At 42.5% G+C, this 116,375-nt stretch overlaps 2 protein-coding genes across 5 annotated transcripts; both read left to right on the forward strand.

Annotated features, from left to right (window-relative positions):
* Nucleotides 1-347: 347 nt before the first annotated feature.
* Nucleotides 348-114,114, forward strand: dgkzb (diacylglycerol kinase, zeta b). 4 transcript variants are annotated; one of them, XM_014123989.3, is made up of 33 exons: nucleotides 348-635; nucleotides 77,435-77,543; nucleotides 77,887-77,982; nucleotides 80,975-81,052; nucleotides 81,150-81,206; nucleotides 81,374-81,442; nucleotides 86,284-86,355; nucleotides 86,695-86,811; nucleotides 86,898-86,969; nucleotides 87,103-87,198; nucleotides 89,590-89,672; nucleotides 89,798-89,858; nucleotides 90,042-90,155; nucleotides 90,712-90,852; nucleotides 94,425-94,503; nucleotides 94,610-94,665; nucleotides 94,893-94,955; nucleotides 95,185-95,258; nucleotides 97,376-97,487; nucleotides 97,773-97,972; nucleotides 98,538-98,638; nucleotides 100,863-100,954; nucleotides 104,184-104,253; nucleotides 104,410-104,450; nucleotides 106,471-106,670; nucleotides 107,272-107,376; nucleotides 108,584-108,652; nucleotides 108,786-108,820; nucleotides 109,027-109,070; nucleotides 109,295-109,415; nucleotides 109,711-109,747; nucleotides 111,449-111,548; nucleotides 112,186-114,114. In XM_014123989.3, the coding sequence occupies exons 1-33, from the start codon at nucleotides 568-570 to the stop codon at nucleotides 112,300-112,302; spliced, it is 2,949 nt and encodes a 982-aa protein (XP_013979464.1). In that variant the 5' UTR covers nucleotides 348-567; the 3' UTR covers nucleotides 112,303-114,114. The 4 variants fall into 4 exon arrangements, with proteins under 4 accessions (XP_013979464.1, XP_013979465.2, XP_013979463.1 ...); XM_014123990.3 differs by lacking the exon at nucleotides 348-635 and adding an exon at nucleotides 16,596-16,788; XM_014123988.3 differs by lacking the exon at nucleotides 348-635 and adding an exon at nucleotides 19,089-20,735.
* LOC145858602 (uncharacterized) lies at nucleotides 68,607-77,428 on the forward strand. The gene has a single exon (XM_082957147.1). The coding sequence runs from the start codon at nucleotides 75,452-75,454 to the stop codon at nucleotides 76,541-76,543; it is 1,092 nt and encodes a 363-aa protein (XP_082813273.1). The 5' UTR covers nucleotides 68,607-75,451; the 3' UTR covers nucleotides 76,544-77,428.
* Nucleotides 114,115-116,375: the final 2,261 nt, after the last annotated feature.

Below are 116,375 nucleotides of genomic sequence, written 5' to 3' on the forward strand. Positions count from 1 at the left end.
AGTACAAAACCAAAACTATTGATCTGATTTAAGCAATTTATTTTGTGTCATCGTGTTGATTATTGCTTTCATACCAACATCACCAATCTGAGGCCAATGGATGTGTAATTTCCCCTAATTCGATTTGGTCAAAAGTCAGTTTGGGTAATGTAGTAGGCCTATTAGCCCATTCCATCGACTTCCCTACTATGTTCGTTTTTTTATTTGTACAGATTCCCAAATGAATGTAACAACTAATGTTACTATTGGGGTACATTTACACTCTTTTTCAACTAATTATCTTTTCATGATGAACGGGTCCTCACATTTGGACGAGCTCCCTCTGCGGTTGATGTGTCTACGAGGGTGCGCGTGCCTCTTTGGGAATCGTATTTGCTTTGTTTTTCAAAGATGTGTCACTCCAGTCAACCTCCACACACTGAACAGATGGCGACCACGAGGTTAGAAGAGATTATCGAGGAGGAGGATATTTTCCTGAACAACAAAAGCCAAATTAGTCTTTTATATCGGCCTACATAGAGTTTTGTGGGAAAGGTGTCCGGGAAAGTACGGAAGGGAGCTGTCAAAATGACAACAACGGAAAACCAGCTGGACGAGTTCATGCACCTCGCGCTAAGAAAACAGCTATCCTACAGGTAAATGGATATCGATAATAACAATTTAAATAGCCTACTAACGTTACCCGTGTCTTTCAGTCAACTTTGGTTGAGAGTGCTGTCCTCGGAGTCAGACTGCCGTAATCATGAATTCAAGTCTTTTAATTATTAATTGCTAAATACAGTATTTCCCACTGTATGATAATGTGAATGTTATATCCTTTATAACTCTTAAATACGTTTTGAATGAGATTATAGACTAGTTTTATAGAATAGTTTTAGGCTAGGCTACAATATAACAGTGCTTGTTGATAATTCCATGAACCATGCTTGTCAATAATGCCTGCTCCTTTGTCCAACCAACATGACCCACAAACAGAAGTAGCCTAACTTGGGTAGCTAGTAGACTAGTTGATTATAACAGAATTATTATTATTTATTTTTTTCATTTATGTCCCAATTTTTTTTTTGAGGACAAAGCATGAAAGAGTCATGGTCCTTCACTCTTTCCAATTCACTTCCTGAAGAGGAGGGGTTATGAATATTTTCATTGTCTATTCATTTTTCTCAACACATGGACTGCAAGCAACAGCTGGATTTTGCACTGACTAAGGCTAAATGTAATTAGAGAGAGAGAGAGAGAGAGTTCTGGTATCATCATCACTTTGATCATCCATAAACAGGCACAAAGCGACCCGTATCATCTCCCCAGTGATATCCTGTTCTTGTTCACACATTAACCCAATTAGGAGGCATCTGTCTGTTTTTTTTCTTCAAAGCTGTCATCTGAGATACAAGCCTATATCCATCATATCCCACTTAGACAACAATACCCTTTGAAAGACCTACACAGGGCTCATTAAAAGATCCTAATGATATTAAAGCCACAATGCTCCTTTTAATAGGACTGTGACTCATCTACTTGTTTTTTTTTTTGTGTTTCCAACAGTGTCTTGTGTCTATTGAAAAAGAGGGACTGCATTTTCAGTGCTGCTGTGGCTTCTTAAATCTGATTATCAGACCTTAAAAGATGTGTGTGTGTGTGTGTGTGTGTGTGGGGGTGTCATTTCAAGTGCTCCGCACTGCATTCATGATGCCATCTGTGTTCAACTTCCTGTGTTGGCGGGCCTGTGTGTTTGTGGAAGCAAGATGTCTGGCATACATGGTTCCAATCACACCTAAGCCCTATACTACGAATCAGGTTTGAGGTAACTTTGGTTATCCCGAGTTCAACTCGGGATAACCGGTACCACGAAAGTGGCTTACCTTTTGACCAGGTACATTTCTATGGCAACGAATCCTTTAGAAATAACCTGCTCCGGGGCAGGCTAACTCCATTTATTTTGAATGAAGTGTCTGAGCCGTGAGTTGAGGACCGATGAAATCAGATTCCCTCCGTCTCGCAAAGATTGCGTCATCATCCACTTCATTTGAGTAAGATGACTGAGAAACATTTGATTCATCAAATATTGTTTTTGTGTGTAATTTTTTTTGTAATGTTAAAATACTTACCACATTGCACATTTAGAAATGACAGAATGCATTTGAAACTTCACACACAGTAAAACTTTTTTATGACAATACAATTATTTTATCGATACTATTTCACACCATAGCCTGCTGAATTTGCAAGAATCCTTTTCTTTCAATTTGATTTTGGCACAAATGAAAATGTGGCACTGACTCGCCCATTGATGGCTGTTTCAGCATTGTCTCGATGAAGAGTTTGAACTAGCCACGTGCATCATGCACGAGCAGTTACAAGGCTGCTAGAGTTAGCGGCAGGCTGGCAAGCAATATCCACCGTTGTAATATGGATAAAGCCTGAGCTAGCTAGCTTTAGAAAACCCTGAGCAGATCTAGCTTGCTTCGTAGTATACCACTCTGGTGCCAACTATACATTATGATACTACATTGGTTGAATGGTCTGTGGTCATGCTTTTTTTAAATGTAAATTATAGATAGACTAACTGGCCAGAAACAGGTTTCCATTTTACATGACCACTGAAATGCAGCTCAAAGGAGATGTTTATGAAGGACATGAACCTACATGTTGAGAAGTGTATGGGGAGTCTCAGGTTGTCATGCCAGATCTCCGAGAGGCTCTCTCACTCTCACTCTGTGTGAGTGTGCGAACAGTGACCAGGAGAGAACCGGGTTCACAGATATGTCTCCTGAGGACCCCTCACATGTAATCTTGTTTTCTGATAATCTAGTGTCAGGGTTATTTCACTGGTAAGAAACCTGATGTCAACCTGATGTTTGCTCCGAGAAGCACCTGATGAACCATAACAAACAATGAAACTTTGTTTTGCTCCTGTGCCTTCAAGGCCTTTGAAATGACACAGAATTAATTTGAGAGTCATTTCAGGTCATTTGGATAAGAGGTGGAATTATGTTGATCTACATGCATATCCCATGAATTGTAACGTAACTAGTACACTGAGTCAGAAGAGACTTTCTGTAGACGCACACTAACCATATTAGTTATTCACTGTTCTTCTATGGAGGCCTATCCCATATAGCTATTCAAAACTCAAAAGACAGGCACACTGAGTACAGTTACATGCACACAATAATACGATTATTTTGAATAGTCAGATTAAGATCTGGTTTACAGTCTGGTTAGACTGTAAACTCTCCTTCCAGACTCACATTAAGCATCTCCAATCCAAAATTAAATCTAGAATCGGCTTCCTATATCGCAACAAAGCATCCTTCACTCATGCTGCCAAACATACCCTCGTAAAACTGACCATCCTACCGATCCTCGACTTCGGTGATGTCATCTACACCTGAAACCCCACCTCTTCAAGGAATACCTGGGATAGGATAAAGTAATCCTTCTAACCCCCCCTTAAAATATTTAGATGCACTATTGTAAAGTGGTTGTTCCACTGGATATTATAAGGTGAATGCACCAATTTGTAAGTCGCTCTGGATAAGACCGTCTGCGAAATGACTTAAATGTAAATGTAAAATCTATAAAATAGCCTCCAACACTCTACTCAACAAATTGGATGCAGTCTATCACAGTGCCATCCGTTTTGTCACCAAAGCCCCATACACTACCCACCACTGCGACCTGTATGCTCTCGTTGGTTGGCCCTCGCTTCATACTTGTCGCCAAACCCACTGGCTACAGGTTATCTACAAGTCTCTGCTAGGTAAAGCCCCGCCTTATCTCAGCTCACTGGTCACCATAGCAGCACCCACTCGTAGCACGCGCTCCAGCAGGTATATCTCACTGGTCACCCCCAAAGCCAATTCCTCCTTTGGTCGTCTTTCCTTCCAGTTCTCTGCTACCAATGACTGGAACGAACTGCAAAAATCTCTGAAGCTGGAGACTCATATCTCCCTCACTAGCTTTAAGCACCAGCTGTCAGAGCAGCTCACAGGTCACTGCACCTGTACATAGCCCATCTGCAAACAGCCCATCTATCTACCTACCTCATCCCCATACTGTATTTATTTATCTATCTTGCTCCTTTGCACCCCAGTATCTCTACTTGCACATTCATTTTCTGCACATCTACCATTCCAGTGTTTAATTGCTATATTATAATTACTTCGCTACCATGGCCTATTTATTGCCTTATCTTACCTCATTTGCACTCACTGTATATAGACTTTTTGTTTTCTTTTGTTCTACTGTATTATTGACTGTATGTTTTGTTTATTCTGTGTGTAACTCTGTGTTGTTGTATGTGTCAAATTGCTATGCTTCATCTTGGCCAGGTCGCAGTTGCAAATGAGAACTTGTTCTCAACTAGCCTACCTGGTTAAATAATGGTTAATTAAAAAAAATATCATGGTCACATGGCATATGAACTAACAGGTTATATAGCAAACAAAGCAATTATCACAACACATAGTTGCAATATGGCTTTTTTTATGGCTTGGCTTAACCAGTCACCGCTACTGATTTTCTGCAAAGTCTTTTCGAATCATTAGGACATGTAAACCCCTTAAATCAGAGTCACAGCTGTGTATTTGCTAGCAAGCTTCCTTTTGCGGGAGTGAAGTGAAATAGTTTTCACATACAAACTTTATATGTCTGAACTTCCCAATAATATCATGGGCGCTCGCTGTGGTAGAACTTGAATTTTGATTGGTGATTTTCTGCCCCATCAGGTAGCCTGATTTCAGATGTGTCCATGTAAACAAGATTATTAGGGAAATCGTTCTTCCTACAAAGCATGCAAACTTTCAAATCTAACTATTATCTTTTTTTACATTTATTTTATTTCACCTTTATTTAACTAGGCAAGAATAAATTCAACCACACCTTTGCTTCATCACAAAACTGGTGAGCAACCTCTTTATGGTGAAGTCCACAAAGCATATTGCATGTAACAAACAGTTACATGACCTACAGCATTTTTCGGACTACCAAGCAACTATTGATTTAGAACCACGGAGAGTTACTGCAAGCCGCAAAGAAAACAGGAGCTGCCTCCACTATTCCAGCACCATTTTAAGTTCAACATTTCAAGTCATCAAATCACCAATGCTTAGTCTAATACAGTGACAACTAAAAGATACCAAAAACAATTTAGTCCAATCAACGTAAGCTAAAAGTGATGGTGCTGTCCATGGTTCTGATTTGTGTGTGTTTGCGCAAGTAGAAAAACATGTTGCCTCACCCTACTTGTAGAGAAACGCCAATGCCATTCCGACTCTGTCATACAGTACACGCTTTTATTTTTTGTTGTACTAGGCTACCTGGCTAAAATGCTTGCTCGCTAGCCTAACTTCCTTTCATGGGCAACGTTAGCTAGTTAACATTAGCCTTCTACATCTAGCTACATATTGAACATCTTCCTCTCAGTCCAGGGGCACAATGTATTTTATGGTTGGATCAGAATCGCCATTATAATCATTGGCCAGTAAGGAGAATTAAGTAAAATCCCTATCTCCATCCATGGCTAATTTCGGAAAGTGACAATTTTTTGTATCTTGCTAGTAGAGGTCGACCGATTTATGATTTTTCAACGCCGATACCAATACCGATTTATTGGAGGACCAAAAAAAGCCGCTACCGATTAATCGGCAGATTTTATTTAAACATTTTTTTTTACATTTTTTTACATATTTTTTTATATATATATTTTTTTTATGTATTTATTTGTAATAATGACAATTACAACAATACTGAATGAACACTTATTTTAACTTAATATAATACATCAATAAAATCAATTTAGCCTCAAATAAATAATGAAACATGTTCAATTTGGTTTAAATAATGCAAAACAAAGTGAAAGTGCAATATGTGCCATGTAAGAAAGCTAACATTTAAGTGCCTTGCTCAGAACTTGGGAACATATGAAAGCTGGTGGTTCCTTTTAACATGAGTCTTCAATATTCCCAGGTAAGAAGTTTTAGGTTGTAGTTATTATAGGACTATTTCTCTCTATACGATTTGTATTTCATATACCTTTGACTATTGGATGTTCTTATAGGCACTTTAGTATTGCCAGTGTAACAGTATAGTTTCCGTCCCTCTCCTCACCCCTACCTGGGCTCGAACCAGGAACACATCGACAACAGCCACCCTCGAAGCAGCGTTACCCATGCAGAGCAAGGGGAACAACTACTCCAAGTCTCAGAGCGAGTGACGTTTGAAACGCTATTAGCGCGCACCCGGCTAACTAGCTAGCCATTTCACATCGGTTACACAAGCCTAATCTTGGGAGTTGATAGGCTTGAAGCGGTGGGTGTAATTTGTGGAACGTTCCAACAGGAATCGGTTCCAAAAAAACTAAAAGTAAAAAGTTGCTAACTAACAACGCATACAAAGTAGCAACGCATACAAACCTAGCTAACTAGCTGCCGAATAGCTGCCGAATCGCGTAACAGGTAGTCAGCCTGCCATGCAGGCTCCTCGTGGAGTGCAATGTAAGGCAGGTGGTTAGAGCGTTGGACTAGTAACCGGAAGGATGCAAAAACGAATCCCCGAATCCCCCTGAAGAAGGCAGTTAACCCCCTTTCCTAGGCCGTCATTGAAAATAAGAATGTGTTCTTAATCTGACTTGCCTAGTTAAATAAAGGTGTAAAAAAAAATCTGCCAAAAATACCGATTACCGATTGTTATGAAAACTTAAAATCGGCCCTAATTAATCGGCCATTCCAATTAATCGGTCGACCTCTACTAGCTAGCTAGCCACCGGAGGACAACAACAAAACAAGATGCAACAATTCAAGTTGTTTCTATCGATTTAAGTATTTCTCTGTGATAGGAGTGAAGCCAAATCCAAACTGGCGCATGACTAAGTCGCTTTGGATAAAAGCGTCTGCTAAATGGCATATACAGTGGGGAAAAAGTATTTGATCCCCTGCTGATTTTGTACGTTTGCCCATTGACAAAGAAAGGATCAGTCTATAATTTTAATGGTAGGTTTATTTGAACAGTGAGAGACAGAATAACAACAAAAATATCCAGAAAAACGCATGTCAAAAATGTTATAAATTGATTAGCATTTTAATGAGGGAAATAAGTATTTGACCCCTCTGCAAAACATGACTTAGTACTTGGTGGCAAAACCCTTGTTGGCAATCAGAGGTCAGAGACAGGGAGACAGGACGGACAGCTGATCGTCCTCGCAGTGGCAGACAACGTGTAACAACACCTGCACAGGATCGGTACATCCAAACATCACACCTGCGGGACAGGTACAGGATGGCATCAACAACTGCCCGAGTTACACCAGGAATGCACAATCCCTCCATCAGTGCTCAGACTGTCCGCAATATGCTGAGAGAGGCTGGACTCACGGCTTGTAGGCCTGTTGTAAGGCAGGTCCTCACCAGACATCACCGGCAACAACGTTGTCTATGGGCACAAACCCACCGTCGCTGGACCAGACAGGACTGTCAAAAAGTGCTCTTCACTGATGAGTCTCGGTTTTGTCTCACCAGGGGTGATGGTCGGATTCGCGTTTATTGTCGAAGGAATGAGCGTTACACCAAGGCCTGTACTCTGGAGCAATATCGATGTGGAGGGTCCGTCATGGTCTGGGGCGGTGTGGCACAGCATTAACGGACTGAGCTTGTTGTCATTGCAGGCAATCTCAACGCTGTGCGTTACAGGGAAGACATCCTCCTCCCTCATGTGGTACCCTTCCCTGAGGCTCATCCTGACATGACCCTCCAGCATGACAATGCCACCAGCCATACTGCTCGTTCTGTGCATGATTTCCTGCAAGACAGGAATGTCAGTGTTCTGCCATGGCCAGCGAAGAGCCCAGATCTCAATCACATTGAGCACGTCTGGGACCTGTTGGATCGGAGGATGAGGGCTAGCGCCATTTCCCCCCAGAAATGTCTGGGAACTTGCAGGTGCCTTGGTGGAAGAGTGGGATAACATCTCTCAGCAAGAACTGGCAAATCTGATGCAGTCCATAGGGAGGAGATGCACTGCAGTACTTTACAGCTGGTGGCTATACCAGATACTGACTGTTACTTTTGATTTTGACCCCCCTTTGCTCAGGGACACATTATTCCATTTATGTTAGTCACATGTCTGTGGAATTTGTTCAGTTTATGTCTCAGTTGTTGAATCTTGTTATGTTCATACAAATATTTACACATGTTAAGTTTGCTGAAAATAAACGCAGTTGAGTGAGAAGACGTTTCTTTTTTTGGTACTGTATATAAACTGAGTATTCAAAAGTTTCGACTCACCTACTTATTCCAGTGTTTTTCTTCATTTTACAGTTTTCTACATTGTAGAGTAATAGTAAAGACATCAACACTATGAAATAACACATGGAATCATGTGGTAACCAAAAAAGTGTTAAACAAATGAAAATATATTTTATATTTGAGATTCTTCAAAGTTGCCACCCTTTGCCTTGATGACAGCTTTGCACACTCTTGGTATTCTCTCAACCAGCTTCATAAGGTAGTCACCTGGAATGCATTTCAATTAATAGGTGTGCCTTGTTAATTTAATATTTAATTGTGGAGTTTCTTTCCTTCTTAATGCGTTTGAGCCAATCAATTGTGTGACAAGGTAGGGGTGGTGTACAGAAGATAGACGTATTTGGTAAAAGACCAAGTCCATATTATGATTAGAACAGCTCAAATAAGCAAAGTGAAACGACCGTCCATCATTACTTGAAGACATGATGGTCAGTCAATCCGGAAAATGTCAAGAACTTTGAATGTTTCTTCAAGTGCAGTCGCAAAAACCATCAAGGGCTATGATGAAACTGGAGGAGGTGTGATGGTGTGGGGGTGCTTTGCTGATGACACTGTCTGTTATTTATTTAGAATTCAAGGCACACAGCATTCTGCAGTGATACACCATCCCATCTGGTTTGTGCTTAGTGGGACTATCATTTGTTTTTCAACAGGATAATGACCCAAAACACACCTCCAGGCTTTGTAAGGGCTATTTGACCAAGGAGAGTGATGGAGTGCTACATCAGATGACCTGGCTTCCACAATCAACCGACCTCAACTCAATTGAGATGGTTTGGGATGAGTTGGACTGCGGAGTGAAGGAAATGCAGCCAACTAGTGCTCAGCATATGTGGGAACTCCTTCAAGACTGTTGGAAAAGCATTCCTCATAAAGCTGGTTGAGAGAATTTCAAGAGTGTGCAAAGCTGTCATCAAGGCAAAGGGTGGCTACTTTGAAGAATATAAAATATATTTTGAGTTGTTTAACACTTTTTTTTTGGTTACTACATGATTCCATATGTGTTATTTCATAGTTTTCATGTCTTCACTATTAGTCTACATTGTAGAAAATAGTCAAAATAAAGAAAAACCCTTGAATGAGTAGGTGTGTCCAAACTTTTGACTGGTACTGTATATTATTGATGCTTTGATGCTTTGACCGGTTTGGGTTTTTACTTTACATTTGATAACAGTTTTGAATGTTTTTGTTTGTTAAATGTGATATTCAGTGTGTGACGTCCATTTTTATAGTTTACACCGCTACTTGAGTCATCCCTCTCCGCTCTCTCTCTCTCTCTCTCTCTCTCTCCTCCATGCCAATTTTCACACAGACATAGCACTGTCCCCATGTCACTAAACAAGCGCTTTTGTTGTTGCTTGACCAGAGAGACTTGCATTCAGTCTGTATGGTCAATGCAGCACATGCAATAATGTTGATGACAATGATGTTGTTTCCACTTTACTTCTTAATATAAATCCACAAGTGTTCTATAATTACATGATTAGTTTGTGTTTCTTACATCTGTAAACAGCTAGTTTGTCTTTTCTTTGCAAGTTAAACTAAATAGTGTTAGCTGGCTGGCTGGCTAGCTAGCTAGCTAATAAATGTACTGAGTCAGAGCAAACATAGCTAGCTAATACAGCCTGTTACCAGTTCTGGTATAGCACTAAATCAGCATGTTGTTTGTGCAACAGTATTTTCTTAAATCAAAGAGGAATAGGCGAAGCATGAATATGTTGGCTACATGAAGAAACATTTTAATGTAGTGTAACAGTGTAGGTTCCGTCCCTCTCTTTTCCCCAACCTGGGCTCGAACCAGGGACCCTTGCACACATCAACAACTGACACCCCACGAAGCATCGTTACCCATCGCGCCACAAAAGCCGCGGCCCTTGCAACGCAAGGGGAAACCCTACTTCAAGTCTCAGAGCGAGTGACGTCACTGATTGAAATGCTATTAGCGCGCACCACCGCTAACTAACTAGCCATTTCACATCGGTTACAGTAGCAAAGATTATAGGGTTCCCTAAGAAACACTGAACATCATCCTAGCCTGTTACAATAACTCCTCCCTGTTTTTTTTCATTTGTTGTCATGTCAAACAACACAGTATTCAAAGTGCCCACTATTATATTCTAACTACAGAATTAGAATAAACATTCTATTTCCATGATTCCAACAGTTCACCCAAGTGTTTTAATCTAAATTGCAAGTCAAATCGGGAATAGGGTGCTATTTGGGATGCAGGTCGGATGTTACTGAGCTAGCTGCCTGCAGTAGGAATTACTGGTTAAAAATAAGGCAATTGTTTTGCACATATCATGCAGCCCAACATGGCAGTGTGGATTGATCTCAAATGAGTGCAGGAAATGCAGGAAATTATTTTAGGTTGAAGTTGAATTGAACAGTATAAAACAATCAGAATGGAGAAAGACCCATTGAAATCACTTAGAATGGATGTGTTACCACTGTATGGTCACGCACTACTCATAAAGCAAATTTAGAATTTGTATTATTCAAATACATAAAATACCATCATACCGTCAAACATTTGAAAAATACCATGTTAAGATATTTTGGCCATGTCGCTCAGGACTAATATATACAGTTTATATATATATTACAATTGGCGTATGCTTACTTTGATTATGACCTTAGGCCAATTTAAGATAAGCAGAGTAAGGTGTTTACATGACTAATGTCATACTCAACTTACTGCCATGATCAGTTTAATATATAATTATTAATGTGCATGTAAACATGCTCACTGACTGACAGAATGGAGAACGGCAGTACAGTGGTTGCTTGACTGAACTTTGAACACCAAGCCCCAAAAGTAATTCCTACTGCAGGCAGCTAGCTCAGTAACATCCGACCTGCATCCCAAATAGCACCCTATTCCCTATTGAGTGCACTACTTTGACCAGGGGCGTCTTAATTGAATCTGGCAGCCCTGTTGCACGTCACCTGAGCAGTGGTTCGAGTGAATCAGTCAGAGGTGGTGTGTTCGTTTGTGGAGAGAGGGTGGGCACTGGGCAGGACACCTGGGCTGGCACATCAAACCATTGCCTTTAAATTACTTGAATTCATCAGAGGGACAGACAGAGAGTAGCCCGGTGTCCAGCAGAGATAATCCTCAAAGGGGGGGTTCTGATTCAGACATTAAAGGGAATGATGCATAAAAGGAAATGAGCTCATCCATGATGCTCCCTGGGTGGCAGATGCCATGCCGAGTTGTTGCATTCAAGTATCACATTTTGATTACTTACTTACCATAAGCTGTTAAATAACATGGTCATTACAATGAAGTATTGGCTGTCATGATTTTACCTGATGGTTGCATTGAGTTTAGATTAGCCTATTCTGGTAGACACTAGCTGACTAGCTGTGTCACTACAATACCTGCGTTCAAATACATGCGTATTTGAATTTCAAATACTTATTTTCTGTGTATATGAGTTTTCAAATATTGTGGCAGAATCAACTTCTTCTATATGAAGTACTTGAAATTATTTTCTAATAATTTCTATAAATATTTAAAACGACTCGTTTCCAAATACATTTTAAATACCCCTAGAATAGTGATGGGAAGTTTGGCTCTTTTTACTGACTCAGATCTTTTCAACTCGTTCTGTCAAAATAACAAATCTTTCGTTATTTCGTTCATTTGATTCAGTAGGCTAATCCTGCGAGTACGGAGGACCCCCGACCGGCGAACGAGGAACTAAAAACTCGAAAGAATTATGATTCTACGAGCCTCGTTCGCCATAGGAGCCTTATTGCAGCTGTCATTTGTGATTGAGACCTTCAGATAATTGCTAGGCATACAAATACGATTATTTATTGATACTGCCTTTGAAATGAGGTTTAGTTGCTGCCGCAACTGGACTTGATTGTGAACGACTCAATTGCATGAGTTGACTGCGGGGAAGCAGATAAGCACAATATCGTTCATGAACTGCAACAACCCCCCAAACGATTCGTTCTCGAGTTCGAGTTTGTTGAGCAGAAGCAGGCTGTATGTTTTGGTTGTCAATAACATTCAATAGTCAATTAATTGCACTCTTTCTTGCACCATGCGATCAATTAACAGTTCAAAACTTGTATATATTTTTGTTTGATACTTTCTGCAGCACGATCTATTTTCCTGCGCACGATCTATTTTCCTGCGGAGGAGTGTTTATTAATCCTGTTTTATTCATTGCAGCCAGCAGGCGAAACGAATGACTAAAATGAACGAGTCACTCTGAAAAATGAATCATGACTCTCGAGTCAGTAAAAATAGTAATTAAAAAAGAACGAGTCGTTCGCCAACTGCACATCACTACCCTAGAACCAAACAGACCTGGGATCGGTTTCCCAAATCATCTTACGACGAAGTGCATCGTTATAACCTTCGTGGTTGCATCGTTAAATCTCCAAGCTGTTTCTCAAAACCATCGTCATTAACGTTCCACTTGAAAACGCTCGTAATCTAACGCCTGCCTCAGCTGTGGTGTGCTTCGTTAGATGCTTTTTTGCCCTCCCGCATCACTTTATAAACAGAAGATCTCCACTAAACATAGAGGCACAATATACTGAGAATGTGCTTGTCCTCCTGCGAACTTTAGAACATGCATATGCACATTTTCCAGTGATTGAAGTATTGCATTGCAAAAAGGCAAAAGTCGCCTAGTAACCTTGTGCAAATGGGGAATATATGATGACTTATTCAGAACAAAAAAAAACAGGTAGCTAAATATAATGACAAGATGCAATCATTTGCTGGTAAGAAGAGTAAAAATCTATTTATTTGTATCTTTGCATTCTAAAATAATTAGAAATCTATTTCCTTTAATTTATTTCATTTCCATGATCATTGCAGAATAGATTCCTCAACTTTTCTGACTCTGACGGTTTCATTCTAGCGAAATAGCCTATAGGCCTACAACAAGTTAGGATAGGCTACCGTTTTCCCCATCTCTCATTTAATTGGACCCTCTTCACGGTAGTAAACAAATAAGCTGCCGGTATTTAAAGTATTTTTTCCCCCTATGCCGAGTTCTGTTTTCTATTATTTATTTATTTTTTCCTGGTTTTGGTTTTCTTTCAGTGTTTTAACTCTCAATATTACAATTATTCTTAGAGAAACAACAAAAATTGATGTTCTGAGTCCATGTCTATGCTTAAATCACATCAGAAGACCATTTGAGGTCTGGAAAAAATACTAACAAATGTAATTGCGCATCTAGCAAGAGAGTAATGTGTCAGTCTGGCGATGTTTATGTTGGGTCTACTGCTGCACCACATGTCATGGCAGAGTTTGTAAAACAATGGCCACCGAATTGATACAAATAATCATGATATAGTTATTTCAGGTAACATTTAATTGAGAAGGTTTTTTTGGGGGAAAGTCTGTTTACCCACACGACTGTTATCATTAGCATCGCTAACTGGCTACATACGGCGTGATAAACAAACGCGCGCACCAAACATACAGACGGGGGCAATATTGATGGAAATTAATTGGCAGATATTGTGTTGCGTTTGGCTTTTTAAGCCAATAGTGGCTAACCAGGGTTGGGATAATGTCAATTTGGCTTTGATTGAATAGTAGCCAGGAGCATTTTGTTTATGACAGTTTGCGATGGAACACATGAGAAAATGTACTTTCAGAATTGCTTGGCTAGCTAATCGTAGGTGGGCAGCGAGCTAATGGTAGCTCGCAATCTACCTGTTGGAGACCCCTACTCTTTGTGATCCGATTCGAAGCGCATCTTAATGGTAGAATAGATGGTTCACCATTTTCATTGACGTTTGTAGGCTACATCTAAATACTGTAATGTCAAATTTCACGAGCAGCATAGACGATATTTAATTTATAAGCACAATACATATCATAACTATTGCACTTTTCTGGCCATGATGAGTTCATATTCCCGAAGTAGCAATACAACAAAATACCATGGACATCTCATTTAGTTGGAGCTATTAGATAGACAGGCCATTGTAATTTCAAGTTTTTGCTCTATGCATCTGAAAGGGAGTGCTGTTTTATAACATACAGGTGAACAGACAGTTGATCTTCTACATTGAAGTGTGTCACTACCACTGTAAGTTGGCCTTCTGTACTTAATTTTTAGAGTAGACAATGTTTCAGAATTTACGGGCAGTGCAGCATATTTAGGTTTGGGAGAAAGTAAATGCAAAACATTATTGAATTCAAATAATCTGTTTACAGGTCCACAACAATTTGCAATTGTTTTTGTGTTTCAGAAACGGTCAGATACAGCAAATGTCCCTGCAAAAAAAACCATTCTGCCAACACATCCAAAGACATTTGATCAAGTTCGCCATTGATATGTCCTTTAGATATACAATGTTGGCCTAATTCCAATACTTCCAAAGTATACAGCAGATAAGGGCGTTATTGTCACCAGAAAAGGTGAATTATGGGTGTTAATCAAGCAGAGTTGCAATGCTCGTTCACTCGCACACAGTTTTATGACAGGTCGGATTTATAACGGGAAATATGGTAAGTATGGCGTGCGCCAAATTTATAAATCTCTATTTTTGTGTGTGCACTGACTTTTCATAAATGGGGCACGCAGATATTTAATGTTAAATTTATCCAACGGTTATAAATGAGGCCCCTGGTCTCTAAAGAAATGGACAAAGTCTTGCAGTTACATTAGTTGACTAACTGTTACTCAAAAAATATGGACAAAGTCTTTCAGTTACACTAGCTGACTAGCTGTGTCTCAAGTTTTGGACAAAGTCTTTAATTTTTCAACTGTCCTGAACTTGACTCTAGAACTTGACATTCCCTGCTGGTCCTGTAGGAGTCCTATTCCCGTGTCAACCTTTAATGCACACTGCCTGCATGCTACAACCCACACACACACCGGTTGGTGGACACAGCTGTGCCGCAGAATGTTCCATCTGCCCGTTCCTGTTTGGTACAGTGCTGAGTGAGGGAAGAGGAGGGCCTTTTTCTCTACTTCATTTGGGATAGCTGTTGAAGTGTGCATATATGGAGTGGTGGTTCTGCTTGTGTGTGTGTGTGTGTGTGTGTGTGTGTGTGTGTGTGTGTGTGTTTTATGAAAATCTGTATTGGATTGAAAAGGATGAAAATCGAAGCTGTGCTTGGTGTCTTTTGTATATTCATCATGCCTGCACTGGAAACACATGACACTTCATAACACACCAAGCCATAGACTAGTGTAGCTTCTCTAGTTTGCCAGAATATGTCCAATTCTTATTTTGTAATTTAACGTGTTCACAGTGTACTTCCCCTTGTAGTTTTATTGTAACCAGTTGCAATAGAACAGCATTGTTAATAGCATTCAGATGTGAATAGCATCTGACCAGCATTGCATAATACCGCTCCTTGTCAATTCCATTCAGTGTTGAGATGGTGTCCTACTCGTAATATCCGATTCTGTCTGTGTGTTTTGTTGTGTGATAACTAACTCTGCTCGGCCCCATGAGCTGACCTCTGTCACTGATGTGTCATGACAGCCAGCCAGGCAGAGGAGGTTTACTGGAAGGGTTCAAATTGATAAGTGACCTTAAATGTCAAACCATAAAAACAATCCCCATCCTGCCCACGCACAGAACGGGGGAAACCGCGACCCTGTTGGGTAAGACCTGTTTTTCTTTCGACTCCCTCATCATCAAAAGAAACCGTCATCAATGTGAGAACACACATCTATCTGCTGCCATGCAATACTGTGGTGTTCTGGATTGTGGGAGCCACGAGTCTCTCCTCTATCTCTATAGCCCCGGGGCTGGAGCTGGTAGGACTGAAATAGTGCTGCTGTTCTTGTGAAAATAGCAGACTGACTGCACAGGCTGGCAAAATGACCTGTCAGGCAACCACAGCAGCATATACAGTACATGCTCATGTGATTGCTTGTTATGAACCCATGCCTGCATGGCTTATGAGGGCCTGCTGTAACATGGTATATTCATTAATCGCAGGTCCCTTGTAACAAGTGCACCCCATGACCAAAGCGAATAGCTATTAACCCAGTCACACATATACTATATATAGAAAACCACTGAGACTATACTGTAGTATAAGTTTTCATTTTTCTCTGCTTACTTTACAACGTGGTTTGACCATGTGATGTGAAATAAAGAGGCCTTTGGTCATGGTCACTAAACATCAATCCTTTCTCTCTTTTTGAAGATGTTTAGTGATTGCTGTAAGTGCCACTGCAATCACTTACACAAGACATTAGACCTATTTTGTAATACCTTAGTACTGGTTTCCAGTTTCTTAACAGGAAGAAGATGATTAGTAATATTGTCCGTAACAATGGGGAAGTTCAATCAGGATATGGAGAACAATAAAAAGGCTTTAAGGGTGGCTCGCTCTTGGTGACTTTTTTTAGTCTCTTGTAACAGACTGTGGACTCTGAGTTTAGGTTTTTGTGGTCTGCGTCAAGTGATAGGGGACTGAAAGGACATAAACACAAATGAAGAAACATCAGTGCAAAAGGATCTTGTCTTGTCGCAGGTAATGTGGGAGGCACCAACCTACTCTGATTAATTGCACAATTTATTTGACTAAACACACCAAAGTAAAATTGTACCAGTTGAATAATGGAATAATGTAGTTCTGTGCTGTATCCTATCGTTAGAACATTGGCTGCTGCCTTGTTGTTTTCTGTTGGCGCTGGTGCAGCAGAGAAAGCATATGTCCTCTGTCTGCGTGGGCTCATGTGTGGGTGTTGGTTTAAAAAAAAAAAAAAGGGAAAAAAAGCAGATGATATGGATTTTTGTTGCCGGTAAAGTAAATCACTTCTCTACTGCATGGTTGCTCACGTATGGCCTTTTGTTTTACTGTATTGCAAATGTATGTGTTTGTATAACGTCCTATGATAGGCATTTATCCCCTGAACATTTCATTTCTATGTCTGACTGGCTTTATCGCTTTTAGCTGTGTTGACATGTCAATTCAGTCCTTAGTCTGCTTTCAAATCTAAATATTGAGGCATGATGCGTGAGTAATTGTCATCGCACACTCAGCATCTTCCTCAATGATTGAATTACACTGTATCTTCACTAGATGGAGCCCAAACCACTCCAAATGGTTTGCCCCAAATATCTGCTATCATCATCACCCACTTGTACAATATTTGGCCTCTGCATCCCTCTGAACGTATGTTGTAACATACATACAACCTCTTACACATACCTCTGCATTACTTTTCACCTTGTGAAATACAGTAAGTTTAAACATAATACAAAAAAAATATCTATTGATTAGGCTTGATATGAACTATAACCTGGGTCATGTTTATTAAGGCATTAAACGGAGGAAAACGGACAAACCTCCCTACGTTTTCAATGAAATACGCTTTAGTTTTATTTTTCTGTTGCAAAATGTTTTGTAAACATTTTTTTACTGTGTGCCCTAATGAAAACCACCATGGCCTAAAAACTGACTAGACTGTACACCCATGCAAAGTGTTCTTCGTTTCCCCATGGCTTATGTTTGGGCGTTTCACTTATCCAAATGAGGGGGGGATGAGGGGATTACTGATTTTGGGAAATGTGTCCTTCTAAATGTAGATTTAATGATTTGTCCATAGGGGTGCTCATTTGTATAGACAGAATTTTGTACAGTAGGGGATGTAGCTATTCCCAAAACTGGTGGCTGTTCCATTGTGATTTTCAACAGAAAATGCCATAGGCATGTTTGACTGCTGTTACTTAGGCCTACTACTATTTGTTATTGTTTCGTTGAGGTTTTGATATTTGACTTCTGGATAATAGGAACTTAGATAACACATGATTTTGATTTGATACTCTGTCATCTACCATGTTCTCTGCATTCTGAAAACGCAATACACAGAATGCGTAGATGATTTTGATTTGATACTCTGTCATCTACCATGTTCTCTGCATTCTGAAAACGCAATACACAGAATGCGTAGATGATTTTGATTTGATACTCTGTGATGTGTTATCTAAGGTTACAGGTCACAGAGAAGACTGGCATCAATGATCTTGTATTTTCATCGAGGTTTAATAGCTAGGAGAAGGACTGAGTCCCTCCATAACCTGAGCAGTGCAATCACCGCAATGTGTTATCTAACAGTCCCACTACTTTGGGAAGAGAGTGAAGACATGACGTGGTGTGCTCATGTGACATACATTTTAGTGAGCAGTGAGGTATAATAAGCAATAAAACCCGAGATACAGTATACACACAATTAACTTTGTTTTGATTAATTTTGACCTTTCCTGACGTCATTGATAAAAGTATCTGCCTTGGTTACTTCAGGTAAAACCCAGTTGTGTCCGAAATGGCACCCTATTCCCTACATAAGGCTCTGGTCAAAGTAGTCCAATATGTAGGGAATCGGGTGCCATTTCAGACCCACAGTGTCCTTTTTTTCCTACTGTGTCGTCCTGTGTCCCCGGAGCTCTGCAACTCTTATCTCCATTTGAAAACATCTGCTTGGGGCATCCCTCCAGTCTGGGCCTGTGTAGCTGTCATGGCACAAACTGTAATCCTTGATATGCAACACAAACCGAAACTGGGGCACCACATCACCATCATTCCTGGAGGTATCATCATAACCCAATTTCTGTTACGCAATCATGACCCGAGTTGTACATTTTGTGGAGTGAGATGGTCGACCCATCCTGGAAACAGCCTCGGATTATTACAGTATCGCGCTGATCCGCCAGGTGCCCACTGCACCTCTTTTTTTTTTAATTGGCTGTCAAAAAATAACTTTGGCTATCCTTCAGAGCGGTGCACCGAGCTGAACTCCAGCTCATAACGGGAGCCCAGGGGAGGTGGCAGCCACGCGCATGTGGTGAAGATCTCTGCGTGGGACTCACTGCTGCGGCCGTGTGAACTCTCAGCTTCTGCTGCGGCACTCTCTATCGCTAAAAGTGGGGTGGTGTGTGTGAAAAAAAAGCGCTGGATAGATGGATGGATGGCGTGGGCATTTTTTCACCCATCTTTATGTAAAGCGTATGTGGGAGGGAAGCCGGAGCGGAGTACATTGCAAAGAGAGAGTGGGGAACTGGAAATGTGATCGAAGTGAGAGGCAGGACTTTGGTCAGGCAGTTATACATACCGCCTGGTTTTAAATAGAGGGATGGATTGATGTGTTCAAATAAAAAAAATAGGTGCTTTTGTTTAATTTCATGCCCTTGTATAGTGAAGCAATGGGACCTGCAACTTCCTTATTATCATAATAAGCAGACGTGTGGTTCTGTGGTTAAACAGGATGTGTAATAAATTAGGTTGAGCTCTTGTATGCTGTCAGCTTTCGACATGCTTTAGGCTATATTTGGATATTTGGACACATTTAGCTCATTTTCGTTCCCTTCCACACACTCAATTTAGGCATTTTTCATTAACGACCAATAGGTGGCAACGCACTCACATTAATACTCACGGCCAATGGGAGAGAAAGTAAGAGGGAGGGGAGGGACAGAGAGAGAAAGCAAGGGAGAGCTACAGAGATGAGTGGGAGATAAAAGTATGTGCAAGAGAGTGAAAGGAAGCGAGATGACACTGAAGCAAGAGAGGGAACGTATGCGAACAAGAAGCCACAGGTAGTACATGTTCTTGCTTGTTGCTTCATCTGGGTATGACACTTCCTGGATTGTTTGAAATAGTCCCATAGAAGGTGAGCCAGCCAGTGTGTGTTGTGTGGTGGTGAGAGTAGTAGTAGTGCCAGGAGAGAGAGGGAGAGCAGCCTGACCAGGAAACACGAACAGCAGAGCGGAGAGAGAGGCTTCCTCTGACGGTGGCATTGGAGGAAGAGAGTGAGGAAGCCAGTTGGGAGAGAAGACCAGACCAGCCTGTGGAGGAACAGGAGAGACATTTCAGTTCGAATGATACTGCTGCCTGCAGCTCAACAGAGCTGTGTGTGGTGAGCGACTACCACACGAGGAGTGCACACACCAAGTTTGTCTCTGTAGAGTTTCCCTCCTCTCCGCTCTTGTGTCAAACTTGACATGTGAGAAAGGAAACAGGGATACGGAAGACTAATTGTCGATTTCCTGTTTTGTTTTTTCTCTAATTTCCTCCCTTTTTTTTTTTGAATGGGGGAAGGAACGGCCAGAGTGTAGTTGCTGCTTATTGCTGCTGGGAACTTTTTTGTTGTTCTTATGGCCTCTTGCTGCCTGGCCTGGGGCTGTGTGGACTCTGTGACTCCTCTGAAAGGAGAGGAGAAGCTCTGTGTGTGAGAGAGAACTGAGAAACAACCGTTTAAGAACATCGGCCATGGAGCAGCCCGAGGAGGAGCAGGAAGGAGCGGGGGCTTCCCCCGACCCTGACGAGACCCTGCAGGATGGAGACGAACCCTACACCTCTGCCTCGCCGGCCTCTTCGTCTTCCTCCTCTTCCTCCAGCCCAGTCCTGCCCTCCGCCACCGCCGCCATCCGCTGCCCCCACACCACCAAGAACTTCACACTGCGCATGTTTGGCAGGAAGTGAGTATGCATACTGTAGCCACTGGCGTACCACACACCCCCGCAGCCCCCGCAAGTTGAGGGAAGGCCCGCGGGCTCTAGGGCCCCCCCCCCAAAATAAAAAAATAAATGTGTAGAATAGCAGGAACTTTCTTTGCTTTAAAAATTCAAAATTCTCTCAACCTCATTGCAAAATGTGTAGAATAGCACAAGATTAGCAAAAACTGCAACATTTCCTCTCTGCCCCATGGGAATATGTGTAGAATAGCATGAGATTAGCTATAAAACGTTACACTAGCTGCAGCAGAGTGGTTGTGGAAATGTTGTAGGAGCATTCCCACAACCACTTAGCGGAGACAGATGAGTGAAAACAACGTTGCCAAACTGCGGCAGATGGAGACGTTATGGAAATGTTGCAAAAACGTTCTGCGCTGAAGGCTACAGTCAGTGGCTTACCCACCCCTCACGCAAGGTCTGAGCAAGGGACATCCAGGGGGCCCCAGAGCCCATGGGCCACCCTGCCTTGCGTGGGCTGTGGGGATGTGTGGTACGCCAGTGTGCCTTATTTATTCTTAGGCATATGACACAATGACAGCCTGGTCCCAGATCTGTTTGTGCTGTCTTTCCAACTCCTATGGCCATTTCCAAGACTCCACAAACAGATCTGGGAGCAGGCTAACACAACGATGCTACGGTATTGGTGTGACTGTGAGAGTTAAACCACAGAATGAGAGTCATGATGGAAATTTGGGAGCTACGCTTCTCTCTGAACTTGTTCAGCGCCGCCGAAGCCTATCATTGGGCCAGATAATCACTGAGGGTCTTCAGTTGAACTAAAACAAACAGTTTTAGCATCAGACGATCAGTGCTGTTCTGCAGTCACAGGTGCTTTCCAAGTGTGTTCCCACTTGTTTCTTTCTCAGCTTCAGTTTACTGTCTTGGAGAGCTTCCTGTTTTGTTTTACTGGTGACCGTTTCATCCCCTTGAACTATCCAGTCAGGTGCGTCACTGGAGTCTTAACAGGTGCAATGTCGTGTCTTATATCACTTGGCCTCCCGAGTGGTGCAGCGGTCTAAAGCACTGTATTGCATTCCCAGGCTGTGTCAAAACCGGCCGTGATCGGGAGGTCCATATGGCAGCGCACAATTGGCCCAGCGTCGTCCGGGTTAGGGGAGGATTTGGCTGCGGGGATAGGCCGTCATTGTAAATAAGAATTTGTTATTAACTGATTTGCCTAGTTAAATAAGAACAATTAAAAAAATTATTGCCATTATAGTACTGTTTCGACGTAGGCTACTTCAACTGCAGCGGTGTATTTGATCTGTGAATGTGCCAGCACCAGCAGTGAAAACCTCCCAACTGAGTTTGGAAAAACTGAAAGTATGCATTTTAGAAATAGTTTCACATACAAACTTTGTATGCCCGAATCAACGTTCTATGTCTTGGCATTATAGTACCATTTTGTGAGTTCTCTCTATCATTGGTCATTAACTGTATGCAATGAAACCATCTCATGAGCCTTGATGTAGTCGGGTCAAATTGTCTAAAGTTAACGGGGTGTTAAGTATATTAATGGTCAAAATCAAGTTAACAAGAGGTATGCTCTTGTCTTTATTGTAAACAAGAGGGATACTAAATTTGTGGTTTAGTGTTCAGTACAACAGTTCATTTTCCTCTGTAGTGGGAAAGGCTAGTGACCCTGAGTGCCATCTACTTGGTTCAACAACTATTAATGTATTTCCTCCTCATGATACATACAGCAGTAATTGCAACATGACTTGACCTTGTGTACATTAAGCATTCATTATGCTTTCAACGACCGATCCGAGATATGCTTAAGCTGTCGTGAATTAAAAGGTAACAAGTGCACTTTCAAATTTAATCACGCCGTTACATTAATCTCACAGCGCGATCTCCCATGGCCCTCTAAATATAGCGGGTTTTAATGGATTGGCAGAGCAATTAATGAAAAACTGTAATTTTTAGGCCCAGCTGGGAGCCTCATTGCTACCAAGGGGAACTAAAGCCCCGAACAGACTGTAGGATTTTTGCCGTCTTATACCCTGATTTTGCTGTCCCAGACAAAATGTCCACATCGCATAAACGATTGTCGGACGTCTTGGCTCGTTCAGTGTGACAGGGTGTAGGTCTTCCGATTTAAGTACCACTGCGTGCGGTCTTAGGCTCCGACAAAGTTCTGTCAATGTCAGACATTTTTTGCTGTTCCTGGTGACTGACCAATAGAAACACGGCCTGAACTGATTTAATATAATTGTTTTATTTCAAGATGTACATGCTTTGCAAGAACAATGATTTCCCTAATAATCTTGTTTACATGACACATCTGAAATCAGGCTACCTGATGGGTGTTTGATAAATGCACAAAATCGTCAATCAATATAAACGTTCTACCACAGGGACCATGTTATTTTTGGGAAGCTATTTCATTCTGAGTTTGGACATATAAAGTTTGTATGTGAAACAATTTCTAAAACTCAGTCGGGAGGCTTGCGCTGCTGGTGCTGGCACATGTGCAGATGAAATACACCGCTGCAGTTGACGTAGCCTACGTCGGCTGACGTAGCTTCGCAAGCCAATCGCAGAATGTGACGACAGAACTGAAACAAATCGTACAATTTGGCCAGGTTGACATCAATATTTGTATTTTGTATCATCGCACAGTGTGACATGTAACAATGGTTACATCTCACAGTGTGACATGTAACAATCGTAAAAGACTGAATCCAACATACAGTGTGGGAAGGCCTTAAGGGGAATTCAACGTGCCAATTTCTCGTGTGCTGAGGATTTGGTTAGTCCCAATCAGAAGTAGGGCCACACAGCAGCTCTCTTACCCACTTTAAACCAGTTCAGAAATAAACCCTAAAGGGGCCAAAAAACCATCAAAAGCCCCAGGGCCTTTGCTTTTGTAAGCTGAGCACTCAAACTGGCACTACGTCCCCTTTTTCTTTGATCTGTAAGTGTAGTATTAAAAGGGGAAGACCAACAATTATTTTATAATGTACATAATCTAGTGACTAAAGGGGATAGAATGATTGTGTGAAGAGGAGGATCATTTTCAACGTGACGCTTTAACTTACTGTATGTTTATGTTTCAATGCTTGTGTTTCTCTTTCTCTGTCCAACTAGATTAGATTAGATGGCTGGGATGCTTTTTAGAGCAGGAGTGCTGATTTAGAATCAGTTTAGACTTTTAGATCATAATGAATAAAGGCTGGGCCTGGTCCTTGGGGCGGCAGGTAGCTTAGTGGTTAGAGCGTTGGACTAGTAACCGAAAGGTTGCAAGATCGAATCCCTGAGCTGACAAGGTAAAAATGTGTCGTTCTGAACAAGGCAGTTAACCCACTGTTCCTAGGCCATCATTAAAAATGTTGTTCTTATCTGACTTTCCTAGTTAAATAAAGGTAAAAAACAAAAAACTAATTCTAGATCATCACTCCTACTCTGAGATGGATTGTGAATATGGGCCTTGTTGTTGTTTAAAAATAAAATAACATGTTATTATACACACATTTTGTAGCAAAATGCTTATGTTCCTAGCTCCAACAGTGCAGTAATACCTAACAATACAAAACAAATCCCCAAAAATTATATTATTTGTTCGTCAGCATCTGTGTTGCGGGCATCCATCTTTTTTATTATTCATGAGTTATGTTACTCAAACACTTGGGTGCCGCATTTGAAGAGGAATCGTGCTATCGTAAAATGAGGAAAACCAATGGGTCAGGAACCATTTCTACTACAGTAGCCACCTCACCACTAACTCCTCAACGGAAATGCACCAAGGCTACAAGCAAAGAGGGATCACAACATGCTCAGTCATGTTCAGGGCAATGCAAACAAGACAGACAAGTCAAGTGTATAAACAGTCATTTATATTTTAGTGAAGGCTTTGCTACTGCATAGAGGATTTGATGTTCTTTTGAAAAGTCAGTAACTGACCATAAGAGCCAAACATCATTCAACTGTGTTGTTGTGGTTAATGTTACCACTCATATTTCTGCGCTCTGTGGAAGGGTTTTTCCGAGTGGACGTGTTATTGGTGACCAGAGATTTGTATTACAATTGTGCATAACCAAAACCCACTTAGCAACACTCTTATAATGTGGAGGAAAGGGCACCTGCATTCATTCAGACTTGAACAAAGTTTGCCTCACTGTTTGGGGTGTAGCTTGTGACAATGAATGTCAGACTTGTGTAAGGTATATGATGAATGCATATCTGACACTTTTTGAAAATAAAGGATAAATATCAGTATGTACAGTTGCGGCCAAATATATTGGCATCCTTGTACCTTTCTTAAATAATTGCCAATTTCATCTAAAGTAAGTTGAAATTTCAGACCTTGTTATTGGATTTTCGACATTGCAGAAGTTTCCAATTTTCATTTAGAAAATAAAGATAAATAGCATGGACAAAATTATTGCCACCCCGGAGCTAGCACTTGATTGCACAGCCTTTGGCCAAGATACACTATATAAACAAAAGTATGTGGATACCCCTTTAAATTTGTGGATTCGGCTATTTCAGCCACACCAGTTGCTGACAGGTGTATAAAATTGAGCACACAGCCATGCAATCTCCATAGACAAACATTGGCACTAGAATGACCTTACTGAAGAGCTCAGTGACTTTCAATGTAGCACTGTCATAGGCATCACTACAGCCCCGGGTTCGATCCCAGGCTGTGTCACAGCTGGCCGTGACCGGGAGACCCATGTGGTGGCAAACAATTGGCCCAGCGTTGTCCGGGTTACGGGAGGGTTTGGCCAGGATTTCCTTGTCCCATCGCGCTCTAGCGACTCCTTGGGGCGGGCCGGGCGCCTGCAAGCTGAACTTGGTCGCCAGCTGGATGGTGTTTCCTCTGACACATTGGTGCGGCTGGCTTCCGGGTTAAGCGAGCAGTGTGTCAAGAAGCAGTGCGGCTTGGCAGGGTCGTGTTTTGGAGGACGCGTGGCTCTCGACCTTCGCCTCTCCCGAGTCCGTAGGGGAGTTGCAACGATGGAACAAGACTGTAACTACCAATTTGCTATCACAAAAAAATGTATTAAAGAAATGGTTTGTCGTAATCGGTGTGGACTGGCCTACACAGAGCCCTGACCTCAACCCCATCAACCACCTTTGGGATGAATTGGAATGCCGACTGCGAGCCAGGCCTAATTGCTCAACATCAGTGCCGGACCTCACTAATGCTCTTGTGGCTGAATGGAAGCAAGTCCCCACAGCAATGTTCCAACATCTAGTGGAAAGTCTTCCCAGAAGAGTGGAGGCTGTTATAGCAGCAAAGGGGAACCAACTCCATATTAATACCCATGATTTTGGAACGAGATGTTCGATGAGCAGGTATTCACATACTTTTGGTAATGTAGTGTAACTGCCATCAATGAGCTTGCTGAACCTTTCGACTGGAAATTTGGCCCACTCTTCAGCAGCAAACTTCTCTAATCCTTCCATGCCATTTGTCTATATTTTCTAAATAGAAACGGTAAACTTTTGTTCTGCAATGTTAAATCCAATAACAATGTTTGGTGACTTAATTTAGAAGAAATACGGAATTATTTAAGAAAAGTGGAAGGGTGCCAATATATTTGGCCACAACCTCAAGGTGTTAAAAGCAATGCTATAAATTCAGGAAACCTTACAGGAACCCTTGTGATTTAGTTGTCAATGTTGTCCTTCCTTTTACCTATGCTTTATGTGAATGGCATAGTTTGTTTATCACACTCTTCAATGAGATCAAGCCATGAAGATAGGACATGAATTATCATCTCATAAATTTTGAGGAAATAAAATGATAGCTGGAAACTTCCTGGTAAATATAGTAGTGTTATGCCTTGGTCAAGTCCTTCACCTTCAAAACACAAAGGGTTCACCTGGAAAGGGTTTCTTTATATACAGTGCCTTCGGAAAGTATTCAGACCCCTTGACTTTTTCCACATTTTGTGAGGTTACAGCCTTATTCTAAAATTGATTAAATAGTTTTTTTCCTTATCAATCTACACACAATACCCCATAATGACGAAGCAAAAACAGGTTTTTAGAAATGTTTGCTAATTTATAAAAACAAAAAACTGAAATAGTACATTTACTTACTACATACAGTACCAGTCAAAAGTTGGTCACACCTACTCATTCAAGGGTTTTGGTTTATTTTTACTATTGCTACATTGTAGAATAATAGTGACGACATCAAAACTATGAAATAATGCATTAAAAATCAAATCAAATTTGATTTGTCACATACACGTGTTCAGCAGATGTTATTGCGGGTGTAGTGAAATGCTCGTTTCTAGCTCCGACAGTGCAGTAATATCTAACAAGTAATATCTAACAATTTCACAACAGTACACACAAATCTAAAGTAAAGGAATAATGTAGTAACCAAAAAAGTATTCAATATATATTTTATATTTGAGATTCTTCAAAGTAGCCACCCGTTGCCTTGATGACAGCTTTGCACACTCTTGGCAATCTCTCAACCAGCTTCACCTTGAATGCTTTTCCAACAGTGTTGAAGTAGTTCCCACATATGCTGAGCACTTGTTGGCTGCTTTTCCGTCACCCTTTACTCAAGGACATTCAGAGACTTGTCCCAAAGCCACTTGCATTGTCTTGGCTGTGTGCTTAGGGTCGTTGTCCTTGATGAGGTAACTCTGGGTGTTCTTTTCCTGTGGCGGTCCTCATGAGAGCCAGTTTCATCATAGCGCTTGATGGGTTTTTGCAACTGCACTTGAAGAAACTTAAAGTTCTTGAAATTTTCCAGATTGACTGACCTTCATGTCTTAAAGTAATGATTGACTGTCATTTCTCTTTGCTTATTTGAGCTGTTCTTGCCTTAATATGGACTTGGAATTAGTAGGTGTGTCCAAACTTTTGACTGGTACTGTAAGTATTCAAACCCTTTACTCAGTACTTTGTTGAATCACCTTTGGCAGCATTTACAACCTCCAAGTCTTCTTGGGTATGATGCTTCAAGCTTGGCACACCTGTATTTGGGGAGTTTCTCCCATTCTTCTCTGCAGATCCTCTCAACCTCTGTCAGGTTGGATCAGGAGCGTTGCTGCAGAGCTTTTTTCAGGTCTCTCCAGAGATGTTCAATCAGGTTTAAGTCTATGCTCTGGCTGGGCCACTCACGGACATTCAGAGACCCGAAGCCACTCCTGCATTGTCCTGGCTGTGTGCTTAGGGTCGTTATCCTGTTGGAAGGTGAACCTTCACCCCAGTCTGAGGTCCTGAGCGCTCTGGAGCAGGTTTTCATCAAGGATCTGATCTCTCTGTACTTTGTGCCGTTCATCTTTGCCTCGATCCTGACTAGTCTGCCAGTCCCTGCCGCTGCGAAACATCCCACAGGATGATTGTTCCACCAACATGCTTCTCCATAGGGATGGTGCCAGGTTTCCTCCAGATATGATGCTTGGTATTCAGGCCAAAGAGTTCAATCTTGGTTTCATCAGACCAGAGAATCTTGTTTCTCATGGTCTGAGAGTGTTTAGGTGCCTTTTGGCAAACTCAAGGCGGGCTGTCATGTGCCTTTTACTGAAGAGTGGCCTCTGTCTGGCTACTCTACCATAAAGGCCTGATTGGTGGAGTGCTGCAGAGATGGTTGTACTTTTGGAATGTTCTCCCATCTCCACACAGGAACTCGGGAGCTCTGTTAGATTGACCATCGTGTTCTTGGTCACCTCCCTGACCCTTCTCCCCCGATTGCTCAGTTTAGCCGGGCGGCCAGCTCTAGGACGAGTCTTGGTGGTTCCAAACTTTTTCCATTTAAGAATGATGGAGGCCACTGTGTTCTTGGGGACCTTCAATGCTGCAGACATTTTTTGGTACCCTTCCCCAGATCTATGTCTTGACACAATCCTGCCTCGGTGCTCTAAGGACAATTCCTTCGACCTCATGGCTTGATTTTTGCTCTGACATGCACTGTCAACTGTGGGACCTTATATAGACAGGTGTGTGCATTTCCAAATTATGTCCAATCAATTGAATTTACCACAGGTGGACTCCAATCAAGTTGCAGAAACATCTCAAGGATGATCAATGTAAACTGGATGCACCTGAGCTCAATTTCGAGTCTCATAGCAAAGGATCTGAATACTTATGTAAGTAAGGTATTTCTGTTTTTTATCTTTAAATTTGCAAGCATTTCTAAAAACCTGTTTTCGCTTTTTCATTATAGGGTAATGTGTGTAGATTACTGAGGATTTTTTTTATTTGATCCATTTTAGAAGACAGCTGTAACGTAACAAAATGAGGGAAAAGTAATGGGGTTTCAATACTTTCCGAAGGCACTGTACTTGTGCAAGGTACTCTTGAATATCTGGTTTCTCAGTGGAATGACATCATAAAGCTGAATACAGACCCGTAAATGGTGTGTGTGTGTAGCACTTTGTGTGTGTGGGTGCGTTTACTTGCGTGTTTCCGCGCAGGCATGCATGCGCGTGTGGGATCATGTATATGCATGCGTGTAGTTAATATTTAAAAAAAATGTAAGTAGCCTTTTGTGAACTAACACTCGCACTTTGTTTCTCCCCTACTAGCATTTTCTTTGCTGATAGCCTCTTTCTTGTGGAAAAATGTACTTACCATGACTAAGATACTGTATGTAGTTGTCCTACCTACCCATCTTAAGACGAATGCACTTAACTGTAAGTCGCTCTGGATAAGATTGTCTGCTAAATTACTAAAATGTCAAGTAAAATGTGTGGGTGCATTTTACTTGTGTGTGTGTTTGTATGCGTTTTACTGGTGTGTTAATATCTTGTTCAGGAATTACAATCTGTGCACAGATCATTTGCTTTTATTTTAGTGTGATACAAATGCGGTGATAGAAACACAGATGGAAGGCAGACTGTGGCTGCCTCTGTAGCAGTTCTCTGCTCATCAACAACTGTCATGTCCAGTCAGTCACACCAAACAACCACACACATTTAACCAGTCCCCCCTGACTGATGAATCATCATTGTGTGTGTGTGTTATGAGCCAGTCAGTTGTGTCTGTTTGTTCAATGTTATGAGAAAGTTCTATTTTCCCTCTATTTGAATTTGTATGACATTGGAATAAAACTGAATTGTCCTTGGGTGCTGGTGACCCACAGACGACACTTGTCAGGCCATGTATAGTTGGACTCTCTTGGCCTTTCCGTCACAACTAATGTAAGGGTGAATTAGCTCTTAGTTCTTGAAAACAGGGGCCCCCCCTGTTAAATCCAGGTTGTCCCTCCCTGTTTCAGTCCATTTTCTTCTGTTTGGTGCCAAATGAACACCACCCAGAACACCTGACATCCATTGTACCACAGCTCCGCCCCATTGAAACCAAAATACACAAATAACCTTCTCTACCGGTGGGTCGCTGGTTCCCTGTTGAAGGTGAGGTGGCACTTGTAGGGTGGGTTTAATGTCTGCGAGCAGTTAGCCACTGAGCTTGGCGTAATCTGATAATGCCATCCAGACCAGCGCTCTCTCTTTTTCTCTCCATTTTTGCCACCTGGGCTCCTGTGTAACAGCACGGCCACTAGGTGTGTGTTTGTGTGTGTGAGAGAAAGTGACAGAGCACGGCCACTAGGTGTGTGTGTGTGTGTGTGTGTGTGTGTGTGTGTGTGTGTGTGTACGGCCAGCTGGTCATTTTCTCTCCCATGCTGCTTCAGCACATGCGCTGCCAGCATCTCTGATGATGAGGCACAGGATAGAGTAACTGTGGTGACATGGAGAGATGTGAACTCTTACTGGTTTTCGATAATGAGCTGAGGCTGAAGCAAAATGTTCTCTTTTTAAATTGGTTGTTGCAATTAAAATACATTTACATTTTGACTCCCAATCCATTTTGATGCATCTGTCTAATGGGGCTTGACTAAAAAGACCGTCCCTATCCCAGCTTAACTGGGATCCCTTGGGCCAGACTAGGGATTCATATTTTCTTGAAAATCGACCCAAGTTTCAAGACCGGGGAATACTTCATATTTATCTTGAGAGTCGCTGGAAATACCGCAAAAATCGGAAGTGCCCATTTTAAAGCGTTTAAAACCAAGATATGGTCAAGATGCCAGGGTTCTCCCCAAATAAGAGCAGTGCTGCGCCACCTTGTCGGCTTGGCTGCACCGCCTTGTAAAGGTTTCAGAGCAAATTAAACTGATATGTACTAATGATAGTTACTCTCTTTGATGACCAGCGCATCTCGGCAAAGAGATGAGGACTCACAGAGCGCACTCCGAGTATAGAGTTGTCAAAACATTCTTACTTTGTAATGGCAGTCAAACAAAAGTGAAATGACCAAAGTTCCTAAACTTGCTAGATAACCTCCTTCAACGAATGACATATCTCCTATATTTGGCAAGATCGAGTTGATGATTATACAGATAGCAGATCAGCTCATGAACAACGGGGAGATGAAGAGTAGAAATAGTTAAAATATCAAGGTATTTTAACGGGGACCAACTCAACTTTAGAAAATATCCATATCTACTCTCATACCATTTGTTGAACACACATTCTCTACCGAAGCTCTCATATTGGCAGTAAGTACGAGAGGGTACGAGGGGAACATGTTAGAACGGTATTTTGACATGGAGGTGAAAGAGACGTTCTTTGGTAATGCAACCTATGGATTACAGAATAAAAGTTAGGAATTTTCATGTGAGACAGGAGTCAGGATTTTGGATTTCAGTGGGATTGGGACTGGATAGGAAAATAGCCTAGGCTCTACAACAGTAGAATATTTAATTTTCCCTCATGCCTCTCTGAATTGTTAAGATACTTCATGTCTGTGACAGTGATGCCTATGTAGTGAATTGTGTATAGACCTATCAAATTTGTGACTGTCTGAAGATTCACAATTACAGCTCAAAGAGGGATACATTCTTTTATAGGCTAGAGGCCTACTGTAGGGGTTTCTTGTAGGGTTTACTAATTGCATTCAAGTCAGGTGCGCAGTCCGGCAGTGTGAATTATGCGCATGCTTTGAATTTATGACCTTTTGTGAAGTAAATACGCTAGGCTAAAGGCTTCCATGTGACAACCTGTTTGGATAATGTGCTATTTCATTTTTTGCTAATCTAATGCTGCACATGTTGCGTAGGGCATTAGTGCCGACATTGGGGGAAAATGTTGTCATTTTATCTTTTGGGGAAATGTGAAGAGTGATCCCAATTACTCCTATGGCCAGACAAACCGTTATGGATGAGGTCAAATGAAACCTGATTGGAGTGTGATGAGACTCGCTGCTAGCGTGCACACACACAGAGACACACAGACACGTGCATACACTGCGCGCATCACAGTGACGCAGTCAGGACCCAGGGATTACACAGACCCATTTCCTGGGCTATCTTTGTCGCCACTTTGTCCTGTTTCTATTTATACTATGGGGTCATTGTCACAGAGGAAGGCCCAGGAGTGTACTCGTGTGTTTGGGGACCAGGCCAGCACCAGCGCAGGAGGGCAGCTCTCCTGTGTCCTGCAGAGGAGATGGGAGAGGAGAGGAGCTACAGTAGGGTTAGGACACACACAAGTTAGAGGGGAAAGGGTCAGCATGGAGAAGAGATGGAAAGAGAGAGAGCGAGGAGCTAGAGAGAGCGGGAGAAGAAGACTTAGGAGGGCAGCTTTGCTGTGACCTGAATGAGGAGGAGATAGGACATTAGTGGCACCTGGGTTAGGACACACACAGTCGGAGGGGAAAGGGGCAGCAAAGAACAAATATGGAGAGAGAGAGAGCAAAGGAGCAGTCGAAAGCATAGCCAAAGAGGGGAATGAGAAGAAGACTGAAAGGAGGAGGGACAGGGAGGGAGGTGTCAAGGAGAGTCATGAATTCATTTGGGTCTACAAATTGAAAAGAGGAGGTAGAGTATAGCTCACATAGCTTTTAAGACATCTTCCCAGAAACATGTTCAGGTGTTTGAAACATTAATGTATCATTCTTAAGGTCCCCTAAAGGGAAATGTTTAAAATAAAGGAACATACTGACGTGTAATTTTGTAAGTGTATTTGAACAGGGAGGTACGAGATCTACTGGTACTTCTATGACCCACTAGGTGGTAGCATTGATACATCCGAACAATTTAGCTACTGTCTTGGCTAGACGTAGTATGATTTTCAGTTTTACTATGAAAACTTGACTGTGGTACAAAGAAAGGTATCTACCGGATATCATACATATAATCTATGCATTTGGCCAATATTTGATATTTGGGCACATTTGTTGTAAAGGGGAAACTACACCTGCTGATTTGGCCTCGTTTTTTGGCTTTGCCTGACAAGAAGTGCTGGCGGGCATAACAGAAGCAAAACGTGAGTTGGGTTGTGGTTTGATGTGGGTGTTACTTATCTGTCAGAAGCTTTCCCACAGCTTTTTCCTGCTACTCAATCACAACAAACAAATCTCCTGCATGTTGAGTTCAATAACTACAGGCAGATGTATAGTGAGATGCCGGAGGAAGCGTTGAATAGGTCAATAGCCTATGAGAAGAATGCAATTGCTGAATTTATTTACACAGTACCAGTCAAAAGTTTGGACACACCTGCTCATTCAAGGGTTTTCTTTATTTTTTACTATTTTCTACATTATAGAATAATAGTGAAGACTTAAACTATGAAATAACACATATGAAATCATGTAGTAACCAAAAAAGTGTTAAACAAATCAAAATATATTTATATTTGAGATTCTTCAAAGTAGCCACCCAATACCTTGATGACAGCTTTGCACGCTCTTGGCATTCTCTCAACCAGCTTCATGAGGAATGCTTTTCCAACAGTCTTGAAGTAGTTCCCACATAAACTGAGCACTTTCTGGCTGCTTTTCCTTCAGTCTGCAGTCCAAATCATCCCACACCATCTCAATTCCTGTCCTGTGGCGGTCCTCATGAGAGCCAGTTTCATCATAGCGCTTGATGGTTTTTGCGACTGCACTTGAAGAAACTTTGACATTTTCCAGATTGACTGACCTTCATGTCTTAAAGCAGGGGTGGGCAATTCCAGTCCTCGAGGGCCTGATTCTACAATGTAGAAAATAGTAAAAAATTAAGAAAAACCCTGGAATGAGTAGGTGTGTCCAAATGTGTGACTGGTACTGTATATTCTAAACTAAGTGTTTTAAAATGTAGTAACCTGTCCATGTAGACAACCCTTTACATCGTTCCATAGAAGCAGTGTTCTGCTAATATAACAATGTGCACCTTTTATCTTTCATTGTCATTCCTAGCTGATACAGACACTGTGCTTATCAGAATTTTGTCTGGTGGTAATGGGGCTATCTTGGGAAACGTCTGTGGTCATACCTTCCTGTGTGGCTTCCCGTATACAACAGGAATTCCCTGATCCTGTTTCAGAATACACAGGGTTTCTCACTCCCCCATATCGGCTATTACCAGTCAATTCAATAATGAAATGAGACAATACAAGTAAAAGTTGTCTAGTAAAAATGTTATGCCATGTGCTAGGTCACTCTCTCTTAAGAGACATCATTATCACTCCTGTCTGTTGGTCAGGACTCCCATCACATCATCTTGCATGTCTCCAAGGGGCCGATTCCGACCTGAGTTAAGCGTGCGTAAATGGAACGTAATTCCCTTTTCATGCACTTCTCTATGTGTATTCTGACCTTGAACTTAAGCACGAGAATAGCATGCTATTCACCCGCTATTTGTTCGGGGTGGAGATCTAAGGATTATAGTGTGGTGGAGGTGTGACTTAATTCCCTCATAATTTGACGCAAGGAAACCATGAATAAGGTCCAGCGAACCTGTCGGTACCAAATCGAAAAAGCCTTATTTCCAATAGAAATTAAAGCGTTTTCCATGCACTGTAATTTATTAATTGATAGGAGCTAGGTTAATGAGTAACCCGTTTAGAGAAGGGTATTGTAATTACACAGCAATTGTTTTAGATTCTTTTTTTCTTTATGATCCCTGGAGACAAATGTGAAACCAGTCACATGGAAACTGAAAATCATATCAACATGACATGTATTGCGGCCCCTTTTCCACAGTGAAGTAGGCTATAAATAGCTGTGCCGTTTTTCCGAATCTCATAATTTGCATTGAGGAAATTTGGAGACCCAAGCTATAGGCTTCTATAGGGCTGAACTAACCGAGTTGATGTATGAGTTTTAGAATGCTTGAATTATATGCCCAGGTTTTTCTCCATTTTATTTTACAATTTGGATCATTAAAACAAAACGTTCATTAATATAATATTTTTTAAGACATTATTTCATGTTTGTGACCACAGCAGAATTGTTCACATTCGAAATGGAGTCCATAAACAAAGAGCCGCGGCGGTTTCATAAAAAGGCTGACCAGCCGCTACTTGTTAGCTGCTATTGGGAGCCACCGTCAGTAATACCCACATACATTTCTAACTGTCACTTTAGTGTTAGTATTCTTCTATTTGCATCATTCCATTCTGTTTACCTTTCTTGCCTCTGTCACGTCCGTGAAGTTGTTTCTGGCTAATGTTAGTGGATCATATTAGGCTAACGTTATGCAATTGAATGAAAACTCCACGAGATATGATGTTGGCCAGCAAGTGGGAGGGTTTTCAGGAGTTGAATTTTAAGTATTATGTGCGCACAAGGGAACCACGCCTGCAAAGCCCTTTACACACCTGCATAAGGTAAGTCTGAATACCAACTACTGAAAAGTGCGTAGCAAACCTGTGCGTAGGATGGACATGGCAGCGTAGATCAGCTCCTGGCCCTTCATCAAAGATACTACTGGTTGGTCACACACAAACACACACACCGGGCACTGATTACATTATCAATGGTGGTTATGATTAGCATGGTGGAACCAACCGGATCACTGTGTTCACCTTTCTATTTCACTTCATGTATCATGATATGTGAAGTGAAAGTGAAATAGAATGTTAAACACAGTGATCAGACTGTTGCCACCAGGCTAGGTTATGAAGGGATATTGGGACAGAACTTGAAACTGTTTTTGACCTTTGACCAGGTCAGATGTCACCAACCTGATTCAATTGTCTTCCCAGGCCATCTCTGCGTGATGCTGAGGGTCCCCTTGCTTGTCTTCTCTATGTTGCATGTTCAGCTGCAAACTGGACATCTCTCGAATAACTGCAGCAGGCAATCCTCATAAACGAATGTACTTCCTCATCTTATGAGGTGGTGTTGACTGGGAGGGCCTGTGACAAGTTGATACAGTAGACAGCCAAGTGGTAAATTGCATTTTGTTATAAAGAAAGGACAAAGCTTTTTGATAATGCACTTCACAACCAAAATGACAATACACAGTAAACTTGTATGAGTTACGACCTAACTAAGTTGTAATGAGGTAGCTAGCTAGCTAGTTATCTAGCTAGCTAGCTAGTTATCTAGCTAGCGAACTACGCTGATGTTAGCAAAAACGTAAGCTAGCCTGCCTCACTACCTAATGTTAGCTACCCTGCCTCGCTTTATCAAAGGATAACTACCTCCCACTGGGCACACACTGGTTGAATCAATGTTGTTTCCACTTGATTTCAATGAAATTACATTGAACCAACATGGAATAGATGTTGAATTGACATTTGTGCCCAGTGGGCTACATAACCAGCAATAATGTTAACAAAGTTATACCAGAGAAGCTATTATTTTCAAGTATCTCTGGTTATACTCACCACCACTGGTCCTTGCACACCAGACTAGCGTTACTGGTGCAGACTTGGGGACCGATGCAACCGCCTATTTACAGTAGGGTACTTCAGCATGGCATGCAAACAATAGCTGGCTGTACATCCTGCTGGAAGCATGCATTGTTGAACCAGTTCTTCCAAAAAAGTCCTACAGGATCTGCAGAATATATATCCTGTAGGAATAGGAAGTCCTATGAATCCTGCAGGTAGTCGTTCAGGAAAACAACCCTTTCCTGTAGGATAACCTGCAGGATCCCTTTCTTATCCTTCAGAGAGAATTAACTGTAGAACAATCCACATTCTTTCAAATGAATGGTCAGAAAGCACAACATTGCATTGGTAATTTTATTATTTCAATGCAGCAACAGCGGACGTGTTTGATTGTCCATTTCACCAGCACTGCATAAAAGATGATTCCTAGGAGGAAGAAAATATGAGCTTTTGAATAAATATGGTAAAGGCATATTTTGTAACAAGAGTGAGACATCACATGAACAGCTTACAGTATGTGTGAAGGAGGGAAACAGATTTCTGCAATGGTAAACTTGGGGATAGTTGGTTTTAAAATGGCTGTAATACCAACAACATCTGTGATTTGCATGTGTGTTAGGCTCCGTTTTAAAGGGAGAAATGAGAGGCTGAAACTGTGTGGTGTTACCTGCACCTGCATGGCTGTCCAGTGTGCCTTCTGTGGTAGTCAGTCTCACTATTGTTTATAGGCTCGTCTTAACTGGAGAGGAGAGAGATGAGGGGCAGAGTTCAGAATATAACTGCAGAACATCTGTGTGTGTGTTACATGAAAAACAGCTATAAAGTAGTGCAAATTATATACTGTAGTAGTAATGGAAAATCAAATCTATCCATCAGTTTTAAAACACTTTGAAAAAATAGCCTAACTTGTGACAAAAAGACATAGCAAGAGTGATATCAGACCTCATATGTCACTTTCCATGGAAAAACAAGTTTTAAATTAGCAGGGCTGGTAGGGTCCTTTTGAAGATACTGTAGCTTGGAGTAAGATTTCCTATCATGAATGTATATGTTCCACCCCTAGCCGGAGGGTTCAGGAAAATATTTATTTTCACATGGCTTAGGCCCATGACCAGGGTGGTATGTATGTATATATATATATATATATATATATATATATATATATATATATATATATATATATATATATATATCACAGGTCAGGTGTATTGAGGATTATTTTAAAGTTGAATAGGCAGGTTAGCTGACAACGTCACGAAAACTATGTGCACGTTTCAATGGGGCAGAAGTCAATGTGTTGTTGTGATTTTGGATGGCCAGATAGCTACAGTAGCAACAATGACAAGAAGCTGCCATGAGGGGAATTGTAGGTGGCTCTGTAGTGACACCTCTAGCACTGCCTTAGACTGCTAGCACTGCCTTAGACTGCTGCACCACTCGGGAGGCCCGGCAAGGGTCATTTCAATATAGCCTAATCTCATTTTATGATTTAGCCTGTATTCAACACTCTCCATAAATGTTTACAAAATGCATAGCTCTCATTGAACTTTGTACATTTGTTATCAGATACAAGTTGGCGTATCAGATCTAAAATACTCTAATTACACCAGAAAAATTGGTAAGAAGTGTGTCTTCTTGCTGAGATAAGCACACTAATTAGTATATACACTGCTCAAAAAAATAAAGGGAACACTAAAATAACACATCCTAGATCTGAATGAATGAAATGATCTTATTAAATACTTTTTTCTTTACATAGTTGAATGTGCTGACAACAAAATCACACAAAAATAATCAATGGAAATCCAATTTATCAACCCATGGAGGTCTGGATTTGGAGTCACACTCAAAATTAAAGTGGAAAACCACACTACAGGCTGATCCAACTTTGATGTAATGTCCTTAATTAAAACAAGTCAAAATGAGGCTCAGTAGTGTGTGTGGCCTCCACGTGCCTGTATGACCTCCCTACAACGCCTGGGCATGCTCCTGATGAGGTGGCGGATGGTCTCCTGAGGGATCTCCTCCCAGACCTGGACTAAAGCATCCGTCAACTCCTGAACAGTCTGTGGTGCAATGTGGCGTTGGTGGATGGAGCAAGACATGATGTCCCAGATGTGCTCAATTGGATTCAGGTCTGGGGAACGGGCGGGCCAGTTCATAGCATCAATGCCTTCCTCTTGCAGGAACTGCTGACACACTCCAGCCACATGAGGTCTAGCATTGTCTTGCATTAGGAGGAACCCAGGGCCAACTGCACCAGCATATGGTCTCACAAGGGGTCTGAGGATCTCATCTCGGTACCTAATGGCAGTCAGGCTACCTCTGGCGAGCACATGGAGGGCTGTGCGGCCCCCCAAAGAAATGCCACCCCACACCATGACTGACCCACCGCCAAACCGGTCATGCTGGAGGATGTTGCAGGCAGCAGAACGTTCTCCACGGCATCTCCAGACTCTGTCACGTCTGTCACATGTGCTCAGTGTGAACCTGCTTTCATCTGTGAAGAGCACAGGGCGCCAGTGGCGAATTTGCCAATCTTGGTGTTCTCTGGCAAATGCCAAACGTCCTGCACGGTGTTGGGCTGTAAGCACAACCCCCACCTGTGGACGTCGGGTCCTCATACCACCCTCATGGAGTCTGTTTCTGACCGTTTGAGCAGACACATGCACATTTGTGGCCTGCTGGAGGTCATTTTGCAGGGCTCTGGCAGTGCTCCTCCTGCTCCTCCTTGCACAAAGGCGGAGGTAGTGGTCCTGCTGCTGGGTTGTTGCCCTCCTATGGCCTCCTCCACGTCTCCTGATGTACTGGCCTGTCTCCTGGTAGCGCCTCCATGCTCTGGACACTACGCTGACAGACACAGCAAACCTTCTTGCCACAGCTCGCATTGATGTGCCATCCTGGATGAGCTGCACTACCTGAGCCACTTTTGTGGGTTGTAGACTCCGTCTCATGCTACCACTAGAGTGAAAGCACCGCCAGCATTCAAAAGTGACCAAAACATCAGCCAGGAAGCATAGGAACTGAGAAGTGGTCTGTGGTCACCACCTGCAGAACCACTCCTTTATTGGGGGTGTCTTGCTAATTGCCTATAATTTCCACCTGTTGTCTATTCCATTTGCACAACAGCATGTGAAATGTATTGTCAATCAGTGTTGCTTCCTAAGTGGACAGTTTGATTTCACAGAAGTGTGATTGACTTGGAGTTACATTGTGTTGTTTAAGTGTTCCCTTTATCTTTTTGAGCAGTGTATTTTTGCCCATTGAGGGGATGGGAATTGTTCTAATGATTATCTGCTATTGTGAAAGACCAAATAAATGAATCGGATAATAAATCTCCTGAAGACAAGATGACCTAAATCTGACCTGCCCTACACCTAGCCCAAATGATCATACAATGTATTGTCCCACCACTAGAATCAGTTACACAGTTAATTATTTTGGGTTCATTATCTGTTTGGACAAAATAATGTTCATAATACATACAATTCCTGCTGAATTCTGCTTTTTTTGTTGTTACAGGCTAATGAACCTAGTGCAAAGTTGCCAATGACCAAACGAGGTGAATAATGTAGCCTATGGATATATGGGCTAATGCAAGTGGTAGATTAAATCACTAGTAGTAGGCTATAGCCTATTATCACATGCTGTCATAAGGAAGCATTCTGCGACAGGGACAGGAGTGACAGCAAATTCATTTCTTGACAATTATGTTTATCAAAACAGCGCTACAAGTTTCTGTGCTGCCCTTTTGACAACTGAGTTCAGAAACTTTGATCAGCGCATAGAACGAAAGTGTCTGTCCAGTCTGCCGTGGCTGCACTCCACTTTAACATGCTGACCAGACCTCTTGCGCGTCCACCATTACGCGCATGTTGATTTTGTCCACCCACACCAGACGCGATCAGGACACGCAGATGGAAATATCAAAACGAACTCTGAACCAACTATATTCATTTGGGTACTGGTCGAAAATGTTTAATTCTTTATGGCAATTTAGCTAGCTAGCTTGCTGTTGCTAGCTAATTTGTCCTGGCATATAATCATTGGGTTGTTATTTTACCTGAAATGCACAAGGTCCTCCACAGATTAAAGGGTAAACCGAGTTTGTTTCTAGTAATCGCTCCTCCTTCAGGCTTCTTCTTCTTTGGACTTTATATGGCGGTTGGCAACCAACTTTAAGGTGCATTACCATTACCAACTGACCTGGAGTGTGGACCTCAGTTCATCTTTCAATCACCCACGTGGGTATATGCTCGTAAAAACAAATGAGGAGATGGGAGAGGCGGGACTTGCAGTCTGTCAAGTGTCACAAATAGAACCAAGTTCTATTTTAGTGCCTGGCTACACAGACGCTCGTTGACGTGCGCGAGCAGTGTGGTTGCAATGATTGAATAACGTGTATGTGTACATTTATTTTGCAATGCTTGCACACGCGACGCGAGCGGTGTGGTCAACATGTAATCATGAGGGGCGTTTCTTTACAAACGCACATCAAATCACCTGGGTCCCATTCTCTTACTAAACCAATCACAAGCTTCAATCTGCCGTGGTTCACAGTGCGATGGCAGAAATATTATGGATCTCCCGGGTGAAGCTGCCGCGGTTACAGTGCTTGTGATGTAGAATTGTAGATGCATATGCTTTGATTATAAAATGATTTGGAGGCACTGTTGAAAAGTTAACGCACTGAATATACACTGAATATATTTATAGGAATGCTTACAGCGAGGGAAATGGTGGTACCCTTGCTTGTCTTCTCTATGTTGCATGTTCAGCTGCAAACTGGACATCTTTCGAACAACTGCAGCAGGCAATCCTCATAAACCAATATACTTCCCCATCTTATTAGGTGGTTTTGAGTCAGAGGGCCTGTGACAGGGTGATACAATAGACAGCCAAATGATAAATTGCATTTTGTTATAAAGAAAGGACAAAGCTTTTTGATAATGCACTTCAAAATGACAATTCACAATACATTTGTATGAGCTACGACCTAACTAAGTTGTAATGAGGTAGCTAGCTAGCTAGCTAGTTATCTGGATTAATTATAAATAATTAATCCAGAAATAAGCACTGGATTAATTAGAAATAAAAGCAGTACTTTTTTCAATGCGTGAGAAATAAGAGTTATTAGCATGTGAGCAGGGACAAATTCGTGTCTCATGCCCAATGCATGAGAGTTGGCAGTACTGAATAGTATTTTTTTTGTTGTTGTCAAAACTAGCTAGCTAACAGCCAGTGGTAGAGAACATGCCACCTAACTTACTCATGAAAAATATTTCGGCAAACACAAAACTAATTAGCTAGCTATATACAAAATGATGTATACTCACCTCCACACACATTTTATCTCCTCCTTCAATAGCCCTAGAAATCATGCTGGAATTGTCATGTTTGTGCAGGACTTTTAAAAGTTCTGCAGGATAATTCATACTCTGTCAGTTCTATAGAATTCCTGCAGAACCCCTGCACAATTCCTTCACAAAGGGTCAAATTCCTGCAGGAGGCATGGTCAATCCTTACAGGCGTGTCTGTCTTTCTCTCTTGTGCCATGGCAGTGTCTGTTTTCAAGAGTGAAACGAAATCCAAGGAGATGGGGCTTGCCAGATCTATGTTGTCACATTATCAAAATGCAACTGGATGCTAGTATTATTTACAGGAGAACCGAATACGTCGGAATTAAGAATTAAAGTCGTTCTTAGGGCCAGGGGACAGACAGAAATGAGTCATGGGTCTGACTAGCTGGTTTACTATCAAAACAGTGTTTCCTTGCTTGTTTTGGTAGCTTGAACGCTATATAACTGTTGATTTGGGAAAATTATGAAAAATTATGATAATCATTTAAAGAGGTAATACAGGATTTTGGAGAGTGCTCTTTAGCCAAAAGGGGTCCCCTCAATGGACAGAAATATTGCCCAGATATGACCTCATTGGACAGAAAGGTGAATTCCACCTCACACCCACTATCAAAAGCATATAGCCTATTGTTAGCCTAAAACTATGGATTGTGTGGTCTAAGAAATGAATTTGAGTTGTATCGTGTGTGTGTGTGTGTGTGTGTGTGTGTGTGTGTGTGTATGAACCATTCAGAAAACACTGCAGGTAAACAATACAAGTGACTTGAGGAAGAGTGTCATAAATGTAAAAGTCACTCTTTATTTAAAGCACCTTGCTTTGAGTTGGTGGGTCTGCTGGTTACCATGTCTACGTTCCATATTGCACTCTGGTCAAAAGTAGTGCACTATAGGGAATAGGGTACCATTTTGGACGCATAACCTATGACTCCATGGTAACAACCAAGACAACCCATAGCACTCCATTATTATCCAAACCTAGTAATTAGATACATTTGTAAATTATACCTTTGTACTTGCTAATTGGATACAGTGTAACAATGGTGGCAGAGGATGAACTTAATTAAGTACTGTATTTGGAATGGTCTGAAAATTGTTTGATTTCTGTCAGAATACACACTGTCATTATATATTTGCTGAATTAAAATTCAAACTCCTTCCTAGTTTTAAGCTAACTGATCCATAATGCAACAGCATGAGGGCCTTGAAGTGGTAATGATATGCATTATGGGAGAGAGTTGGAGTGGTTACTACCAGGGCTTGTTATCTAGAAAGGGGCGGAGTGAAGTGAGCCAACACAAACAAGAGTGTAGAATAAACATCCAGCTGCTGTTCTCAGTGCTGTCACAGACGCAGTTTATATAGCGTTATTATAGCATTTATACCCACAGCTGCTTTCAGTTCAGTTACAGTCAGAAGGGTATTGGTGGTATATTCATGTTGATAGCCATGAATGGGTATAAACAGTGTAAGCATACTTGATCTAAAGTAAATATTATTATATGATGTGGAACTGGAAAGAGGTAAAGTGGCTAGTTGGCTAGAAAACCATTTGCATTAACAGTACTTTACCCATTACCAGGGAAGTAAAGTGATAGTTCACTCTAAAATCAAAGTATGCAAGGTGTGTGTGTGTGTGTGTGTGTGTGTGTGTGTGTGTGTGTGTGTGTGTGTGTGTGTGTGCGTGCACGTTTGCATGTGTGTGTGTGTGTATTTGTGCATGTATCTTCATTCTCGTAGCCTGGTGTGTGAGTGAGAGTTTGTGTAGCTCATAAGCTTTACAGAGTTAGTTCATCCTGTTATCTCTTGAGTTATTTTAAAACGGCAGCTTACTGTGTCTCTCTCTCTGATTCCCTCTCTCCCTTGCTTCTCCCACACTAACAAGACTCTAGCAGGGGCCAATAGATCACACCCTTCACTCTTAGATCAGCCCTCCTCCTTTAGGTTTTCCTCCTCTCTCTATCCCTCCCCCCTCTTTTTCCCTCCTCTCCCTCATTCTCCTTCTTTCTTCCTGATTTAATGTGTTTTTATTGCTGACAACAGAGAAGCTTGATTGATTGAGCGCCTCCATCTCAGGTTGTATACTACTACTTTTTCCTAACCATTGGAAGAGAAGTCAGTGTAGAGTCGTCAGTGATTTTGTAGTTGTATTTCAAATGTAGGACTGTGATTTTTGGTTTCTTATCAATTGGTTTGATTAAAGGTTTGATTAAAGCTTAGCTCATACAGTATATTGAATTTGCATTTGACTTGAGTTTTAGTTGTCTGTGTAAATACTGTACAATATTCAATTTGAAAAAAGAGAAATCACAGTCAGTATTGTGAGTGATGCACAGACCGTGTTCTTTCGTTATCACATCATTATTTTCTTTGCTTCTTCAAAGCTCTCAAGATTACGACCTATTACCAAAAAAAACACGTTATTGTATTGGATATAGTGGCAGCAAATCTAGTTGTTATTTAGGGAAGGCCAAAGTGGCTTTCTTTGTAAGTGAAGACTTTTCAGTGGACATTTTCAAACATCTAGTAGGAATAATAAATAGGAAGCTAATGGAAATATTGTATGAGTATCATTTATAAACAGGGTGTTAATCATAAATCATTAAATAATTAAATGGCTGAAAATCTGGTTCTCTCCCCCCTCAGTTGACCTCACTGGTAGTTGACCACAGCATCAGCCATAGCTGCTTAAAATGTGACTACTGGTGGTACTGCCCTACAGACGTAATGCACACCCCGACTATAGACTAGCTAGTTATTAATGTAACATGGTGGTGGTTTAACTGTACCTGAAACTGACTGGCTGCCTGACTCATTTTAAACAGGTATCTATTTCAAAGTAGTTTTCCCCCGAAGATAGAAGCAGTGGAACACTCAACTGCACTCCCCACCCAATTGAAGCCTTGAGTGTGACAATACGTTTTTGGGTTGTGTGGGATTCATCTCGCTAAGTCGCTGAAGACAAAATGTGATGTCTGGCTGAAATGAAAAGGGGTGATTAAAATGACAGCCACCCTGTTTTCAAGTGCATGTTGTTTCTCAACCGATGGCGTGCACAACACAAAAATATCAGATGATTTAAAATAGGGTCTAATTGAGTTTACACGCTGTCGAGTGAAAGCAGCTGCAGGTGTTGCCACTAGGCACCAAATGAGAGCGAAGAGAAAGTGCTAAAATAGTGAAGTTCCTATCAGGCAGAAGCAGTACAGGTCAGAGAAGCCTCATGATAATCTGCTGTGAACATCGTCACGACGCCTCTGTGGTGATAATCAGGACAAGCAGCAGGTTTACCCGGCTTAATTTCCTAGAGTGCTGCTCACCTCACGGCTCACCGCAAAGGCTAGCTGTTGTCAAGGTGTTATCATTGATTGAATGTAAATGTTACAGCCAGCCAGGGTAGAAGTGGTCTATCCATGTCAATAGCCATGAATGCATGAAGTTGAACACTGGATACATTTTTGATATTATATCACGTGGTAAAGTAATGAGAGATGGTGTCTTAAATACCATTTGCTGTGAAGAACAGTAATCTCAAAGAAGTGATAGTTTACTCAAAAATCTATGTATTTGTATGTGTATGCACGTGTGTTCTCATAGCCTTTTCGGGGACAGATAGATGACCTCTGAACTGGCCCACTTACTCAGACAAATTTGAATCAAATGAGTGGAAATGGTGCACCAGTACGATAGTGTATTATTCTAGTTCACTGGCACGGTGCCCAGAATTACTGCTGCGGCCACTGTTGTAATGTGGGGCGGCAGGTAGCCTAGTGGTTAGAGCGTTGGACTAGTGACCGAAAGGTTGAAAGATCGCAATCCCGAGCTGACAAGGTAAAAATCTGTCATTCTGCCCCTGAACGAGGCAGTTAACCCACTGTTCCTCGGCCGTCATTGAAAATCAGAATTTGTTCTTAACTGACTTGCCTAGTTAAATAAATAAATAACCATTTCCAGGGGGAACATACTCAGTTCATTAAATGGCTTTTGTTGTACAGATTCATCAGACATTAAAGGCCCACTCCTTAATAATAATATTTTTCAACAAGTTCAACACCACACTGCAAAAGTTAAATCTTAAAGCAAGACTAAATATTTTATATTGAGTGATAATTCTCTTATTTCTTTACATTTTTTTTACCAAGTTAAATGATCTAACGTCGTTGGCAGATAATTTTGCTTATTTTAACCTAAAAAAGGCTTAATACAAGTAATTTATCTTATTTCAATATATTTTTCAAGCTAATTTACCATAAATTGTCTTATGGTGAAATATCTTGAAAAATGTTATGAAATAAGATCAGTTACTTGTATTAAGCCATTTTTAGGTTCGAGTAAGCAAAATGATCTACAAATGACATTAGATAATTTAGCATGGTAAAACAAACACAAAAAGAGAATTATCACTCAATATAAGATTAAAGAAAATCTTGATGCAAGATATTTAGGCATGCTTCGATTTCACTTTTTGCAGTGCGTTTCTCTTATTGTGGGGTTAGACAGTTAAATTAAGCTCATGAGGCATTAGTAAGTAATATTATGCTTCTATATCTTCAAACATTTATTAGTATGCCTCAAAAAATGGCGTTTAAAGAGCATATAAATTGAAAAATCAACTTCTTATGTGGCATAGATATGAGTCAGGGACATTTATTCTAGTGTCGAAATTGACTACAAAGTGTAAGTAAGATAACTGTGGTCATAAAGTCAGTTTTGTTCGAAACAGAGATATGCGAGATGATTAGGAAAAAACGGTATGTCATGGAATTAAGGGTATGCCACAGTTTTCCTTGGGTTTGTATTATTTCAAACCTGTCCACAGCTGGCAGCACCCAAATAATTATCAATTCAGAGCGCAGCTTCATGTGACCCGATCGTAATGCCGGTGGTAAATTTGGTTTGACTTTGATATCCCTATGGACCGAGTCAGGTCCAAAATTATTGTGACCCTTGATAAAAATGAGCAAAAAACACAGTATAATACAAATACTGAGCTACAGTATATTGTCTTCAAAAAAAGTTGTCTTCAATTATATTATAATATACTAATAGAATTGCTGAGAAAACAATTGGTCTTGTTCAACCCTTCACACACGTGGGAATTGGCCTACAGTGCATTTGGAAAGTATTCAGACCCCCTGAATTTTTCCGCATTTTGATATGTTAGTCTTATTCTAAAATGGATTAAACCGTTTTTTCCCCTCGTCAATCTACGTACACTACCCCATAATGACAAAGCAAAAACAGGTTTGTAAAATTATATATATAAAAAAAATTATATCACATTTACATAAGTATTCAGACCCTTTACTAAGTACTTTGTTGAAGCACCTTTGGCAGTGATTACAGCCTGGAGTCTTCTTGGGTATAAAGCTTGGCACACATGCATTTGGGGAGTTTCTCCCATTCTTCTCTGCAGATCCTCTCAAGCTCTGTCAAGTTGGATGGGGAGCGTCACTGCACAGCTATTTTCAAGTCTCTCCAGAGATGTTCGATCAGGTTCAAGTCCGGGCTCTGGTTGGGCCACTCAAGGACATTCGGAGACATGTCCCGAAGCCACTCCTGCATTGTGTTGGCTGTGTGCTTAGGGTCATTGTTCTGTTGGAAGGTGAACCTTCGCCCCAGTCTGAGGTCCTGAGCGCTCTGGAGCAGGTTTTCATCAAGGATCTCTCTGTTCTTTGCTCCGTTCATTTTTCCCTCGATACTGACTAGTCTCCCAGTCCCTGCCGCTGAAAAACATTCCCACAGCATGATGCTGCCACCACCATGCTTCCCCATAGGGATGGTGTCAGGTTTCCTCCAGACGTGATGCTTGGCATTCAGGCCAAAGTGTTCAGTCTTGGTTTCATCAGACCAGAGAATCTTGTTTCTCATGGCCTGAGAGTCCTTGAGGTGCCTTTTGGCAAACTCCAAGCGGGCTGTCATGTGCCTTTTACTGAGGAGTGGCTTCCGTCCGGCCACTCTACCTTAAAGGCCTGATTGGTGGAGTGCTGCAGAGATGGTTGTCCTTCTGGAAGGTTCTCCCATCTCCACAGAGGAACTCTATAGCTCTGTTAGCGTGACCAAGGCCCTTCTCGCCAGTTGCTCAGTTTGGCCCGGGCGGCCAGCTCTAGGAAGAGTCTTGGTCGTTCCAAACTTCTTCCGTTTAAAAATGATGGAGGATACTGTAAGAGGATTCGGCGCATACAGTGAGGAAAAAAAGTATTTGATCCCCTGCTGATTTTGTACATTTTCCCACTGACAAAGAAATGATCAGTCTATCATTTTAATGGTAGGTTTATTTGAACAGTGAGAGACGGAATAACAACAAAAAAATCCAGAAAAAAAACGCATGTCAAAAATATTATAAATTGATTTGCATTTTAATGAGGGAAATAAGTATTTGACCCCCTCTCAATCAGAAAGATTTCTGGCTCCCAGGTGTCTTTTATACAGGTAACGAGCTGAGATTAGGAGCACACTCTTAAAGGGAGTGCTCCTAATCTCAGTTTGTTACCTGTATAAAAGACACCTGTCCACTGAAGCAATCAATCAATCAGATTCCAAACTCTCCACCATGGCCAGGACCAAAGAGCTCTCCAAGGATGTCAGGGACAAGATTGTAGACCTACACAAGGCTGGAATGGGCTACAAGACCATCGCCAAGCAGCTTGGTGAGAAGGTGACAACAGTTGGTGCGATTATTCGCAAATGGAAGAAACACAAAATAACTGTCAATCTCCCTCGGCCTGGGGCTCCATGCAAGATCTCACCTCGTGGGGTTGCAATGATTTTGGAGAACGGTGAGGAATCAGCCCAGAACTACACGGGAGGATCTTGTCAATGATCTCAAGGCAGCTGGGACCATAGTCGCCAAGAAAACAGTTGGTAACACACTACGCCGTGAAGGACTGAAATCCTGCAGCGCCCGCAAGGTCCCCCTGCTCAAGAAAGCACATATACATGCCCGTCTGAAGTTTGCCAATGAACATCTGAATGATTCAGAGGACAACTGGTGAAAGTGTTGTGGTCAGATGAGACCAAAATGGAGCTCTTTGGCATCAACTCAACTCGCCGTGTTTGGAGGAGGAGGAATGCTGCCTATAACCCCAAGAACACCATCTCCACCGTCAAACATGGAGGTGGAAACATGCTTTGGGGGTGTTTTTCTGCTAAGGGGACAGGACAACTTCACTGCATCATAGGACCGATGGACGGGGCCATGCACCGTCAAATCTTGGGTGAAAACATCCTTCCCTCAGCCAGGGCATTGAAAATGGGTCGTGGATGGGTATTCCAGCATGACAATGACCCAAAACACACGGCCAAGGCAACAAAGGAGTGGCTCAAGAAGAAGCACATTAAGGTCCTGGAGTCTCCAGACCATAATCCCATAGAAAATCTGTGGAGGGAGCTGAAGGTTCGAGTTGCCAAACGTCAGCCTCGAAACCTTAATGACTTGGAGTAGATCTGCAAAGAGGAGTGGGACAAAATCCCTCCTGAGATGTGTGCAAACCTGGTGGCCAACTACAAGAAACGTCTGACCTCTGATTGCCAACAAGGGTTTTGCCACCAAGTACTAAGTCATGTTTTGCAGAGGGGTCAAATACATATTTCCCTCATTAAAATGCAAATCATTTTTGACATGTGTTTTTCTGGATTTTGTTGTTGTTATTCTGTCTCTCACTGTTCAAATAAACCTACCATTAAAATGATACACTGATCATTTCTTTGTAAGTGGGCAAACGTACAAAATCAGCAGGGGATCAAATATCTTTTTCCCTCACTGTTCGTCGGGAAGAAACCCACTACCACCCCACGACACCTAGCAATTGGGATCCAGGACGGGCCCCCAGTCCAAAAGGAGCTATATATTTTCAATTTATCAAGTAAGACCCTGACATCAGCTCAACTTAGTGTTCTCCATAAGGGGTTATCATTTGTACCCACTGCATACATTACTGACTTTGACGTCCAGATAGATCTATTCAAGTTTTTCCGTAATCTGAGAGTTCTTTGATAAGAGTGAAACTTACATGACTCCACTCCAAATGTTATCCTCAGTGAGATGTATACGTAGGTCTACCGCGTTAATCAGTAGACTTACCTGTCCTACCGTGAGTCAAGGTGGAGATGGAGCCATTAACCCAGCTGAGGTACCTGGTAAATCTGAGAACCACAGTTGGAGCAAAAGGTTCATACTTACCTCCCCCAAAAACGCAATGCGTTCGTAGAAACCTTCTGCAGGATTGTTGAAAATTATGTAGGTGACCTATTGAAAGACAAACAGAAACACAAATCCTATGATAACCTGAGTAGAAACGAGAGAATGTCTCTTAAGGACTTAAAGTCAGATCCTTCGATTATCATAAAAAAATGTGACAAAGGAGGAGGAATTTGTTTACAAAACAAATGTGACTATGTGAATGAATGTCGCCGACAACTATCTAAAGGTGACTTCTATCGGAAACTGAATTATGACCCTAGCCTAGAATTCCAGCATAATATCTCATCAACAGTGGAAAGCTGTTTGGAATCAGGACAAATCTTCAAAAAAGAACGTGAATTTCTGTGTGTGAAGTTTTCTAAGACACCAACTTTCTACACAGTCACTAAATTACACAAACAAATGTCTCCTCCTCCAGCTAGACCCATTGTAGCAACAATCGACTCTGTGGCATCCAACATTTCTACGTTTGTGGATCACCACATTAAACCGATGGTTGAGAATCTCCCATCTTATGTCAAAGACACTAGCCACATGACCTCATTGATAGAGGGCTAAGGAAGGATACCAGAGGGCACCCTGCTGGCCACTTTTGATGTGGAGAGCTTGTACACTAACATCCCACACTGGAGGCTTGCAGACGCTGCAACACTTCCTTCAGCAGAGAGACTCTACCCTTGCTCCATCCAATGATTGCATCTTACAACTTACTGAACCTGTATAATCCATTAACTACTTTGTCTTTGAGTTAGACTTTTTCCTTAAAATTGGTGGTGTAGGCATGGGCTTCCTGGTTCGGCAACTACGCCAACCTGTATGTGGGACAATTTGAGGACTCCTTTACAAAACAGAGACGCACCCCCTGCTTTCTAAAATCCTCCTATGGAAGAGATAAATAGATGTCTTTGTGCTCTGGGAAAGAATTCAGCAGTAACTAAGTGAATTCCAAACTCTACTAAACGAGAGCTCTGAATACCTCAAATTCATCATGCAGACTGATGATAGAAAAATAAACTACCTGGACTTATGGAACATCAAAGAAAATGATGTATTACACACAGACTTATACACAAAGCCCACAGACCGCAATGCCCTGCTATGTGCAGATAGTATGCATCCCCTTTCCCTCAAGAATCATTATTACATTATTACATTTAAGTCATTTAGCAGACGCTCTTATCCAGAGCGACTTACAAATTGGTGCATTCACCTTATGATATCCAGTGGAACAACCACTTTACAATAGTGCATCTAAATCTTTTAAGGGGGGGGGGGGGGGGGGGTTAGAAGGATTACTTTATCCTATCCTAGGTATTCCTTAAAGAGGTGGGGTTTCAGGTGTCTCCGGAAGGTGGTGATTGACTCCGCTGTCCTGGGGTCGTGAGGGAGCTTGTTCCACCATTGGGGTGCCAGAGCAGCGAACAGTTTTTACTGGGCTGAGCGGGAACTGTGCTTCCTCAGAGGTAGGGGGGCCAGCAGGCCAGAGGTGGATGAACGCAGTGCCCTTGTTTGGGTGTAGGGCCTGATCAGAGCCTGAAGGTATGGAGGTGCCGTTCCCTTCACAGCTCCGTAGGCAATCACCATGGTCTTGTAGCGGATGCGAGCTTCAACTGGAAGCCAGTGGAGAGAGCGGAGGAGCGGGGTGACGTGAGAGAACTTGGGAAGGTTGAACACCAGACGGGCTGCGGCGTTCTGGATGAGTTGTAGGGGTTTAATGGCACAGGCAGGGAGCCCAGCCAACAGCGAGTTGCAGTAATCCAGACGGGAGATGACAAGTGCCTGGATTAGGACCTGCGCCGCTTCCTGTGTGAGGCAGGGTCGTACTCTGCGAATGTTGTAGAGCATGAACCTACAGGATTGGGTCACCGCCTTGATGTTAGTGGAGAACGACAGGGTGTTGTCCAGGATCACGCCAAGGTTCTTAGCACTCTGGGAGGTGGACACAAGGGAGTTGTCAACCGTGATGGCGAGATCATGGAACGGGCAGTCCTTCCCCGGGAGGAAGAGCAGCTCCGTCTTGCCGAGGTTCAGCTTGAGGTGGTGATCCGTCATCCACACTGATATGTCTGACAGACATGCAGAGATGCGATTCGCCGCCTGGTTATCAGAAGGGGGAAAGGAGAAGATTAATTGTGTGTCGTTTGCATAGCAATGATAGGAGAGACCATGTGAGGATATGACAGAGCCAAGTGACTTGGTGTATAGCGAGAATAGGAGAGGGCCTAGAACAGAGCCCTGGGGGACACCAGTGGTGAGAGCGCATGTTGCGGAGACAGATTCTCGCCACGCCACCTGGTAGGAGCGACCTGTCAGGTAGGACGCAATCCAAGTGTGGGCCGCGCCGGAGATGCCCAACTCGCAATATTGGAGATAGCTTGGTGAGATCTGACATTCCCCCTGAGGCCACTCAGACACTCTTGACACCCATTCCACATGTGAACTAATGTGGCTCATGTGCACAGTGCAATAGCACTATAAAAACATCCTTCTTCAGACACCCACATACAGGTCGAAAAATCCCTGTTAGGCGTATCATCTCATGCAAGACCAAGGGAGTAATTTATCTCATCACCTGTTCATGTGGGAAAGCCTACGTAGGACAAACGAAAATACAATTAAAACAACGCATAGCTGAACACCGCAGCTCACTTTGACTATCCAGTAGCAGCTCACTTTGTTGAAGCTAACCATCCAATCTCCTCCCTCAAATACACAGGCATTGAGTATGTTGCCCTACAAGGAGAGGAGGTAACATTGAGATCCTACTACTACAAAAGGGAGGCTTACTAGATATCCTATCTAAAAACATTGACCCCTAGCGGTCTGGATATTGACTTTGATCTCAGGCCCTTCTTATGAACAATCATCTTTTTTATGAATACGTCTTATACATTGATATATTATTTCTACAGCTAATCAGCGTACACCCAATGTGTTCCCTCTGTTGATGGTGCTTACTATGCATTATGATTGAACCAAAAGATTACATGTACCATAAAAATGTAATGAAATAGGAAACAATTAAATATGTGAAATTGAATTAAACAAAAATGTATGTTGATGCTAATATTATGTATAATATTCAAATGTTTCCATATGATAACTATAGCCTAATATATTAGCGCGTAACGATGGTAACAGGTGTGCGTAATGATGGGCCGCCTGGCACCCTCGAGCGCCAGAGAGGAGGAGCGGGAGCAGGCGTGACACAAGTAAAAATGTGCTTAACAAGTCACATAATAAGTTGCATGGATTTACTCTGTGTGCAATTATAGTGCTTAACTTTTTGAATGACTACCTCATCTCTGTACCGCACACATACAATTAGCTGTAAGGTCCCTCAGTCAAGCAGTGAATTTCAACCACAAATTCGACCACAAAGACCTGGGAGGTTTTCCAATGCCTCGAAAAGAAAGGTACCAAATTATACTTTGGATGGTGTATCAATACAACCAGTCACTACAAAGATACAGGCGTCCTTCCTAACTCAGTTGCCACAGAGTAAGGAAACCGCTCAGGGATTTCACAACGAGGCCAATGGTGACTTTAAAACAGTTAAGAGTTTAATGGCTGTGATAGGAGTAAACTGAGGATGGATCAACAACATTATAGTTACTCCACAATACTATCCTAAATGACAGAGTGAAAAGAAGGAAGCTTGTATGGAATAAAAATATTCCACAAGATGCATCCTGTGTGCAAAAAAGGCACTGAAGTAATATCGCAAAAAATGTGGCAAAGCAATTCACTTTTTGTCCTGAATACAAAGTCTTATGTTTGGGGCAAACCCAATACAACACATTACTGAGTACCACTCTCCATATTTTCAACCATAATGGTGGCTGCATCATGTTATGGGTATGATTGTAATCTTTACGGACTGTGGAGTTTTTCAGGATAAATAATCAACAGAATGGAGCTAAGCACAGGCAAAATCCTAGAGAAATGCCTGGTTCAGTCTGCTTTCCACCAGACACTGGGAGATTAATTCACCTTTCAGCAGGAAAATAACCTTAAACACAAGGCCAAATCTACTCTGGAGTTGCTTACCAAGAAGACCGTGAATGTTTCAGAGTGGCCGAGTTACAGTTTTGATTTAAATCTACTTGAAAATATATGGCAGACTTTAAAGTGGTTTTCAAGCAGTGATCAACAACCAATTTGACAGAGCTTCAAAACTTTTATTAAGAATAATGGGCAAATATTTTACAATCAAAGGTGTGCAAAGCTCTTAGAGACTTACCCAGAAAGACTCACAGCTGTAATCGCTGCCAAAGGTGAATCAAGCATGTATTTACTCAGGGGTGTGAATACTTACAGTACCAGTCAAAAGTTTGGACACACCTACTCATTCCAGGGTTTTTCTTTTATTTGTACTATTTTCTACATTGTAGAATAAAAGTGAAGACATCAAAACTATTAAATAACACACATGGAATCATGTAGTAACCAAAAAAGTGTTAAACAAATCAAAATATTTTATATTTCAGATTCTTCAAAGTAGCCACCCTTTGCCTTGATGACAGCTTTGCACACTCTTGGTATTTTCTCAACCAGCTTCATGAAGTAGTCACCTGGAATGCATTTAAATTAACAGGTGTGCCATGTTAAAACTTAGATAGTGGAATGCATATAGTCTGGTTAGCCATTTGATTAGCTGTTTAGGAGTCTTATGGCTTGGGGGTAGAAGCTGTTAAGAAGTCTTTTGGACCTAGACTTGGTGCTCTGGTACCGCTTGCCGTGCGGTAGCAGCGAGAACAGTCTATGACTAGGGTGGCTGGAGTCTTTGACAATTTTTAGGGCCTTCCTCTGACACCACCTAGTATAGAGGTCCTGGATGGCAAGAAGCTTGGCCCCAGTGATGTACTGGGCTGTACGCACTACCCTCTATAGTGCGTTGCGGTCAGAGGCCAAGCAGTTACTGTACCAGACAGTGATGCAACCAGTCAGGATGCTCTCAATGGTGCAACTGTAGAACTTTTGCAGGATCTGAGGACCCATGCCAAATCCTTTCAGTCTCCTGAGGGGGAATAGGCTTTGTAGTGCCCTGTTCATGACTGTCTTGGTGTGTTTGGACCATGATAGTTTGTTGGTGATGTGGACACCAAGGAACTTGAAGCTCTCAACCTGCTCCACTGCAGCCCTGTCGATGAGAATGGTGGCGTGCTCGGCCCTCCTTTTCCTGTAGTCCACAATCATCTCCTTTATCTTGATCATGTTGAGGGATAGGTTGTTGTCCTGGCACCACACGACCAGGTCTCTGACCTCCTCCCTATAGGCTGTCTCATCGTTGTCGGTGATCAGGCCTACCACTCTTGTGTCGTCGGCAAACTTAATGATGGTGTCGGAGTTGTACCTGGCCATGCAGTCATGAGTGAACAGGGAGTACAGGAGGGGACTGAGCACGCACCCCTGAGTGGCCCCCTTGTTGAGGATCAGCGTGGCAGATGTATTGTTACCTACCCTTACCACCTGGGGGCAGACCGTACTGAAGTCCAGGATCCAGTTGCAGAGGGAGGTGTTTAGTCCCAGGGTCCTTAGCTTAGTGAAGAGCTTTGAGGGCACTGTGGTGTTGCGCTGTAGTCAAAGAATAGCATTCTCACATAGGTGTTCCTTTTGTCCAGGTGGGAAAGGGCAGTGTGGAGTGCAATAGAGATTGCATAATCTGTGTATCTGTAGGGGCGGTATGCAAATTGGAGTGGGTCTAGCCATGAACAGCCTTTCAAAGCACTTCATGGCTACAGATGTGAGTGCTACGGGTCAGTAGTCATTTAGGCAGGTTACCTTAGTGTCCTTGGGTTCAGGGACTATGGTAGTCTGCTTGAAACATGTTGGTATTACAGACTCAGTCAGGGACAGGTTGAAAATCTCAGTGTGGTCAGCGCATACTCGGAGTACACGTCTTGGTAATCCATCTGGCCCTGCGGCCTTGTGAATGTTGACTTGTTTAAAGGTCTTACATCGGCTACGGAGAGCGTGATCACACCGTCGTCCAGAACAGCTGGTGCTCTCATGTATGCTTCAGTATTGCTTGTCCTCGAAGCGAGCATAGAAGTCATTTAGCTCATCTGTTCGCTCGTGTCACTGGGCAGCTCGCGGCTCTGCTACCCTTTGTAGTCTGTAATAGTTTGCAAGCTCTCTCACATCCGACGAGCATCTGAGCGATGTACGATTCAATCTTCGTCCTGTGTTGACGCTCTGCCTGTTTGATGGTTCGTTTGGGGGGCATAGCGGGATTTCTAATAAGCGTCCAGGTTAGAGTCCCGCTCCTTGAAAGCGGCAGCTCTACACTTTAGCTCAGTGCGGATGTTACCTATAATCCATGGCTTCTGGTTGGGGTGTGTATGTTCAGTCACTGTGGTGACGACGTCATCGAAACAATTATTGATGAAGCCAGTGACTGATGTGGTGTACTCCTCAATGCCATCAGAAGAATCCTAGAACATATTCCAGTCTGTGCTAGTATAACAGTCCTGTAGCTTAGCATCTGCATCATCTGACCACTTCTTTATTGACCGAGTCACTGGTGCTTCCTGCTTTAGTTTTTACTTGTAAACAGGAATCAGGAGGATAGAATTATGGTCAGATTTGCCAAAGGGAGGGCGAGCGAGAGCTTTGTACATGTCTCTGTGTGTCTAGTAAAGGTGGTGTAGAGTTTGTTTTCATCTGATTGCACATTTAACATTAAAGTCCGTGGCCACTAGGAGCGCCGCCTCTGGATGAGCATTTTCCTGTTTGCTTATGGCCTAATACAGGTCATTGAGTGCGGTTTTAGTGCCAGCATCGGTTTGGGGTGGTAAATAAACAGCTACGAAAAATATTGATGAAAACTCTCTTGGTAAATAGTGTGGTCTACAGCTTGTCATGAGATACTCTTCCTCTGGCAAGCAAAACCTTGAGACTTCCTTAGATTTCGTGCACTAGCTGTTTACAAATATACACGGCCACCCCTTGTCTCACCGGAGCCCACTGTTCTATCTTGCCTATACAGCGTAAACCCCGCCAGCTGTATGTTTTTCATGTCGTCATTCAGCCACGACTCGGTGAAACATAAGATATTACAGTTTTTAATGTCCCGTTGGTAGGATATTCATGATCGTAGCTCGTCTATTTTGTTATCCAATGATTGTACATTGGCTAATAGGACTGAGGCAGATTACCCAAGGCACCCCGACCTATGTCCCCAGTATCTCAGTCTCTTTCTCATGTGAATCACGTGGATTTTGGCCTTGTTGGGTGTTTTAAGTAAATCCTTCGCTTCTGACTCGTTAAAGAATAAATCTTCATCCAGTACGAGGTGAGTAATCGCTGTCCTGATATCTAGAATCTCTTTTCGGTCATAATAGACAATGGCAGAAACATTATCTACAAATTAAGTTACAAATAACACGAAAAAACACACACAATAGCACAATTGGTTAGGAGACCGTAAAACGGCAGCCATCCACTCCGGCTCCATTATAATTCTTGTGTCAAAATTGACTACAAAGTATAAATAGGATAATTTTGGTCATAGTCAGTCTCAGTTTTGTAAGTGAGTTGTACTTGAGGTTTGGGTTTTGATTTCGACAATGCTCACTTTCCCACTAACACGGGATACACAGATTCAGTGATTGCACTCTATCCAATTCTATCGCAGAACACACAGACAGTGAGACAGACCTGCCCTGCAATGCAGTGGATTGGACTTTGTTTACATAAGGCAACACATCGCACATTTTTTTACTTGAGAAATACTGCACCAGACACCTTAGCTAGATGTAAAATTGCTTGAATAAAACCTCCTCGACAAAGACATCAAAATGAATTACAGATTTATTGAGTTATCTATTTTGAGGAAGTGTCTCATGGGGGACAAACATCAGTAACTGCCACATCGAACCACACCCCAAATACTATTTTTTGATATTTTACCCCCGTTTTTCTCCCCGATTTTGATCTTGTCTCATTGCTGCAACTCCCCAACAGGCTCGGGAGGCGAAGGATGAGTCATTCGCCCTCTGAAACATGACCTGCCAAACTGCGCTTCTTAACACCCGCCCGCTTAACCTGGAAGCCAGCCGCACCAATGTGTTGGAGGAAACACTGTTCACCTGACAACCCGGGGTCAGCCTGCAGGCGCCATGCCCGCCACAAGGAGGCACTAGAGCGCGATGAGCCAAGTAAAGCCCCCCCCGGCCACACCCTCCCCTAACCCAGACGACGCTTGGCCAATTGTGTGCCGCCTTATGGGATTGAATCCGGGTCTGTAGTGACGCCTATAGCATTGCGATGCAGTGCCTTAGACCGTTACGCCACTCGGTAGGCCCCGAAATCTTGTTTTTCTTAATGAGCACCAGAGAAACACACACGTAATCAGTGCATTCAGTTGTTCTTTCATCTTGAAAACCTATGTGTGGGACACAGAGATGAGGTAGTCATTTGAAAAATCCTATTAAACACTATTATTGCACAGAGTGAGTCCATGCAACTTATTATGTGACTTGTTAAGCACGTTTTTACTCCTGAACTTATTTAGGCTTGCCATAACAAAGGGGTTGAATACTTATTGACTCTAGACATTTCAGCTCTTCATTTTATTAATAATCATAAAAAATAAAAAACATAACGTTGACATTTTACATTTACATTTATTACATTTAAGTCATTTAGCAGACGCTCTTATCCAGAGCGACTTACAAATTGGTGCATTCACCTTATGATATCCAGTGGAACAACCACTTTACAATAGTGCATCTAAATCTTTTAAGGGGGGAGGGGGGGGGTTAGAAGGATTACTTTATCCTATCCTAGGTATTCCTTAAAGAGGTGGGGTTTCAGGTGTCTCCGGAAGGTGGTGATTGACTCCGCTGTCCTGGCGTCGTGAGGGAGCTTGTTCCACCATTGGGGTGCCAGAGCAGCGAACAGTTTTGACTGGGCTGAGCGGGAACTGTGCTTCCTCAGAGGTAGGGGGGCCAGCAGGCCAGAGGTGGATGAACGCAGTGCCCTTGTTTGGGTGTAGGGCCTGATCAGAGCCTGAAGGTATGGAGGTGCCGTTCCCTTCACAGCTCCGTAGGCAATCACCATGGTCTTGTAGCGGATTATGTTATGGTGTATTGTGTAGACCAGTGACAATTTTTTATTAATTCAATTTTAAATTCAAGCTGTAACTCAACAAAATGAGGAAAAAGTCAAGGGGGTGAATACTTTTCTGAAGGCACTGTATCACTCATATGAGAGCTTCTTATGTTTCTCCAAGATAACATTTTCTTAGGTGGGGTTCTTATAGTGGCGGCCGGTGGACTTCTTTTATGACGGGATTTTTGAATATGCTTAATAGTTTTTTATTGTTTTAAACCATTCCTTCTCTTTCTCCCTGGAGGAGTGTCCTCATGGGCACTAATGCCGGAAACTGACACTAGCTCCAGTATTAACGCGCTAAAGGCAGATTCTTCCATCTGGGAGGTAATAGAGCTAAGCATAGCTTAGTGAAAGTAGGGCAAAAATCGCAATTCCATTTCTACTGCACTTGAGTAACACCTCCGTGAAGTTACACAGTAGTCAGTTAGGCAACGCAAACCCAGTAGCCAACCTTTTCAGTAATACAGTAGACCAATACACACGATGCATCAGGGTCTCTATTCTGATGTGGTTACTTAACACCGCATTCGACTTCCTCTCCATTTGCAGCTGATTTATTCTTTTCATATGGTTTTTCTCCCTCTCTCCATCCTCCCACCCCATACCATGTCCTCTTCTCTCCTCTCCTCTATCCTCATTGCCAGTCCCATTCACCCTCGCCGGGCACAGTGGAAATGGCTTTGACCCGTCCTCTCCCCCTTTTTTTCACATTATTCACGGCTCTTGTTTATGCCTCATCTTCATTCTACCCCATTCTGCCCTCGTCCTTTGTGCAGGGGAAACATATTTAATTTAATGTGTGTACTTTTTAAATGGAGCGATGATGAGGTGGATCAAAGTGAGGGTTTAGCATTTGATTTGGACTGATATGGACATGAGGATGAATGTAGGCTAGGGCCATGGATGACCCAGATTGGTTATCTACAGATATTCATACCCCTTGACTTATTCCACATTTTGTTGTGTTACAGCCCTTTTCCATCTGTTTGACAAAAATATATACTACCAGTCAAAAGTTTGGACACACATACTCATTCAAGGGTTTTTCTTTATTTTTACTATTTTCTACATTGTAGAATAATAGCGAAGACATCAAAACTATGAAATAACACATATGGAATCACGTAGTAGCCAAAAAAGTGTTAAACAAATCAAAATATATTTTATATTTGAGATTCTTCAAAGTAGCCAACCTTTGCCTTGATGACAGCTTTGCACACTCTTGGCATTCTCTCAACCAGCTTCATGAAGTAGTCACCTGGAATGCATTTCAATTAACAGGTGCGTCTTGTTAAAAGTTAATTTGTGGAATTCATTTCCCTCTTAAGGTGTTTGAGCCAATCAGTTGGGTTGTAACAAGGTAGGGGTGGTATACAGAAGATAGCCCTATTTTGTAAAAGACAAAGTCCATGGCAAGAACAGTAAGCAAAGAGAAACGACAGTCCATCATTACTTTAAGACATGAAGGTCAGTCAATCTGGAACATTTCAAGAACTTTGAAAGTTTCTTCAAGTGCAGTGGCAACAACCATCAAGCGCTATGATGAAACTGGCTCTCATGAGGACAGGCACAGGAAAGGAAGTCCCAGAGTGACCTCTGTTGCAGAGGGGTTCATTAGAGTTACCGGCATCTCAGATTGCAGTCCAAATAAATGCTTCACAGAGTTCAAGTAACAGACACATCTCAACATCAACTGTTCAGAGGAGACTTCATGAATCAGGCCTTCATGGTCAAATTGCTGCAAAGAAAGCACTACTAAAGGACACCAATAATAAGAAGAGACTTGCTTGGGCCAAGAAACATGAGCAATGAACATTAGACCGGCGGAAATCTGTCCTTTGGTCAGATGATTTGTATTATTTTTTTGGTTCCGACCGCCGTGTATTTGTGAGACGCAGAGTAGGTGAATGGATGATCTCTGCATGTGTGGTTCCCACCGTGAAGCATGGAGGAGGAAGTGTGATGGTGTCGGGGTGCTTTGCTGGTACCACTGTCGGTGACTTATTTAGAATTCAAGGCAGACTGCATTCTGCAGCGATACACCATCCCTTCTGGTTTGCGCTTAGTGGGACTATCATTGAATGAGTAGGTGTGTCCATCCAAACTTGACTGATTCTCTGTGTGTGTGTGTGTGTGTGTGTGTGTGTGTGTGTGTGTGTGTGTGTGTGTGTGTGTGTGTGTGTGTGTGTGTGTGTGTGTGTGTGTGTGTGTGTGTGTGTGTGTGTGTGTGTGTGTGTGTGCGTGCGTGTGTGTGTGTGTGTGCGTGCGTGTGTGTGTGTACACACACACACACACACACAGTGCATTTAGAAATGATACAGACCCCTCGACTTTTCCCACATTTTGTTACAGCCTTATTCTAAAGTGGATTAAATGTATTTATTTCCTCATCAATCTACACACCATAATGACAAAGCAATGACACATGACAAAGTTTTGAGAAATTCTAACAGATTTATTAAAATAAAAAAACAGAAATACCTTATTTACTAGTACTAAGACCCTTTGCTATTAGACTCGAAATTGAGCTCCGGTGCATCCTGTTTCCATTGATCATTCTTGAGATGTTTGTACAACTTGATTGGAGTCCAACTGTGGTAAGTACAATTGATTGGACATGATTTGGAAAGGCACACACCTCCCTATATAAGGTCCCACAGTTGACAGTGCATGTCAGAGCAATAACCAAGCCATAAGGTCTAAGGAATTGTCCGTAAAGATCCGAGACAGGATTGCGTCGGGGCACACATCTGGGGAACGGTACCCCAACATTTCTGCAGCATTGAAGGTCCCCAAGAACACAGTGGCTTCATCATTCTTAAATTGAAGAAGTTTCAAACAAAAAAAAGACTCTTTCTACAGCTGGCCAAATTGAGCAATCGGGGGAGAAGGGCCTTGGTCAGGGAGGTGACCAAGACGCCGATGGTCACTCTAACAGAGCTCTAGAGTTCCTCTGTGGAGATGGAAGAACCTTCTAGAAGGACAGCCATCTCTGCAGCACTCCACCAATCCGTTCTTTATGGTGGGGTGAGCTGATGGAATCCTCTCGTCACTAAAAGGCACATGACAGCCGACGTGGAGTTTGCCAAAAGCCACCTGAAGGACTCTGACCATGAGAAACGATATTCTCTGGTCTGATTTAAACCAAGATTGAACTCTTTGGCCTGACTGCCAAGCGTCACGTCTGGAGGAAACCTGACACCATTCCTATGGTGAAGTATGGTAAAGTCAGCATCATGCTGTGGGATGTTTTTCAGCAGCAGGGACTAGGAGACTCGTCAGGATCGAGGGAAAGATGATCGGAGCAAAGTACATAGAGGCCCTTGATGAAAACCTGCTCCTGAGCACTCACATCAGACTGTGGTGAAGTTTCACCTTCAAACAGGACAAATCAAATCAAATGTATTTATATAGCCCTTCTTACATCAGCTGATATCTCAAAGTGCTGTACAGAAACCCAGCCTAAAACCCCAAACAGCAAGCAATTCAGGTGTAGAAGCACGGTGGCTAGGAAAAACTCCCTAGAAAGGCCAAAACCTAGGAAGAAACCTAGAGAGGAACCAGGCTATGAGGGGTGGCCAGTCCTCTTCTGGCTGTGCCGGGTGGAGATTATAACAGCACATGGCCTAGATGTTCAAATGTTCATAAATGACCAGCATGGTCAAATAATAATAATCATAGTAGTTGTCGATGGTGCAACAAGTCAGTAACACAAGAGTAAGTGTCAGTTGGCTTTTTCATTGCCGATCTTTGAGAGTATCTCTACCGCTCCTGCTGTCTCTAGAGAGTTGAAAACAGCAGGTCTGGGACAGGTAGCACGTCCAGTGAATAGGTCAGGGTTCCAGCAGGTCTGGGACAGCAGGTCTGGGACAGGTAGCACGTCCGGTGAACAGGTCAGGGTTCCATAGCTGCAGGCAGAACAGTTGGAACTGGAGCAGCAGCACGGCCGGGTGAACTGGGGACAGCAAGGAGTCATCAAGCCAGGTAGTCCTGAGGCATGGTCCTAGGGCTCAGGTCCTCCGAGAGAGAGAAAGAGAGAGAATTAGAGAGAACATATTTAAATTCACACAGGACACCGGAAAAGACAAGAGAAATACTCCAGATGTGACAGACTGACCCTAGCCCCACGACACATAAACAAATGCAGCATAAATACTGGAGGCTGAGACAGGAGGGGTCAGGAGACACTGACAATGACCCTAAGCACAGCCAAGACAATGCAGGAGTGGCTTTGGGTCTCAATGTCCTTGAGTGGCCCATCCAGAGACCTGACTCTTTCTAAAAATGTCTAAAAATGTCTTTGTCATTTTGGGGTATTGTTTGTAGACTGATGAGGGAAAAAACCGATTTAATACATTTTAGAATAAGGCTGTAATGTAAGAAAATGTGGAAAAGGTCAAGGGGTCTCAATACTTACTCAATGTACTCTGTGTGTGTGTGTGTGTGTGTGTGTGTGTGTGTGTGTGTGTATATATATAATATTGTGGCAAAGAAGGGGGTCGAGTGATAAATGGCAGATATGTGAGGGCAGAACTAATAAACGGGCTCTGCCCGATCACTAAAATGGCCACCCCGATCAGAACTACAGATCACAAAATGGCCGACTGCCCAGAAGCAAGGGGAACCCTCAGAAGATGGAGCCAACCCACAGATAAAAGGTCAAGAAAAACCAGGAAGAGAGAGAGAGAGGGCGGGAAGGATCTATGAACCATAGAGAAAGAGACAATCTACATTGGTTGGATTTACCGTGTACGAGCTGGACTGTTTTGAACTTACCCGTTGGCGTTTAGACCTGGACCTACCGAGAACCAGATTTGTGTACCGAACCCTGCTATCCTTGACCTTACCTGCGGCCTGGGTGGACCAGGATAGCGAAACAAACACACAGGTACTGTCATGTTCGAAAGAACTTTCATTCTGGGCTGACTTTGGTGACAGTTTCCCACTTAATTTGTGACAAACGCTCCTAACTTTGAAGAGGTTTGCCACACGTGGTGGAGAATGTGGGCACTGGATTAACCATACCGCTGGTTAGGTAGGAAAAATAAAATAAAAAAAGTTAGTTTTTTTTAGGTTTTTTTTTGTGGCTTTGTTTGGTTAGGACAGTTTTTTTCCAGGAAAATGAGTATGGAGGGAGCCATACAGGCCCTGTTACAAGCGGCGGCCGCCCAACAAGAGGCAACTAGAGCTCAACAAATAGCTCATCAGGATGCAATGCGAATGTATCAGGACACGTTACAGGTCCAGCACCGCACCAACCAGCTGCTCAGAGAAGAGCAAGAGAGAAACACCCGGGAGTTAAGAGAAGGCCTAAAGGGGCTAGCGGACCAAATTGGGGCTCAGTTACCAGCTGCAAATACCCAAAGCTGGGCCAATCATTTTCTTCAAAAAATGACAGCGCAGGATGATGTGGAAGCATATCTTACCACCTTCGAAAGGACGGCAGAGAGGGAGAAGTGGCCGAAAGAAGAATGGACAGGGCTTCTGGCACCATACCTGGCAGGGGACGCTCAAAAAGCATATTTCGACCTGGAGTTGAAGGATGCACAGGATTACGATAAACTCAAGGGAGAGATTCTGACTAGACTGGGAGTGACCGATACCGTGAGGGCACACCGCTTACACCAGTGGTCCTACAGACCGGGACAACCCCCCCGAACACAGATGTTCGACTTGATTCACCTGGCACGGAAATGGTTGCGACCGGAGACCCGTTCGTCCGCCGAGGTCGTTGAGACCATCGTACTCAACCAGTTTCAGCGAGGTCTACCCCAAGAAGTGCGACGATGGGTTGGCCAGAACGAGGTACTTTCCGCCGACCATCTCGTGGGCCTGGTTGAACGGTATTGTACGGCAGGAACAGCTGAGCAGGCGCAGGAGGAAAGATTCCCATTCCCCAGGCCTGGGCGAACCAGCGGACAGGGTAAGACTGTCCCAACAGGTGGAGGGGGAGGAGAGCAGCGTGGGGCCATGAGGAAAGAATCAGAATCGGGCCGAGACACTAAGGGAAAAACCGGAAACCGGGACTGGGGGTCGAGGAGGTCTCCCCCCCCGGAACCCTATTATCTGTTACAATTGTAATCGACCGGGACATATTGCAGCCTACTGCCCTATTAAAGAAGAGCCAATGCAATGTAACCTCTGTGAAAAAGAAGATGAGATATGGTATGCATGTCCCGTGGTAACCACTGTACTTGAAAGATCAAGAAACAAACATATGTGCAGGGTGAAGGTTGAAGGGAAGGAGGTTGAAGCACTACTGGATTCCGGCAGTATGCTAACCCTGGTCGTTGCAAACCTAGTGCCGACGCATAAACTAGATACAAGTCAGGATATCAGTGTTACGTGCATTCATGGGGATACCCGTGCCCAGAGTGCCAGGTAACAGCTCCCCGACCAGCGTTTAGAAGCCTGTTAGTGCCACTCCCCATAATCGAAACGCCATTTGAGAGGATAGCGATGGACATAGTGGGCCCACTACCCAAATCTGCCAGAGGGCACCAATACATTCTGGTCATTCTAGATTATGCCACTCGCTACCCAGAAGCCATTCCCCTTCGGACAGTGGCTTCCAAAAATATCGCCAAGGAACTAGTGCTATTGTTCACCAGGGTTGGGGTCCCAAAGGAGATCCTTACTGACCAGGGGACCCCCTTTATGTCCTGCCTTATGGCGGACCTTTGTAAATTGTGGCAGGTGAAACAGTTGAGGACATCGGTTTACCATCCACAGACGGACGGGCTGGTTGAGAGATTCAACCGGATCCTGAAGTCAATGCTCAGGAAGGTAATCGACAAGGATGGGAAAAACTGGGATTGCATGTTGCCATATCTGATGTTTGCCATTAGAGAGGTTCCTCAAGCCTCGCTGGGGTTTTCTCCCTTCGAGCTGGTATATGGGAGGCAACCCTCTTGGAATCTTAGACATCGCCCGGGAAACCTGGGAACACCAATCCACCCCGTATACTAGTGTCATAGAGCACGTCACGGCAATGCAAAACAGGATAGCCACAGTCATGCCCATCGTCAGAGAGCACATGAGACAAGCACAAGAGCACCAGCGGCACACTTATAACCGGCAGGCTACCCTGAGGGAATTTCAACCGGGAGATAAGGTGTTAGTGCTGATCCCCACGGTAGAGTGCAAACTACTAGCCACATTGAAAGGACCATATGAAGTTCTGGAGAGAATAGGATAAATTAATTATCGGATCCAACAGCCAGGTCGACGGCTCCAGGAACAGATCTATCACATAAACCTGTTAAAAGCATGGAGAGAGAGAGAAACACTAATGGTCACGTACCCCACACACACTCAGGAGACAGCTGAAGTAAATATTTCACCTACTTTGTCCCCAGCACAAGTACAGGAAGTAAAGACCCTGATCCAGAAAAACAGAGATGTGTTTTCAGAAGTACCCGGCCGAACTGAGGTTACAGCTCATGATATCGTTTCCCTACCAGGGAGAAAAGTGAGCATGAGGCCATATCGGGTACCCGAGGCTCGACAGGCAGCGATTAGAGCAGAGACGGAGAAAATGTTGACAGCTGGAGTGATCGAAGAGTCACATAGTGAGTGGTCTAGCCCAATTGTGATGGTCTCCAAGCCCGATGGGTCTTTGCGGTTCTGTAACGACTTTCGGAAGGTAAATGAAATCTCCAAGTTTGATGCCTACCCCATGCCCAGAGTAGACGAACTACTGGAGAAAATTGGTAAAGCTCGGTACATTACGACCCTGGACCTGACAAAAGGGTACTGGCAAATTCCTCTGACCCCCAGGGCCAAAGAAAAGACAGCCTTTGCAACCCCTGACGGTTTGTTTCAATACACCGTCATGCCATTCGGCCTACACGGGGCCCCAGCCACCTTTCAACGGCTCATGGACAAGGTCCTAAAACCGCACCAAACATATGCCGCAGCTTATTTAGATGATGTGGGGATCTACAGCCCAGATTGGGAATCCCACTTACCCCGGGTACAGGCGGTGTTAGACGCCCTTAGAAAGGCAGGGCTCACGGCGAACCCTGCCAAGTGTTATGTGGGGTTAGAGGAAACGGAGTATCTGGGATACACAGTGGGAAGAGGATTAATCAAACCCCAACGTAAGAAGGTGGAGGCAATTAGAGAATGGCCGAAACCAGTAAATAAGAAGCAGGTTCGAGCCTTCCTAGGGCTGACCGGGTACTACCGGAAGTTCATCCCAAGTTATGCCACAGTGGCCACCCCACTCACCGACATGACTAGAGCCAGAGGGCCAAACATGGTCAAGTGGGATGAAAGGGCCACCAAAGCATTTAGGACATTACAGCAGGCCCTCTGCTGTAATCCAGTGCTGGTGGTACCAGACTTTGAGAGAGAGTTTGTGGTTCAGACGGATGCTTCAGAGGTCGGCTTGGGAGCAGTGCTGTCCCAAGAGGTAGAAGGGGTGGAACACCCCATCCTGTTTTTAAGCAGGAAGCTGGAACCACGGGAAACCAACTACTCAGTTGTTGAGAAAGAGGCGCTGGCAGTAAAGTGGGCTCTGGAAAGCCTGAAATACTACCTGCTGGGGCGCCACTTCACCCTCATCAGTGACCATGCACCACTCACCTGGATGCATAGGGCTAAAGAGAAGAACGCTCGGGTGATGCGGTGGTTTTTGAGTCTCCAACCATTTCACTTTGACTTGAAACACAGAGCAGGAAAGGAAATGGGAAATGTGGATGGGTTATCCCGCATGCACGCATATTTTGCTGCGGTAGCCCGACCTAGGGGGTCGGATCTAGGGGGGAGATGTGTGGCAAAGAAGGGGGTCGAGTGATAAATGGCAGATATGTGAGGGCAGAACTAATAAACGGGCTCTGCCCGATCACTAAAATGGCCACCCCGATCAGAACTACAGATCACAAAATGGCCGACTGCCAAAACTACAATTCCCAGAAGCAAGGGGAACCCTCAGAAGGTGGAGCCGACCCACAGATAAAAGGTCAAGAAAAACCAGGAAGAGAGAGAGAGAGAGGGCGGGAAGGATCTATGAACCATAGAGAAAGAGACAATCTACATTGGTTGGATTTACCGTGTATGAGCTGGACTGTTTTGGACTTACCTGTTGGCGTTTAGACCTGGACCTACCGAGAACCAGATTTGTGTACCGAACCCTGCTATCCTTGACCTTACCTGCGGCCTGGGTGGACCAGGACAGCGAAACAAACACACAGGTACTGTCATGTTCGAAAGAACTTTCATTCTGGGCTGACTTTGGTGACAGTTTCCCACTTAATTTGTGACAAACGCTCCTAACTTTGAAGAGGTTTGCCACAAAAAAAAAAAAAAAAAAATATATATATATATATATATATATATATATATATATATATATATATATATATATATATATATATATATATATATATATATATATTTGGTGCTCATGGGTCCTTTTACTTGGAAATGACCATACCCCACACTACCATGAGACATTCATGTCTTAGCCTCTTGAGCTGTCAAAAATCCTATTCCCGACACAAAATGTATTTTTTGTTTTAATGGATACAAAGAGTGTCTGGCATTTAATTCTGACATATGGCTAGTTTCAGCTTGATGCTGTTCTTCCAATGGTGTGTATCCAGTGGATGTAAGCACTGTACTGCAACATTTTAATAGGCTTGGAGTAAGGCTCATGTAACGTCAATAGCTTCAGTTCCATGTGATGTAGACTTAACCGCAATATACTGTTTTACTCCTGGAGAATCCCAAAAACATATATTTCATCTCTGTAAGACTTGACGTCAGACCTCTTAAAAAGTAAAATACAATAACATTTTCAGTAAATATGTATGTTTGTGTCTGATATGGATACAATTCTACCAAATGAGTAAGAATTTCAGATTAGTCCCGTGTACCAGGTAGTGCTGCGGCTGACCCCCTTAAATAGCTGCCGCCGCACTACTTCCAACTCGTGTCCTTTTCGAGGCGCCGTAGATCACCAACAATGAGGATTGGAGTGATCCAATATGTCACATAACCGTGGTTACATACTGTACGCAACCTTTGTTATGTAGCACTATATTGGATCACTCCAATATGGTATCACAATACCAGATTAATCTGTGAACTAGGTAAGGGCCAGACAGAGAGCAAAGTCCCATAGGACTGAGCTCAGGGCAGTCATAGTTGCTATGTCCCTCTGTCCCCACTCAGGGAAGCAGAGGCAACGTCCAGCACAGCTGTTCCGACCTCATTGGTGGTGGCAACAATGACTCGATAGTACCTAAAAAAAAAGTGCTAGACGATGCCCAACTGGCCAAGGCTCAAATGTCATTGAGGGGAACTCCTCGGAGAAGTGCCCACGATGTAGCTACTCTTCTAGTAAAATGTGCCACTACAGCATACGGCAGAGGCCGGCTGGCCAGTCGATATGCTGTAGTATTAGTGTCCACAAAAACCGTAAAACCATTTGCACATTTGGCTTTCAAACCAGGTACAGAATATGCCCCAAAACATTTGATATGACGCATTGGTGGAAGAAACCATAGCGCTCCACAACGTGGTCACCACATTGTCCTGAAGACAGAGACTGGTCCACTAACGCCTATCTGAGGACAAGCACGAAGCTGGAGGTGGTGTGGGTCCGGATGCCACAGTGTCCCCCAGCCTGAAGAGAAGATCGGGCCTCAGGGGCAGCTGCCATGGGGTCCCCGAGAGGAGAAACCACAGAAGGCTGAACCATGGGGATCTCGGCCAGCATGGAGCTATCAAGAGCAGCTGGTGACCAATCAAGATGACCCTGTCTAGCGTAGCTGTGATCAGGGGAAATGGTGGGAAAGCGGCGTTGCCGGCCAATCGTGAGCGAGGACGTCCAGACCCATAGGGTCCGACATCGAGAACCAGCTAGGACAATGAGTGTTCTCTGGAATGCAAGCAGGTCCACCTGTGCTCTCCCGAATCTGTCCCAAAGCTGTAGCACCAACTGAGGGTGTAGACTCTAGTCCATCCCCTGGCGTCTCTTGAGAGTATTTTCTCTGCATTGTTCAGGATCCTGGGGATATGTGCTACTTGCAGCGATGCCAGGCAAGTCTGGGCCCATGGCAAGAGCTCCCGAGCCATTGGATCAGGAAATGCTGTCCTACCAGTAGGGCTGGTATTAGTGCCTGAACTGTTGAAGGCAGGTAGCCTAGCGGTTAAGCGTTGGGACAGTAACCAAAAGGTCACTGGTTTGAATCCCCGAGCCGACAAAAAAAAGACTAAAATGTAAATGTTGATGAACTAGGCGAATCACCCTGAGCTCCAGCACATTGATGTGTTGACCCCTCCATGGGGGGCTCCAGCGGCCGCTGGCAGCCATCCCTCTTACCATGGCACCTCAACCCGTCAGAGAGGCTTCAGTGCACACCAGCTCTCTGCGGTGGACTCTGATCAGGCTCACCCCCTTTAACAAGAAGGAGCGCAGCGCGATAGCCACTTCGATATGGTCCTCAAACATGCACTCATCACCAACAGTTGACGGTGTCTGTGTTGTTGTGGGAGTTGAACCATTGCTGGAGTGGCCTGAAGAAGAATGTCCAGTGGAACCAACAGTGATGCCAGCGTCAGTAGGCTGATTAACTGTTGCCACTCTAACCCTGACATGCCTCGTCCGAGCCGGATAAATGGCTGAGGTAGGATAGGATTTTGTTACTCTTCACCTGAGGGAGACGTGCCCTCATGAGAGTCGAGTATATGGACATCTCGAGGTAGATCACCTTCCGTGGGGGGGGTCAGGTGACTCTTCTCCTCGTTTAGGGTGAGGCTCGTTTAGGGTGAGGCTCAAAGCTTGAATGTGGCTCAAGAGGGTCCTCATGTCCATTGTGGCCTGTTCCCTGGATGGGGCAGACTATCCAATTGTCCAGGTAAGGCAGTTACTCCTCCAGCAGTATGTGCCACTACAGCAAAACGCGAAGGCCTTTCGGGCCAGCCGAAATGCTGCCGTAACCGTGACCACCATGCAATGTGAGAGTCCAGTTGGATAGGCCCTGGCCCAGAACTCTCTCACCATAGTTAAGGAAACTGATAAAGCTTTCATATTGCCTGCATCTGTGAAAGTGTCCATTGCCCTAATCGGGCACAACACATCACCTGCAACAGTGAGATGTGGATAACTGTAATGGCTGGTTAAACGTGTCTGCCAGATAGAACCCTTGCCCAGAATAACGGGTTAGGATGTAGGTTGACACCCCTTCATCTGAACTCATTCGGGAAACATTGTCAACCGCCAGAAGAACCTGAGACATTTGAGGCGCCAGAACTATAGTGGTGGCCAGCATCGGAATTGGAGTTCGTAGCCTTCCATCACTGTATTCAATACCCATGGGGACTCCACTTGCCTCTCTCAGTTTGGCCTTTGAGAAGCTGCCAATGCCAATGGCAAGCACCTCAGGATGACTGCAGAGTGCCACCCTTCTTAGACGCAGTCCCCTGCCTGAGGGCAGGGACACCTCGCATTTCTCAAGGCGAAAAGCCATACTGGAAATGGTAGTTTCGCTCTGTGGGAAGAAGAGATTGGTAGTGAATACCCTGCACTGTAACAAAATAATAATGCAACCCCAGCTACACACTGCGTAAAACCAGCAGTGTAATCTAGATGTTTTGTGAAGGGAAGCTAGTATAGTTAATGTCTGTACTGTAAAGTAATGTAACAGAACTATAGTAAACCCAGCTATATACTGAAACCCTCAGTGTAATATAGTTGAGTTTCCAAGGGAAACTAGCTAGGATAGGTACTGTATGTTCTGTGAAGTAGTGTAACAGAAACTGTTGAGCACCATCCCAGCTACGCACTGTGTGAGAAAAAGCAGTGTAATAGAGCTGTAATGTGAGTTTCCAGGGGAAACTAGGATAGATACGATCTTAACTGTAAGTAAAAATAAGATCTAGTAACCACAGTGACACACTGTACAAGACCCGCAGTGTATTAGCTGAACAGTGAGTTTCCAAGGTAAATTAGGATTGTCACTGGAAACTAGCATAGTTACTGTATGTAGCCTACTGTAAGTAGTGCAACAGAAAACTACAGTAAACCCTGCTACACACTGTGTGAAAAAAACAGTTGTGTAATAAATCTGTCAGTTTCCAATTAAGGGATAGTTACTGTCTGTACTGTAAAGTAGTGCAACAGAACTATAGTAAACACAGATACACACTGAAATCCTCAGTGTAGTAGAGCTGAGATGCTAGTTACTGTCTGTACTGTAAAATAGTGTAACAAAAAACACCAGTGTAATCTCTAACATAAACTCAGCCCAATAGTGGAAAATTAAGCCAACAGAGTTATATTACTGTATCTATAGTATACACTGCACAATACTGTATGATAGTATAGAATCGGTCCTACAGAATCAGCCTTAGTGTATGAGACTAAAGGAGCGGAGACGTGAATGGCTGTACCTTTTCCTTGTGGAAATAATTAATCCAACAGTGTAAAATACTGCTCAATACTGTATAATAGTAAAGATTGATGGTCACCTCTCGTTAAGCTGGCTACTTTGCATAACTCGTTCACCGTCGAACACACAAGAGCCTAGGCAAGATGGCTGCGCCCTGTGAGAGATGAAACGTGGTGCGCCTCGCGACACCTAGTTCACTTTTAGGAGAGTACTGCAGTCTCCTGATCTTGCGGGGTCCCCGAATCTGAAGGCTAAAACCGGGAGGGTTCCGGTGGACAGACAAGTTACACAGACAACTAAAACAAACCCTCAGTGCCACAATACTGGTGGACCAAATCAAGTATCGCCCAGGTTGGTACACTGTCACAAGTAATAAAAACATGGACGAAACCCAAACGAGATGGCACAAGCCTAACCAAGAGGGAGGACAGCAGAACACACTGATGGGGAGGCTAGCTAGCTGCTCCAAGCTATTGAATAGTTGTGGGTATACTTCTGCGCTTATACACTCTAACATAGACCACTTACCAAGCAAATCCTCTCTGGAATAAGCAGAGAAAAGGAAGAGGTGGAAGTAGTGCGGCCGCAGCTATTTAAGGGGGTCAGCTGCAACACTACCCGGTACACGGGACTAATCTGAAATTCTTACTTGGAATGTATCCTGCCGCACGGAAGGATCCCATATTGGAGTGATCCAATATAGTGCTACATAACAAGCTGTTATGTCACTCCCGTCTAACAGTCCACCTGCTTCCCATTATACATCTAGAGAAAGCCACAGGAGACAAACATAACACTCACTCCATATTCAACACTCTGAGCAAAGTACCACCAAATCAATAGGCCTACAACCCACCTTCTACGTACGTACCTCACACATCCATATTTCTGTGTGTGTGCGTGTGCGCGTACACTACGATACGAAAATCCACATTTATAGAGCTCTTAATTTAAATGGCATGTCGCTGGCATTTGAGTATATCAGAAAAGGCAGTCAAAAGTCAATGTGATGATATGCGCTGGTGATAGTTAGCAAGATCCTTACACCTTGACCAAAACGTCTCTGCACGTGCATTCGCATGCGCCATCATGCGCATGTTGATTTTGTCTGTCCCCACCAGACGCATTCATGACACACATGTTAAAATACCAAAACCAACTGTGAACCTACTATATTAATTTGGGGACAGGTCGAAACACACATGAAACATTCATGGACATGTAGCTAGCTTGCTGTTGCTAGATAATTTGCCCTGGGAGATAAACATTGGGTTGTTATTTTACCTGAAATGCATATGGTCCTTTTTATATGGATCTTTGTAGAATTTGGACCCATTTTCAGTCATACAAAGTATTGTGTTCTCTACTCTGAAAACTAATCCACAGATAAAAGGGCCAACTTAGTTTTCTATGATAAATCCCTCCTTGTTCATCTTTCAATCACCCACGTGCGTTAGTATACTCATGAAACTCAATGAGTAGATGGGAGAGGTGGGACTTGCAGCCCGTAAATCGTCTAAATTAGAACCAAGTTAATATTTTAGGGCCTGGCAATGCAGACACCCGTTTGGATGAAATTATTGAATAACGTGAGTACATTTATTTAGCCACGCTCGCGTACCCAACGTGGCCGGTCTAGTCAGCATGTTAGTGTACAGCTAACAAGCGAGCAGCGGGTAGCTACAGTGGGAGAGTCTTTGGCCAGAACTGGCCTGAACATGGAGAGAGAGCGAGAGAGAGGTTGTTGGGTCACATCTACCAGAAAAAGTCTGAAAAGGTATTAGAAATACATCAAAACACAATAATGTTGAAGTAAAGACCCCTGACATTACAGTAGAGTACAGTACAGTAAAGAAAATTATAGGATATTTCAGTATAGTATGGTCCTGTACTATACTGTAAAGTAGAGTAGAATAGAGTGGAGTAGTTTTCAGTACAATACACAGTAGAACACACTAGAGTTGCGTACACTATAATGTACTGTACTGAACTATACTCTACTGTGCTGAACTGTACTGTACTGAACTATACTTGATTGTACTGAACTCTGCTCTACTATGCTGTACTGTACTCTACTAATCTCTACTGTACTGGACTTTGATGTTCAAACTTGTGAAACATAGATGTCTATGATTAGTTAAGATTTGGTCCGGTCCGGAACAACCATATTTGGTATTTTTTGGTGGCGTAGCCCATTAAAATAATAACCAGTGTGTAGAATAATACCCAAATATGCAAAGGAGAATGTTGCATATTAATACCTTTTGTGTACCTATTTAGGATACATCACCATGAAAAGAATGACATTCATATCCATAATTATGCATTTCTGTGTAGTACAGATCGGACCCATGATGAAATCCTTACTGCAATTATGTTACCGGGTGTAAATCCACTTCAGTTACTGGAGTTCAATAACCAAAGAGATTTTTTCAAACTGTTACTGTGGAATTGCCCTATGCAAAATGTGTCAACTTTAAGCACCTCTATCTCTTGAATGTTTTATCATTACAAAAAGTCACCTTGTGACCACTTCCACCATTGACAAACATGTATGAAAGGTTTCATTCAAATCAAAAGGGGTGCAGTCATGGAACGAACCCAGTTTGCCCTAGATATATCCGGTTCAGTCTAGGTGACCTGTCCATATGTATTTCTTTCTACGATTACTTATAATCCCAACACGTAACAAATAATATTGTATTACTGCGTAATGGACACTGAAACGTCTTCATATATCTATGATCTATTTCAGAAACAGGCAAGTATGACTTAACTTCCTCCAGTTCATATAACTATGCCCTTAATGATTTTTTCTCACTGGTATTATATACCCTTGCACACAGGATTGCTTTCTTAAGATCTCACTGGTATTATATACCCATGCACACGGTATTGCTTTCTTAAGATAGCAGTAGGTGGTGGTGTCTAATTCTGTAACCCAAGCTCATGGACTCATTTCTGCACCAACAGCCACAAAGGAGTATTTAAAAAAGGGCAGTATCTCCCTCAGGCTACCATGGATACCTTTTTCCGCCGCCACTTTAAGAGGAAGGAGACGGGCTCGCGGGACGAGGATGAGGCGGAGCTGGACTATTGCTGCAGTAACCGCCGCCCCAGTGTTGCCGTGCCGACCAGTAAGGCTCGTCGGCGCTCTAGAGTGGGCCTCCCCTCGGCCGTTCTGGCCCAACGGCGCCGCTCCAGCGTGCAGCTACAGGGGCTCCCGCTGGCGGGGGGTTGCTGCTCGGGGGGTGGCCGGCTGGCCAAGGTGGCCGGCTACGCTAAATCATCCTACGCCAAGTCATCCTCCAGCAGCCATGTCCGGAGACGCTCAAGTACCACCACGCTCAGCATGAACCCACGCTTCGCTGTGCGCCACCGCAAGCTGCGCACCATCGACACCCACCTGCTGGGGCCCTCGATGCTGCTGGCCAGCCTTATCCAGATGACTGAGGAGGGCGGGGGAGGGGGGAACCTGTTCTTGCCAGCTGGGGAGCAGCAGGTGGAGATGAGGGGCAGTGGAGGTGGCAGCAGGGCCCTGTCCCGCTCCAGCACCTTACACTCAGACGGCGACAGCAACGACGACGACCACAGCCTTTCCGAGGACAGTCAGCCCTTCGACCCAGACGAGGAGCTCCAGCATCAGGCCGAAGTAGTGGAGGATGTGGACGTTTCCGATAGGGAAATAGAGGACACTTCCTGGTGGCTTACCCAACATTCCCCATCGCCGCTGGGGGTGGTGGCCGAGAGAGTCTCCTCATCTCGGCCCCTCATACGCGCCCCCCGCTGCCTGCGGAGAAACTCGTCACGTCTCTCGCCGGGTGAGGCAACGCCATATGGCCGCTACTGCGGGCGCTCCAGACAGATAAGGCAGCGGCGAATCTCCACCATCTCCAAAGCAGGCAGCCCCTGGCCAGGGAGGGGGCTTCCACTGCCCAACCGCCGGAGCTCAACCGTCTACCTCAGCCACCCCGTCTTCTGCAGGAGCCACTCAGCAGGTTCACTCAGCCCTGCCCTGGGGGCCTACTACGACCCCCGGCTGGAGACATGGAGTGGGTTCCTTCTGTATGTAGTCCATTACCTCCATCAGACAGGGTCCCATCTTTGTTAAGAGTTCTTCCATCGTAACTCCTGAGTGAATCTGTGGTAGCAAGCTGTTTTGTGATAGTACTGTCTCACTGTCCTTTTAATTTGAGGAGGAACGTTGTTGAGAAATGTGTGTTGATCGTTGTGAGTGACAATGCTCATAACTCCTGTGGTGATATTTTCTAAGGCAAACATTTGTGACATAGGTTAGGCCTATCCAAAAGCTCCCAGAGACCACCTATTTTTTTAAATGCTAACAAATATTCTCTAGTTCTTATGCTATAATGAATCTACCGCATATCAGATGTACTCCTCATGTGCTGTCCTGTCATTCTCATTCCCCAGTCCATAATGACAACCTCCATAGAGCTACCTCAATAGCGACACCGCTAACAAAGTAGCGCTAGCTGGTTGGAGCTGAGTAAAACACTGCTACAGCATTGATCTCCTAGTTAGCATTGCTAGGCTCTCTACCAGTCTTAAAGGCGGAAGGGCCTGAGACAAAGGTCTCGAACGTGACGAACGGACTGACTGTCACTAGTGTTGGTCGAAAATGTTTGTATGATAGCTGAGGAGGAAGATCCAGTGTGTTTGCTGCTCTTGAAAACCCACACGCACACATGGGCACACACACACACACATAGGTTGGGGTCAGAGTATAATGCCTATAAATGTGTTTCAGTGGTTTGATAAAATGTATATGGTGATGTTGATCAATACTTCGTTGGATATCTGAAGGGTCAATTGATGAAGTCCATTCAATGTACAGGATGGTGAAATAGTTTCACCTCAAGCCAGCTAAATGCATTTCTCTGCTACCTGCAGATTTTTTTAAACGTTTGGTTTAAAAGCACAGCCTTGGGTGTTGTACTGCAGATCCTTTTAAAAGGCCAGATTATTTATTGTTTTGTTTCAGGAAAGCTATCGCTAAGTCAGGCCTCCAACACTTGGCAGCCCAGCCCAGCGCCTCAGCCCCAGGCAAGACTGACCCACTTCGCGAGAACTGCAACACTGTCGACTGGAGTGTGAGTATAGCCTCCGGTGTATAACGGTTTAGAAAGGTCCCATTCAAGGCCACTACAGCAGAGCTTCCAGAAATAGCACAATTGGGCCTTTTCTTGTTACGTTGTCCTCATAGAACCTCAAAAACAAGATTTTGAAGAAAAGAAATGCTATGGTGAAGATTTGCTTAGTTGCGTGTGTTCACACAGGTTTTAGACATATCTAAATGGGGAAACAAAAAGAGGTGAAATGGGGGTCGCTGCCCAACCAAATATACAGTAGCATTTTCATCTGAGATAAAAACTGAAAACTGGTGACATTTGTCCAACCTAAATTACTTCCATATTATATTCTCTGTCCTCCCAGGATAATGCCCAGTTTGGGGACCATATCTGGTTTGAGACCAGTGTCTCAGGAGACGTCTGTTACGTTGGAGAGCAGTACTGCGTCACAAAGACAATGGTGAGCCTTCACTGCAACTGAACTGCACTAGGACAAAATAATGTGTTTGAGCACCCTCTGTTATTCACAGAAAGACTAATCTACATGGTATCATTTATAAAAGTGTATTTTAGATTATTGAGACTGTTACAGTAGTATGTTATTGCAGCATTCTTTTGGGTACATTTTCAATAGAATAGTTGTCTAATGATTTATTAGTGTAGCGTGCAAAAGCAGCCACACTTTTAAATATTGTAGCACTTATTTCTGACTTATAGTTATTATTTTTTTTACAACACTACTCCTCATACACAGTTTAAACTAGAAACACCATTCAAAATGTAAAATGTGCAGACTGGTCTGGAATAGTGTGCTGGTATACAGCTATTTGATACTATTTATAGTTTTTACATTTTATTAAACTTCATCTGCTTTCATGGGATTTCTTCAACGTTCTTAAGCTTCCATTGTGAGATCACGACTTCCAACATTCCATTCACTGTGAACTTTTGACACAAAACAGCTCCTTTGACCACTTTCCCAAAACAAGTTAGACAAAAGGTTAGAGAATATGAAATCTTTCTCTGCTTCTCTGCTATTCAAATCTTAAATCAGTAAAAAAAATGTATTCTACCAATCGAACAGCTGTTTTAGTAACCGCATCAACATTTTCTCAAACTTTTTATAAACAACTTATATTTTTACCACTTTCCCAACAAGTTAGACAAAACGTTAGAGAGTATGACATCTTGGTCTACTTCTGTTATTCAAATCTGAAATCATAACAGAATTCTCTTCTACCAACCAATAGTTTAGAGCAGTGGTTCTCAATGCTGGTCCTGGGGACCCAAAGGGGTGCACAGTTTTGTTTTTGCCCTAGCACTACACACCTGATTCAAATCATCAAAGCCTTTTGATGAGTTGATCATTTGAATCAGCTGTGTAGTGCTAGGACAAAAACAACATTGTGCACCCCTTTGGGTCCCCAGGACCAGGATTGAGAACCAGTGGTTTAGAGTGACAATAGCTAGCTAATGTCAGTTACAGTGGGGGAAAAAGGTATTTGATCCCCTGCTGATTTTGTACGTTTGCCCACTTACAAAGAAATGATCAGTCTCTAATTTTAATGGTAGGTTTATTTGAACAGTGAGAGACAGAATAACAACAAAATCCAGAAAAACGCATGTCAAAAATGTTATAAAATGATTTGCATTTTAATGAGGGAAATAAGTATTGCAAAACATAACTTAGTACTTGGTGGCAAAACCCTTGTTGGCAATCACAGAGGTCAGACGTTTCTTGTAGTTGGCCACCAGGTTTGCACACATCTCAGGAGGGATTTTGTCCCACTCCTCTTTGCAGATCTTCTCCAAGTCATTAAGGTTTCGAGGCTGACATTTGGCAATTCGAACCTTCAGCTCCCTCCACAGATTTTCTATGGGATTAAGGTCTGGAGACTGGCTAGGCCACTCCAGGACCTTAATGTGCTTCTTCTTGAGCCACTCCTTTGTTGCCTTGGCCGTGTGTTTTGGGTCATTGTCATGCTGGAATACCCATCCACGACCCATTTTCAATGCCCTGGCTGAGGGAAGGATGTTCTCACCCAAGATTGGACGGTACATGGCCCCGTCCATCGGCCCTTTGATGCGGTGAAGTTGTCCTGTCCCCTTAGCAGAAAAACACCCCCAAAGCATAATGTTTCCACCTCCATGTTTGACGGTGGAGATGGTGTTCTTGGGGTCATAGGCAGCATTCCTCCTCCTCCAAACACGGCGAGTTGAGTTGATGCCAAAGAGCTCCATTTTGGTCTCATCTGACCACAACACTTTCACCAGTTGTCCTCTGAATCATTCAGATGTTCATTGGCAAACTTCAGACGGCATGTATATGTATTCTTGAGCAGGGGAACCTTGCGGGCGCTGCAGGATTTCAGTCCTTCACGGCGTAGTATGTTACCAATTGTTTTCTTGGTGACTATGGTCCCAGCTGCCTTGAGATCATTGACAAGATCCTCCCGTGTAGTTCTGGGCTGATTCCTCACCGTTCTCATGATCATTGCAACCCCACGAGGTGAGATCTTGCATGGAGCCCCAGGCCGAGGGATATTGACAGTTCTTTTGTGTTTCTTCCATTTGCGAATAATCGCACCAAATGTTGTCACCTTCTCACCAAGCTGCTTGGCGATGGTCTTGTAGCCCATTCCAGCCTTGTGTAGGTCTACAATCTTGTCCCTGACATCCTTGGAGAGCTCTTTGGTCTTGGCCATGGTGGAGAGTTTGGAATTTGATTGATTTCTTCTGTGGACAGGTGTCTTTTATACAGGTAACAAGCTGCGGTTAGGAGCATTCCCTTTAACAGTGTGCTCCTAATCTCAGCTCGTTACCTGTATAAAAGACACCTGGGAGCCAGAAATCTTTCTGATACTTATTTCCCTCATTAAAATGCAAATCAATTTATAACATTTTTGACATACATTTTACTGGATATTTTGGTTGTTATTCTGTCTCTCACTGTTCAAATAAACCTACCATTAAAATTATAGACTGATCCTTTCTTTATCAGTGGGCAAACGTACAAAATCAGCAGGGGATCAAATACTTTTTTCCCCCACTGTAACAGCTCTATTGTCTCGTTATTGAGCAGCACAAATGGAGCCATTTCTATGGATACCAATGCATTTTAATGGCAAATAAGGGCCATAGACTGGTAAAATATGTCTATTACATCTAATTTTTGAACTATAGCCATACAAAAATGTGCATAAATTAACATGGTTTTGAATGAGAACCATAGCAACACAGAGGTAGCTATCCAAAATGGTCCTGCTCCTTGTCCAATTAAACTACACTGAACAAAAATATAAACGCAACATGTAAATGTTTAATGAGCTGAAAAACATACTTTTTCAGAGCTGAAGCAAGTCACACAATTTTTCTTCATGAAAATTTCCATCTGGTTTATTATTAGTATTGGCCAAATAAAGCTCAATATTATCTCTGTGATTCTACCACAGCAAAAGTCAGTGGCGAGGAAGAAATGTGCTGGCTGCAAAATAGCAGTCCACACCATGTGTATCGAGCAGCTAGAAAAGGTGACTATAAACTTGATCAATTATTATATTATACTTATACAACATAACCAGGAATATTTATGTTTTTGACCAATGTTGTTGTATTTTCTCTCCGCAGATCAATTTTAGATGTAAGCCATCGTTTAGGGAACCCGGATCTCGAAATATTCGAGAGGTCAGTATCTTTCTGGTCCCTGCACCACTTATTCTTCGTTTCTCTCCAAGTTATTTATTCGTTGACTGTATTTCTTTCTCACTAACTGATTCAGTCTAATTCAGTCATTTTCAATTTCAGTGCATTATGATTTGTAATATGATTCAACAATGATTCCTAAATTCCAGCCCAACGTTGTCCGTCACCATTGGGTCCACAGGAGGCGCCAGACTGGGAAGTGTCGACAGTGTGGGAAGGTCAGTGAGAACCATTCACCAACCATATATTCACAAACAGTGCCTTCAGAAAGTATGCACACCCCTTGACTTTTCCCACATTTGTTACAGTCTGAATTTAAAATGTATTAAAATTAGATTTTGTCACTGGCCAATACACAGTACCCCATAATTTGTTTTTACAAATTAATTAAAAATGAAAAGCTGAAAAGTCTTAAGTATTCATCTCCTTTGTTATGGCAAACCTAAATAAGTTCAGGAATAAAAATGTGCTTAACAAGTCACATAATACGTTGCATGGGCTCTCTCTGGGTGCAATTAATACTGTTTAACATGATTTTATGACTACCTCATCTCTACCCTACACATACAATTATCTGTAAGGTCCCTCAGTCGAGCAGTTAATTTCAAGCACAGATTCAACTACGAAGACCAGGGAAGTTTTCAAATGCCTCTCAAAGAAGGGCACTTATTGGTAGATGGGTAAAAAAAGCAGACATTGAATATCCCGTTGAGCATGGTGAAGTTATTAATTACACTTTGGATGGTGTATCAATACACCCAGTCACTACAGAGATACAGGCGTCCTTCCTAACTCAGTTGCCGGAGAGGAAGGAAACCGTTCATGGATTTCACCAATGGTGACGTTAAAACAGTTACAGAGTGTAATGGATGTTATAGGCAAAAACTGAAGATGAATCAACAACAATGTAGTTACTCTACAATACTAACCTAAATGACAGGGTGAAAAGAAAGAAGCCTGTACAGAATAAAAATATTCCAAAACATGCTTCCTGTTTGCAATAAGGCACTAAAGTAAAACTGCTAAAAATATTTGCAAAGAAATTAACTTTAATCTTGAATACAAAGAATTATGTTTGGGGCAACTCCAACACAGCACATCAATGAGTACCACTCATATTTTCAAGCATGGTGGTGGCTGCATCATGTTATGGGTATGCTTGTCAATGACAAGGGCTAGAGAGTTTTCTAGGATAAAAAGAAATGGAATATTGTGAAGCATAAGGGCAAAATCCTAGAGGAAAACCTGGATACGTCTGCTTTCCAACAGACACTGGGAGAAAAATGTACCTATTAGCAGGACTATAACCTAAAGCACAAGGCCAAATATACACTGGAGTTGCTTACCATGACAACATAGAATGTTCCAGAGTGGCCTAGTTACAGTTTTGACTTAAATCTGCTTGAAAATGTATGGCAAGACTGGAAAATGTCTGGCTTGCAAATCAAATCAAATCAATTTATATAGCCCTTTTTACATCAGCTGATATCTCAAAGTGCTGTACAGAAACCCAGCATAAAACCCCAAACAGCAAGCAATGCAGGTATAGAAGCACGGTGGCCAGGAAAAACTCCCTAGAAAGGCCAAAACCTAGGAAGAAACCTAGAGAGGCCAAGCTATGAGGGGTGGCCAGTACTCTTCTGGCTGTGCCGGGTGGAGATTATAACAGAACATGGCCAAGATGTTCAAATGTTCATAAATAACCAGCATGGTCAAATAATAATAATCACAGTAGTTGTCGAGGGTGCAACAAGTCAGCACCTCAAGAGTAAATGTCAGTTTGCTTTTCATAGCTGATCATTGCGAGTATCTCTACCGCTCCTGCTGTCTCTAGAGAGTTGAAAACAGCAGGTCTGGGACAGGTAGCACGTCTGGTGAACAGGTCAGGGTTCCATAGCCGCAGGCAGAACAGTTGAAACTGGAGCAGCAGCACGGCCAGGTGGACTGGGGACAGCAAGGAGTCATCATGCCAGGTAGTCCTGAGGCATGGTCCTAGGGCTCAGGTCCTCCGAGAGAGAGAAAGAAAGAGAGAATTAGAGAGAGCATACTTAAATTCACACAGGACACCGGATAAGACAGGAGAAATACTCCAGATATAACACACTGACCCTAGCCCCCCGACACATAAACTACTGCAGCATAAATACTGGAGGCTGAGACAGGAGGGGTCAGGAGACACTGTGGCCCCATCCGATGATACCCCCGGACAGGGCCAAACAGGAAGGCTATAACCCCACCCACTTTGCCAAAGCACAGCTCCCACACCACTAGAGGGATATCTTCAACCACCAACGTACCATCCTGAGACAAGGCCGAGTATAGCCCACAAAGATCTCCGCCACGGCACAACCCAAGGGGGGGGGCGCCAACCCAGACAGGAAGACCACGTCAGTGACTCAACCCACTCAAGTGACGCACCCCTCCTAGGGACGGCATGGAAGAACACCAATAAGCCAGTGACTCAGCCCCTGTAATAGGGTTAGAGGCAGAGTCACTTTTATTGTAAATAAGAATAGAATATGTTTCTAAACTTACGTGTAGTCATAAATGAATTGTGAATAAATGATGTGAGAAAGTTACAGATGCACAAATATCATACCCCCAAGACTTGCTAACCTCCCATCATTACAGTAACAGGGGAGCATTTGGGCATGTGTAACTTTAACACTCATCATTATTCACGATTCATTCAGGACAGTGGTTCCCAAAGTTTTTATAGTCCCGTACCCCTTCAAACATTCAACCTCCAGCTGTGTATCCCCTCTAGCACTAGGGTCAGCGAACTCTCAAATGTTGTTTTTTGTCATAATTGTAAGCCTGCCACACACTATACGATACATTTATTAAACAAAATAATGAGTTTTTGTCACAACCTGGCTCGTGGGAAGTGACAAAGAGCTCTTATAGAACCAGGGCACAAGTAATAATATAATAATAATCAATCATTTTGCTCTTTATTTAGCCATTTTAAATATAAAACCTTATTTGTTCATCAAAAATTGTGAATAACTCACCACAGGTTAATGAGAAGGGTGTGCTTGAAAGGATGCACATAACTCAATTTTGTCCCCCATATTGAATATAGTTGTGTAGAGTCCCTGTAATCCTAGATTCAGATCATTCAGGCGAGAAAAAACATCACCCAGATAGGCCAGTTGTGTGAGTAACTCGTCATCATGCAAGCGGTCAAGTGAAAATTATGGTCAGTAAAGAAAACTTTAAGCTCGTCTCTCAATTCCAAAAAACGTGTCAATACTTGCCCCTTGATAACCAGCCACTTTTGTATGTTGTAAAATAGTTACATGGTTGTTGCCCATATCATTGCATAATGCAGAAAGTACCCGTGAGTTCAGGGGCCTTGCTTTAACAAAGTAAACCATTTTCACTGTAGTGTCCAAAACGTCTTTCAAGCTGTCAGGCATTCCCTTGGCAGCAAGAGCCTCTCGGTGGATACTGCAGTGTACACAAGTGGCATCGGGAGCAACTGATTGCTCACGCGATACCACTCCACTATGTCTCACTGTCATGGCTTTTGCGCCATCAGTACAGATACCAACACATCTTGACCACCAAAGTCCATTTGATGTCACAAAGCTGTCCAGTACTTTAAAAATATCCTCTCATGTTGTCCTGGTTTCCAGTGGTATGCAGAAGAGGATGTCTTCCTTAATTGACCCCCCATAAACGTAACGGACATATACAAGGAGCTGTGCCAGGCCCGCCACATCTGTTGACTCATCCAGCTGTAACGCATATAATTCACTGGCTTGTATTCAAAGCAGTAATTGTTTCAAAACATCTCCTTTCATATCACTGATGCGTCGTGAAATAGTGTTGTTTGATGAAGGCATTCTGTTTACTTTTTTGGGCCTTTTCCCCCAGCATTGTCCCAGCCATATCCGCAGCAGCAGGGAGACTTAAGACTTCCACAATAGTATGGAGCTTGCCTGTTCTAGCCACTCGGTAGCTCACCATATAAGACGCTTCTAGCCCCTTCTTATTACTGGTATCTGTTGCTTTTATACATGTCTTACTACTCGAAAGTCGTCTTTATTCTCGCAAAAAAAATTCCCATGGCTTATTTTTCGAATTGTCATGTGTCGTTTCTAAATGTCTGCGCAAGAATGAAGGTTTCCTGTGAGAGAGTAACGGTTAATGTGATTGGATGTTCATTATTTGACTAGGCTACCTATATTTGACATTGTGTTGTTATTTCGTTGAACACTAGATGGTTTAATTTTATTCTTGGCAGTGAAACGAGGCTACTCAGGTGAGAAAAAAACCTCACCCAAATATATAGCCCCATTGGAAAATATAAATGTACAGTTTGAAAATGTGAAGAATTTTAGATTTTTATTTTAAATAAACAATTTATTATTATAATTCATTTTTTTTTCATGTTAATCACATTTTTATTTGGCGTACTCACGACGGCATTGCGCGTGTCCCTGATTCAGGACTATCCGTGATCATGTAGAGTCACAAGCTTGATGTAATCATTGCGTGCTAGGAATATGGTACCAAATACTAAACCTTTGAGTACTTTAATACAGATATAAGTGAATTTGTTCCAATACCTTTGGTCCCCTATAAATTTGGGGACTATGTACAAAAAGTGCTGTAATTTCTAAATGGTTCACCTGATATGGATGAAAATACCCTAAAATTAAAGCTGACAGTCTGCACTTTAACCTCATAGTCATAATAATTTCAAAACCACATTTCTGGAGCCAAAACAACAAAACATTTGTCACTGTCCCTATACTTTTGGAGCTCACTCTACAACACAGGTGTCAAATTCATTCCACGGAGGAACGAGTGGCTGCGGGTTTTCGCTCCACCCTTGTACTTGATTAAAGGAATTAAGGTCACTAATTAGTAAGGAACTCCCCACACCTGGTTGTCTCGGGTTTAATTGAATGGAAAAAACAAAAACCTGCAGACACTAGGCCCTCCGTGGAAGGAGTTTGACACCCCTGCTCTACATATTGTCAAGTACTGCAAACCATTAAGAGCTGTCTTAACGCAAATTTGTAAAATGTTATTTATTCCTCTACAGGGTTTTCAACAGAAGTTCTCATTCCATAGTAAAGAGATTGTTGCAATCAGCTGTTCTTGGTGCAAACAGGCAGTAAGTACCTGTAGTCCATAGGCTGTATCAACTGTTAAAAGTATGGTCCCTATTCACACCCAACCCTTTTCCTTTGGCCCTAACTCTTCGATGTTTGCATATCTGAAGGTTCTGGATAGGTATACACAGTTTAGTGGTCGAGCTTCCACTGTATTTCTTCCACCTTACAGTTCTGCAAACATAGAAAGGTTAAGGGGAAAGGATGGGGAGCAAATTGGGACATACTGACTTTGGGTCAGTTTGAAATGGATATTTCAGTTTGGAGCAGAGAGTGGAGTTGTGTATCCTGACTTTGGTAACTTTGGTATGGTATTGATTGTTGTACTCTCCTCTGTCCAGTATCACAACAAGGTGACGTGCTTCATGCTACAGCAGATAGAGGAGACTTGCTCGCTGGGAGCTCACGCCTCCGTCATAGTGCCGCCCACGTGGATCATCCGGGTCCGCAAACCACAGGTACTGCAATGATCAACACACATACACACACACACACAAACACAGTTATGTTGTTTCAATGGATGTATTTGTTTTTGTCTCCTCAGACGTCATTAAAATCAAGTAAAAAGAAGAAACGCACATCTCTGAAAGGAAAGCCGAGTAAGAAGGTAGTAGAGGTAAGGAAAATCATATTAACATGTAAATATTGTGATTATGATAATGTCCTCTTAAGTTGTCTCATTTGATGATGAGAACATTGAGATAACAGAGGCTGCGATTTTCGTGTCTCGACTGTTTTCTCTGCTCCAGGATGGTCGATGGAAGCCCTTCATAGTAAAGCCTGTTCCCTCGCAACTCATGAAACCTCTGCTGGTGTTCGTCAACCCCAAAAGTGGAGGCAACCAGGTGAGTTTGCTCAATGTCCACAGCTCCCTTGAAACCACTGTGTATGGGGATTTGTCCACACAACTCAAACATACAGTGCATTTGGAAAGTTTTCAGACCCCTTGACTTTTTCCACATTTTGTTAAGTTACAGCCTTATTCTAAAACATTCCTCATCAATCTACACACAATCACCATTATGAAAATGTGAAAACACATTTTTATACATTTTTGCAAAATGTATAAATAATTGAAATATATAATTCACATAAGTATTCAGACGCTTTTGCTATGAGACTTGAAATTGAGCTCAGGTGCATCCTGTCTACATTGATCATCCTTGATGTTTCTACAACTTGATTGGAGTCCACCTGTGATAAATGCAATTGATTGGACATAATTTCGAAAGGCACGCACCTGTCTATATAAGGTCCCACAGTTGACAGTGCATGTCAGACCAAGCCATGAGGTCGAAGGAATTGACCGTAGAGCTCCGAGATAGGATTGTGTCGGGGCACAGATCTGGGAAAGGGTACCAAAATATTTATGCGGCATTGAAGGTCCCCAAAAACACAATGGCCTCCATCATTCTTAAATGGAAGAAGTTTGGAACCAGCAATACTCTTCCTAGTGCTGGCCGCCCAGTCAAACTGAGTAATTGGGGGAGAATGGCCTTGGTCAGGGAGGTGACCAAGAACCCGATGGTCACTCTAGCAGTGCTCCAGAGTTCCTCTGAGAAGATGGGAGAACCTTCCAGAAGGACAACCGTCTCTGCAGCACTCCACCAATCAGGCCTTTATGGTAGAGTGGCCAGACGGAAGCCACACTCCTCAGTAAAAGGCACATGACAGACCGCTTGGAGTTTGCCAAAGGCACCTGAAGGACTCAGACCATGAGAAACAAGATGCTCTGGTCTGATGAAACAAAGATTGAACTCTTTGGCCTGATTGCCAAGCGTCACATCTGGAGGAAACCTGACACCATCCCTACGGTGAAGTGTGGTGGTGGCAGCATCATATAGTGGGGAAGCTTTTCAGCAGCAGGGACTGGGAGACTGGTCAGGATCGAGGGAAAGATGAACAGAGAAAAGTACAGAGAGATCATTGATGAAAACCTGCTGCAGAGCTCTCTGGACCTCAGACTGGGGTGAAGGTTCACCTTCCATCAGGACAACGACAACCGTGACAACTCAGGAGTGGCTTCGGGACAAGTCTCTGACTGTCCTTGAGTGGCCCAGCCAGTGCCCGGACTTGAACCCGGTCTAACATCTCTGGAGAGATCTGAAAAAAGCTGTGTAGCGACTCTCCCCATCCAACCTGACAGAGCTTGAGAGGATCTGCAGAGAAGAATGGGAGAAACTCCCCAAATACAGATGTGCCAAGCTTGTAGAGCCATACCCAAGAATATTCAAGGCTGTAATCACTGCCAAAGGTGCTTCAACAAAGTACTGAGTAAAGTGTCTGAATACTTATGTAAATGTGCTATTTCAGTGTTTTATTTTGATAAATTAGCAAAAATGTTAACTGTTTTTGCTTTGTTGTTTTGGGGTATTGTGTGTAGATTGATGATAAAAAATACCTATTTAATCAAATTTAGAATAAGGCTGTAACGTAGCAAAATGTGGAAAAAGTCAAGGGGTCTGAATACTTTCCGAAGGCACTGTACATTGATGTCAATGAGAGATTTACGCTGAAGTTAGTTACACTGTCTACATCCCTTAGTGTAGAAATGAATTACTGATGATGTCTATGCATTGTGGGATCCCCCAACAGCTTAACCTTTACAGGAAAGTATTTTATGTTAGAGAGCGACATATGTGTTACTACTCTCAGACAGGGCTACCTCATCACGCGAATTCCAAATACAGCTGTCGCATTGGCCGTATTACAGTCACGATTCAAAACGTAGTGAAATCCCTGTGAACGTCGGTCACGATAATCCCATCCAAAACTTTGCATATGAATGGCGCTGATGGATAGTCTACCAAATTTGTTAACGGCCTTCGCTAATAGCCTGGTACAGAGCGCTCTATTGTCCCTCCAATCACTTTCTGAACACTTCATGATTGATTTTGAATAATTTGAATGATGAGGACATGCAGCCCATATGTTTTGTTTTCTATGACATTCCCAGATTTATAGGCCTATCAAAACTAAGTAAAATAATCTATTTTATTGTGATGGTATAGGCTGTATTAAATGGATTTATTTGACTTTTTAAAATGCAGATGTTCCAAAGGCAGCTTGTATGCGTGGAAGCCCAGAGATGCTAAACATGTTTATGTTAATTAAAGGTCAATTACCGTGAGACTGGCAGTCATTTTTAAGGACAATTACCGGCTGACAAAATTCAATGACCGCCACAGCCGTAATTCCAAATCACCTCTGCTACACTCATGTCTATTGTTTTGCAGGGAGCCAAGATCATCCAGTCGTTCATGTGGTACCTCAACCCCCGACAGGTGTTTGACCTCACCCAGGGAGGGCCCAAGGAGGGGTAAGAAACACGCAACAACTGCGTTCACAAACGTTAACATTTTGGTCGTGTTTAGAATGATATAACAACGTAAGCAGTTGTTGTGTTTTTAATTAGTGTGCCCGGTTGTGTTTTTATCCCTCAAGGTTAGAAATGTATTCCAAAGTGCCCAACCTGCGGATTTTGGCGTGTGGAGGGGATGGAACAGTGAGTACTAGACAGCAGCGCTTCACATTAGTAATATTCTAATTAATATAATCAAACAATTTTTATTCCTGAAACGTAATGCATATAACGACTATAAGTAGAGGAATAGTTCACTGTCTGCCTCTGACCGTGGCATGTGCCATTCAGAGAGTGAATTCTTGTTCTAATTACCTGGTTCGCCAGGTGGGTTGGATCCTGTCTGTCTTGGACCAGCTCCAGTTGAACCCTGCGCCTGCCGTGGCTGTCCTGCCCTTGGGGACGGGGAACGACCTGGCCAGGACTCTCAACTGGGGAGGGGTGAGTGGCTGGCTGGCTGGCTGTGTGGAACCACACCATGAACTAGGGATTTATCCTAGATTATAAACTGTGTAGTTTGGCTTCTGGATGTTGCGTGGTATATACCATGGGTATGATGCAAAATGACTTGTTTACTGTTCTAATTATGTTGGTAACCAGTTTATAATAGCACTAAGGCACCTCTGGGGATTGTGGAATATGGCCAATATACCACGGCTAAGGGCTGTATTCAGGCACTCTGCGTTGCGTCGTGGTTAAGAACAGCCATTAGCCGTGGTATATTGGTCATATACCACACCCCCTTGGGCCTTATTGCTTAAAAATACCATGGGCTATTGAATCGCTGTTAGGCTATCTTGGGTAGGCTAAGTAGGCTATCTTGTGTCATCAGAGAGGCGGAATGAGACACAGTAGCAAGAAAAGACACAATCAGCAATTAGATTAACACAATACAAGTTGTATTGTTTCAATATTGTTTAAATTATTTCAGTTAGATATTGAGGATGTATGTTTTTGTCTTTTGTTTTTATGAAATTCCTCTCGTCTTTTCCCGCAGGGCTACACTGATGAGCCAGTGTCTAAGATCCTGTCTCATGTGGAGGATGGGAACGTGGTGCAGTTGGATCGCTGGAACCTCCTGGTGGAGCCCAACCAAGAGGCCGTTCACGAGGAGAAGGACGAGCACCAGACAGACAAGGTTAACTCAGTTTAGAGTGTCTCACACCAGCCGTCAAAAGCTTATGGGCTAATTTTACTATTAGTATTTGCATTGTTTTATGTCTCTGCATAGAGATAAGGACATCACAAGCATAACATTTTAAAATAAAATGTGATTGAATGATGTCGTTTGTAATTGCTTAATATGTTTTTGAAGGTATATGCTATGCTATGATCAATCTCTTAAATTGGTTGTAATTAAGCCAATCTCAAACCTCCCCTTTTTTTGAAGATACTAGAAAAGGCCGTAGCCCAACGGCTGACGTCATTTTAAAATTCGCACAGTATCTTTGAAACCTACCAATACGGTTTTAGACCATTTCACAGCACTGAGACTGCGCTTGTCAAGGTAGTAAATGACCTAATGTTTTCCTCTTATCATGGTCATGTCTCTATTCTTGTTCTTTTAGATTTAAGTGCTGCCTTCGATACGTTGGATGCTATTCTCACTAAGAGGCTAGAATACTTGGTTGGTCTACGAGGACATTTTCTCAACTGGTTCAAATCGTACCTCTCTGAGTGGTATCAATTCGTTAAGCTGGGTGATAATTAATCTGAATGTTCCAAGGTTGAATGTGGCGTTCCCCAAGGTTCTGTGCTTGGACCCCTTTTATTTTACTTGTACATGCTACCCCTTGGTAATGTCATCTGCAAGCACAACATACACTTTCGTTGCAACACTGATGATACCCAATTGTATTTATATTTTAAACCAGACGATGCATGAGACTTGCATCACAGATGTTAAACACTGGATGACAACTTGTTGCTTTATACTCTGATAAGACATAAATTATGCTACTTGGCCACAATACATTTACAAACAAAGTGTCAGACCTCACTCTCAACATTGATGGTTGCCTCATTACACCAAACATGGTTCTTAAAAACCTTGGTGTTACCTTTGACCCCGGCCTTACTTTTTACAACCACATAAAAAGCGTATCCAAAACAGCATACTTCAATCTTAGGCTAGACTAGATGAAACAAATGCATGGATGAAGTGTCTAATTATTTATTTCCTCCTCCTCCAGCTGCTCAAGCTGTAATATTAGAAGCCTACACCTTGTACAGAACACTGCAGCTCAGATTTTAACTAACACTAGAAGGCATGAGCACATTACTCCAGTTTTATCTGCACTACACTGGCTGCCTGTAAACTATCGGTCTGATTTTAAGATCTCACTCTTAACTTTTAAGGCACTGCATGGCCTTGCCCCCTTTTATCTGACGGACATGCTCGTTCAATACAACCCAGTGAGGGCGCTCCGCTCCCAAGAAGCCGGTCTGCTTATGGTTCCTAGATGCAGAACCAAGGCGGGGGATGGAGTGTTGTCTAGTAAAGCACCTCAGTTGTGTACACATCGTAAAAACTTACAGGTATTAAACGCTTGGCTAAAAGGTGGGTTTTTAAAAGTGATTTAAAAACCTCTATGGTGTCTGCCCCTCTTACCCGACAGGGCAAGCTGTTCCACAACTGAGGTGCTTTATTAGAGAACACTCCGTCCCCCGCCTTGGTTCTGCATCTAGGAACCATAAGCAGACCGGCTTCTTGGGAGCGGAGCGCCCTCACTGGGTTGTATTGAACGAGCATGTCCGTCAGATAAAAGGGGGCAAGGCCATGCAGTGCCTTAAAACCTCTTGGGGCTAGGTGGGACGCTAGCGTGCCACCCGTGGTGCACTCCATCAACAGCAGGTGCATTTCAAGAGCGGCAAATTTGAATCCAAATAAATGTCAAAATTCAAATTTTTCAAAAATACAACTATTTTACACCATTTGAAAGATAAACATCTCCTTAATCTAACCACGTTTTACGATTTCAAAAAGGTTTTACGGCGAAAGCATAAATTTAGAGTATGTTAGGACAGTACATTTACAAGAGTTGTGTGTAATGTTTTGTCAAGTCAAAGACAGGGTCACCAAAACCATAAAACCAGCTAAAATGATGCACTAACCTTTTACAATCTCCATCAGATGACACTCCTAGGACATTATGTTAGACAATGCATGCATTTTTAGTTCTATCAAGTTCATATTTATATCCAAAAACAGCGTTTTACTATGGCATTGATGTTGAGGAAATCGTTTCCCTCCAATAACCGGCAGTCAAGTCAGCGTCACAAATTAAATAATTAAAATTAGAAAACATTGGTAAAATATTATATTGTCATTTAAAGAATTATAGATTTACATCTCTTGAACGCAATCAACTTGCCAGATTTAAAAATAACCTTACTGGGAAATCACACTTTGCAATAATCTGAGCACTGCGCCCAGAAAAATACGCGTTGCGATACAGACTAGACGTCATGTTGGGGAGATCTAAAATCGAAAATACTATGTAAATAATCCATTACCTTTGATTCTCTTCATCAGATGTCACTTCCAGGTATCACAGGTCCATAACGAATGTAGTTTTGTTCAAAAAAGCTCATCATTTATGTCCAAAAATCTCCGTCTTGTTAGCACATGATGTAAGCCAGCCGGACTTCTCGTCATGAACGAGGGGAAAAAATATATTTCCGTTCGTTCAAACATGTCAAACGTTGTATAGCATAAATCATTAGGGCCTTTTTTAACCAGAACATGAATAATATTCAAGGTGGACGAATGCATACTCTTTTATAACGTATTGGAACGAGGGTACCCAACATGAACTCGCGCGCCAGGTGTCTAATGGGACATCATCGTTCCATGGCTCTTGTTCGGTCAGATCTCCCTCCAGAAGACTCAAAACACTTTGTAAAGGCTGGTGACATCTAGTGGAAGCAATAGGAAGTGCCAAAATATTCCTAAGCCCCTGTGTTTTTCAATGGGATAGGTTTAAAGTCAATACAACACATCAGGTATCCACTTCCTGTCAGAAAATGTCTCAGGGTTTTGCCTGCCAAATGAGTTCTGTTATACTCACAGACACCATTCAAACAGTTTTAGAAACTTTAGAGTGTTTTCTATCCATATATAATAAGTATATGCATATTCTAGTTACTGGGTAGGATTAGTAACCAGATTAAATCGGGTACATTTTTTTTATCCAGACGTGCAAATGCTGCCCCCTAGCCCCAACAGGTTAAAAGGGGGCAGATAAAACTCATTTTATTATTGTTTTCATTTGAAGTGTGTTGTAATTTAAAATGCACTTTAAATAAAGTTTGATTTGATTATGGGATTTGTGTAACATGAATGAAACATTTTCTTGGATAAACAGTGCTACCAGTATGCTGATCTACTGTATGTACATCAGCTCTGTAATTATTTTAACTGTGACAATTTTGTTGTTGTTTTGGCTCTGTACTCCAGCACTTTGGATTTGAAATGATACAATGACTATGAGGTTAAAGTGCAGACTGTCCGCTTTAATTTTATATTTTCATCCATATCGGGTGAACCGTTTAGAAATTCGAGCACTTTTTGTACACAGTCCCCCCATTTTAGGGGACCAAAAGTATTAGAGTACAGAGCCAAACAAACTAAATATTTGTCACTGTCCCAATAATTACGGAGGGCACTGTATTTCTGTTGACATCATGTGTCTCTGCTTTGTTTGTTAGCTCCCAATTGATGTCTTCAACAACTACTTCAGCCTCGGCTTCGACGCTCACGTCACACTGGGGTTCCACGAGTCCAGAGGTTTGTCCAAAATGTGCATCTTTCGCTAGCTGAAATTACTTTTGCTAGCTGAAAATAGTCACTATGTTACTGCAGCAACAGTCTAAAGCAGTCTCTCTCTCCTTAGAGGCCAACCCAGAGAAATTCAACAGCCGTTTGCGGAATAAGATGTTCTATGCAGGGGTGAGTGCTTTGACAAAATATATAACTTTGCTCCTCTCCCACTATGGAGTTGTTTGCTCTGTGTCTGATCTGCTATATCTAGGTCATGTTCATTAGGGCAAAATGTTTCAAAACGGTTTTAAACGGAAAGCCAGCGTTCTTATTGGACAAGTTCAGATAGTACATCCCCATTTCACTTTGTTTCAAACTGTTTTCCTACTGAATTCAAACCTGATTCTTTATTGCAGACGGCCTTCTCTGACTTTCTGAGTGGCAGCTCCAAAGACCTTGCCAAACACATTAAAGTTGTGGTAAGTGGACTTCTAGACCTGAATGGGACTAAGACCCAGAGCACAATGAGAAAGATTGTCCCAAGACTGAGTGTCTATATACCATATTTGATCAGTTTCTAGAATTAACATTTTCCTGGCGAAGATGGTAGATTTTTAGGCATGTTTCTAGGATACCAATGTCCATTCTAGAGATATATGTGTAACTCTATGGTCTGTACTCTGTTTCTCTGAAACCCCTCTTTGTCAGTGTGACGGCACAGACCTCACCTCTAAAGTCCAGGACCTGAAGTTGCAGTGTCTTGTGTTCCTCAACATTCCCAGGTAAGCGTTTAGAATATTTTGAAACTGGATGCACCTGCATTCGGAAAGTCTTCAGACCCCTTGACTTTTTCCACATTTTGTGACATTACAGCCTTATTTTCAAATTGATTAAATAAAAAAAATGTCATCATCAGTCTACACACAATACCCCATAATGACGAAGCGAAAAAAGTTTTTGGGACATTTTTGCAAATGTATAAAAAATAAATAAAATACCTTATTCACATAAGTATTCAGATCCTTTGCTATGAGACTCGAAATTGAGCTCAGGTGCATCCTGTTTCCATTGATCATCTTTGAGACGTTTCTACAACTTGATTGGAGTCCACCTGTGGTAAAGTCAGTTGATTGGATATGATTTGGAAAGGCACACACCTGTCTATATAAGATCCCACAGATGACAGTGCATGTCAGAGCAAAAACCAAGCCATGAGGTCGAAGGAATTGTCCTTAGAACTCCGAGACAGGATTGTGTCGAGGCACAGGGTACCAAAACATTTTTGCGGCGTGGAAGGTCCCCAAGAACACAATGGCTTCCATCATTCTTAAATGGGAGAAGTTTGGAACCACCAAGACCCTTCCTAGAGCTGTCCGCCCGATCAAACTGAGCAATTGGGGGAGAAGGGCCTTGGTCAGGGAGGTGACCAAGAACCCAGTGGTCACTCTGACAGAGCTCCCGAGTTCCTCAGTGGAGATGGGAGAAACTTTGAGAAGGACAAGCCTCTCTGTAGCACTCCAACAATCAGGCATTTACGGTAGAGTGGCCAGACGGAAGCCACTCCTCAGTAAAAGGCACATGACAGCCCGCTTGGTGTTTGCCAAAAGGCACCTCAAGGACTCTCAGGCCATGAGAAACAAGATCCTCTGGTCTGATAAAACCGAGATTGAACTCTTTGGCCTGAATGCCAAGCGTCACGTCTGGAGGAAACCTGGTACCATCCCTACGGTGAAGGATGGTGGTGGCAGCATCATGCAGTGGGGATGTTTTTCAGCAGCAGGGACTGGGAGACTGGTCAGGATCGAGGGAAAGATGAATGGAGCAAAGTACAGAGAGATCCTCCAACCTGACAGAGCTTGAGAGGATCTGCAGAGAAGAATGGGAGAAACTCCCCAAATACAGGTGTGTCAAGCTTGTAGCGTTATACCCAAGAAGACATGAGGCTGTAATCGCTGCCAAAGGTGCTTCAAAGTGCTGAGTAAAGGGTCTGAACACTTATGTAAATGTGAAATTTCTGGGTTTTTTTAAAATACATTTTCAAAAATGTCTAAAAACCTGTCTTTGCTTTGTGTATATGGGGTATTGTGTGTAGATTGATGAGGGGGGAAAAAAACAATTGAATCCATTTTAGAATAAGGCTGTAATGTAACAAAATGTGGAAAAAGTCAAGGGGTCTGAATACTTTCCAAAGGCACTGTATACACTCCCATTAATAGGCATTGAGTCAATTCAATGGACACACAGAACGATACAAATGGACCAGATGGCATTATGATGCAGCAGTGTAAGACATAACATGAGCATGTGCTGTATGACACCCTTATAATGTGATATATTCATCTCATTATGAGCGTGACTCGTAGTCTGTTTTGCATGGGACTTGCTATGGGTTAAAGAAGGATCCCCATAATTCCATCCAGGTCAGCGGGAGGGGTCAACCAATGAATTACGCTCCTGAGCAAACATTCTATAACCGCTGCAGGTGGCAATAACCAACCTTAGCTTTTACCTGTTCAGACTATACACACTCCAGTACAGTAGGTGGTGGTATACACCTTTAATCAGTTTATTTACACATCTATGCCTATACACTCATAGAGGCAGAATAATAAGTAATAAATGGACTACTGTAAATTGAATATGGCTATCAATAGCTCTGCCCATGCTGTCACAGAAGAGGTAATTGCAAAGCTAGAAGATGACCTCTCAAGTGCATTTCTATGGCCTGACAAAATACCAGCCATTTTGAGTCGGTAGAACGTTTCTTTAATATAGAGACATACCATATTAGAAGTCTTATTAAAATACATAATAAAGGCTCAGACATGTTTGCAACAAGTTATAAAGAATTATGCATTATACCTGTTATCAAGTGTTGTATTTTGATTGTGTGCTGTAGTTACTGTGCCGGCACCAAGCCGTGGGGTCACCCCAGTGAGCACCTTGATTTTGAGCCGCAAAGACATGACGACGGCTGCATCGAGGTCATCGGATTCACCATGACCTCTCTGGTGAGCTCTCAACCATACCTGATGTCCTCTGACATCTCATGGAATATATTAATTACCATTTGTACAGCCTAACATGCACATTGTAGGCTTTGTGTCTGTAGTGACGCCTCAACCACTGAGATGCAGTGCCTTAGACCCCCACGCTACTCGGGAGGGAATGTTGTTTTCATTACAATATCCTTGTTTATCTTTCATCAGTATCTCTCAATTTCCATATGGGGGATCAATAAAATGGATTCAATTCAGTTCACTTTTCTCGCTCTCTCTTACTCTCTGTCCCTCCAGGCCACTCTGCAGGTGGGCGGTCACGGCGAGAGGTTGAACCAGTGTAAGGAAGTGACCCTGACCACCTACAAGTCCATCCCCATGCAGGTAGATGGCGAGCCCTGTAAGCTGGCCCCTTCCGTCATCTACATCAACCTGAGGAACCAAGCCAACATGGTGCAGAAGACCAAGAGGAGGATCTCCATGCCCCAGCTCAATGAGTTAGTAACCATAAACCTTGTGATAGGAATACCTAGGATAGGATAAAGTAATCCTTCTAACCCCCCCCCCCCCCCCCTTAAAATATTTAGATGCACTATTGTAAAGTGGTTGTTCCACTGGATATCATAAGGTGAATGCACCATTTTGTAAGTCGCTCTGGATAAGAGCGTCTGCTAAATGACTTAAATGTAAATGTGATACCGGACCTCAACATTGTGTTCTAGATCAGAAACCTAGAATGACTGTAGTCGAGGCTAGAGTTAATGCTATCCATATGATTCCATATGGATGTCTAGTAGCTCTCTCCCAGCCAACAATAATCTATACCAATGTTTCTTAATCCTGGTCTTAGTGACCCATAAGGGTGCACATTTTAGTTTTTGCCCTAGCATTAACACCTGATTCCACTAATCAAAGGTTTGATGAGTTGATTAGTGGAATCAGGTGTTTATTTGTAGGGCAAAAACTAAAATGTGCACTCCTTTGTGTCCCCAGGACCAGCATTAAGAAACACTGACCTATACAATATGTACAAGCATAATGTTTCTGTCTGTGTCCTCTCAGTCAGCAGCCGGTTCCTGAGAAGCTGCAGATCAGAGTGAGCAGGATCAGCATGCACGCCTATGAGGCCCTGCACTACGACAAGGACAAGCTCAAAGAGGCCTGTGAGTATAAACATACATATTCTACACACTGCACCTCTGTCATTCCCTTACTAAGGAGACCACTATGGCAGGGATATAGCAGATCGAAACATGCAGGCTTTTGCTCCAACACATTAGCAAAGGGCATCAAAGCTGGGACCAAGAGACTGAAAAACAGCTTCTATCTCAAGGCCATCAGACTGTTAAATAGACATCACTAGCACCTTAGAGGATGCGGCCCTATATACATAAACTTGAAATCACTGGCCACTTTAATAATGGAACACTAGTCACTTAAATAATGTTTACATATTTTGCATTACTCATATGTACAGTTGAAGTCGGAAGTTTACATACATTTAGGTTGGAGTCATTAAAACTCGTTTCTCAACCACTCCACAAATTTCTTGTTAACAAACTATAATTTTGGCAAGTCAATTAGGACATCTACTTTGTGCATGACACAAGTCATTTTTCCAATAATTGTTTACAGACAGATTATTTCACTTATAATTCACTGTATCACAATTCCAGTGGGTCAGAAGTTTACATACACTAAGTTGACTGTGCCTTTAAACAGCTTGGAAAATTTCAGAAAAGTATGTCATGGCTTTAGAAGCTTCTGATAGGCTAGTTGACATTATGTGAGTCAATTGGAGGTGTACCTGTGGATGTATTTCAAGGCCTACCTTCAAACTCAGTTCCTCTGCTTGACATCATAGGAAAATCGAAAGAAATGAGCCAAGACCTCATAAAAAAATTGTAGACCTCCAGAAGTCTGGTTCATCCTTAGGAGCAATTTCCAAACGCCTGAAGGTACCACGTTCATCTGTACAAACAATAGTACGCAAGTGTAAACACCATGGGACCACGCAGCCGTCATACCGCTGAGGAAGGAGACCGTGTTCTGTCTCCTAGAGATGAACGTACTTTGGTGCGAAAAGTGCAAATCAATCCCAGAACAACAGCAAAGGACCTTGTGAAGATGCTGGAGGAAACCGGTACAAAAGTATCTATATCCACAGTAAAACGAGTCCTATATCGACATAACCTGAAAGGCCGCTCAGCAAGGAAGAAGCCACTGCTCCAAAACTGCCATAAACAAGCCAGACAGTGGTTTGCAACTGCACATGGTGACAAAGATTGTACTTTTTAGAGAAATGTCCTCTGGTCTGATGAAACAAAAATTGAACTGTTTGGCCATAATGACCATCGTTATGTTTGGTGGAAAAAGGGGGAGGCTTGCAAGCTTAAGAACACCATCCCAACCGTGAAGCACGGGGGTGGCAGCATCATGTTGTGGGGGTGCTTTGCTGCATTAGGGACTCGTGCACTTCACAAAATAGATGTCATCATGAGAAGGACATTTTTGTGGCTATATTGAAGCAACATCTCAAGACATCAGTCAGGATGTTAAATCTTGGTCGTAAATGGGTCTTCCAAATGGACAATGATCCCAAGAATACTTCCAAAGTTGTGGCAAAATGGCTTAAGGACAACAAAGTCAAGGTATTGGAGTGGCCATCACCAAGCCCTGACCTCAATCCTATAGAAAATGTGTGGGCAGAACTGAAAAAGCGTGTGCAAGCAAGGAGGCCTACAAACCTGACCTAGTTACACCAGCTCTGTCAGGAGGAATGGGCCAAAATTCACCCAACTTATTGTGGGAAGCTTGTGGAAGGCTACCCGAAACGTTTGACCCAAGTTAAACAATTTAAAGGCAATGCTACCAAATACTAATTGAGTGTATGTAAACTTCTGACCCACGGGGGTGTGATGAAATAAATAAAAGCTGAAATAAATCATTCTCCCTACTATTATTCTGACATTTCACATTCTTAAAATAAAGTGGTGATCCTAACTGACCTAAGACAGGGAATTTTTTTACTAGGATTAAATGTCAGGAATTGTGAAACGCTGAGTTTAAATGTATTTGGCTAAGGTGTATGTAAACTTCCGACTCCAACTGTATATACTGTATTATATTCTATTCTACTGTGTTTTAGTCTATGCCGCTCTCGACATTGCTCGTCCAAATATTTATATATACTTAATTCCATTCCTTTACTTTAGATTTTTGTGAAATTGTTCGATATTACTTGTTAGATATTACTGCACTGTTGGAGCTAGAAACAGAAGTATTTCGCTACACCAGCAATAACATCTGCTAAACATGTCTATGTGATCAATAAAATTTGATTTTATTTGGAAACTACTGTAACAGAATGTCTTTTCCCTGTCTCAGCTATTCCACTGGGCATCATCACGGTCCCAGGAGACAGCGATCTGGAGAACTGCCGTTCACACATTGAGAGTCTACAGGACAGTCTGGAAGAGGTATGTAGGAGACATGTACAGTTGTGGGAACTAAAGTGTTTTTAAAACCTTGTTGCACACACATTGCGGCAATTGTTCTGCCAGTATGGTGACGCAACCTAACTTTTTGGTGCCAAAAAATAATTAAACTAATATTTTTCTCAAGTATATATGTGTGCCACAATTATTGGCACTCCTTCATTCAATACTGTGTGCAACCTCCCTTTGCCAAGATAACAGCTCTGAGTCTTCTCCTATAATGCGTAATGAGGTTGGAGAACACATGGCAAGGGATCTGAGACCATTCCACCATACAGAATCTCTCCAGATCCTTCAGATTTCAAGGTCCACACTTGTGGACTCTCCTCTTCAGCTCATCCCACAGGTGTTCTATGGGGTTTAGGCCAGGGGACTGGGATGGCCATGGTAAAACCTTGATTCTGTGGTCAGTGAACCATTTTGTGTTGATTTTGAGGTGTGCTTTGGTTCGTTGTCCTGCTAGAAGATCCAACCAAGGCCCAGTTTAAGCCCATGATAATAAAACTCAGCAAAAATGAAACGTCCCTTTTTCAGGACCCTGTTTTTCAAAGATAATTCGTAAAAATCCGAATAACTTTACAGATCTTCATTGTAAAGGGTTTAAACACTGTTTCCCATTCTTGTTTAATGAACCATAAACAATTAATGAACATGCACCTGTGGAACGGTCATTAAGACACTAACAGCTTACAGACGGTACGCAATTAAGGTCACAGTTATGAAAACTTAGGACACTAAAGAGGCCTTTCTACTGACTCTGAAAAACATCAAAAGAAAGATGCCCAGGGACCCTGCTCATCTGCGTGAACGTGCCTTAGGCATGCTGCATGGAGGCATGAGGACTGCAGATGTGGCCAGGGCAATAAATTGCAATGTCCGTACTGTGAGACAGCTAAGACAGCGCTACAGGGAGACAGGACGGACAGCTGATTGTCCTCGCAGTGGCAGACCATGTGTAACAACACCTGCACAGGATCGGTACATCCGAACATCACACCTGCGGGACAGGTACAGGATGGCATCAACAACTGTCCAAGTTACACCAGGAATGCACAATCCCTCCATCAGTGCTCAGACTGTCCGCAATAGGCTGGACTGAGGGCTTGTAGGCCTGTTGTAAGGCAGATCCTCACCAGACATCACCGGCAACAATGTCACCTATGGGCACAAACCCACCGTTGCTGGACCAGACAGGACTGGCAAAAAGTGCTCTTCACTGATGAGTTGCGGTTTTGCCTCACCAGGGGGGATGGTCGGATTCGCGTTTATCGTCGAAAGGAATGAGCGTTACACTGAGGCCTGTACTCTGGAGCGGTATCGAGGTGGAGGGTCCGTCATGGTCTGGGGCAGTGTGTCACAGCATCATCGGACTGAGCTTGCTGTCATTGCAGGCAATCTCAATGCTGTGCGTTACAGGGAAGACATCCTCCTCCCTCATGTGGTACCCTTCCTGCAGGCTCATCCTGACATGACCCTTCAGCATGACAATGCCACCAGCCATACTGCTCGTTCAGTGTGTGATTTCCTGCAAGACAGGAATGTCAGTGTTCTGCCATGGCCAGCGAAGAGCCCGAATCTCAATTCCATTGAGCACGTCTAGGACCTGTTGGATTGGAGGGTGAGGGCTAAGGCCATTCCCCCCAGAAATGTCCGGGATCTTGTAGGTGCCTTGTTGGAAGAGTGGGGTAACATCTCACAACAAGAACTGGCAAATCTGGTGCAGTCCATGAGGAGGAGATGCACTGCAGTACTTAATGCAGCTGGAGGCCACACCAGATGGTGATTGTTACATTTGGTTTTGGTCCCCCCTTTGTTCAGGGACACATTATTCAATTTCTGTTAGTCACATGTCTGTGGAACTTGTTCAGTTTATGTCTCAGTTGTTGAGTTTTATGTTAATACAAATATTTACACATAAGTTTGCTGAAAATAAACGCAGTTGACAGTGAGAGGATGTTTCTTTTTTGTTGAGTTTATGTATCCTAACAAGTTGTCCAGGGCCTGTGGAAGAAAAACAGGCCCACAATATCAAAGATCCATACACTACCATACTTCAGAGTGGGGATGATGTGCTTTTCTGCATGGATATCTTTCTGTCTATGCCAAACCCACCTCTGGTGTTTGTTTCCAAAAAGCTCTATTTTGGTTTCATCTGACCATAGAATCCGGTCCCATTGAAAGTTCCAGTAACGTTTGGCAAACTGTAGGCGCTTGAGTTTGTTGTTTGATGAAAACAAAGGCTTTTTTATGGCAACCATCCCAAACAACTTGTGGTTACGGAGGTGGCATCTGATCATAGTTTTGGAGACTGTCTGACCCCAAGACCCAACTAACTTCTGCAGTTCTCCAGCCGTGATCCTTGGAAATATGTTGGCCACTCTAACCATCCTCCTCACTGTGCGTGGGGTCAATATAGACCTGATAGTGGAAATGGGCATTTTCAACCTTTTGAGCTAGTTTCTCACAGCCATTTCCTGATTTGTGCAGCTCAAAAACATTTTGTCACACATCATTACTGTATTCTTGGGTCTTTCCCATAGTGATGGATGACTGTGGGAACTTGGCCTTTATTCCCCAGTGAAACAGCAAGTCATGGCATACCACTTAAGTATTCCTAATCACTCAGGTGAACTTAAAAATGTAAAATATGAATGGGAATATACTTCAATTAGATTTTACACATAAGAATTTCTAGGGGTGCCAATAATTGTGCCACACATGTTTGTAGAAAAATATTTATTTAATTTACTTCACATTGAAAAAAAAACATAATTTTGCTTCAATTTAAAGGTTAGATTTTTTGTGAATATTTTGATTGAAAGACCAAGAGGCTAAACAGCAAAGACATTTTTTTATACAGTCCATTTTGCTCATTTTTACCAAGGGTGCCAATATTGGAGTGTGGAAATGTTTGTGGGCGAAAGAATGAATGAGTGCCAAAATAAGTAAAAGCGAGAGAAAAAGAACTGGGCTGGGAGTGAGAGAAAGAGAGGATAATGAGAGTGAGTGTCATTAAATATTTGACCATATGATAGACTTCATGTTGTCTGCTGTGCCCCCTAGTGGAGCTCAGATGTACTTCAGGAACAAAATGATGTGTGGCAAGCCTCAAATGCTCATCTGGAAGAACTGAAGTACCTGGTTTATAAAGATGTTACATGCTGTAGGAAATGAGATAACATAATTATGTTGTTATATTATTCTCTTACAGGAAAGTGATGCTGTGAAATCAGCGAGGCTGTCGTCACAAAAGCTTTCCCCCAAATGGTGCTTTCTTGACTGTAAGTATTGCTACCCAAACAGAGTATTTTATAAGAGAACTATCTTCCTCATTTTGGAAACAATTGAAATGCAGCATTAGATTTCTGTCCAGGAATGCAATGCCAGTATATGGGCAGGAACATATAGATTATGAAAGGTGTTTGTTTTCTTTTCAGGCACAACTGCTGATCGATTCTATAGGATAGACCGTGCTCAGGTATGTACTTGCAGTGTTTCCCTTATATTCATTTAGCATCTGGGGCCCACCAATGCTAAATCGTTGCCACCACTCCAAAAAATATTATGTAAATTTTTGTGCATGATTTAGGCAATTAGGCTTTTTTTTCTACTTACCCATAGTCAGATGAACTCATGCATACCCTTTTTTGTCTCGCATGAAGTTGCTAAGTAGCATTAGCGCATTTGCTAACTAGCATTAGTGCAATCAATGACTAGACGTTTATGGAGTCTAGCATGCTGTTCCCATATACTTTGTAAGCTTTGCCACCGCTGCTGAAAAAAAATCCAGGGGGCCCCTGGCCCAGGCAATTCGACAATCGAAAGAAATTACACCAATATATCTCAATTCTATGGATCATGTAATCTCATTATACACCGACAATATCTTACTTTATCTAGAAAATGTATTTCAATCCCTCCCAAATGCTTTGAAGATCATAGATAAATTCAGCTCCATCTCAAGTTATAAAATAAATCTAACCAAATCTGCCATACTGCCTCTCAACAACCTGAAAAGGACTCATCGCTACTTATGGAATCCCAATTGTAGAAATGTTTCCTTCCTTTGACAGAAACTTTGATAGAACGCTCAATTCAATCCGACCTCAGTAGATGTACTAATATCCCAGTTGCTTTAACTGGCAGAATATCTACTGTTAAAATATTAATATATTGCCACTGCTGAATTTCTGTAGTTCAGTGGTTCCCATGGCTCTATTGGGATAAAATTCATAGTGCGGTTTCGAAATGTATATGGCAAGGTAAACGATCTTGGATAAAATGAACAAACTTACAAAGAGGGAAAGCCGTAGCAAACTTTAAATTGTGTTTCCAGCCACAGGCTTTTCATCCCATCCTAAATTGGTTTAGACCTGATTCTTCCGCCCCCCTGGCTGAGTATAGAGATAAATATGGTGTCTCCTATTGCCCTGGAATAGGTGGTCTTCACTAATATGTCCCTTAATCAATGTAAACTACGCTTTGGTCCTATTATTGCTCATACAATTTCTATTTGGAGGAAAATGTAAAAATAATGTAACTGGTAATCAAAATAACATGCCCATACTCCAATATTTCACAGTAACGCCTTGTGGCCTTTTTCATCGCCCCAATAATCCATATGTGGAATCCATACCCTTGTCGATATCATGGACAGTTGTTTGAGAACAATCCAAGATTTGAAAGACACATATATAAAAAAATATTTTGTGTGTATCTACAACTTAGGTCAGCTATGCTGGCCTATGGAGTCCCTTGGGAAACCCATCTACCGAACCATCCAATGATGGGATTTATAAATAAATGATCTGGGCTCCCAATGGGACTGATCTCTATAATATATTAACAACTTTTGTAAAGCTCATATTCTGAGCTAGCCATTCAAAAAGTATGGTCTACAGAGCTAACTGAATCTGAACTACCCTTTAACTGGAAGAGAAATACAAAAAATATGACTTTGGCATCACTTAATCCGAACAATCAATTTACACATTTTAAGTTTGTTCACAGACTGTACTTAACAAAGAAACGTTTTACAATGAAATTCCCAACTCTTCACTGTGTCCCCTAAATCAGTTAGGCACAATCCTCCATTGGATGTGAGAGTGCCCTGCAGTTAAATGCTTCTGGGGGAAAGTTACTAAATTCATTTCAAATTGCATGAATGTAAATATTCAATGCTTTGCATATATTATGTTACTTAACGATGATAGCTTCTTGAATTTTTAGTTTTATTTTCCTGTTTATACTAATAATAAATAAATAAACAATCCAAGGGGAAACACTGACTTGTGAATATGCCATATAGCTTTTTTCTGACCGCATGCCTTGACTAGGATAAACTCCTGAACATGATGCTAAAGCTTATAAGTATGCAAGGCCACCATCTATATCACCCATTGTCCAGGGTTTTAATGAGGCAGGTTGTTATGACACACTGTCATGACTCTTTTATAAACAAGCTATAAACTGTTATAATAACCTATTATAACCTCAAGGAGCACCTCAACTACGTGACGGAGATCTCCCAGGATGACCTCTACATCCTGGACCCGGAGCTGGTCATCAAGGAGACGGTGGGCACCTCACCGGGCATGCCCGACCTGGTAGACTCGTACGGGGAGTGCAAAACGCCTGAATCTCGCCAGTTTACCTTCCCATCCTCCTCCTCCTCTCCCACCTCCTCCCCAGGACCCAGGTGAGAATAAAAACACTATTAAGATTAAGCCTAATCTCCATTAACAGTGCATTTTAGTCTAGAACTAAATTTAATCTGTGTCCTGGAAAGCGTCCCTTTATGGTTTAGAGACTGAACAAGGTAATATTTTTAATTGGATGCACTCTAGCTTGGTTTCTTTGCACCATATTTATTAGAAAGATAGGCACACACACACGCGCGCGCACACACACACACAAACCTCCCTTCCTCTTTCATTGCTGTCTGACTGTCACTCCCTGTTGCACACCACCAAATCTCCCGTTCCCTGTTAAGTCAATACTGTGAGGGTGGTGTGGTGTCTGGTGATGAACAATAGCTCATTATCCATATCTGGTCCTGTATATAATGTTGGCTCCCTCAGGGAAGATGACACAACTAAATGGTTGGGTCACAGACAGACTGACGACCAATTATACATACACACAAACACACACACATTCACAAACTTTTGAGCACAATAGTGACAATTCTATTGGTAGATATTGGCAAGAATGTAAAACATGAAAGTTATGTTATTACTGTACTGAGTGGTCCTTCTCCCAGTCACTAACCTGTACCTCTTCTCCCTCCCCTCCTGCAGTATCAGGGAGTCCCAGAGGAAGAGGGTGTCCAGTGACAGCTCGGTGACAGAGGCCCTGGCTCACAGCAGCGACTCCCATGCCTCCTCCAAGACCGGCCAGTGCAGGTCAGACCCTGACTTTAGCCTGAATCCTATACATCTTTGTGGGCATTTTCAGTTGTAGTATGGTTTTACCATAATAATAATTTTACCATCATTTTACCATAATTCATCAGTCCATTTATTGTTGGCCTATGGTTGCACCAAGGTTATTTATCAGACCAATTATCAGACCTTTGCTGAACTGGGGTGTTTTTTGGATGACTGTTCAATTAGTGTCTACATTTTAGCGTTGTGGCATCATAGCGTTCTGGTCATGAGCAATGGCCAGGAGCGATAACCAAACTACCTTGAAACAATTTTGGTAGAACATCAGATCTCAAAATGTTGACAATTGGGTAGTTAATATAACTATAACTACTTAACAGCGTACATGAGGGTTTGTTTTAATTATAGTGGATTTGTGTTTTCATCTTGATGGTCAGCCATCAGCATAGCAGTATGGCAACAACATTGTCTTACGTCAGCTATCACGACAATTCCGCCTGCAATGTCGGTTGGCGTAATAAAATGATGTGACAAAGCCTAGTGTCACAAAGCCATGTCATCTCTCTCAGGTTCAGTATGGATTGAGTCATAAGAGAAATGATTTGGACACATGTTCCATTCAAGTAATCAAAAGCTACCAAGGAACTTGATTCAGCATTGTCCCCTGAGATTCATTTTAGCTCACTCTAAACCTGTGATCATATACAGTACACGTGTATTTGATTATTTGATTTGATTGATTTGATTATTTGTTATTTAAATACTTAATTCTGTGTATTTGAGTATTTTCAAATGATGTGGCCCAACTCAACTACTTCTTTTGGAAGTATTTGAAAGTACTTTCATATGCTTTTCTATAAATAGCTTACTTTCCGAATACCTTATTTCAAATGCCAAACAGACCAGATTCAAATGCATGGTAGTATTTAAATATTTGTATAAATACTCTGCATTTCAGTTTTTTCAAATACATGCCAATACCTTCCAAATTTACAGTATTTCCAATATTCAACTACTTGTGTTTTCAAATAAAGACAATCAAAATACTTACTGCCATATGTCTTTAAAAGTAATTGACACACCAAGGCCTACTCTAAATAGTATTTGAACCCAGGTTTGGCTGACTTTCCCAATTATCGTTGTGATTAATAAAACAATTCAAAGAGACTTTGTCACACACCGCTTAATATGTATATGTCATCCATGCTTTATCCTGTCTTTGAAGGAGAGGGCCTAAAATTGTGAATGTTCATCGGCCCCATACAACTATTGCTGATTTCAGACCCATGCTTAGGTATGCTGTCTGTTTCTGTATGTGTCACGCTTACTGTCAGGCTTACTTGCCATGCTTTTACTTGTTATGATCATCATCTCAGTGCAATGTCATTTAGCTTTGTTGTAAAATCTGTCTTTTGCCCTTCTCACAGTTCTGGAAGTGCTCTGTCGTGTGATGCTGAAAAAGGTAAAACATCCCCTGATGATTTGTTCTCAATAATCTGAACGGATAGGTACAACCGTACTTGCATACCAGTATGTATGGATTTGAACCATATTGTATTTACACACAGAAACGATTCAGACTCACGTAAGGTTCACTTTTCAAAAATATAATGAAAAGCCTCATAAGTAAATTGTGAAGAGTATAGATGCCTTACTCTGTTTTTACAGTAACTGAGTTAATTGAGTGTGTGAAGACAGAAGATCTCGAAAGGGTAAGTCCATAACATGTTTAGTTACACAGCATTCATTCCTACCATGCATCCTCCTCTAACAGTGTTTTTACATTTACTCTTTACTCCTCACTTTAAAAAATGTAAGATAGTAGACAAATGTGGGTGTACAATTTCAAGCGCTGTAAAGGTAAAGCAAGTTGAAGCAAGGTATAGTTGAAGCACTGTCAAGTTGAAGCACTGTAAATTAATATTTTTGTTCACAGCTCACAGAGCTCCACAAACAGGGGGCAGATATTTTCACGCAGGATACTTTGGGCTGCACCTTACTCCATTACGCAGTGGAGGTGGGCTGCAAGAAGATTGTTAAGTACATCATAGACAACGGTAAGAGACTGACCTGCCAAACACTGCAGTTGACTCCCATCACTTTAGGTATTAAGTACTGATATGACACTGTTCAATTCTTAAGTTCTCGATAATGGAAGCACTCTGCCGTATCACATATAAACCCGATGAACATATTAACATTTTCCATCACTGTTGTGGATCAAACATAAATAAACGTTTGAACATATCCAACATGGATGATGGATGTACTGTATGTGAAATAGATAGGAAACTTGTGTTCATATAGATACTGGAGGCAATATCTGAATCCTGTCTATGTTTTAACACACAGCACCTACCACTCTCCTGGATGTCACAGAAAAAGAGACGTGAGTCATGTTGTCAAACTTCCTTTTGCGTTAAATATACTGCTCAAAAAAATAAAGGGAACACTTAAACAACACAATGTAACTCCAAGTCAATCACACTTCTGTGAAATCAAACTGTCCACTTAGGAAGCAACACTGATTGACAATAAATTTCACATGCTGTTGTGCAAATGGAATAGACAACAGGTGGAAATTATAGGCAATTAGCAAGACACCCCCAATAAAGGAGTGGTTCTGCAGGTGGGGACCACAGACCACTTCTCAGTTCCTATGCTGCCTGGCTGATGTTTTGGTCACTTTTGAATGCTGGCGGTGCTTTCACTCTAGTGGTAGCATGAGAGGCGCTACCAGGAGACAGGCCAGTACATCAGGAGACGTGAAGGAGCCCGTAGGAGGGCAACAACCCAGCAGCAGGACCGCTACCTCCGCCTTTGTGCAAGGAGGAGCAGGAGAAGCACTGCCAGAGCCATGCAAAATGACCTCCAGCAGGCCACAAATGTAAATGTGTCTGCTCAAACGGTCAGAAACAGACTCCATGAGGGTGGTATGAGGGCCCGACGTCCACAGGTAGGGGTTGTGCTTACAGCCCAACACCGTGCAGGAAGTTTGGCATTTGCCAGAGAACACCAAGATTGGCAAATTCGCCACTGGCACCCTGTGCTCTTCACAGATGAAAGCAGGTTCACACTGAGCCCATGTGACAGACGTGACAGAGTCTGGAGACGCCGTGGAGAACGTTCTGCTGCCTGCAACATCCTCCAGCATGACCGGTTTGGCGGTGGGTCAGTCATGGTGTGGGGTGGCATTTCTTTGGGGGGCCGCACAGCCCTCCATGTGCTCGCCAGAGGTAGCCTGACTGCCATTAGGTACCGAGATGAGATCCTCAGACCCCTTGTGAGACCATATGCTGGTGCGGTTGGCCCTGGGTTCCTCCTAATGCAAGACAATGCTAGACCTCATGTGGCTGGAGTGTGTCAGCAGTTCCTGCAAGAGGAAGGCATTGATGCTATGGACTGGCCCGCCCGTTCCCCAGACCTGAATCCAATTGAGCACATCTGGGACATCATGTCTCGCTCCATCCACCAACGCCACGTTGCACCACAGACTGTCCAGGAGTTGGCGGATGCTTTAGTCCAGGTCTGGGATGAGATCCCTCAGGAGACCATCCGCCACCTCATCAGGAGCATGCCCAGGCATTGTAGGGAGGTCATACAGGCACGTGGAGGCCACACACACTACTGAGCCTCATTTTGACTTGTTTTAAGGACATTACATCAAAGTTGGATCAGCCTGTAGTGTGGTTTTCCACTTTAATTTTGAGTGTGACTCCAAATCCAGACCTCCATGGGTTGATAAATTGGATTTCCATTGATTATTTTTGTGTGATTTTGTTGTCAGCACATTCAACTATGTAAAGAAAAAAGTATTTAATAAGATTATTTCATTCATTCAGATCTAGGATGTGTTGTTTAAGTGTTCCCTTTATTTTTTTGAGCAGTGTATTTTGACACAGAGGTCAACTCTCTACTGATTACTATTAAAGCTAAGCTCTGCCCTCAAATAATTCAAATTAAAATCACGTCATCTATATGAATTAGTCAGTTCCTGGGAAAAAATCTGTCAACTGGGTCAAACCTAGAGCTCCCAGCTACAACACAACCTGATTGATAAATGTCATGTGTGTGTCTATGCGTGACACAGAGGGCAGACGGCTCTCCATAAAGCTGCGTTCACACGCCAGAGGACCATCTGCCACTACCTGGTGGAGGCCGGGGCCTCCCTCATGAAGACTGACCTTCAGGTAAATGACCTTAATGAATCAGGATGATGGTTATCATAATTGCTAGCTCTAGTTCAGTAAAGGCTGATGATAGGGGCCTTTTTTACTTGACCTTCAGGTAAAGGGCTCAATGAATCAGGCTGATGGTTATCATAACAAGGCCGATGGTTATAAAAAGTACAAGTTCTAGTCAAGAAAAGGCCTATTTTAGGGGGAAATTGCTGTGTATTCTTTTTAATGGGGATTTCATGTTCTTCTCTGTCAGTGAGAATTGTACCCCTGCAGGATTCCTGGCTGGTCATATACATCCACTATGGTTTTAGTACACTACACGGTCACCTTGGTGAACTGACCCGTGACAAGAAAAAGCCTGTCATCATTATGAGAATATTTTTCTGTTTACTTGTCAATACAAAAACAAGAGTGTATGTTTCAGTGTGTTTTTTTTTGTCATTGTCATCAGAATCAACCAACATGCACAGTTTCTCTCACACACACACACACACACACACACACACATCTCTATACCCCTCCCCTCTCTCATCCCCCTTTCTCTCAACCCCCCTCACCACCCCTTTTCTCTCTCTTCACCCTTCCCTCTTCCTCTCTCTCATCCTCCCTCTCTTTCCACCCCCTTATACCCATCTCCCTTTTTCAGGGTGAGACGCCGAAGCGGCGTGCGGAGAAGGCCAATGACCAGGAGCTGGCGGAGTACTTGGAAAACCGCCAGCACTACCAGATGATCCAGCGAGAGGACCAGGAGACTGCTGTTTGATGATCCCACTATTTACCGTAACCACACCACGATCTCTCTTTCTCCCTCTCCGTTTGCCATACCTAACAGTAGGAAGTTCTGTACTGGGTTCAAGGGGGGGAGGTGGGAGGTGTCTTCCCTCTCTATCCTACCAGGCTAATTACACCATAGAAATAGAATTACTATTTCTATGGGCTACACTCCCAGTATGGGTCGAAGTCTAGAGGTGAGCCAGTGGAGGCAGGTCTTCCTTTCATCCGCTTGCTAGTGATGCTTCAGTTTGACTAGAGTGTTGAGTGCTATGTGTAAAGAGTGCATGAATGAAAACCGCTTTTCTTCTATTGCGAATGAGTCCAAGTCCGCTACTACACAGCAAGCGATTGTAAATGAAAGGGCAAATGAAAAAACAACAGCTTTTTGGGGTATTTTCAGGGCTGGAGTAACTGTATCTGAATGTGGCTTTATGAACCTTGTATCTTTCTCCATATGCAATGGCAAGGTATCTATAGGAATGTGTAACGTTTGAGTGTGTCATTGAAATGGATGGAGGTTGCTTTTAACCAGGGATACTGTTTATGTAAGTGTGGGCTTGAGATATGATAGATGCTTTGCCATATTGTATGAAGGCTCATACTTTCCTTTTGAACTCTCGTGACCTCTGGATGTGCTTGTTTACTCGAATGGCAGTACGTTTGCTCTGCTATTGGATATGTAACTTATAACTTATGTCTATCACTGATAAACTGATATATTTAAGAAATGCTGTACTATTTATAGAGAGAACTGTTTGCGTTTTTGCTTATGATCAAATATTATAAAAGCAGGCATCCTAGTAACTCATTATTAAAAGCTGGTTTTGCACTGCCACTCTTATTACAAAAACAATGCTTTGTATTTCTCTATGTGGCTTGAAATTCCTCTTGGTGCATTACATTTAACAGTTCTTAGATATTTATATACCACAGCTTTTAGACATTTTTATGCACTGTGTCCATGTTTGTTACATTCAATGTAAATTTGATGTATTTTTCCAAATGTGTGCAACTTTGCAATGTATAGTTTTTCTGTGTATAGGTTCTTATTTACAAGTTGATTACTACATGCTACACAAGTGCAGTAAGAATTCAACACAAAACAGTTAACAGATTCCCCAAAATGATCACAAATCACAAATAAACTTCTGTATCCATTCTTTAATGCCACATCATTACTACTTTAGTCAACTCTTTGTATATTTCATATATTAGCCAGTTTATGAACACTTATGGAATGTGAGGAGGAAGTTCAGTTCACTTTATTAGCCTTAATCAGTAATTTGTCTCGCATTCCGTTGTCTCAATGAAACTTAATTAAACACTATTGTATGTGCAACCTGACTGCTCAGTCAAGTATCTTACAACATCAGTTTATTTTTCTCTTTACAACTTTTACAAGTATTATCAGAAACATGGCTTGATTATTGTGAAATATAGATTGCTTTTATCAATACTTAGACATCTTTGCTAGAACTGCCTATTATTTGTTTGCTTTTAAGGGGTTATGAAACGTATATGTGTGTGTGTGTGTTATCAATGCTTTGTTTTGAGTTGCTGTGCAATTCAGGGTTAGAGAATTGGCATCAAGCAATTAAGAATGTCAGAATGACTACTGCTGAACTGTCCATTGTAACTACAGAGATTTCAAAAGATCATTTTTGTACTTATGAACAGCGATCAGAGTAATGGACAGACCTGTATGAAATGTATTCCAAAAAATCTTAGTTGTACTGTATATTTGCTCATCAAGCCTGTTTGTTACTGTTTGTTTGGAGAAAAATAAAACTTTAAACATTGATTATCGCAGTTTATGACCCTGTCACTACTTCACTTTAATACATACAGTACATTTAGGGTTACTTGATATGTTTAAGTTATGTAAAGCATGGGGATCTGTGCTCAGTTGTCTTTTCTTTTCTGTGGTTAAAAGAATGAAGAGCATCCTGGCGTTTCAGAATAGGAGTTTTCCCTTTTTGATCATAAAGAATAGTATTACATGGACAGGGGGGGACCTCATCTTAGATTAGCATTCCTACTCGAATACTATTTGTGGATAAAAACCCTGTGATTGATTTGGGAAATCCATGGGATCGGCAAAAGTTCGCTAATTAGTTGCTTGATGGCTTGTCTTTTCTTAGGTTGGAAAATAGAGGATAACTTTGTAGGACTCGGCAGGGGAAGACTTCCATCCACAAGTTGGCCTTCATGTGACTTTTCCCAGCTTCGCAGCTGCAGGCTTCAATGCCAACTGTCCAAAAATGCTCCCCACGTATGACTGATCCATTTCAGCATGAGGAGGGAACCAACAACCTAGGGTGGTGGTGCCATTAAGTCTTCCCTGAGAAGCAACAGCCAACAAAGCTACGAGAGAAAAATATATAATTCTGCTTTTCACAGCTTTAATACACATTACCTGTCAAACGTTTGGACACACCTACTCATTGAATGATTTTTGTTTATTTTTACTATTTTCTACATTGTAGAATAATAGTGAAGAAATCAAAACTATGAAATAACACATATGTAATCATGTAGTAACAAAAAGAGTTAAACAAATCAAAGTATATTTTATATTTGAGATTCTTCAAAATAGACACCCTTTGCTTTGACAGCTTTGCACACTCTTGGCATTCTCTCAACCAGCTTCATGAGGTAGTCACCTGGAATGTATTTCAATTAACAGGTGTGCCTTGTTAAAAGTTCATTTGTGGAATTCATTTCCTTCTTAATGCGTTTGAGCCAGTCAGATGTGTTGTGACAAGGTAGGGGTGGTATACAGAACTCTCAAAGTTTCTTTAAGTGCAGTCGCAAAAACCAATGATGAAACTGGCTCTCATGAGGACCGCCACAGGAAAGGAAGCTGGAAAGGAAGCTCTGCCACAGGAAAGGAAGCTCTGCTGCAGAGGATAAGTTCATTAGAGTTAACTGCACCTCAGATTGCAGTCCAAATAAATTCTTCACAGAGTTCAAGTAACAGACACATCTCGATATCAACTGTTCAGAGGAGACTGTGTGAATCAACAGGACAATGACCCAAAACACCTCCAGGCTGTGTAAGGGCTATTTGACCAAGAAGGAGAGTGATGGAGTGCTGCATCAGATAACCTGGCCTCCACAATCGCCCAACCTCACAACCCAATTGAGATGGTTTGGGATCAGTTGGACTGCAGAGTGAAGGAAAAGCAGCCAACAAGTGCTCAGCATATGTGGGAACTCCTTCAAGACTGTTTGAAAATAATGATATTCTTCATGAAGCTTGTTGAGAGAATGCCAATAGTGTGCAAAGCTGTCATCAAGGCAAAGGATGGCTACTTTGAAGAATCTAAAAGTTGATTTTGATTTGTTTAACTCTTTTGGTTACTACATGATTCCATATGTGTTATTTCATATTTTTGACTTCTTCAATATTATTCTACAATGTAGAAAATAGTACAAATATAGAAAGACCATTGAATGAGTAGGTGTGTCCAAACTTTTGACTGGTACTGTAAAGATTTCTTAATTCCATTATTTTACTTTTAGATTTGTGTTTTATTATTGTCAATTGTTAGATGCTACTGCACTGTTGGAGCTAGGAACACAAGCAATTCGCTACACCCGCAATAACATCTGCTAAATATGTGTATGTAACGAATAAACTTAGATTTGATTTATGGAGTCCTTGAAAATTATCTTGTTAAGCACATTCATTTTTAATTGTGAATTTATTTAGGTTTGCCATTGTAAAGCGGTTGAATACTTATTAACTCAAGACATTTCAACTTTTCATTTCTAATTAATTTGTAAAAATGTCTTAAAACATAATTCCACTTTGACATTTTGTGGTATTGTGTGTAGGCCAGTGACATATTATCTACATTTAATCCCATTTTCAATTCAGGCTGTAACACAACAAAATGTTGAAAAAGTCAAGGGGTGTGAATACCTTCTGAAGGCACCTTATATCCCAGTGACCAAACCTTACACCTTACATGAAACCTACAGTATCTGGTACTATTTACGCAGCTGACTCGTTTCCTGATCAAACAGGTGTTTCTTACCCCATAACAAAAGTCATGT

This window comes from Salmo salar, chromosome 10 (genome assembly GCF_965601325.2).
Source record: "Salmo salar chromosome 10, fSalSal1, whole genome shotgun sequence".
In the NCBI taxonomy this organism is placed as follows: domain Eukaryota; kingdom Metazoa; phylum Chordata; class Actinopteri; order Salmoniformes; family Salmonidae; genus Salmo; species Salmo salar.

What these genes read in the sequence shown, in the direction of transcription:
- LOC145858602 (XM_082957147.1), top strand. Translation starts at nt 75,452, where the DNA reads ATGGATACCTTTTTCCGCCGCCACTTTAAGAGGAAGGAGACGGGCTCG.
- dgkzb (XM_014123988.3), top strand. Translation starts at nt 20,527, where the DNA reads ATGGAGCAGCCCGAGGAGGAGCAGGAAGGAGCGGGGGCTTCCCCCGAC. An exon ending in CCAAACACATTAAAGTTGTG is followed by an intron (nt 94,956 to 95,184) that starts GTAAGTGGACTT and finishes CCTCTTTGTCAG; the next exon opens with TGTGACGGCACAGACCTCAC. An exon ending in GGACAAGCTCAAAGAGGCCT is followed by an intron (nt 98,639 to 100,862) that starts GTGAGTATAAAC and finishes TCCCTGTCTCAG; the next exon opens with CTATTCCACTGGGCATCATC.